Source organism: Rattus rattus, chromosome 1 (assembly GCF_011064425.1).
Source record: "Rattus rattus isolate New Zealand chromosome 1, Rrattus_CSIRO_v1, whole genome shotgun sequence".
Classification (NCBI taxonomy): domain Eukaryota; kingdom Metazoa; phylum Chordata; class Mammalia; order Rodentia; family Muridae; genus Rattus; species Rattus rattus.
Window position 1 is genome coordinate 85,656,751 of NC_046154.1, and position 144,179 is coordinate 85,800,929.

Here is a 144,179-nt window from a genome sequence, read left to right on the forward strand (position 1 = left end):
ACATGACTCTCTCATTAAGTGCTGAAAACCTTTGAGAAAAACAATCACCACTTCAGGATAAAAGACTTGGAGAAATCAAGGATATAAGGCATATACCTAAACACAATCATGGCAATATACAGTAAGCGAGTAGCTAAAATCAAATTAAACAGAAAGAAATTTAGAAGCAATTCCACTAAACACAAGGACAAGACCAAGGTGCTCACTTTCTCTATACCTGTTCAATATAGGACTTGAAGTATTTTAAGCTATAGCAGTAAGATATCTAAAGGAGAAAGGGGTTGCAAAGTAGAAAGAAAAAAGTCAACTATTGTTATTCTAAATAATATGATAGTAGGTGTGTGTGTGTGTGTGTGTGTGTGTGTGTGTGTGTGCGTGTGTAATACCAAAACTTCTACCAGAGAATTCTTATAGCCAAAAAAAAAAAAAATCTTCACATAGTAGCAGTATACAAATTTAACTTAAAAAATCAGTAGTCCTTCTTTGTCTGAATCATAAACAGTATGAGAAGAAATTAGGGAAACAACATCTTTCATGATAGCCACAATATATTGATGCACCTCTAACCAAGCAAGGGAAAGACCTATATGACAAGAATTTTATGTTTTTGAAGAAAGAAATCAACCAAGATATCAGGAGACAGATCTACCATACTACTGGATTGGTAAGATTAATGTTATAAAAATGGCATATATATATATATATATATATATATATATATATATATATATATTAAATATTTCAAGAAGTTCCAAATAAAATTTCAGTACAATTCTTTCCACATGCATGTTGAAAGAATAGTACTTGAATTTATAAGGAAAAACAAAAACAGTGTAGCTAAAAAAAAGTAAAATACTGTAAAATAAAAGTTCTCCCGAAGGTATCACCATCTCTCATTTCAAGCTGTACTACAGAGCAATAGTAATAAAAACCATGTGGCATTGACATAAAAACAGACAAGTTGACCAATGACATTGAATTGAAGACCCACAAATACACCCACATGCCTAAGGACACTTGATTTTTTTGACCAAGAAACCAAAATTATACAAGGAAAAAAGAAAACATCTCCAAAAAATGGTGATGTCCTAAATGGATGTCTGCATACAGAAGAAAGAAAATAGATCCTTATCTATCATGATGCACAAATCTCAAGTCCAAGTGAATCAAAGACTTAAACATAGAACCAGATAAATAAACTAAATCTGGTAGAAGAAAAAGTGGGAATAGCCTTGAATGCATAGGTACAGGAAACAACTTCCTGAACAGAACATCAATAGTTAAGTACCTATGATCAACAACTGGACCTAATAAAAATGAAAAGTGTCTCTAAGGCAAAGGGGACACAGAATAGGACAAAATGGCAGCCTACAAAGTGAGAGAAGATCTCCACCAACTCTATTACCAACAGAGGGTTGATATCCAAAATATATAAAGAACTCAATAAAGTAGAGACCAACAAACCAAATAACCCTATTTAAAAAGAGGGGGAGTGTTGGGGATTTAGCTCAGCGGTAAAGCACTTGCCTAGCAAGTACAAGGTCCTGTTCTGCCCCAGCTCTGAAAAAAAAAAAAAAAAAAAAAAAAAGAGGGACAGAACTAAGCAGACTGCTCAACAGAAGACAAATTTCAAATGGCCAAGAAGCACTTAAAATAAAGTCCAACAACTTTAGTAATCAGGGAAATGCAAATTAGAAGGACTTCAAGTTTTCATCTTAAACATCCTTTAGAACTGTTAAGGTAAGTAACTCAAGAGACTCCTAATTCTGGCAAGGATATGGAGCAAGGGGGACACTCCTCCATTCCTGGTGGGAGTTCAAACTTGTACAAACACTTTGGAAATCAATTTGTTGATATCTCAGAAAATTATTAACAGCTTTACCTCAAGACTTAGATATACAACTTCTGGGCAAAACCCAAAATATGGTCAACCGCACCACAAGGACACTTACTCAACTATGTTCCTAGTAGCTTTATTCATAATAGCCAGTAACTGGAAATAGCTAGATGTCCCTCAACCAAATAATGCATAAAGAAAATAAGGTACATTTGCACATTTGTATGCTGCTCAGCTATTAAATACAAGAACATCCTGAAACTTGTAGGCGAAGAGATGGAACTAAAAAGATCATCCTGAGTGAGGTAGCCCAGATCCTGAATGACAAATATGCTATGTACTCACTTATAAGGGTTTATTAGTCATAAAGTACAAGATAAACATGCTACAGTCCACAGACTTAAGGGAGCTAGTAACAAGAAGGACTAATGCTTGAATGTCACTGAAAAGTGGAAATAAAATAGAAAAATAAACATGGGAGGGTAGATGGAAGGAACTAGGTAAAGGTGGTGATAGGGAGGGGAATACAATGGATAGAGTACAGAGAATATAGTTATTAGTTGATTTTGTAAGTATCAGAGAGAGAGAACTGGGAATAGTAGTGGGAGAGAGAAAACTTTGGGACTGTGATGAACTAGAAATCTAGGGCAAGGGCAACTCACAGCTACCTATGAGAGTGACCCTAGTGAAGGCTCCTAGCATTGGGAGATATGGAACCTGAACTGGCCACCTCTGTAACCAGGTCAGAATTTCATTGGTGGGATGGAGACACCAACTCACTTACAAAACTTTAAACCTACAATTTGTACCGCCTATAAGATGTACAGCAATAAAAGTGGAGCAGAGACTGGCCTAGCTTGAGACCTATGTCATGAGAGAGAATCTTCCCTGACACTATTAGGGAGACTTTCCTGTACTTGGAGACATAACTGTTTCCTGAGTGAGTGGCTTGACCCAGCAGCTGATGGAAACAGATGCAGAGACTTACAGCCAAACAATAGTTATAGCTAACAGAATCGTTTTGGAGACAGAGAAGAAAGATGGCAGGAGCCAGAGGGGTCAGGAACACCACAAGAAAAAAAAAAAAAAAAAAAAAAAAAACCAAAACATCGAATCAACTAACCTTGGCCCATAGGAGCTCATAAAGACTAAACCACCATCCAAAGAGCATACATTAGATGAACCTAGACCCTCTATCACCAAATAGAGGGCATCTATGGGATGGACTTAAGTCCTCTGTCCATATGTAACAGTTAAGCATCTAGGTTGTCATGTGGCACTTCTAACATCAGAAGTAGGGGCTGTCTCTGATTCTCCTGCCTGCCTTTGGATCCCTTTCCCCTAACAGGAATGCCTTATCTAGACTCAATAGGAGAAAATGTATCTAATGTTACTGAAAATTGATATGAGAAGCAGGTTAATATCCATGGGCGGCTTTTCCTTCTCTGAGGAAAAAGGGAGCGGGAGTAGGGGAGGGCAGGGAAGAAGAAGGGATTTGGAGAAGAGGCAAGAGAGGTAGCTGCTATCAGTCTGCAAAACATATAAATTATTTAAATTAATTAATTTAAAATATTTAAAAAGAATTAAGGAAAACTGAGTGGGAACAAGAATTATGAAGTTTCCCAAGGAAGAGCATAGCAATTAATTGTTCAGTATAAAATGGCCATCCCTGAAAACATATGGTCAAGTAACTTTATATGAACTGATTCTATTCGAGACCATACATATATGTATACATATATTAACTATGCATATGCATACATGCCTAAGGTAATGATTAGTGAAAAAAGAGCCAACCATATAAATAATAGCAAAGATTAGTATATAGGCATATTTGAAGAAAGGAATGTTGGGAGATAAAGAGTATAATTATATTATAATGTCTAAAGTAAAATACAATGTAAAACAAAAAGAAATCATAAGTGAATTATGATTGTTGTGCCTAAGCTGGGCACTGGTGGTACACACATTTATTTTCAGCATTCGCAAGGCAGAGGCAGGCAGATTTCTCAGAGTTGGAGGCAAGCCAGATCTACAATTACAATTAGGAATTTCAAGAACTTTTGGAGATACACAGAGAAACCCTGTACTGTAAAACAGAAAAAAAAAAAGGAAAAGGAAAAAGTGAAAAACAAACAAACCCAAGTTCTGTGTCTTTTGTAAAATTGCAAAGTTTTTTAGACGAGGGACTACTAAAAAATGTATTGCCAGCTGTCATGCTTAGTAAGATTGATTCAATATAATACCTTTTCTCTGAAGCAAGAGTAAGATATAGTAGAGGGAAACTTGAACTATAGAAATCAGTGAACAGCACAGACATAGTAAATTCAAAACTTATTTTAAATACAATGAATTTTAAAGCAAAAATATGAGGTTATAACACATGGAGATATTATTTTCCCAAAAATTCTACTCAGCATTCTGGCTGTGGGTCTAGTTGGTATAAGAAAAGAGGGAGATGTTTAAAAGCTAATATAACTGACTAATAAATCATACTGGCAAGAAATGAAGTCCAAAGTTAACATATAAAACTAGAAATGCTTCTTTTGTCTAGTAAAAGCTAAAGTTAATAATCTCATATTGCAATAACTTAATGTAATTTAAACTTTATTGATAAACTCAATTTCATGCTTATAAAAATCTACAAGGAATACCGTAAATCATCACTAAATGAATGTGAGGAGTATCCGTCAATAGATAGAAGCATGGTTCTAATGGATTAGGAAAAATTGCTAGTAAAATGTTAGTAATTTACATATAATAGATACATTTAAAATGTTAATAATTTATATATAATATATGCATTTATTTATAATATTTAGTCCCCATGAAACTTCCAACATGCTCTTCAGTGGGCACTGATAAATTGACTTTGAGATTTCCAACTGAAAAAAGTATGAAAATACAACAAATTTCAAATTTGAACACACAAATTCAAATTCACAAGCTCAAAATTCAAAATTGAAAATCAAAATATGCATTACCCATATTCAGAATTACAATAAGTAAAATCAAATATAATTCACACCAGACTAGATAAATAGCAGTAAGATAGAGCTATGAAATACATAGTCAATTTTTCTGAAGTGGCTGGACTATTTAAGTAATGTAAATTTTCTATTCTCAATAATAACAGGACAAAAAGGTAGCAGCCATATCAAAATGTTCTTTGGGAAAAGAGAGAATCTAATTAATCAATACCATATCAAAGTTCATAAACTTAAAAAACTAATTTAAAGTTCTTTATACTAAAACCATAATTTCTACAAGAAATCTCTAATTTACCAGATTCAGAACTTTTTTTTAGAAACTTAAAAGGTCAAAATTCAGCAACATGTAAAGCCATTTCTCAAACATGAGAAAAATAGTGGTGGATGGGATGACAAATGATAAATATTAAAATAAATTCAGAGCAGCTGTGATTTAATAAAAGACAATTGATAAGGACAGAAGAGATGAATCAATAGGGAAGAGGCCTTGAGGCATGAGTTAGATTCCCAGCGCATGTCAGATTGCTGACAGCTGCCTATATTTTCTGCTTCAAAGAGTTTAATGTCCTCTTCTGACCTCTGCAGACAAATACCTGCAAAAACATACACACACACCCATGCGCACACACACACACACACGGAACTAAATGGAGTTACATCTTATTTTTTTGAGAAATCAGACATGAGAACCAGGCTTATAACATCCCCACTCTTCCTCCTCTAATTCTTCCCAAGTCCCTTCTCACTTCCTCTCAAATTTTTAACATCCTCTTCTTTAACTATTATTCACACACATACACACGATGTTATTGTTAAGTGCATATTGTTCAGTGCACACACAAATACAGATGCAAACTGCTGAGTCCTATCTAGTGGTGCTCATATGCACCTGTGTATTGGGCTATGTGGAATTGGATGCACCAGAGGATGCATCCCTGGAGAAAAACCTACTGGTGTCTCTTTGAACATTCAATAACTCTATGATTCATTTAGTTTTGTGACTTGTGCAATTTCTTCCATCCATGCTGATATGTTTGTTTGTATTATCATTATGAAGGGCTTTCGAAGGCAACCATATTACTCAGATTTCATGGGTAGGTTTGCCCTGTAATGTCTAGGAGACATTATCTTGTAGCAGTCATCTTGACTTTTATAATCTTTAAACACAGTTACTTACAATTTCTCTGAGCCTTGAGAATAAAGATTGTATTATAAATGTAACATATAAAATTGGAAGTTTTTTTTTGATGAATGGGGAACTACACTTATCTGTGAGCATGGGAATGCATACACGTTGAAAGAGGTTAAAATTCACTAGGATTTTGGAAAGTGACCATAGTATGCTCTAGAGTCTATTGCCTTAGCAGTTACACGTAGGTAACTAGTTTACAAAATCAAAGATTCTTTCCCACTGAACAAGCATTATTTCATTTAAATAACTGGAACCTCCCAGTAGCCACTATTTCACAATTGGGACTAACTTGCCAAGCAGTCATTCTGTTTCATAGCTTTGCTTTGCTTTGTTTGAAGCTGGATAAGACTCTTGCTTGCTGTTGTAGTTGTTCCTGTTGTTGGTGATGGTATTTTCCATGAAGCTTACACAACATCTGATGCCATTAGCACCACCATTCAGGGAGAGGCTTCCAGATCACTTCGAATGAAGTTCCTCCAAATCTTGTGTGTGAAGTGGATAGCGTATTCATACAGCTTCTGAGAGGGGAGCAAGAGCGAAGGAAAGCTGCCATAGTTACTGGAAGAAAGGCCTCTGTTAATGTCCTGTGATTTTGTAAAACCATTTGATTGTTCTTTTCACAGAAATAAAACCATGAATCATCAATAAGTATGTGAAAGTTAGGTAAGCTCATCAGTCCGTACCAAACAGTTAAAAAAAAAAAAAAAAACTTACAATGCTGAACATTCCCAAGTCTGTGAAGGAACTGAAAATATCATGTACTGCTAATGAGAATGCAAAGTGACGCCTCTTTTTGCTAAAATGAAACATGCTCCATACCAATTATATCCACATGTTTACAAGGTGTATTTCTAAATATTAGAGGTCTAGAAATAAATGCAATATTCACCAACAGGTACATTTGTGTATGCACATTTGCATGCAACATTCTGGTGAACTGTGGCTCTGCAGGACATGATGCCACATGATCATGTACCTTTATTGCTAATATAAAGAACATTGATATCACATACCAATGAACATAACCTCTTTTGACTGAAAGTAGATGAAACACTGCCAAAAGTGCAGGAATTGTGACACAAAGGCCAAATGCAGATGATGAAAATATTTCAAGTCATGATGGTTTTGTCAGGAACATGACTATCATTTGTCCAAGCTCCAAGACTTCTGTAATTAAAAAAAGAGCATTCTCTAATATGTGCATTAATCTTACCTAAAGTTAGTAAATGTCATACCTAACCTAGAGTATACCAATTCTCCCTAGTCTCATAGTCTCCCTTTCCTCTCACATCAGATCTTTTTTCTTCCTCTCAGATGCTGTTCTCTAACATACCAGAAATATGTGCCATGCAGCATTTTAATCTGCCATTGCTTCTGCCAGAGACATCATCTGGTTCCTTTTTTGTAGCCTATTCTAAAACATCTTCCATGTAAGTTCTGACTAAGAACTCATCCTTGGAAACCCATTTTAAAATATACGACTACTTCCTGAGCCAGAATCAGCCTAACATCATTTTCCAATTTAGTTTTTCCAAAGTCCTTAGCACCCCACATGCTAAAATATGTTACTTACTTGCTTATCTGTCTACACTACCAAAATGCAGATCCACATGACCAGAGACTATTTATTTTGTTCAATCTTACTGCCTGCCACTGTTCCTAGAACAAGGGCGGGCACAAAACAGGTGCTGAATGGGTAATTTCCCATAGATATATGAACACTGTAATAAGCATTTTTTCTCCTACAATACCAATTCATTTATAATGTATTCATATTCTATTTTGTTACAAGTGTTTTCAATCCATATCAAATAAAATTACAAAACTGCTCACTGTGAAATAGTCTAATGACACTTCCCAAGATAGTAGCTCTGGAAATCAAAGTGAAACTGTATGGAGGGCTGCCGAATTATGGAACAAAGCCAAAGTATGTAGAAATAATTTAACATTTTCTAGCACCATAGAAGTTCTTTATAATGAGATTCATAACAAAAAGCAGCACACACAAACCACCTTCAAATAGTAAGCTTTGTAGAGTCTTTCCTTTTCTGAAACCTCTGACCACTGAAAGTAAGACGTGCCTGGAGCAACTTATTTAGAACTAAGGTGCTCCTTCTGCTGTTGCTGCTGCTGAACGGAACCGAACTTCAGATCTTTGACTTTACCAATATTATCCAGACCTTGAAAGGTAGAAAGAGAACACAGGGAGAGTAAGCGTTATGCATATTTTAATAGCACTGAGTCCTCAAACACTACCAAGTGAAGACTCCTGGAGAATTCACAACTCAGCAATTATATTGCTGTGCCTTCTTCTTTAAAGAACAGAGAGGATATAATTAAAGAGTTGCTGAGTTAATACAGTTCCCAGTGATGATGACAAAGATAATAATTTTGTTAGTAAAGAATCTGCACCCCCAAGAAGTTCCCACAGACCCTCATTTACTCAGAGAACCATATACTGAAACATAGAGTACCCAGTAATCCTATACCCTGGAGACAAATGAAATGGCCCGAGTGTCATCAAGATGGGTGGCCATCCCTACATGATTGCATGTTGCTATGAATCCAGTTGCTGCCATTTTTATGGTTCAGTGCCACCAAGCAATTAACAGTGACAGAGTGAGCTTTTTCAACCTTTCCTCAAAACAGTGGCTGTTTATCATTGTGTCACACTTTTGGCACATTCAAGAAATCTAAATTTAACAGGTGGCTGCTTTCTCCATGGATGAATGCAGAAAATGGATCTTCAGGATACCTTGTCTCAAGATGGTGATCTGGACCAATGAGACAAGCTGCTGAAAAGAAAGGCGATAGATGAGGCCCATTCTCAAATCCATCATGCACAAGGACTCTACACAGTCCTGTGCTGCTGCACAAGAGTTTTTCAATGGATTTCAGCAGATATTAATGAGTGGATCCAATTGAAGGTATGGTGGCAGAAAACTAGATATTGATTGATTAAATGGGTCTACAACTACATTTATATATGCAAGCTTAATTTATGCATGTAAATTGATAGCTTTATCCACATTATTAATTGCTTTCCTTCAAGAATACCTTAAAATAGTTATTCTTTATAGTGGATTAATCCAAATTTAGACGATGCAAAGACATAAAAAATGAGATTTAAACCATTGTTTGTTTGAGCTAGTTTTCATATACCATGGATTGTGATGGCAGTGCAGTAAAGATTATCTAATGCTAATACTTGCTGAGTTTGTAGGTTATGCGAGGTGTTAACAGTACCATTCATTCCCACTAATAGAGAAAGCAATATTACAAAACAATGGAAGCAGAAGCTATTTATCATAAACAGAAAAATGAGATTGTGTATAATATCATGGAAGTTTTTACTTTATCTGCATAATAAGCCTATATAAGAGGTGTTATCTCATTACACAGATGAGACAAATGAGGCCAAATGGAAATATCTTACTTATCTAATTTGACACCAATCAGAATTTATGGATTTTTTTTAATATAAGCATTGGAATATGAAGGGCATTCTCTGTTAAATATAATGCAATGATATATGTATATATGTATGTATATATATATATATATATAATAAAGAATGATAAAGAACACATGATACACTCCTATACTAAAATAATACAGCTATTAATGAAAAGTAATGTTCCATTTCACAACATGAATTAATTTTGAAAAATGTTATCTGTTGAAAGTCAGATAGATACTACATATTTTTATAATATATAACTCAATTTATATGTAACACCTTGAAAGAGCAAATTCATAGACTCCCAGAGTAGACTTTGTTGTTGAGCAGAGAGAGAATTGTTGAGTAAGATGCATGATGCTTCTTACAAATGTGATATAATTATCTAGAGTTACATAGTACTGATTATTTTATAAACTTGGTTACATATTAAAATCATTGAATTGCACATTTTAAACGACAGATTTCATTGCATAGACATTATTTCAATTTATGAAATTATGTAGGAAACACTGGAAGGAAGACAATAAAATCATCATTTTCTTATGATCCAAGCTAAGCAGTATCTCATTTAATTCTCAAAGTGACTGCAGAAAATGGCCGCTATGCATATTATCCTAGTACACACAAACAACATAACACAGACAGCTGGAATGACTTCTCCAAAGTCAGCTGGTAACTAGCTGAATAGAAATGAAAGCCGTGGGTCCTGATTGTAAAGGCATCATGGGAGTCAACAATCTCTATCCTCCTACAACCTTATGTTCCAGTCCTGGCCCACAAATAAGATGCAGGAAAAAAAAATAGGTGATCTTGATAAATATGTAGTACCTTCTGTTTTCGCAGCCGGATGGCTTGAAAGTGAGTGTTTGAGACCTGGGCCACACTGCACGAGCAGGCCAGTGAGTGTATATATGCTAAAAGCAGAAGGAAAGAAGGCACTCAAAGCTGAGAGAGCTGATCCAGGCTAGAGCTGGTAACTCCAAACAAAACATTTCCCTGTTGTTACAACCAGTCATACTTTTGTGCATGTTCCCCCAAAATGTTCAGGTTTAACATTGCCTTTCATTGAAAAAATACTTCTGCAAGAGCACAAAGTGATGTTAACCACTAAAGCATCATCTCTCTGGCCTCTTGTTTGGATTCATTTGTGCTATTGTTTTTGAGCAAAAATTTCTTCTTGGCATAGCTTAGCATCCCACTGGGCCAATACAAAATATTTTACCCATTGTATCATTTGCACATTGGATTTTATTAGAGGGAAATTTAAATATTTCTCTGCTATGAGCAGTATTTGCATAGCTTTTGGGAGTTTATAAAATACACATTTTAGTTATGTTTACTTCTATTTAGTTTCTAGCAGTGGAAGTGCTAAGGCTTAGGGTATGTATATTCACATGTGTGCACATGTACATTGTTTAAGCAAGTCCTGCTAAAACATTTTTCAAAGCAATTGAAACAATGCACACCCTCAAAAGTGTCGAGTCCTATTTCCAATTGCCTTCATTGTTGCTAGTATTTAGTTTGAATGCTATTTTTACTTTGCTAGTCCACGTACCTGAATGGTGATACAATTTTATACTTTATACATGCATTTGCCTAATAACCAGTGAAATAGATTTTACACTTCATTGAGCATGCCACTTTAATTTTTTGTTGCAATATTTATGAAAGAATCTCATATGTATGTCATCATACATAGAATAATTTTATCCATCTATTTTATATTTAATAATTTTGAGTGAGTTATATAACAATTTGTTAGAATTCTTTAACAAATTATACAACATTCTATATTTAACTTATAAGTTCACATTGGGAAAGTTCTTTGCTTTCACATTTCACTCTGAAAATATCTTCCCCAATTATTTGGCAGATAGTTCAGATAAAAATTTCTTTAAAACAAACATGCAAGCAAACAAACATAAAGAATAGTTGTCATGGTCAGAAAAGTAACATGTATGGTCCTGGAAACTATATTTTTCCACTTCTGTATAGATGCCTTTCCACACATAATTAGTGTACATGGGATAAGGTATAGCTCAATGGAATACATGTTTGCTTAGTAAGCTCTTGGTTCCTTTTAATCCTGCTGATACACAGAAGCATATTTTGTTAGGAAGTCTCAAAACAGAAAATAGCTTCAGGAAGCCCCTGAAAGCTACCAGTCCCTTGAAAGTAACCAAATTCACTAGTTTCTATCCTCCCCAAGAGAAAATAAATAGTAACATTGCAAAGAGGACACTGAAACACTCCCAGGCACCTGGAAAAAGTAGAGGCCTGTAAAACAGCCTGAAAGATGCAGAGGTCAGATTGGTGCCTGGGAGAGACCCAGGCCAGCTTAACCAATGGGAAGAAGAACATTCTCCAACACACTGAGCTCTCTGCAGGCTACGCAGAATGCTCTAGGTTTTCAGCTTTTTTGAGCTGTCACACATGCTGCTGTAGGCATTGGTGATAGAGATGTTTTTGTTTTTTGTTTTTGCTTTTTCTGATTTTTGTAAGTGAGCCCTCACCCAAATTCCTCTAAACACCACAATAAAATTCATTATTTCCACCCAGGTTAGATTTGATTGTATCTTTAATATCATCCATTTGGTTTCTGGGATATATCAGTGTATGTTCATGTCACCCCAAATATAGTATTCATCACATACATGAAAGTGACAAAATGTTCAATAAAACACTAAACATTTAATTTCTTTCTTTTCTTTAATTAGATATTTTCTTTATTTACATATTGAATGTTATTCCCTTTCCTGGTTTTCCCTCTGGAAACCCCTACCCCATCCTATGTACCCCTGCTCCTATAAGCAAGCTCCCCCACCCACCCGCCCATTCCCACCTCAACATGCTGACATTCCCCTACACTGGGGCATCAAGAAAACACAGGACCCAGGGCCTCCCCTAACATTGATGCCACAAAAAGCAATTCTCTGCTACATATGCAGCTGGAACTATGAGTCACTTTAAATATACTCTTTGGTTGGTGGGTTAGTCCCTGGAAGCTCTGGGTGGTCTGAATGGTTGATATTGTTGTTTTTCCTATGTGGTTGCAAACCCCTTCTGCTCCTTTAGTCCATTCCCTAAGTCCTCCATCGTGGTCGTCATTCTCTGTCTAATGATTGGCAGTATGCCTCTGCCTCTTTATTTGTCAGGCTCTGGCAGAGGCTCTCAGGAGATAGCTATATCAGGCTCCTGTCAGGAAGCACTTCTTGGCATCTGAAATACTGTATGTATGTATTTGTATGTTTGGTGACTTTATATAGGATGGATCACCAGGTAGGGCAGTCTCTAGATAGCCTTTCCTTCAGCCTCTGCTCCATACTTTGTCTCTATATTGCCTTTTGTGAATACTATGTTCACCCTTCTAAGAACACATTGGTCTTCCTTCTTCTTGAGCTTCACGTTGTCTGTGAATTTTATCTTGGGTATTCTCAGCTTTTGGGCTAATATCCAGTCATCAGTGAGTATATATCATGTGTGTTCTTTTGTGACTGATTACCTCACCCAGGATGATATTTTCTAGTTCCCTTGATTTGCCTAAGAATTTCATGAAGTCATTTTTTTAATAGCTGAATAGTACTCCACTGTGCAAACGTACCACATTTATGAATCCATTACTCTGTTGAGGGGCATTCTTTCCAGTTTCTGGCTATTATAAACAAGGCTGCTATAAACATGGAAGAGCATGTGTCCTTGTTATAGGTTGGAACATCTTTTGGGTATATGCCAAGGAGTGTTATAGCTGGGTCCTCAATTAGTGCTATGTCCAGTTTTCTGAGGAACTGCCATCCTGATTTCCACAGTTGTTATAACAGCTTGCAATCCCACCAGCAATGGAGGAACATTCCTCTTTCTACACATCCTTGGCAGAATCTGCTATCACCTTAGTTTTTCTTTTCTTTTTTTGCTGTTGTTTCATTGTTTTTGTTTTTGTTTTTGTTTTACCTTCGCCATTCTGAATGGTTTGAGGTGGAATCTCAGTGTTATTTTGATTTGCATCCCTGATGATTAAGGGTGTTGAACATTTCTTTAGATGCTTCGTGGCCATTCTATATTCCTCAGGCAAGAATTCTTTGTTTAGCTCTGTTCCTCATTTTTAATAGGGTTATTTGGTTTTCCAGAGTTTAACTTCTTGAGTTCTTTGTATATTTTGGATACTAGCCCTCTATTGGATGTATGCTTTCCCAATCTGTTGGTTGTCTTTTTGTCCTATTGACAGTGTCCTTTGCCTTACACAAGTTTTGCAATTTTATGAGGTCCCATTTGTTTATTGTTGATCTTAAACCCTAAGCCATTGGTGTTCTGTACAGGAAATTTTACCCTGTGCCCATGTGTGAGAGGCTCTTCCCCATTTTCTCTTCTTTTAGTTTCAGTGTATCTGGTTTGACGTGGAGGTCCTTGATATTTCCCATGAAAATGTTCACTAATAAATTTTACATGGTGTCCTCTGAGCATTCAACAGCAAATCTCATGTAAATAAGACAGATGTATGGCATTTCACCTGATACCATTTCATTCATGGCCTCAAGAATTTAACTGCCTTTCACCTGTTATAAAAGTGAGAGAAAAGAATACATACAGTGCTCTGTTGGATGCTCTCTAAAGAACAATTGTATTTCAAGAGAGAAAAATGTGTAGACACATTTTTTAAAAGACTCCTAAGTTGTTGATACTTAAATTTCCCTGTTAAATATCTGAAGTTTCAGATATGACTATTTTGGACCTTGAACAAATTATTATAACAGAGTACTTTTAAATAATTTCCCTATGAGTTCAACCTGGAATCCATGTCTACCAGTCTTTTTTCTTGGTCATTTTCCAGTGTGCTCCCTTGCCTCTGATTCTATGCATGCAATCCTCCAATAAGTCAGAAAGCACCTCTGTCCTTCCCATGGGACTGAAGACTTGTCTGCCATTTTTCTGCAAGGACCAGAATGAGAATGGACAATCCAATGGATGCTATTTGTAGAAACATTTGCTTTTGTTGTTGCTTGCCAGCTAAGGACAGGTAAGGTCGTTGCCTAGAAACAATGGTGTAACACTGATTGGCCTCATAAACTGAGATGGGCACAGCACAAGAGTGAATGAGAAGAAAGGTCCCCTCTCACGACTTGATGTCACAGTCCAGAAAGAACAAAATGTAGAAAAGAACTTGACAATTGCCAGCTTCCTGATCCTAACCTGCCTCATTCTTTACTTTCTGTGCCAGGCTGAATGCCAGCTGGAAATGCCCTAATTATTGTGGTCAATCAAGTTCCAAGAACTTTCAGGGTGGACTTTCATCTTTTTCTCTTACCAAACTGCCGTGAAGCCAGATATGCTGCCTTTATAAATGTGACCTAGCACCCTTTATGTACCAGATGTGAACAGATGTACTCATAGCATGACTTCTATGTGCAAGTCCACCAGTTAGCAGAGCAGCTGATTAGAAGAGACAGGAGAGAAAAAAGAAGCAAATGTGACAATGTAACTGGCTAATTCAGCAAAACAGCTTTGCAAGCTAAGCAACGGTGGTGAAGCTCACTCAATACAGTGGGAGCAGGATTCAAGAAAGCAAGGTCAGGGCAAATCCAAACAAAGAATATAGAGGGATGAGGCTTGGAGAAGGCTCACAGCCCTTTTTCTTTTCTCAGGAATTATGTCTTACGTGGATTTTGATAAAAAACAGTTCTCAGAAACTTAACAGTGCAAACATACATGTACATATATATTTACAGAAAAGCAGGAGATATATTATCTGATCTCAGAATGCTAAGAAATCATGAGCTCAATTGCATCAAGCAATGAATGACAGTAGCACATGAAACAGCTAGGTGACACTATTGTCCATTGAACAAATACTTGCTAATAAAACCTTTGTATAAGAAGATGAAAACGTATGTTTTTAAAAATCGAGTTCTCAATACCATTAGTGAATATAATGCATTTAAATAATTTATGTGAGACAAACGTTTGGGAGATGTGATATACATTGAGCCCTAGATTTGGTCTAGTAAGCAGAGGCGGGTATCTACGGTGCTCAAAACCAGACTGTTTAGTGTCCTATGGGTAGAGATTAATGGTTGTAATAATAAAAGAAGATAAAGTTGATTTGGCTACCCAGTGATCTGGAGATAAAAGCCAGTAATGCTGGTAATTATGATATGTTGCAGAGATCGACACCCTAAAGCAAAGAATTATCCAGGCCTAAACTGTTATGTCTTAGACAGGTGAGAATGTACCTTTTAGATCAGGGCTGGAGGGCAGAACACTTCTGATAAAAAAAAAAAAGGCAAGAGCTGACCAAAGAGCTAAATTTCATTCAGAAGAGCCAACAAACACTGGAATATACACATCAAGCAGGGATGTTTTGGACTCTGAAGAAGGCAACCAGTGCATTCAAGTATTTGAGTTACCTATAGAGAAGCGAGGGCTTCAGTTTTAATATGACAAAGGATTCATTGAAATGATTACATTTTCAAATACTGTGGTTTGCGTGATGGTTTCAGATGAAATTTTGGGAGATATGTCACAGTGTGGTCTCTCCTGAATAGAGACAGGGAGTCCAGGTAAGAGCTAAGGTAAGATGCTGGACTTCGTATGCAGAATAATTAATATCAGCTGCTTTCTTTTCAAAGGTGGCTCTTGCCATAATGGACCCAGCTTGTAGATAAGAACCTGAGTAGACCCCTCAGAATGCCTACTAGCTACTACCTTCAACTCTTCTAAGCTATGTCTCACTACAAACTAATAATAAAGAAGCTTGTCTGCAAGGTGATATGAAGTAGAAACTTAAGGGTTCTTTGGAAATCAGTTGTGTCGAATGTGTTTTGTTGTGCCAAACATGTGAAGGAACATTTCCCTGAGGTGACTACAGGTGAAAGGCTAAATCAGACTTGTGAAGGAATATCTTACTGAAGCAGACACAGGTGATAGGATGTTCTGTTAAAGCAAGCACCTGAAAAGACATGTAACTAAAAAGCCTTTGCTAATGACACATATGTATTGGTCCACTTTACATTGTGTAGTTGAGCTCTGTTTGTGAGGACCCAAAAGAGAAAAAAAAGCACCACAAAACTTCCGATAGAGTGATGTGACTTCTTGTTTTTTTTTTTTTTTTTGTTGTTTTTTTTTCTTTTCTTTTTTTTTTTTTTTTTTTTTGTGGCCTGGGGCTAATTGGCAGTGATCTCAGCTGAGATACACTTATGTAAAGTTTTGTTAAGTCAGACTTATGTGTTGGGCCAAGATACATGGTGAGGCAAGACCCAGGGAGGAAATGTGATGTTTGGAGGGAGTATAAATAGGACTCAATAGACTATGAGAAGAGCGTGTCCTATTTGTTAGGAGACCTAGCTATGTAACACTTGTTGTTCTCGAGTCTTTGCTGATCTTTGTTTCCCTAAGAAAAAGGCATATCCAGGAACTTCTTCTGGTTTTCCTGTTTCCCCTGGTCCCTCTTCTTGATTTGGGTCAATTCATCTGAAGTCTCGCTGTTCTTGCTATCCAGATACTACTAAACTGGACCTACTTGTATGTTCCTGAAGAATTTGTTTGAGCTGATCAAGCATCAGCTGCTGACCTGTGAAGTTGAACTGCTGATTTCCTGACAACACGGATGGGGACTGCTCCAAAGAATAATTTCTTCAGGTCCACTTCCCCCTTATTCTTTCTTTTTCACTACCTCTGGTGGGTGGTAGGCTAGAAGGGATATTAAAGTGTTTAAGCATCTTTTCAAAAAATAGGTTTTGAAAAAAAAAAACTGAAGTTACCATGATAAGCCTGATAAGCTTAATGGTAAACAGAATGTAAAACTATAGAGTTAAACTCTGCACAGAATGTCATGGAGAATAGACAAATATAAGCACCACAGGGAAAGGAAAGGACTAGGAAATGGGTAAGAATTTACCCTCCAGATAACTTGCACAAGAAGGAACAATGGGAACGGGCCTGCTTGTGTGGTTTAAAATGTGTCCTCTGGAGGCTGCCCAGGCTGCCCCACCTTGGGCACCAATACAGTAAACGAATCCGTGATATATTCTTTACAAAAGGAGCACCACCTATACTTTGGAGGGAGGAAAAACTGAAGACTCATATTCCATGAAGACTATGGAATGCATAGGCAGTGAGGTCCAGGCTGACGTGAGTGACCTGCATTGCCACCTAAGGCCATGGCGATTTCCATGCAGCCAACAAAGGTCTTGCTTGGGTCTCCATTCCCACCATACCCAGATTTGTATTGATGACTGTGGCCTGTGTTACCACTGACCCCACACAAATGTCCATTCTGCTCTGCAGTCTGAAGCCATGCTCATCTGTATGGACTGTGCTATAGCCAGGAGCCATATTGATCTGAGTGGCTTATGCTCCCACCTGAGGCCATAATGCTGCTCAGGCCCATTTTGCTACTGAGGGCCTGTGGTCTGTGTTGATGTCCACAGTCCAGTTACTATTTAAGGACATGAGGATGTCTATGGTTTCTCCCGTACGCTGAATCCTGGTTGATGTCTGTGGGCCATGCTGCAGCCAGTGACCATATTGATGTGAGTAACCTGCACTGATATCTGAAGCCAAAGCAGTGTACACAGTCTGGGCTCTCTTCAAGGGTCTTGTCTGAGTCTGTGGAACTACTGCAGCCTGGGGCTGCATAGTCTGTGCTGTAGCCAGAAACCACATGGAAACCCTTGATTCATGCTCCCACTGACTTTAAAGAGCATAGAAGCTATTTTTTCAGTATATTGATGTTTTCAGAGGAACAGATGAGAAAGAGGACCATGAAAAGCTTCTGTGATAACGTTTCTTCCCAACTAACACTCCAAAGGTAAAGTAACAGACTAAACAGGAAACCATGGAAGAAAATGCTTCAAAAGTGCGATAAGGATTCTGAATGTACTCACCACAACTGATGGCTTTTGGTTTGGGTGCAGGAAAGGAAGGACTTGGTTCTATTTAAATGGCAGCCCACTGTGAGTTTGTTCATGCTCCAAATAATGAATAAATTCACATATTATATATGACAAATTGAACTTAGGGGGTTGTGTGTGTGTGTGTGTGTGTGTGTGTGTGTGTGTGTGTGGTTGTTGTTGTTATTCTTGTTTTTCTTTGTATTTTTTTTATTTTCTATTTTAGGAATTACCACAAGGATGGAATGGACATGGAAATGACTGTGATTTGGATGTATGATGTGAAATTCAGAAGGAATTAACAAAAATAGTATATTGAAAAGGAGAACATGTTCTCTGGTGGTATGCCTGCGCTTTGGAGCTAATTTCTGCCTTTGCAAAGTTATACAATAAAATGCTTGGATTGGTTTCAAAAAGTCTCCAGTCCTCTTCTTATAAAGCAAGAGTCTACGTCTCTCATGTGCATGGCTCTATAGTAAAGCAGTGGAGATGGTAATCAAGAGAGATGAAAACTAAATGTTCCTGAGGAGAAGATTCACATCAGATCCAAGAACACATATGGGGCAGAGGGATTAATAAGTTTTAAATGTGCTGTGCTTATATACCAAAAAATAACACTGATACTTAGATAGTGTTGGCCTTTGTTTTTTTGTTTTGAGTTTTATTTATTATGGGGTGATAGTCAGAACTACTCAAAACTTGTTTAACCAGGATTAAGAAGTTCCAGAGACATAGTTCTTTTGATTGCCAAAATAGAAAGACAGGAATAAGATTATCACTCTACCACATAAGAAGAGAAAGCAAGCTTTGCCAAATTCATACTGTTTGGAAGAAGAGTCATATTTCATCCTCACCTCCACACAATGTATATGTGAAGATCATAGGACAAGTGGCATCAGGTCAGTCTGTACAGTCTACTGTCTGAGTCTGAGTCCGGAAGACTGAACTCAGGTTGTTAGACTTGGTTATGAGCACCTTCACCTAGGGAGCCATCTCAGCATCCCCAGATTAAGATTTCTTTAATTACATCCCAGGCCCCATTTGACATGAAGTAAAGGGAGTGCCTATAGCAGTACACATAAAGGCAGTTCACTACCAGCAAAATATTTGGGTTTTCCAGAGATGAAAGCAAAGTAGTGAAATGTTCCATATTGGAAAATCAACATTCAAATATGCTAAAAAAGCATTTTCAATGTGAACTTTTGACAAGTCCTTTCATTTCTCTGATTCTTTCATCACCTCTATGGTTTTGCTTAAAGACACAGAGGAAAGTAGTGCTTATCATGACTGGACATTTTCCTGTATCTTTCGTTTGGAATCTAAACTATGGATGATGAAGGAATTATCTACCCCGAATAAATATGTATCTACCTGGTGCATGAGACTTTCCTATGCTAGAATCTCTCATTTAATATGAAAAGCAATGGCATGTTTATTTTGGGTCAGGCTGGACTATAACCCCAGACTGCAGTAGATCAACGCTGAGGCCCGAGAGGCAGTACTAAGTCAATAACTCAATGAATGAATCACATCTTCCCACTTGTCCTGAAATCAGGTTCACCTCTTTCCTAGGCTAAGGAATACATGAACCCTGACCAACAATATCAAGTCTACTTGAGCACTTAGGAGTCATTAAAACTCTCAGAGCCACCCAATTTAGTGGACTGGAATTTTTAAGCTGGGTCCTGGAAATATGTGTTTTTAGAAGAATTTAAGGTAAATCTTCAAGATTATAGATTCTGATGCTTTACAGGCCCAAGATAAAATTGAAGCTTTGCACAGGCACTAGCATTATATAGCTTCTCAACCCAACAACCAGACAATAGAGCTCAGGCAATAGAGCACAAGTATGTCTAGGATGCAAGGAAAAGAAAGCTGTGGTGAAACTGTACTCATGGCAAAGACATCAACACATCATTTAATTGCCAATTGACATGAAATATTCTTCTGAATTATTTTTGTGAAATTATAAAAATAAAATACTTTATATCTGACAGCACTCTCAGGTGGGGCAGGTCTGGGCTGTGATTTAAGAAATTCTAACTTGAGGCCATTGAGTGGGCTCAGGGTACTTGCAGCCAAAAGTGATGACTTGAATCCAATCCCACACTCACATAGTAGAAGGAGAGAGATTATTGTCTTGGTGCTATATGTATGCTAATTTCCATTTTTGTCACTTTAACACACACACACACACACACACACACAAAACACGTACAATAACTATAATACTAAATTTCTAATTTGAAAGAAACTAGGTTATGTGATGTCTTAATATTTTGTCTATTGCTGTGATAAAGCACCATGAGCAAAAGGAAAGGGTTCATCTCATCTAACATTTCTCAGGCCAGAAGCCATTGCTGAGGGAATTAAAATCAAGTAAAGAACTTGGCGTCAGAGACTGAAACAGAGTCCACTGAAGAATGTCGCTTACTGTTGCTTACTAGCTTTTTCCTTACAGTTTGCTTATCTTGCTTTCTTATACTGCTTATGACCACCTACCTGTCCAGGGGTGGTACCACACATTTCAGGGTATTCCTTGCACATCAATCATTAATCAAGAAAATATCCCCACCGACTTTCTGGCCCATGGACCAAGTTTATGAAGGCTTTCCCAAAAGTAAGATACCCTTTTCCCACATATGGCTAGGTTGTGCAAAGTTGATAAAAAGCAACTAGTACTGGCAGGTAGAGCTAAAAATTCTATTTTTTATAAAACTAAAAAACCATTTTAAACATATATAATACAATGTATGAAACAGAATTTGTCTCAAAGCAAATAGATTGGTGTGGCAGAAATCGATTATAATATAATAATTGTAGAAACTAAACAACAGATGCATATTCATGATTTATTTTCTATTTTTAAATTTACAACTCTTCTTAAAGTTAATTTCATATTTATCATTTTTCTAGTCACTTTTCTGATTTTGCAATAAAACATTCTGACTAAACATATCCTGGGATGATAGAGTTTATTTTACCTTACTTTTTGAAGTCACAGACCTACCACTGAAGGATGTCAGGGCAGGAATTCAAACACATACCATGGAGGAAGAGAACGTACTGTCTTATTCCTTACTTTATGCCCAGCCAGACTTCTTATATATCACAGGTCTACTGCCTTAATGATGGGGCTACCGATATGTGGCTGGCCCCACCTACATCTATCATCAAGAGAACTTCTTAGAGAGAAAGACATTGATCAAAATTGGTGTTCCTTTTTACAAAATAACTCTTGATTATATTTGGGAATAAAGATGAACTAGCACATATATGAGGACTGAGGAAGATGAAGATATTTTGACAGGATTCTATAATCATCATTTTTCACTCATGGGGATACATTCTGATTTACACGTCTTTAGGTGATTTAATCACTACACAAGCATCATATGTTATGTTTTCCCAAACATATATGATATAACCTATGACATATGAGTATATTTAATTCAACTTATTCTCTTAGGCTATGCCTACACAGAATGATTCTGAACCTACTTTATACAGTTATATCACAAGTGGTTATATAAACCAGGTAAAGCCCAAAAACCATAGTATGACAGATGTTTCCTACAGAGTTGATATTTCTCTTTTGACGCACAATATAATAACTATAGTGAACATATGTACAAACAAGCAAATTGTACCCATCACAAATTTTATCATTTAGGTATTGAAATATTTAACTGAAAATAGATAATATCATTTCATTAAGTTCACATTCAAGTCTCTGCTGTCATAAAAGTAAGCTAAGAACTCTTCTGTATATCAGCGCTATTAGGATTGATTCTGATCTTAGCCCATAACTTAATAAATGATTCTATCACTGTAGATGACCATAACTATTAACTACTTTTGGGTGATTACACATTGTTGATGAGCTTTCATTAAATGCTGTAGTTTGGATTTGCTGTATCTCCCTGTGTGGTAGCCAATGAGATCAGCATTGCTCTGATTCTTACTTTTGTAGATTACTCTTCTGGTGTTCAGAAAGGAATAGGAATTATTTTCTAATATCACATAGCCAGACACTAAGTAAGTCTTTGACTGAAGGATGATTTCATGACTGAAAATTCCATGTACTTAATTATTTAACATAAAGTAAAGGATATATTAGAAAAGAATATAGGATGTAGAATGCTTGATAAGATACAACTTGACCACTTTGAAACGAAATTGAGGATAGCGTGAAGTTCTTCAATCTTCAGTTTAAATGCAGATGAGGAGACTCTAGAGCTGAGAGGAATGAGATGAGTAAAATATTAAGTCTCAAAGCAGTAACCATATTGTATCAAAAATTAAATCAAAGGAAATGCCAGCATTATAATAACCAATTACTTTTTCCAGAATAAAATGAATGTGAATAAGTACAGGGGCAATCTTAGGTCTTCGAGTTCACTCATCCATTCAATAATATGCACTTATGTTCCTGGATCTCAAGGAGAGACTGAATGTAGTTTTTTGTCCTTCCCATATATTTTATTATGGCTAAAATGTAGAAATATTTGCCTTTATGAAATTATTCTACTTATAAATTATAGGTCTTGATGACCCAGTATCTGTTTCATTGGATAGGAAAGAAAAAATAGCATCCACTGAATATGATTTAGCTAAATATAAATTTTGTTTTGTAGTCAAACTACTACAGTACTTTCTGTAAGATTCCGGTAACTTAAGTAAATGTTCTTTTTCATCATGATTTAGAGAAATTATCTAAGTGACCCACTTTCTGCTTTCTCATTTTTGTAGTTGAGTGGACTAGACCAGGCAATGGTTCATAACCTTATCACAAAAGAATTTACCATCTAATGATAACTCTCAATTTCCTCCGCATGAGGGACAAATTTCACTCACTTAAGCACAGCACACAGATAAACAGTACTTTTTCATTCATGAAGTTAATATTTCTTAATGAGAGGCCCTAATTTGTAGATTAAGAACACTGTAAACCCGATCAAAGTCCTAAGTATGGGGAGGATGCAAGCCCTAGGGAAAACGCTCAATGGATAAGTTATTGTGTTCTAAATATTTGTCTTTATACAACAGAACTACTGGTGATAACCACCTGGGTCAGGGAAACTTCTTCCTGCAGTGAACAATGGATGGCTAATGCATGAACTCATAATTGTTCAAATGACTAAAAACAAGGTACTGTTGGTCGCTCAGACCTAAATAGAACACTGACATTACCCCTCGAGACCCAAGGAACATCATGAAAAGGGAGAAGAATGTTTCTAAAGAGCTGAGAAAGTTGAGCAGAAGGGACAGAAAATGTTGTCTTCTGAATATGACATGGCTATGGCTATCATGAACACGTAAGGTTGTAGTTACCTAAATGAGAACTAAATGCTTTACCCCTATAAAAAGCTGTGAGAGTAGCTGGGTGTAGCTCGGAGGGGTGGCTATATCTAGGAAGAAGAACAGAACAGTATGTCAAAAGTTGAAGTAACAGGAGTGCATACGATCTAAACATGATTTTCATGTTCACGAGATTTTTAAAAATTAAATTAAAAAGTGGGGAGAGGAAACTTAAATAGTCTCCCTCCAGTAGAAAGATGGGGCATCAAGGGGAGGGATGGGTTTGCCATTCAACAGTCAAAAACTCTGATGCAGTATTGTTCCAGTCTGACAGACATGGAGGAAAAAAAATTGCGAGGAGCCAGAGGAAAAGGAAGCCCAGTGATGGCCTAAATTGAGATGCAGCTCAGAGGAGGCGCCAAAGCCGAAAAGCTATTAGTGATGTCCTACAAACAGGGCCCATCATGACTGCCCTCATGATAGAAGCCCTCTTAAAGGCCCACCAAGAGGAGGAAGGAAAAGAGGGGTGTGGGGGGGGCAGGATCAGGTATGGGAGGAGACAGGTATGATATACAGAGGTCAGGAAATTGGATGGGGAACTGGAGGTAATCCCAGATGTGATGAAAGCAAGAGGCTCCCAGCACCCAACACAGATGATGTTAGCAGAAATACCCAACACAGGGGAGGGAGAACCTGTAGGGATAATATCTAGAGGTTAGGGAATGCCACTGCTTGGGGGGAATGGGGACACCCACTCATCTCCAAGTTTTTAACCAATAATTGCTCCTGTCTAAAGGAAATAAGGGGACAAAGTGTGGAGCAGAGGCTGAAAGTAAGGTCATCCACGGACTGCCCCACCTGGGATCCATTCCATATACAGAAACCAAACCCAGCGACTATTGTAGATGCCAAGAAAGCTTGCTGACAGGAGCCTGATAGAGCTGTCTCCTAAGAGGCTCAGCTAAAGCCTGACCAAAACACATGTGAATGCATACAGCCAACAATCAGACTTACGACAGGGACAACCAGAATTGAAGAGATAGGGGAAGGACTATAGGAGTTGAAGGTGTTTGCAACCTCATAGGAAGAAAAACAGTATCAACTAACCAGACCCCCCCAGAGCTCCCAAGGAGTAAACCACCATGGAAGGAACCCATGTCTCCAATGCATATGTAGAAGAGGATGGCCTTAATCTAGCATCAATGGGCGGGTAGGCACTTGGTCCTGTGAAAATTTGATACCTTAGTGTAGGGCAATGCCAGGGTGGGGAGGCAGGAATGGGTGGGTTGGTGGGGGACCACCCTCATAGAAACAAGGGGAGGGAGGATAGAATGGAGGGGGTTTGGAGGGGAAACAGAGAAAGTAAATAACATTTGAAATGCAAATAAGGAAAATATCCAATAAAAAGAAAAAACATCAGATGCAGAAATTTATACCCAACCAATGGACAGAAGCTTGTGACCCTGGCAGTTGAATTAGACTGAAAGAAGCTGAGAAGGAGGGTGACCCTAGTGGAAGACCAGCTGTCTCAACTAACCACGGGATCTCTCAGACACTGAGCCACTAACTAAGCAGCATACTCCAGCTGATATGAGGTCCCCAACACATATTACAGCAGAAGACTTTGGGGTCTGGACCCAGTCAGAGAAGACGCATCTAACCCTGGAGAGACTGGAGGCCCCAAGTACTAGGGAGGTCTAATGGGATGGGTATGGGGGAGTGGGGACATCTTGTTGGAGACTGAGGAGGGAGGAGGTATGGGATGTGGAACAGTCAGAAGGTCACCAGGAGGGGAATAAATTCTGAACTGTAAAAAAAGATTAAAGATTAACTAATAATTAAAAATACATAGACTCAGAGATCTAAGAAACTGTAGTATTTGATTGTATTGGTTACATATTTATTTATTAAAAACAACCTTATGTTGATAACAATTCTCATATCATATAATTACTAACTTATAAGTAAAATCTAATGGGTATATTTACAATGTATAGAATCTTCACAATTGGCTTTAGAACACCAGAGTTTTCTTCAAATAAAAGGTAAATTCCTATTCATTAATGGTCATCTCATTTTTCCCCACTTCCTACACAATCTTCACTCCGCCATACAACTCTCATCTTAACACCAGGGTCAAAAGCATTCATTTAATTCACCTTTTCACTTTACATATTTGCATAGTCTGAATAAAAACGTTTTTTATATTCTTCCTTTCTAATTGCAGTTAATTATATGGTTCTACTATGTTGATTTTGCTTAAAATAATTTTTCCTACTGAGACTTTTGTAACTAGAGGGTGGTATGATGAGATACCTTATTCCAATTCACTGATCCACCTCCCTCTGTGTAGGACAACAAAGCAAAATACTTGGCAAGCAGCTGCACTTCCAGCCATGATGGTCTGGGTAGCAGGGAGAAAAGAAAGAAATGGGATTCCAGGCATAGCAAGATGTATGTTTCCTGCCTGCCTTGCTGGATTTCACTTATTGAATTAGGACAAATTGGGACTTTCATAAACTGTGATATAAATCATTATCTCGAGTTAGCAGATGCAGTCGCACCAGGATAGAGCGCTGTTAATAACTCTGCTGGATTAGGACTGATTGGAACAATTTGAAACTTGTTTCTCTCAGCTTGATCAGCCTCATTGTAACCACAGCAATTATCCCATTTCACTTTCAATGGCTCAGCACAGACATGTTGTTGCTTTATAACCATCCTTCTTAATGAAGCCAGCTTAGACTTTTGTTCATTTGTCAAAGCACTATCCTACACAAATAATAAATAACTCCACCCCTTGGGGTTTAAGGTAGATATTTTCAAGGCTAAGGTCTTCTATAGGGTAGACAAGAACAATTCTTTATGATAGTTAGCTCAAGGATTTATCTGTCGATTGTAATTTTTTGTATGTGAGCAACAGCTTTTTCTTAAGGAATAGGAATGCATTAAGCTGTGAAATTAGAGTTGGGTTGAACTACATAGTCCTGTACCTGTTTCATTTCTTTTTTCCTGATGGGGTATACATACAATGTTTATTTGTATCTAGGAGTCTCGTGAAAAGTGATGCCACAAAATTGCAACGGACTTTTTAGGAGGGAGCTCAGTCTTTAGACCGAATTTTTGATAAAGATACCATTTCCATAGAGGCAATACACATAAACTTAAAGAACATATACAGAGGAGGTGGAGTGATATCTCAGTGAACAAATGGGAATCTGAGATAAGTTATCCAGGACACATGTAAAATGCCACACATAACAGTGAGGTCATTTAATCCCGGAATGGGGAATCAAAGACATAGAGATCTTAGCCAAAGTTTATCTGAATCAGAGAGCACGGGGTTTAGTCAGAGAATCGCCCACACACATGAGAAGAAGGAGGGGAGGAGGGAGTTATTGAATCTGAGAACTGAAAGATGAGTTGAAAAGTGACAGAAGGAATATCACGGGCATGGTTCTAGAATTATCTTCATTATTTTCATGAAAACCCCATAATGTCGTAGGTGTCCAGATAGGTATATAAACCATCTAAAATGGGTCCATTTCTGTGTCTTATTTGTTGGTAACTACTGAGGCACAGTAAAAACTTCAAATGCTTCAACATTTAGCATATATGTGATTATTAAGTTATGAGAGGTCCAAGACCAGCACTTACATTTCATATATCAAAAATAAGCAACTTTAGTAAAAAGGCATAAAAGACTCTGGGCCCCAAAGGTTCGTGTTTTAGTTGGGAAGATGAACTAGTTTTATATCTAAATGAGGCTGAAAAGAAAGGAAAGAATGAATTGAGCCTGATTATATTTTACTCCCCATCTCCTCCTTTGTCTGCTACATTTTATTTAGGAATATTTATGCAGGATCTAGGGAAAAGTATTTTTGTCACAGGACCCTTCTAAATCAAAGACCCCCACCTTGGATCTAATATCATGGTGCCATTTAAAACATATTCTTACAGCATGTAATATGTTAGAGTTGGTATATGTTAGGATTCATTCCATAAATATATTTAGAGATTTTTTTTCATCAGAAGTGAAATACAATTTTCCTGGAGTACTAAATTCTTCCTATTTGCCTATTTTATTCTCCTCTGTTTCTGACTGAAATTAACATTAGCTGTATTTGATTTGTATTATTCTGTCTATAGCTATGAATTCACTGTAAGGCACTGTCAGAGCATACTGAAATAACACATCCTAAGGTTTTTGAAAAGCAATTATAAGTATATCATTTGCACCTTCATTCTTGCTGTTTCTGATGCTGTGTGTGAGCCAAGTTGAGTTACTCTACAATATAGTGATGTGTGCTTCGTGCTGTAAGATCACAGCATCTGTAGAACGTCTTGCTTCTGCATTCACAGTGCCAAGCATGACACTCAGAGAAGGCTAGAGCTTCAGAGACTGTGCTCAATGTGTTACCATGTCTACATGAGAAGAAGATATCTATACTTTGTGGGAAATGCAATAAGAAGGAGCATGGTTCATTATCATGAGGTTCTAATCCTTCCAAATAATATATAGAATGAATAAAACCCATAAAGGTAGTAAACTGGGGGGCATTTATAAGAAACAATTGCTTGAAAATTCCCTATGTGTCATAAATGAATTAAAAATTGAACTCTAGCCACTTTATAGAATCAGGGTTAGGGATGGCATGAACAATAAATAAAATGAATAATAGAAAAAGCGTGACATTGATTTACCAGTTTACCTTCATTACCTCTGTTTTTCCACTTTGTGCATCTCCATTGCATACCGATGCCCAGAAAGAAATGCATATCCTAGTACTTGCCAGTAATTGAAGCCCAGAAATTTCAGTTATATCAGCTACTTTGACACCACTGTGACCAATTGCCTACCGGAAAAAAGAGGGGTATTCATTTTTGTTCACAGATTAGGGGTAAATTCATCTTGTTTTGGAAGGCACATTAGTTAAAGGTGGTAGATCCTTGTAGCAGAGGCTGTTCACATATCCTAGTGATATGAACACAGAAATATAGAAAAGCAATACAAGGTGGACAGTAGAAACAAGAGTAGGATATAACCTTCAAAGACTTGTCACTGTTGATCAACTTATATGAGATACCTCCTACTTCTTTATGTTATTTTTTAAGCTGAATAAACAATTTTACAAATGGAACATTATACATAATGATGTATCACAGAAGATGATTGATCAAGTCACATTTTTAAGTCATATTACAAAAATCATGTGAGTGTATTTCAACCATGCCTTAATATACTTGGGGTTGCAATATTAAATATATGTCTAAGTATGCACAGAAATTAATCTAGCATCTTTATTATCATAGGCAGATACCTCTGAAGGTTCAAACTCAAACTTTTAAAAATGACTATAAACTCTAAATTTTTTTATTTTTATAAAGTATTTTTGCCTGTGGAATTATTAAAGATATTTATAGCAAAATAAAATATAAGTTAAAACAAAATCTATCACAGCCAATTTGGACAAGCCAAACCAACAGAACTACAAAAGACAAAGAAAAAGCATAAGAATCGGAGACTCATAGAGTTACACATTCAGGAGACATAAAATACAAATGGAAAGTAATGCCGACAGAGGTTCTAGTGCAGACTCATGTAGGCCCCGTACTTCCTTCTTTGTCCCTGTGAGTTCCTATGTGCTTTGCTGGGTTGATTTAAAGGCTTTTTTCCCTGGGTGTCCACCCTCCCCTCTGGTTATCACACTTCTTCATTATCCTCAAGTTCTTTGAGCTAGGAGGAGAGAGATTTGGTAGAGACATCAGTTTTGGAGAAGTGCGACCTCTCCACCTGTGTGTGTGTGTGTGTGTGTGTGTGTGTGTGTGTGTGTGTGTGTGTGTGAGAGAGAGAGAGAGAGAGAGAGAGAGAGAGAGAGAGAGAGAGAGAGAGAGAGAGAGAGAGAGAGAGAGAGAGAGAGAGAGAGAGACTGTGTATGGGAGTTCGTCAGCTACAGAAGGAAGCCTCTCTGAGGATGACTGAAAAAGACACTAATCTTTAACTATAAGCAGAATATCTTCAGGTGTCTTTTGTCTATAGCAAGATATATACGGGTGTCCTTTGATTGTTACTTTTTTGTTGTTGCTGTTTTTTGAGGCTAGTAATGTTTGTTTGGTTTTACCCTACGTTTCTGTCAGGCAGGTGTTTCATCTTATAGAATGGGTCTTAAATCAAATAGAGCATGGTTGTTTACTCCTACAAGCTTTGTGCCACTGTTGCTATAGGAGATTTTACAGACTTCTACTCCTAAAGAGTCTACCTCTTAAAGGCTCAACAACCTTTAAAATAGCACACAGCGAGTTGGGAGAACAGGCATTCAAAGCACAGGCAAAAATTAACAGCATATGTTGGTATCATCCAATTGGAAATCTATAAATTTGAAATACGTATTACAACTAACTTTAACCCTTACTGATGCTTAATCCTTATATTAAACTAATCTGAAGTTCCCCCTTTTTACATGTTCAGGTAAAATTTTGCCATTGCCCAAAAGCTTGGTTGATAATGTTGAGGATGATCCTGTGCAGCAATTCTGATCTTCAGTGTATTTTTAAATAATGGATTGAATAGTAATACTGATGAAAACATGTTCATTGATAAAGTGTATATTTCTGACAGTAATAAAACTGTTTTCTATGTGGTATTATACCCACTTATAACAGCCTATCTGAAACTATATAACAGTATCAAAATAAATACTGAGTGTAGAAGTATTTTTGTCATTTCCATTTTATGTAAAACACCAAAACAAAACCCCATATTTTCAAAAAACTGAAGACTTTACTTTTTTTTGGTTTTACATTTTTAATTGGATATTTTTATGTACATTTCAAATGTTATACCCTTTCCAGGTTTCCCATCCATAAACCCTTATTCCAACCCCCTCCCTTTGCTTCTTTGACGGTATTCCCCTACCCACCCAACTACCACTTCCTGCCTTCCTGCCCTGACATTTCCCTACATTGGGGAATAGAGCCTTGGCAGGACCAAGTGTTTCTCCTCCCATTGGTGCCCAACAAGGACATCCTCTGCTACATATGCAGCTGACGCCATGGTTCTGTCCATGTGCACCCTTTGGGTGGTGGTTTAGTCCCTGGGACCTCTGCTTGGTTGGTATTGTTATTTTTATGAGGTTGCAAACCCTGACTTCATTTAAAGGAAAAGTTAGGATTCAAATTTTGTCTTGACTACATGACCGACCAAAGGAAAGATACTTGCCAAGACTTAACTTGCCAGTGACTGTACTCAAAGATACTACTCCAATTTATTTTTTATCATGTCAACATGTGACATATTTAATCTTTAACCTTTTAATATTTCCTCGCTTTAATCCCAGCACACATTGTTCCTTCAAAGATTTTGAGACAGTTTCCTTTTCCACATTATTTTTATGTGGAATTCATAAATGAAGTAGGTCAGACTTGAATAGAATCAGGTTAATTAGGAGCTGAAATACTCCAACAGGAGTGGTCTTTTTGGGACCTCTGATCCTAGAAATGTATTATCAACTTTGGTCACAGCATTCATACGAAGACTCTGTCTGGTTTTGCCCTAATGTAATTGCCAATGGCCCTGCCTGTTTAAGGCAGGAAGTCTACCTTTCTGAAAGCTCATCCATTAAAGTGAGTCACAGGAAATTGCTATCACAGTCACTGAGTCCTCAAGAGTATAGAGGATATGATTAGAGGCCATTAGGTCTAAAGTTCTGGGCAAAGATCACATTCATGTATGGGTCACCATGGAAACACAGTTGAAGTGACCTACCTCGTTGCCCCCACCTGAATCTTTCCCTGGGAAGCTGATTAAAGAGAAACCTTAGACGGTGCTCCAAAAAGTAAGGGGCCATTAAATAACCTTTTACTTGGGAGCTGAGGCCCCGAAGTTAAGACCGTAGTATACAATGTATAGAGGAAGGATGATTGATAATGGTGGGAAACCTCAAAGCATTATGGAAAATGGGGCTGATTACTCTGTAAATTGGATAGCTTCGACAGCATTTACAAAAATAACAGTGTCCAGCTTATTGAAATGGTGCTGATTCATCACTCCCTAAATATGTTAAAATTATACCTAGACCACACAAATTTATATGTGTTTAATAGTACTGAAGAAGAGATACCGTGTGCAGCAAGGGATAAACAAAAGATAATTCCTACTGCCATGTGCTCCTTATCACATGAAACTTGGAATACCTTTTAGAATAAAAATCCAAAAACCAAAAAAAAAAAAAACAAAAAAACAAAAAAACCCAAAACCAAAACCAAAACAAAACAAAAGTAAGAAAAAAAAACAACAAATAAACAAAAAAACAGAATGAATCTTGCAGCCAAAGGAACCTCATATGAAGTCCAGCTGCTATAATGACTCATTTTATCACCAAATCTGTTAACCTTTGGTTGATTCAATTTTTCTCTTTCCGAAACTGAGAGAAAATATAAGTGATATTTAAAATGGTTGGTATAAAATTAAAGAAACTGAAATAAGCATTCCTTTGGGAATTTAAAAGAAAACAGTAGGTACATTAGCTGTGCAATGCAGTCTAATTTGTTTCACTTGTTATCTCCACACTTTGTTCAAGACATCTAGCCTTTTCTTACATCTCACCTCGCCTGTAAGATGTGGATAATTTTCCTGAAATGGGTTATAGTGTATAGAAAACAAACTAGGTATCAGGAGAGTATCACAAGTCACTGATCAGAATACTCACCAATAAGTGAGATTATTTTTTCTTCTTTAAATTTATCAAAATATACTATGGAGAAACTGACTTTCATGGTTATAAGTTAGTTACTGAGAGAATAGTATTCTGCCAAACTAAACAAGTATAAAACATATATAATAAACTACATCTCATAGTAAAATGTAAAATTCCTTGGGATAGAAAAAAGTAAAGTTTTATGTGGAGGTCTTTGATCCACTTGGACTTGAGCTTTGTACAAGGAGAAAAGACTAGATTGATTTGCATTCTTCTCTATGCTTACCTCCAGTTGAACCAGCACCATTTGTTGAAAATGCTATCTTTTTCCCATTGGATGGTTTTAGCTTCTTTGTCAAACATCAAATGACCATAGGTATGTGGGTTCATCTGCTTCTTCAGTTCTATTCCATTGATCTACTTGCCTGCCCCTGTACCAATATCATACATTGTTTTTAAATCAATGTTGTTCTGTAATACAGCTTGAGGTCAGGGATGGTGGCTCCCTCAGTTCTTCTATTGAGATAGTTTTCCTATCCTGTTTCCTAGATTTTGTTCCCCAAATGAATTTGCAAATTGCTCTTTCTAACTCTATGAAGAATTGAGTTGGAATTTTGAAGGGGGTCGCAGTGATTTTGTAGTTTGCTTTTGACAATAGGGCCATTTTTGCTATATTAATCCTGCCAATTCATGAGCATGGGTGGTCTTTGCATCTTCTGGGAGTTTTTTGATTTTTTTCTTCAGAGATTTGTAGGTCTTGTCATACAGATCTTTCACTTGCTTGATTAGAGTCACACTGAGGTATTTCACATTGTTTGTGACTATTGTTAATGGTGTCATTTCCCCAATTTCTTTCTCAGCCTGTTTATACAATGAATAAAGGAAGGCTACAGATTTCTTTGTATTAATCTTATATCCAGCCACCATGCTGAAGTTGTTTATCCTGTTTAGGAGTTTTCTGGTGGAATTTTTGGGGTCACTTAAGATTACTATCATATAGTGATATTTTGACATTTTCCTTTCCAATTTGTATCCCTTTGACCTCCTTTTCTTGTCTAGGACTTCAAGTACTATATTGAATATGTAGGGAGAAAGTGGTAAGCTTTGTCTAGCCACTGATTTTAGTGGGATTGCTTCTTCATAAAACCAGATACCCTAAAATTAATAGAAGAGAAAGTGGGGAAGAGCCTCAAACACATGTGCATGGGGGAAATTTTCCTGAACAGAACACCAATGGCTTATTATTTAAGATCAACAATCAATAAATGGTCAAAGTTTTGTAAGGCAAAAGACCCTGTCAACAGCACAAAATGGCAACCAACAGTTTGGGAAAGATCTTTACCAATCCTATAACCTATAGAGGGCTAATATCCAATATAAACAAAGAACTTGAAAAATTTGACTCCAGTGAATCAAATAACCCTATTAATAGTGGTGTACATCATTGATAAGAGGATATTAGCCAAAGAGCTTGAATTACCCAAGATGCAATTCACAGACCATAGGAAGCTCAAGAAGAAGGATGACCAAAAATGAGGATGCACCCATTCCTTCTTAAAAGGGGAAACATATCCATAGCCGGGGAAATGGAAGCAAAGTTTAGAACAGTGACTCAAGGAAAAGCCATTCAGAACCTGATATATATATATATATATATATATATATATATGATAAGATTGGTGAAGCTAAAATACGGATGCTGAAAGGGACCAGATATAGATCTCTCCTGAGAGACACATCCAGAGCATGTCCAATACAGAGGTCAATGCTAGCAGCAAACCACTGAACTGAGAATAGGACACCCTTGGGGAGAATTAGAGGAAGTATTGAAAGAGTTGAAGGAGCTTGCAACCCCATAAAAACAACAATGCAAACCAACCAGAGCTTCCAGGTATTAAACCACTACCTAAAGACCATACATGGACTGACCCAGGGATCCAACTGCATATGTAGCAGAGAATAGCCTTGTTGAGGCACCAGTGGAAGGGGAAGCCCTTGGTCCTGTCAAGGTTGGACCCCCAGTGAAGGAGAATATGGAAGAGCAGTAAGGGGGAGGTATGGGGGGAATACCCATATGGGAGAGGGGAAGGGGAGGGGATGGGGGCTTATGGACAGGAAACAGGGAAGGGGAATAATATTTGAAATGTAAGTAAAGAAATATGTCTAATAATTCTTTTTAAAAAACGGGGTACAGAGCTAAACAAGGAATTCTCAGCTGAGGAATATCTAATGGCTGAGAAGCCCCTAAAGAAATGTTCACCATTCTTAGTCATCAGGGAAATGCAAATCAAAACAACCCCAAGATTCTTCTTCACACCAGCAGAACGGCTAATTTAAAAAACTCTGGTGACAGCAGATGCTGGTAAGGATGTGGAGAAAGAGGCAAGCTTGTACAACCATTCTGAAAATCAGTATGGAGGTTCCTCAGAAAATTGAACATAGTACTACCCGAGGACCCAGCTATATCACTCCTGGGCATATACCAAAAAAAAAGTTCCAACATATAACAAGAACTCATGCTCCACTATGTTTGCAGCATTATTCATAATAGGCAGAAGCTGTAAATAACCCAGATGTCCTTCAACAGAAGAATGGATTCAGAAAATATGGTACATTCACATAATGGAGTACTATTCTTCTATTAAAAATCAAAGACCTCATGAAATTCTTAGGATGAAATTAGAAAATATCATGCTGAGTGAGCTAACCCAGTCACAAAAGAACACAAATGGTATCTACTCACTGATAAGTGGATATTAACCCAAAGGCTTGGAGTACCCAAGATGCAATTCTCAGAACACATGAAGCTCAAAAAGAATGAAGACCAAAATGTGGATGCTTCAGTCCTTCTTAGAAAGGGGAACAAAATACCAAATTGAGCAAATATGGAAGCACAGTGTGGAATGGAGACTGATGGAAAGGCCATCCAGAGACTGCCCACCTGGAGGTCCATCCCATATACAGACACCAGACCCAGACACTATTGTAAATGCCAAGAAGTGCCTGCTGACAGAAGCCTGATATAGCTGTCTCTTGAGAGGCTCTGCTAGACTCTGACTAATATAAAGGCAGATGCTCATAGACAGTCACTGGACTGAGCACGTGGTCTGCAATGGGAGAGTTAGAGAAAGGAGTAAAAGGGCTGAAGGGGTTTACAACTCCATAGAAAGGACAACAATGTCAACCAACCAGAACCCCAGATTTCTCAGGGACTAAACCACCAACCAAAGAGCGACCCATGCCTCTAGCCTATATGTTGCAAAGGATGACCTTGTAGGACATCAATGGGAGGTGAGGCCCTTGGTCCTAATAAGGCTCAATGCCCCAGTGTAGTGAAATATTAGCATGTATAGGCAGTAGTTGATGGGTGAGGGAGCACCCTCATAGAAGCAGTGGGAGGAGGATGTGATAGAGGGTTTCCAGAGTAGAAACCGGGAAAGGGGATAGCATTTGAAATATAAGTAAATAAAATATCTAATAAAAATAAATACAGTAAAAAAAGAAAGAAAAAGAAAAAGGAAAATAACATGATCTCCTTATAGGGTATTTTAAACACTCATCAAATGAAGATGCCCTTTTAGATGGTGTGACATAAGAAGGGCTCAGTGAGCTGAAGTTTAGACAAAATTTTGAAAGACATAACAGAGAATGCCACATGATTGTTGATCTAAGACAATGTTAAACAGAAGGAAGAGTCATGGGTTTGAAATTGGGTGTATCTGTATCAGTTTTGAGAAAGTTCTCTTTAAGAGGTGAGTCAAGGTATTCCAAATGGCTCTAAAAAAACATAGAGTGTAGATTTTACCTTGAGTGCCTCTCAGGTGAAAGGTAAGCTTCCATTGCCGATGATACCACACATGTAAGACATAGAATGGAGGATTTCAACTATTTAAGTGGGATATAACCTGAAGTCCTTCTTTCTGGTCCCTAGCTCTCACAGTTCCAGAAAATATCATTCTAGCTTCAAATGAGGGAAACAATTATTGGCCTTACCTGATGTGATACCTGTGCACCATACAAATGACAGCGTGAAAAGCTCCGTAAAGATACACTAGTAGTGCTGGCATGCTGATGGTCACCAAAATCTAAGGACAGTTCAGCCCCACTCAACAGGAAAGTAATCATTCCTGGTACTAACTGGAAATCTAGCCAACTTATTGGCATAGTGAGTTCATGGAGTTTAGAAGAGAATCGAGTACAACCATTTAAGAAGAGCATCATAAATCCTTAACTGTATTCTAAATATTCATTTATGCTCACAGACATGTGTAGTTATCAGCCCTCAACAAAGTAGTTTCTTTCTATGGTGGACGTACATGAAAAGAATTTGATTATTCCTAGGTGTAATGTGGGGGGAGTTTATTGTAGCTAAGAGAGCATATTCAAAGAGAGATATCTGAAAGATTCTGAACTGAACGTGACCCTAAGTTGTGAATGTCCAACATCCTAGTGTGGAATTATGAGGAGGTAGAGGAGGTGAAGCCAGCAGAGGTTTTATCACATCCGCTTGTTAGTAAAAGAAACTGAGAGGAAAGGGAAAGTAAAAGGAAAGGATGGTGAAGAGGAAAAAGAAGAGAGGATGGGGTAAACAAGAAAAAAGAGCGAGAGGAAAGACAGTCAAAGAAGAGACAAAAGGAAATTGTAAATCGATGTACCAAAATATGTATAAATATGGGAGGAGTTTTGAAAAACATAAAGCAGAAAAAGAAAAGATGGAAAACGGAGTCATGGGATGGCTCTTACTATCTATATTCAGGACTATAGGTTTTTGCACTCATTGTAGGACCACCTGGCTACACATGAGTAAAATAAGGATGAGTAGCAAGCAATAAACTTGAGATCACTACATTTAAAAACAGGTTTAATTTTCTTTAAATGAGGGAAAAAGAGGCAGAATTTGAAACATTCAAAATTCCAGGGACAAATGACCCCCAGGTTTGAAAAATATTTTGCATTATTTTGAAACTTGAATGTGAATTCGTAATTATCTTTAAAATTTAAAACTCACACAGAAGTTGACACAGCAGGATCAATTTTATGACCAGATGTCACAATTAGGGCAATATGACATATGTGAATCTAGTTTGAGATGGTATACACATCAGTAAAGGAAACAATGAAGTGTAGGATGTAGTCCCATAGTCAATATCCCATTGAGTATGACTCCTGGAGCTGATAAGTACCCAAAGTTTTGAATTGCAACAAACAAGAATGAATAAGAGGATGTTGCATAAAAATATGATAATAATTTTGTGTTGATGATATATTGAGAGAATAATGTTTTGATTTGGGGAGCTAAATAAAGTATATTAAAATTTTAAATTAAAAGTCTGTGATAGATTTACAGAAAAAAACAAGTCCCAAGTTATGTCGTATCTTTTGAAAAAGGAAGTTATGGAAAGAGGAAGAGGTGTGAACTCAAATTCAAAATGCAACTACAGTGAAATCAAGATGAAAACTGGCTGCAGATAAGAGTGTGGAGGTGTGAATTTTACTAATAATAGCATATGAGAAAGGAAAAGAGAGCATTTGAAAGGGACTAATTTCCTCTAATCAATGGCTATGTCTTAAGTGGAAACAGAGATTTCTAAAAGAAAGGATTCTAACAACTTAAACTGCATCTTTCTTTCCTTAACTCGAGAGATATTCAAGGTGCTAATGAGGCAGTGCTGCAGACAGAGGAAATGATGGGACATAAGAAAGGAGTGGAGCCCCTAATCCCAAATCTGGGTATGGCTTCTTAACCCCAGAAAAGTAAGAATTTCATCACAATCAATAACTTGAGATTTCTCACCCTTCTTGGTTATAAACTTTTAATTTTCTATCTCATTAGAAACTAGAAACAATTATAGAGAAAGGACTTATATATGATAGCCTTGTACATAACTCTGGTAGCTCCTGGATTTACCTTGTCAGATTACAATTTCATCTAAATTACTACCAAAGCCACCCTGCAACCTCATTTGTCAAGAAGAGGAAGAAAATGTTTTACAGCAATCTTTGTAGATGTAACCATATATTCACCTAATTAGCGTAAAGAGCAAGTTCTAAGAAAAATCTAGACTCTCCCTTGTGGAGTTTATAGTTCCACTAGGATTTGGTACTTTTGTGCTACTCTCTGTTGGGTAAAGTATACTGGGAAAATTACTTAAAATGTTATACGAAATGCTAATGATATACAAAATGAGAAACAAGAGTATATGAGAAGAAACCTGGAAGGTTCAATGCATAAGCAGAGTTAGACATTGGAAGATACTTCTGCACCTAATGTTCAACTTGACAGAATCCAGAAACATTTGGAACTGTGCATGTGCTGAACTTGTAAAGATGACTTCTCTTACAACATTTCTCAAAATGGTGCCTTTCCTTAAGTCTATTTGTTGTTCTCATTGTGTTATACATTAACACAATCATGAAATTAATGTAAAAATAATTTCAATATAGGATATGAGTGTGTTATAAAACCCACACTACTGTTTATGTCACTCAACAATCTCATATTTGGGTGTACTTTCAGACTATTGGAAAAAAATTTCTCCAACATAATGAGGGGTATTTCAATAGTAATTGAAATATACAGAGGTTGTAACATATCAATGAAAGAAATTACATTTGTGTAAAATATACATATATATTCAGATAAATGTGTACATATAAATTAACATGTATAAAAGAATCCTGAGACTGCAGGGCAGGAGAGAACGCCACTTCTGCCCATCTTGGCCAACATGTCTGGCCCAAGAGGAAACTATATAGGGCCTCTGGGAACGGGAAGATAGGGGTATTCAAGCTGCAGGAGCCCTGTGGTCCAGACTGTACCTGGATCTGAACAGAACCAGTCAAACAGCTCCCTGCACCCAAATCCCATGGGTGGGAGAGCTAAACCTTCAAAGGGGCAGGCACGCCTGGGAAACCAGAGGAGACGACTCTCTGACAACATTTCTGACCCTAGAGGAAAACACTTAGCACCATCAGGGTCCCCAGCACATGTAGACCAAAAAGTAGGGGCAGGCCCCTCTGCTGGCTGCACTCACAGAGAGCTGAAACTGAGCCCCTAGGAGCAACTTCAGGCTCGAGACAGAGTTAAGACCAACTATTCTGCTCCAAGTGACCTGCATGGTGGACTCAGGACGCAAGCCCACAGGAACAGCTGCAAGCCTGTGGACAGGAACGACTACACACCTGAAAGAAGAACACTCTGTTACCATAACTGGCTGAAAGAAAGCAGGAAAACAGGTCTACAGCACTCCTGACACACAGGCCTATAGGACAATCAAGCCACTGTCAGAAATAGCAGAACAAGGTAACATCAGAGACAACCTAGTGACAAGAAGCAAGCACAGGAACCCAAGCAACTGTAAATAAGACTTCATGGCATCATCGGAGCCCAATTCTCCTACCAAAACAAACACTGAATATCCAAATACACCAGGAAAGCAAGATCTTGATTTAAAATCACATTTGATCATGATGATGGAGGACTTTAAGATAGACATAAAGAACTCACTTAGAGAAATGCAGGAAAACACAAGTAAACAAGTAGAAGCCCTTAGAGACAAATACAAAATCCCCGAAAGAATTACAGGAAAACACAATCAAACAGATGAAGGAATTGAAAATGGAAATAGAAACAATAAAGAAAGCACGAAAGGAGACAACCCTGGATATAGAAAACCAAAGGAAGAGACAAGGAGCCATAGATACAAGCATCACAAACAGAATACAGGAGATAGAAGAGAGAATCTCAGGAGCAGAAGATTCCATAGAAATCCTTGATACAACTATCAAAGATAATGTGAAAGGGAAAAAGCTACTGGTCCAAAACATAGAGGAAATCCAGTACACAATGAGAAGTTCAAACCTAAGGATAATAGGTATAGAAGAGAGTGAAGACTCCAAACTCAAAGGACCAATAAATATCTTCAACAAAATCATAGAAGAAAACTTCCCTAACCTAAAGAAAGAGATACCCATAAACATACAAGAAGCCTACAGAACTCCAAATAGATTGGACCAGAAGAGAAACTCCTCCTGTCACATAATAGTCAAAGCACCAAATGGACAAAACAAAGAAAGAATATTAAAAGCAGTAAGGCAAAAAGGTCAAGTAACATATACAGGCAGACCTATCATAATTACACCAGACTTCTCGCCAGAGACTATGAAAGCAAGAAGATCCTGGACAGATGTCATACTGACCCTAAGAGAACACAAATGCCATTCCAGGTTACTGTATCCTGCAAAACTCTCAATTAACATAGATGGAGAAACCAAGATATTTCATGACAAAATCAAATTTACACAATATCTTTCTACAAATCCAGAGCTACAAAGGATAATAAATGGTAAAGCCCTACAAAAGGAGGCAGGCTACACCCTAGAAAAAGCAAGAAACTAATCGTTTTTCGAGAAAACAAGGACACAAACGTGATCTCACCTCCAAATATGTAGATAACTGGAAACAACAATCGCTATTCCTTAATATCTCTCAATGTCAATTGACTCAATTTCCCAGTAAAAAGACACAGATTAACAAACTAGATACGTAATGGGGACCCAACATTTTGCTGCCTACAGGAACCACACCTCAGAGACAAAAACAGATACTACCTCAGAATAAAAGGCTGGAAAACAACTTTCCAAGCAAATGGTCTGAACAAGCAAGCTGGAGTAGCAATTCTAATATCGAATAAAATCGATTTTCAACCAAAAGTCATCAAAAAAGATAAGGAAAGACACTTCATGTTCATCAAGGGAAAAATCCACCAAGATGAACTCTCAATCCTAAATATCTATGCTCCAAATATAAGGGCTCCTACATACATAAACGAAACCTTACTAAAGCTCAAAGTGCACACTGCACCTCACAAAATAATAGTAGGAGATTTCAACACCCCCCTCTCACCAATGGAAAGATCATACAAACAGAAATTAAACAGAGACATAGACGGACTAACAGAAGTTATGAACCAAATGGAATTAACAGATATTTATAGAACATTCTATTCTAAAACAAAATGATATACATTCTTCTCACCACCTCATGGTACTTTCTCCAAAATTCACCATGTAATCAGGCACAAAACAGGCCTAAACAGATACAGAAAGTTAGAAATAATCCCATGCGTTCTATCAGACCACCACGGGTTAAAGCTGATCTTGGGTGAAAATAAGGAAAGAACACCCACATATATATGGAACTTGAACAATGCTCTACTCAATGATAACCTGGTCAAGGAACAAATAAAGAAAGAACTTAAAGACTTCTTAGAATTTAATGAAAATGAAGGTATGACATACCCAAACTTATGGGACACGATGAAAACAGTGCTAAGAGGAAAACTCATATCTCTGAGTGCCTGCAGAAAGAAACAGGAGAGAGCACACCTTAAAGATATAGAACAGAAAGAAGCAAATACACCCAGGAGAAGTAGAAGGCAGGAAATAATCAAACTCAGAGATGAAATCAATCAAGTAGAAACAAAAAGGACCATACAAAGAATCAACAGAACCAAAAGCTGGTTCTTTAAAAAAAATCAACATGGTAGATAAACCCTTAGCCAGACTAACCAGAGGACACCAAGAGTGTGTCCAAATTAACAAAATCAGAAACAAAAAGAGAGGCATAACAACAGAATCAGAGGAAATGCAAAAAATCACCAGATCATACTACAAAAGCCTATATTCATCAAAACTTAAAAATCTGCAGGAAATGGACAATTTCCTAGACAGATACCACGTACCGAAGTTAAATCAGGAACAGATAAACCAGTTAAACAACCCCATAACTCCTAAAGAAATAGAAGCAGTTATTAAAGGTCTCCCAACCAAAAAGAGCCCAGGTCCAGATGAGTTCAGTGCAGAATTCTATCAGACCTTCATAGAAGACCTCATACCAATACTATCCAAACTATTCCACAAAATTGAAATTGACAGAACGCTACCAAACTCCTTGTATGAAACCCCAATTACTCTTATACCTAAACCGCACCAAGACCCAACAAAGAAAGAGAGCTGCAGACAAATTTCCCTTATTCAAACTGATGCAAAAATACTCAGTAAGATTTTTGCAAACTCAATCCAAGAACACATCAAAACAATCATCCATCATGATCAAGTAGGCTTCATTCCAGGTATGCAGGGATGGTTTAATATTCATAAAAAACATCCATGTAATTCACTATATAAACAAATTCAAAGATAAAAACCACATGTTCATTTCATTAGATGCTGAGAAAGCATTTGACAAAATTCAACACCCCTTCAAGATAAAAGTCCAGGAAAGAACAGGAATTCAAAACCCATATCAAAACATAGTAAAATCCATATACAGCAAACCACTAGCTAACGTTAACCTAAATAGAGAGAAACTTGAAGCAATCCCACTAAAATCAGGGACTAGACAAGGCTACCCACTCTCTCCCTACTTATTCAATATAGTTCTCAAAATCCTAACCAGAGCAATCAGACAACAAAAGGAGATCATAGGATACAGATTGGAAAAGAAGAAGTCAAAATATCACTATTTGCAGATGGTATGGTAGTATATTTAAAAGTTCTACCAGAGAACTACTAAACCTTATAAACACCTTCAGCAAAGTGTCTGGGTATAAAATTAACTCAAATAAATCAGTAGCCTTCTTCTACACAAAAGATAAACAAGCTGCAAAAGAAATTAGCCAAATGACACCCTTCATAAAAGTCCCAAATAATATAAACTACCTTGGTTTGACTTTAACCAAACAAGTGAAAGATATGTATGTTAAGAACTTCAAGCCTCTGGAGAAAGAAATTGAAGAAGATCTCAGAAGATGGAAAGATCTCCCATTCTCATGGATTGGCAGGGTTAATATAGTAAAAATGGCCATTTTACCAAAAGCGATCTACAGATTCAATGCAATCCCCATCAAAATACCAATCCAATTCTTCACAGTGTTAGACAGAATAATTTGTAAATTCATCTGGAATAACAAAAAACCCAGGATAGCTAAAACTATCCTCAACAATAAAAGGACTCTGGGGGAATCTCTATCTTTGAACTCAAGCAGTATTACAGAGCAATAGTGATAAAAACTTCAAGGTATTGGTACAGAGAGAGGCAGATCAACCAGTGGAACAGAATTGAAGACACTGAAATGAACCCACACACCTGTGGTCACTTGATTTTTGACAAAGGAGCCAAAACCATTCAATGGAAAAAAGATAGCTTTTTCAGCAAATGGTGCTGTTTCAACTGGAGGTCAGCATGTAAAAGAATGCAGATAGATCCATGCTTATCACACCGTTCAAAGTTCAAGTGGGTCAAGAATTTCCACATCAAACCAGATATACTCAAACTGATAGAAGAAAAAGTGGGGAAGAATCTTGAACACATGGGCACTGGAGAAAATTTGTGAACAAAACACCAATGGCTTATGCTCTAAGATCAAGAATAGGCAAATGGGATCTCATAAAACTACAAAGCTTCTGTAAGGTGAAGGAAACTGTTGTTAGGACAAAACGGCAACCAACAGATTGGGAAAAATCTTTACCAATCCTACCTCTGATAGAGGGCTTATATGCAAAATATATAAAGAACTCACAAAGTTAGAATGCAGGTAGACAAATAACCCTATTAAAAATTGGTTTCAGAGCTAAACAAAGAATTCACAGCTGAGGAATGTGGAATGACTGAGAAACACCTAAAGAAGTGTTCAACATCTTTAGTCATAAGGGAAATGCAAATCAAACAACCCTGAGATTCTACCTCACACCAGTCAGAATGACTAAGATCAAAAACTCAGGTGACATCAGATGCTGGCGAGGATGTGGAGAAAGAGGAACACTCCTCCATTAGTGGTGGGATTGCAGACTGGTACAACCATTCTGGAAATTAGTCTGGAGATTCCTCAGAAAATTGGACATTGCACTACCTGAGAACCCAGCTATACCTCTCTTGGGCATATACCCAAAAGATTCTGCAACATATAACAGAGACACATGCTCCACTATGTTCATAGCAGTCTTATTTATAATAGCCAGAAGCTGGAAAGAACCCAGATGCCCTTCAACAGAGGAATGCATACAGAAAATGTGGTACATCTACACAATTAAGAACTACTCAGCTATCAAAAACAATGAATTTACGAAATTCATAGGCAAATGGATGGAACTGGAAAATATCCTCCTGAGTCAGGTAACCCAATCACAGAAAACATACATGGTATGCACTCATTGATAAGTGGATATTAGCCCAAAAGCTGGAATTATCCTTGATGCACAGAACACATGAATCTCAAGAAGGATGACCAAAATACAGATGATTCACTCCTTCTTTAAAAGGGGAACAAGAATACCCTTGGGAGGGAATAGGGAGGTAATGTCTAGAACAGAGGCTAGCCATTCATAGCCTGCTCCACATGTGGCCCATACATAAACAGACACCAAACTAGATAAGATAGTTGAAGCAAAGAAGTGCAGGCCGACAGGAACTGGATGTAGATCTCTCCTGAGAGACACAGCCAGAATACAGCAAATACATAGGTGAATGCCAGCAGCAAACTACTGAACTGAGAAGGGGACCCCCGTTGAAGGAATCAGAGAAAGGACTGAAAAAACTGTAGGGTCTTGAGACCCCATATGTACAACAATGCCAACCAACCAGAACTTCCAGGGACTAAGCCACTACCCAAAGACTATACATGGACTGACCCTGGGCTCCAACCTCATAGGTAGCAATGAATAGCCTAGTAAGAGTACCAGTGGAAGGGGAAGCCCTTGGTCCTGCCAAGACTGAACCCCCAGTGAACGTGATTGTTGGGGAGAGGGTGGTAATGGGGGGAGGATGGGGAGGGGAAGCCCATATAGAAGGGGAGGGGGAGGGGTTAGGGGGATGTTGGCCTGGAAACCGGGAAGGGGAAAAATAATCGAAATGGAAATAAGAATATTCAAGTTAATAAAGATAAAAAAGAAATACCCAATTTAATAAAGATGGAAAAAAGGAACACACACACACACACACACACACACACACAAAATGAAGGACAACTGATCATATATTCAACTATTTCAAAAGGTGTTTACTCAAAAGAGTGGGCAAATGTTTATATTAAAGTAGCTGGAGGTAAACTTTCACAGCAAAGACACAATTACACAGACAGGGACACAGGATTATACTGCCCAATCAACTCCTATTATGAAGACATAGTATTTATGTGTCAGGGTCATAGCAAAAACCTAAGAATTTGAATAATATGGAAGAGTTTCATCAAAATTCTAAGGGAAAATTATTTCCTGCCATAGAAAAGTTAAATATGGGTAATGTTATCATTTTACATCATGGTAGAACACAGAATTTTAAACACATTTGTCCCCAAATGTGTATCACTGGAAATATGCAAGAGAGCCTAGAGGTTAACAAATGTGTGAGGGATTCAGAATATTGTTAAGAAAGATTAACGAAAAAAAGGATAATAAGGAAAGCAAAATGTATACCAATGAATATACATTTATAGAGTATTTTGAGTAAGCCCTTTGAATACCTGCATAATATATAACAATTTTAAATGTACAATAAATTGTTTTAAGGCCAATGTCCTCATGTTATTCCATGAGATGCTATTATCATACTGGGAGATTTTATTTTATTTTTTTTACACTGCATTTTTCAATGTTTCAGTAGTGTAGTAGTTTGTCTCAGAAAGAGGTTGTGAGCTGCTGCTAGATATAGCTAAGAGAAGTATTTAGTAGAGCAAATGTCCCAGAATAGGTGCTTCTCAGCATAAGTGGACAGACAGTAATGTTCAGTAGTGTAGACATTCTGGGGTTGATTTTGTTAGGAATAAAATAGTACCTAAATGATCTTCTCTTCAGACCCTGCTTTACTCTTTCTCCCTACATTTCCTCCCAAGAATATTTTGTTCTACCTTCTAAGAAGAAATGAAGCATCCCTGTTTTAGTCTTCCTTCTTCTTCAGTTTCATATGATCTGTGATTTTTTTCCTTAGGTATTCCAAGCTTTTGGGCTAATATCCACTTATCAGCCAGTGCATACTATGTGTATTCTTTTGTGACTGGGTTACCTCACTCAAGATGATATTTTCTAATTACATGCAGAGAAAGCCTCACTTGGGGATTCATTTCATATGCAACCATGAAACAGAGACACTATTTCTAATGCCAAGAAGTGCTTACTGACAGGAGCCAGACACGGGTGTCTCCTGAGAGGCTCTGTCAGAGCCCTATAGATACAAATGAGGATGCTTGCAACTATTGGACTGAACAAGGGGACCCCAAAGGAGGAATTAGAGAAAAGACTGAGGGAGCTTAAGGGGTTTGCAACCCCATAGGAAGAGCAACAATATCAACCAACCAGGGACTTAACTACCAACCAATGAATATACATGGAGGGGTCCATGACTCCATCTGTATATGAAACAGAGGACTGCATTGTCTAGCATCAAAAGGAGGAAAAGCCTTTGGTCCCATGGAGTCTTTTCCCCCCAATGTAGGGTAATGACAGGGTGTAGAGGTAGAAGTGGGTGGGTGGGAGTGGGAGGATCCTCACAGAAGCAGGGTGATGGGTATGAGAGAGGGGGTGAAGAGGATAACATTTGAAATGTAAATAGATAAAATATCCAAGAAAAATAAAACTAAAAAAAAAGAAACAAACAAAAATAACAAACAGAAAACAAAAACAGTGCCTAAAAGTGAATCAAATTAACCAGGGCAATTGTTCATTCCCCCAAATGGGGAAATAGAAAGGTAATATAATTGAATAGTTGTGATTTGCTGTGTGTTCTCCTCCAAACTTCACTGTGGAATGTAATGCTCATAACCAGCAATATTAAGCTTGACTTGGCTTTAAGTGGAAAGCAGAAGCCTGGCTCCCAACAGAGAGTGGGCTACTTTAAAAAAATAATTAATTAACTAATTTATTTTTTACACTTCAGATTTTATTACCCTCCCGGTCCACCCTCTGACTGTTCCATTTCCCATACCTTCTCTCTGCTTCCTCCTGTCTTCATGAGGATGTTCCCACCCCAACCAACCAACCAGATTGCTAAACTCCCTGGGGCATCCTGTCTCTTAAGGGATAGGTACATCTTCTCAGTCATAACCCAGATCTTGTAGTCCTCTGCTGTATATGTCTTGGAGGCCTCATCTCAGCTGGTGTATGCTGCCTGGTTGGTGATCCAATGTCTGAGAGATTTTGGGGGTCCAGCTTAATAGAGATTACTGAACCTCATACAGGGCTGCCCTCCTCCTCAGCTTCCTCCAGCTTTTCCCTAATTCGACTACAGGGCTCAGCAGCTTCTGTTTATTGGTTGGATGCACATATCTGCATCTGACTCTCTCAGGTGTTTGTTGGGTCTTTTGGAAGGCAGTCTTGATATGACCCTTTTTGTGAATGCCCCAAAGCCTCAATAATGTCAGGTCTTGGGTCCTCCCCTTGAGCAGGTCCTACTTTGGTCCTGTTGCTGGACCCTTTTTTCCACAGTGTCTTCCATATCCATTCCTACAGTTCTTTAAGACAGGTACAATGATGCATCAGAGTTTTGACTGTGGAATAGCAACCCCATCCCTCGCTTGATGCCCTGCCTGTCTGCTGGACATGAGCTCTCCCCACTGTAAGGCATTTCATCCAGTCACCCACCCCTTTGAGTCCAGAAAGTTTCTCACCTCCTATGTCTCTGATGCATTCTGGATGATCCTCTCAACTTTCTTCCTCTGAGGTTGCCTGTTTCCATTCTTTCTGTTGGCCCACAGGGCTTCAGCCCTTTTCTCTCACCCAATACCAGGTCATGTTGCAATCCCCTCCACCCCCACCATCTCCCTCCTAGGTCCATCCCTCCTCCCTTGTGGTTGTGGTTGCTTTCTTCTCCCTCCCAAGCAGAACTAAGGCATCTTCACTTGGGCCCTTCAGCTTGTTGACCTTTTTGTGTTCTGTGGACTATATGTTGGGTATGCTGCTCTTCTTTGGCTAATATCCACTTATTAGTGAATACATACCATACATTTCCTTTTGGGTCTGAGTTACCTCACTCAGGATGACATTTTCTAGTTCCATCCATTTGCTTGCAAAACTCAGGATGTCCTTGTTCTTAATAGCTAAATAGTATTCCATTGTGTAAATGAACTACATTTTCTGTATCCATTCTCTTCTGTTGTAGTACATCTGGGTTGTTTCTAGCTTCTGGTTATCCCAAATAAGGACACTGGTCTTCTTATTCCTCAATTTTAGATTGGTGATTGTCAACAGATGTGATGGCAATGAGGGTGTAGTAAGTTGTCCTTTCAATTACTATATTAACGTATCACAGAAATCTAAGCACATGGTTGCCTAGCTGTGACTATATTCATCTCTGTACAAAGAGATATAGATGATAGTCATGATAATAAATGGAAGCATGTGTATATTTGTTGGAATCAGTAGGGGAGAGAATGTTGGAAACAAAATTTGAGAATTCAATCCTCAACTTCCTTGGCCAAAAATGAATAGTTTTCATTTGAAAATGAAAGTTCATGACCTATTGCATGAGCATATCATTTTAATGCAATCAAGAAATAATGCTGAATCTATTGTGTGTATGTGTGTGTTAGCATGTTAGTATATATATGAGTATATTTGCAAATGTTTGTTTATCTGTGGATGTGTGCTTTTCTGTGTATGTGAGTCTGATTGTGTATGCAAGTCTGGACACTGTGCTTTTGTATGATTACGTCCGTATTTGTTGAATATGAGTGTGTGCTTGTGTCTATGAGTATATCAATATGCAACTCAGCTTCTGTTTAGTGCAACAATTCAGAACAAGTATTGGCAAGACATGCAAAGGGATATTGATATTAGAAGGGATATAGAGTAACTGCCATGTATTGCATGTCCTGCTTCAAGGAAAGGTGTGAACAAATAAATGAAGACAAGTATCAACAAGGCAGAGTGGTCAGCACTTGGCAGCGGATATGAGGGAAGTTGGAAAATAATCACTGGCTCTCCATCTCCCCATCTGTTCCTTAGAATTTCTGCCTTTGCTTTCTGAGGGCCTCATGTCTCTGATACACACCCCAGGAGACTGAATGCCTCCACATTGTCCACAGCCATGGCTGACTGTCACAATAGAGCATTCTGGATTCCTGAGGCTCCGTAATACATGTTATTCTGAACTGTAACTTACTCCCAGCCACTCTCTTGGCTGCATTATGTGACTATCATTTTTTTCTCCAGGTAGACTTTGTTATTATCAACTGTATTTCCAGACTTTTTGATGTATTTAAATTTTATAACTCTTGGTACTACCTGAAAGTATTCCTATGGTCAGAATAATAGTCTTCATTTCAATGTTCATGAAGACAAAAGGAAACATCTAAATTTATATAAAATGTTGGGAAATTATAAACATAAAATAAATGAAAATTCTACACTCAGGTCGATCTGGCAGGAAATATATTTGTGCCTCCATGTACTCACCCACCCACCCATACACACACATACACACACACACACACACACACACACACACACACACACACACACACACACACACACAGAGAGAGAGAGAGAGAGAGAGAGAGATTGATTTATTCTTGATTTATTATCATATTAAAAGTAAAATGCATAGCCCTCCATAGAGACTTCAATAGTTATGTGACATACAATGTCTGCGGAAGAAGGACATGATACTACTGTGCAAGCATAATCTTTGCCCTCCTTGGAAAGTTAGCAGAAGTCACAGGACTGCACCCTGGTGGACAGAGGTATAGAAAAGAAGGGCGCCTCTTAACAGGAAGGCTGGGCAGACTTTTTCATCATCACTTTTTGGGGATTACCTTTATGGTTAGCTAGCCAGAACTTCAGCAACATTCACAAAGCCCCATGACTGTATGACAGCCAAATTATGTCTTTAGTGTCCTCCAGAGGGTTTATTCCCCATTCTCAGTGTAATAATTGCCATTCTGGTCATCAGATCACTGACTATCCATGTGACAGATTTCAATGGACTCATGAAGATGTCTATTATCTCTTAAGTCTCAGCTATCCATACATCCCTATCCTCCAAAATGACCAAAAGTATATCGCCCAGGTTTTTATGGCATTAATGTATGAAATAAGGAAATAAAAACCATTCACCCAGGAGATAATAACCCCATTTTCAGAAAAATTAAACATTTTATGAAATCATAATGGGAGGTTATGTCAAGCATAGTGGTCTTTTCTTAGTCTGAAATGACTATTTGTTGAAGGTAATAATGACCTAACTGTTCTGTGTGCTGCCTTGCGTTGCTAAGGGAGAAGGAAGCAATAATCTGTTTATGATGTTATCACGTCTGAGTCTTTCATCTTCCTTGCACTATTCCCTGAACTAAATAGATCAGGCGGTGAATGTCTGAAGTACTGATTATTCAGCCAAAACAGAGAGAGGTTAGGTAGATTATTGAGGTCAGTATTGCCGTAGGTGAACATAGGTATGCACAATGAGTAGGAAGACTGGGCCTGTCAGGAAACAGTACTTGGAATGGGATGGCTTTGATATTATTATTAAGATAATGCTTTATAAAACACATATTCAGGAACATATAATGTTTGAAACACTTATCACTAATTACAGTGAGGGGCACGAGGTTGTGCAATAATCTGGCAAACATAATTTGGAGGTGTATATTTTTTCCTCTCTGTATAAATTTTAGTAGTTTTGTCACTTAAAAAGTGTTCTTTTTAGAGAAAACAACACCATTTGCTCAAATTAGTACTATATGATTAAATTAGAAAAAGAATGTGAATTAGCTTATATAGTTACGTTTTACAGTACTCAAAATCTATTTAGGTTTTTTGATGGATTTATTAATTTAGTAATTATTATTTTTATTTTATGTTCTTGGGTATTTTGCCTGCCTCTGTGTGTGTGTGTGTGTGTGTGTGTGTGTGTGTGTGTGAGTGTGTGTGCACAGCACAGGTAGAGAGGCCATTAGAGGCCAACCAAAGGTACTGTGTTTCCTTAGAGTGGAGTGACAGACTGATGTAGGATACTAGGTTGTTTCTGGAAAGAGAAACTAGGTCCTCTGTAAGAATAGAAATTACTGGGTTGGGGATTTAGCTCAGTGGTAAAGCGCTTGCCTAGCAAGCGCAAGGCCCTGGGTTCGGTCCCCAGCTCCAGGAAAAAAAGAAATTACTACTAATTGCTGAGCCATCTCCACTGTTTTTATGCGAAGGTGTATTTGTTGGTAGTCTAAGCTTTATTAAAACAGCTAATCTAAAACATAAGAAACAATAGTGATGAAGTCAGAGATTGATAATATTCTAAAATTCCTCTCAAGCAGAATCTGTATTGTGGGGAACAAGATGGTCTACACTCAGAGAACAGATCAGATTCACAGGTGGAATTAAGGAGAATGGCCAAGTAAACATTCTGAAATTATGTATTTTGTGTGTGTGTGTGTGTGTGTGTGTGTGTGTGTGTGTAATATGAGGTTCCACACTAATATTTGTTACATTGCTCACATATTCTGTGTATAATATTCTGTATTAATACATTTTATTGGATTTTTATTTACTGGATATTTTTAATTTATATTTCAAATATGATTCCCTTTCCCAGTTTCTGGTCCATAAGCCTCCTATCCGATCCCCTATCCCCCTTCTTCTATGAGGGTATTCTCCCTCCCCAACTATCCACCATTGCTGCCTCCCTGCCCTGACATTTCCCTACATTGCGGCATCGAGCCTTGCAGGACCAAGGGTTTCTCCTCCCATTGGTGCCCAACAAGACCATCCTCTGCTACATACACAGCTGGAGCCATGGGTCTGTCCATGTGTATTCTTTAGGTAGTGGTTTAGTCCCTGGAAGCCCTAGTTGATATTATTGTTCTTATGGTGTTGCAAGCTACCTCAGCTCCTTCAATACTATCTCTAACTTCTCCAATGGGGACCCTGTTCTCAGTTCAATGGTTTGCGGCTAGCATTCACATCTGTACTCTATTTGTCAGGCTCTGACTGAGCCTCTCAGGAGACAGCTATATCAGGCTCCTGTCAGCATGTACTTCTTGGCTTCAGCAATATTGTCTAGGTTTGGTAGCTATGTGTGTGTGTGTGTGTGTGTGTGTGTGTGTGTGGTGTGTGTGTATTTATACAAATATATATATATATATATGTATACATATATACATATGTATTTATATATACATATATATATACATATATATATATATATACACACACACACACATACACACACACACGCACACACACACAAACACGCACTGTATCCCCTGGTGGACCAGGTTCTGAACAGTCATTCCTTCAGACTCTGCTCTAAACTCTGTCTCCATATATATTTCTATGAACATTTCTTTTAGATATATTTTATTTATATGAGTATACTGTAGCTGTGTTTGGACACACCAGAATAGGGCATCAGATCATGTTATAGATGGTTTTGAGCCACCATGTGGTTGCTGGAATGAACTCAGAACTTCTGGAAGAGCAATCAGTGCTCTTAACTGCTGAGCCATCTCTACAGGCCCCCTATGAATATTTGTATTCCCTTTTAAGAAAGACTGAAGCATCTGCACTTCAGTCATCTTTCTTTTTGAGCTTCATGTGGTCTGTGGATTGTATCTTGGGTAATTTGAGCTTTTAGGCTAATATCCATTCATTAGTAAGTGCATACCATGTGTGTTTGTTTTTGGCTGGGTTACCTCACTCAGGATGATATTTTCCAGTTCCTCCCGTTTCCCTATGAATTTCCTGAAGTAATTGTTTTTAATAGCTGAGTAGTACTCCATTATGCAGATATACCACATTTTGTTTATCCATTACTCTGTTGAGGGATATCTGGGTTCTTTCCAGCTTCTGGCTATTATAAATAAGGCTGCTCTGAACATAGTGGAGCATGTGTCCTTGTTATATATTGGTGCATCATTTGAGTATATACCCAGGAGAGGTATAACTAGGTCCTCAGGTAGTACAATGTCCAATTTTCTGAGGAATCTCCAGACTGATTTCCAGAGTGGTTGTACTAGCTTGCAATCCCACCAACAATGGAGGAGTGTTCCTTTCTCCCCATGTTTGCCAGCATCTTTTGTAACCTGAGTTTTTTATCTTAGCCACTCTGACTTGTGTTTTAATTATCACACATTATGTATCAAAGTGATATATTCCTATGTTCTTTTAATAATCCTGTAATGTTTGTATTTTTATATTATCTGAATATTAGTCCTCTAAGGGATGTGCAGTTTGTAAAGATCTTGTCACTTTCTCTAGACTTCCACTTTGTTCAAATAACAGTGATCTTTGACTTGCAGAAGCCTTTCCCTTTCATGTGGTTTCATTTATTAACTGTTGATATTGTTGTCTGTACTATCAGTGTCCAGTTCAAGAAATTTTTCCTCTTCCAAGAATTCAAGGCTATTCTGCACTGTGTCTTCTATGAGGTTCAGTATATCAGGTTGTTTTGTTAACTTTTCAATCCATTTGGACCTGAGTTTTCTGTAGTGTGATAACATGGACCTACTATATTTATTATATTTCAGGATATTCCTTTTATCCCAAGTATGTCCAGGATTTTGTCATGAAGGGGCATTAAATGTTGTCAAATACCTTTCCTTTTGCTTCTTATTAGATGATGATCTTTTACTTGAGTTTGTTTATTTGATGGATGACTCTTGCTGATTTTTATATATCAAACTACCCCTGCATCTCTAGGATGAAGCTTACTTGATCATGGCCAATGATCTTTTTTATGTGTTCTAAGATTCAGTTTGCAAGAATCTTTTGAGTACTTTTACAAAGGAAATTGGCCTTTAATTCTCCTTTTTGTGTCCCTTTATATGGTTTGGGTATAGGGTTACTGTGGCAACAAAAAATAGTCATTTTCCTGTTTCCGATTTGTGGATTCATTTTATGAGTTTGGTGCTAGCTCTTTTTTTAAATATCTGGTAGAATTTTGTGCTAAACCATCACTCCTAGTGCCGTTTTGGTTGAGAGAACTTTCATGACTGCTACTATTTCACTAGGAGCTTTAAATCTCTTTAAATTAGCTATGTGGTCTACATTTAACTTTGGTAAGTGATATCTTTTGGGAAATTAATCCTTTTGTTTTTCAATTTTACAATTTTGTGGACTGTAGGTTTCCAAACCATGTCCGTGTGATTCTCTGGATTCCCTTAGTATATAATATTATGTCCCTCTTTTCATTTCTGATTTTGTTAATTTGAATATTCTTTTTCTGCTTTTTAGTTAATGTGGATGAGGTTATTGCTTTTCTCAAAGAGCCAAATTTTGCTTCATTGATTCTTTGTATTTATATCTTTTGTTTCCATTTTACTGATTTCACCTACAATTTTTATTATTTCTTGCTGTACTCACTTTGGACATAATCTTTTTTCATTTTGTTCTATACCTTTCAGGTGTTCTATTAATTTAGTAGTATGAAATCTCTCCAGTATTTAATGTAGGCACTTAGAGCCATGAACTTGACTCCTAGAACCAATTTTATTTTGCTCAGTATGTTTCTATATGTTATAAATTCATTTTATTCATATCTAGAAAGTTGTCAATTTTTTCTTATTTCTGTTTTTACAGATCTTTCACTCAGTGGATACTTGTTCAGTTTTCATGTGCTTGTTAGCTTTCTGTTGTTTCTGTTATTGTGGGGATCCATCTTTAATTCATGGTAGTCTGATATGACACAGGGAATTATTTCAATATTTTTGCATCTGTTGTGACTTGTATTGTGTCAGTATGTGGTCAATTTTGGAGTTCCATGAGAGGCAACGAGAAGGTATACTCTTTTGTGTTTTGTGTTTGGGTAAAATGTTCTGTAAATGAAATGTTAAATCAACTATTGTTTCTTGTAACTATGAATTTGCATGTTTGAAATACATTAGAAAACAATAAATAGTATCTTCTCTTAATGTGCTCTCAGACCTTCTCTTTTGTGCCTTATAGATCCATCTGAATTCATTTGGTTTGATATATGTTCTGAGATCTGTTTTCGAACCTTCTCTTCTTTGGTCAGCTATCCTGAAAAAGTTTTGAATGTTTTTTGATATTTCTTCCCCACCATAAACTAAGTATTTGAAATACAGTTCCAAAAACGTTATTTGATTTTCTAGTAGAAATGCTAACATTTCAAAAACATACATTCAGATATTAAGTACTTTGTATTTTAAATATATGTTGTAATTTAGCATTAAATGCACATTCAATTGCATATTAATTTTGTACATATTGTAAATGAAAATCTTACCTCTTCAAATATGCTTCTTTCCTAATATAAAAAAAGCACACTCACCATATAAAATTAGGTTATCAGCTTCCACTCTACTCAGTTTTCACTTGATTCCATTACTGTAGTTTGTTAACCAATTATCTTGATTTTTCATATGTGTCAGAGAATTTTAGAAATAACACATTATTTATAAGTACGTAGTAATTATTTAAACTATGTGATTTTATGTCAAGATCATAGGTAATATAGATATTGTGAATAATTCCTCATAAAAATCTATATTCTTTTATTTTATGCTAACTTTATTTTACAAACCTGATGCTTTTTATGAAATAACTTTTGTACAAATATTGAGAGAACTGTGCTATATTTCGTTTTCTGTATGTTGGTATATCAAATTAAAAGGGAATTTAATACACTCATAAATTTCTAAGTAACAATACAGCATAGAATTCCTGTAAAATATATATTCTATATGTAAATATATACAATATTATATTCTCCTTTTGAACTTTGTGATAGATTACAACTTGCAGATCTTACTGCCTTCATAAAAAACAATTTAGCAATTGCCCTGTTCCAGGGAGAGGAATGTTTTAGAGTGTTGAAACTCATTTTTATTATTTTTTTATTTTTTGTTTTATTATTTTATTTACATTTTTTCCTTTATCCTCTTTTACAGTCTAGTCTTCATACCCCTCCCAGTCTGCCCCATGACCTTTCTCCATCCTATACATCTTCCTCCCTCACCCATCTCTAAGAGGATATCCCTCTCCACTCCCACCCAATTAGACCTCCCTAACCCTTCGGTCTCAAGTCTCCCTAGTGTTAGGTACATCTTCTCTCACTGAGGTTAGAACAGACAGTTGTCTGCCGTATATGTATCTGGGGCCTCGTATCAGCTGGAATATGCTTCCTGGTTAGTAGCTTAGTGTCTGAAAGATCTCAGAGTCAGTTGAGACTGCTGGTCTTCCCATAGGACTGACCTCCTCAGCTTCTTCCAACTTTTCCCCAATTCAAGCATAGGGGTCCCTGGCTTCCTTCCATTGGTTAGGCGCTAGTATCTGCATCTGACTCTTTTAGCTTCTTGTTGTGCCTCTTGGAGGGAATCCATGGTAGGCTCCTGTCTGCAAACAAAACACAGCATCAGTAACGGTGAGCTGGATCCCAATTTGGGACTATGACTGGATCTCCTTTTTTTTTTTTTTTTTTTTTTTTTTTTTTCATGCTCTTCTCCATTTTTCCCCTGCAGTTCCTTCGGGCAGGAACAATTCTGGGTCAGAGCTTTTTGACTGTGGGATGGCAACCGCATCTCTCCACTTGATGCCCTGTCCCATCACTGGAGATGGACTCTACATCCCCCTCCCCACTGTAGAGCACTTCAGCTAAGGCCCCTCCTTTCGAGTCCTGAGAGTCTCTTACCTCCCATGTCTCTAGTACATCTAAAGAGTCCCCCCACCTTCCAGCTCCCAAGGTTGCCTGTTTCCATTCTTTCTGCAGGCCTCAGTCAAAGCTTTAGTCTTGTTTGCTCCACCCAACACCTGATGTTATCCCCTTCTCTTCCCTGTACCCTCTCCCATCCAGATCCCTCCCTCCCCCTGCTCCCTGTAATTGCTCTTTTACTCCCTCCCAAGTGGGATTGAGGCATCCTTACTTGGACCCTTCTGCTTGTTAACCTTCTTGAATTCTGTGCATTGTACTCTACACTATTTTTGTCTAATATCCTCATATTAGTGAATACATACCATGCATGTCCTTTTTGATCTGAGATACCTCACTCAGGATGGTTTTTTTTCCCAGTTCCATTCATTTGCCAGCAAAACTCACAATGTCCTTGTTCTTAATGGCTAAATAGTATTCTATTGTGTAAATGAAACACATTTTCTGTATCCATTCTTCCATTGCAGGACATTTGGGTTTTTTACAGGCCTATCACAAAGAAGGCCACTAGGAACATAGTAGAATATGTGCCACTGTGGCATTGTGGGGCATATTTTGCATATATTCCCAAGAGTGGTTTGGCTTGGTACTTCAGGTAGATCTCTTTCCAATGTTCTGAGGAACATCCAGATTGATTGCCAGAGTGCTTGTACCAGTTTGCAATGCCACCAACAATGGAGGAGTGCTCCTCTTTCTCCACATCCTTGCCAATATGTGTTGTCACCTGAGGTTTTATCTTAGTCATTCTGATTGGTACAAAGTAGAATCTCAAGTTTGTTTTGATTTCATTTCCCTGATCACTAAGGACTTTGGACATTTAAGTGTTTCTCAGTCATTTCAGAATCTTCTATTGTAAATTCTCTTTCGTTCTATTCTCCATTTTTTTATTGGATTGTTTGGTTTTTGGTGGTTAGCGTCTTGAAATTTTTATACATTTGAATACTAGTCCTCTATCTGATGTGTGGATAATGAAGTTATTTTTTTTCTTTCTTTTTTTTTCCCCAATCTGTAGCTTGCTGATTTGTCCTATTGACTATGTCCTTTGCCCTACAGAAACTTTTCAATTTCACGAGATCCCATTTATCCATTCTTGATCTTAGACCCTGAGCCCTTGGAGTTATATTTAGTTAATTTCCTCCCATGCTAATGATTTCGAGTTTCTTTACTACTTTCTCTTCTATTAGATTCAGTGTATCTGGTTTTATATTGAGGTCCTCGATCCACGTGGACTTAAGATTTGTGCAAGGTGACAAATAAGGCTCTATTTTCATTTTCCTATATACAGACTGCCAGTTAGACCAACACCATTTATTTAAGATGTTTTCTCTTTCCATTGTATGTTTTTGGCTTCTTTGTCAAAGATCAAGTGTCTCTGTGTGGTTTTATTCCTAGGTCATCAATTTTATTCCATTGATCAACCTTTCTGTCTGTACAAATACCAGGCAGTTTTATCACTATTTCTCTGTAGTGTAGCTTGAGGTATATAGACTGAGCTGTGAACTTGTAGCTTTCTGGTTACTATTTTAATAACACTTATTACATTGTACATTTATTTTGGCTTTTTGAAACAGGATTTCTTCTTTGTAGCCTTGGATATCCTGGAATTTGCCCTGTAGTCCAAGCTGGCCTCAAACTCAGAGACCTGACTGCCTCTACCTCACAAGTACTGAAAATAAAGTTTTGCACCACCACTGCTAGGCTACACTTAAGTTTTATGTTATGATCTATCTGGACTTAATTTATTAATATATACTATTGTGTGGGCCTTTGTGCCAGAGGTTTTCCACAGAGATTTCTGCTCTGGCTAGGTTCGAGGGTCCAGGAAAAGGGAAGAGAGGAAGTGTTGTTCCGCCTCAATTTCAGGCCAGGTTTAGCCCCCAGAAGACAGATTAGCTGGTGAGGAGTCCAGGAAGGCTTCTGGGAACAATTTGGGGAGAGCAGATCTTTCCTCAAGTGGTGGTGTTACAGCTCTTATGACAGAAGCTCTCAGACTACAGAGTGATTCTTCCACACCTTTAAATCTGAACACGACCCTTAAATACATTTTTTGTGTGGGTCGCCTCATTTACATATTCAGGGATGTGATTCTGACTCTATGACTGATCTGTTTTGAGCCTGTGTGATCTGTGGTTGTGTCCTCACCTGTGGAGGAGGGCCTTTTGGCATTGCTCTGTGTGACTTGCTCTGTTTCAAACCTCTCTACAGGGGTTCTTGGAGCGGGGCTGCAGCTAATGAGACCCTGATCTAGGAGCCTGGGAATGTGCCTGCCATCCCTATTAGGGTCTCAGGGGATTCGACATGTCTCGACCAGGAATCAGGGTACCTTTTACAACTTGCTGCCCCACGCTATTGCATATAAATTAGGAAGATTTACAAAATAATTTTGTCTTTGGAATTCAAACTTTTAGTATAAAATTTAAGTACCAGTTCCTTGATCACATTTTATTTGTTCCTATATGTTTGTTTTTGAAATATTTTGAGCTTTCAGGAACTGTACTTTGATCTTTTTCCTACCTAGCTCCTCCTATATCCTTCCACTTATTCCCTATTGACCCATACTTGTGTCCTCAGGATTTCCTCGAATTTTAACACATCAAATCCATTCATTCTACTATAAAACCTTGAATGCATAGCTATCCACTGGAATATTAGAGCAACCTTAATGAAAATTGACCTTCTTTTTTCCCAATCAATATTAATTGTTCCATGTTCCCTTTGTATGCTGGAGTTTTGTCTGACTGGAGCTTTTATGGGTCTTAGGAAAGCTGCCACAACCATTGTAAAGTCATATGTTCAACTGATGTTTTGTGTCCAGAAAAGTGTTTGATCCATTGCCTCCAGTTCTTATAGACTTTTCCTACCCTGTTCCATTTCTGAGTTTTAGAAGGAAGGCAAGCTATCACATTAAGGGCTAGTTCTCTGTGTTCTCTTATTCTGTACACTTTTATTGCTTGTACAACTCCATGATAATAATCACTACAGAAATAAGCTTCTCCAATGAGACTTGACCAGTGGGGTACTCTATGGCCATAATGCCAAGTCATTAAAAGTTGGTTTAATACAAAGTTTATATAACACAGTATTATAATAGGAATAGATACTCCCTTTGGGCCTATGTCCTGTGTAGGGACAATTTCTGGCCCCAGAATGATATCAGATTAGGCTGTATCTAAAGGAACAGCAGTCAAATTCAATCAGCCTATAATATTCATATGATTATTGAACCAAGGAGTGCATCTTTGTCAGAATGGTCTGATTATAATTCTCAGGGATCATGACAAAGAGTTTTCTTCAAATCAAAAACACATGACAAAATATTTTAAATTTTTCTAGTATAATACTAATAAGTATATTACTTAATAATATATGAAGTACTCTCTTTGGTTTTTCTCAGTAAACATGCTGTTTACTGTTTAATAAATTACACACTATAAAACTTATGTTTGAATTTTCTGCATTAAAATATATCTAAGTTCCTCATAATTATGTTTTTAAAACTTCTTACATTTGTAAATTCTTTTTCCTCCTTAGTTGCTATATTTGTTTTTGCATAAAGAATTCTCCACTACTGTTTTAACTTAAACTTCTATCAGACCTCATATTAATATCGTTGTAAATGTTTGTTGTATTTTTATGTTCTGGTTGCATTTCTTTAATACTTCATACACTGTGGCCATAACAATCTGAGCTACTTTGTTATTTGAAATGCTTTTTTAAATAATAAATGGCATACAACTGTGTTTTGTTCATTGACACCATCTAATAACCTTTGACATTTAGTTAAGGAATTCAAATTGATTTGTAGACTGTATAACATGCTTAACTCTGTTAATGCTCTATGTACATTTATTCTACATTTTATATAATTATTTCCTTATCTTTCTTTTAGGCTACAGTTTGCACAACCAGCTATTAATACTTTAATTATGTTTTCTTGAACTGCAAGATAGATCTACCAACTGATCTAGTCTTTATGAACAAGTCAGTGGTAGCTAATTCAATATATTTGTTCATATTTTAATGGAATAATTTTCTTGCTGTAATTTAGAAGAGCTTCATAATGATTTATAAATTTCTTCCTTAATGTGTAGGGACATTTGTGTATATGAGTCTTCATGTATGTATGTATAGGAGTACATGACTATGTATTTTTGAATGGGGGACATAGGACAGCATCAGGTATGCTCATCAGAGCTGCCACCCAGATCCTTCAGGGATAAGATTGCTAACTCCCTTGGAGATTGCCAATTGACCTATGCTAGCTTACCAGGAAGCCAAACAAGCCTTCCTGTTTTTGTCTTTCCAGTGCTGGGATTAAAGCGTTCACTCTCACACCCTGATTTTGTACACAGTTTCTGGAGATCACACCCATGCTTTCAAAGCAAGCATTTTGTTTTTACTTTTTATTGGATATTTTATGTATTTGCATTTCAAATGTTATTCCCTTCCCCTTCCCTCTTCAATTTCCCTTCTGCCCCTGCTTTCATGCTTTCACTCCTACCCACCTACTCCAACCTCAATGCCCTGGCATTTCCGTACATTGGAGAAACAAGCCTTCACAGGACCAAGGGCTTCTCCTCCTATTGATGCCAGACAATGCCATCTTTGCTACATATTCAGCTGGAATCATAGGTCACTCCATGTGTATTCATTGGTTGGTGGTTTAGTCCCCGGGAGCTCTGGGGTGTCTGGTTGGTTGATATTGTTCTTCCTATGGGATTGCAAGCCCCTTCAAGTTCTTCAGTCCTTTCACTCCTCCATTGCAAGCATCTTAATAGTTAAATTTCCTCCACGATTTGATTTCCAAATACCAAAGAAATCATTTTTCCTCAATCATTTTCTTCACTGAAGGCTTATTTTTTTCTATTTATGAGCTCAGATGCAATTTCAGGTTTCTGCATAATTGTTTTTAATATAAACTAAGCCTCCAAATGTTAGATATTTTTTTCAAAATTTCTTTTCTTTCTCAATAAAATACTATCTCATTTCTTCTTCCGTCTCCTTCTCCTCTCTGTGGCCAGGAGGTCACAGAGTTCTTTTTAGTACCTTTGACTGTTTCCTGGTTGTCAAAGAGAATGTTTGAATTAGCAATTATTCAACATTGTCATGGCCATTGTAGTTAAAATAATAATTTAATATTCATATTATTCAGTTCAAAGAAATGCACAAAATTTCCATACAAGTGCACATACACACACTACACACACACACACACACACACACACACACACACACACACACACACACCATTTATCTTTGCCTACCTTGCAGAATTTGTTTATTTCTATTCCGATGTGAGAGTTCTTCATAAGTCATTGCAGGTAAGTAGGAAAACAATATACTTGCAATCAATTTAGTTATAATAAAAGTGTAGAATAATTGTTCCTAATATTAGTTTTATTCATTTATTTTTGCAATGAACTTTTTAAGAGTATTATTTGTTAAGTCTGATATTATTTCTATTTAGTCTGCAAAGTGATCTACTTTAGATCTTTGTACATGAATTCCTTTTCCCACCTATGGATTTTTCATGACTTTTGTCCATATTACTATTTTAGTTCGTTGATCTCTGATTTGCCATTTGGGTCTACTTAGATGATAGCAGTTTCAAGCATCATAGAAGGCAAAGTTTTGCCCATGTCTGGCATTTAAACTCTCAGCAGAAAATGACTGTATTATTGAAAGCACCACCAGTGTTTCTCTACTCTGTGCTTGTAGCAGAGATGTGGAACTGTTAATTTCTGTCTGTCTCTCATTTCCTGTCTCATAGCCAGGGAAAGCAAGCTCATCCACATGGTACTGGTCCCCATCCCCTTCCTTAATGCTCAAGGCCTCCGAAGGTCGGCCCTTAGGAAATGTTCAGTTTCAGATGAATAAGATACAATTTAGTTGTCACAATTTTATAATACCTCTTGCTTAAGAATTTCATTAGAAAGTTTCAATAATATTTCAAAATATAACGTGAAGTTTCACAGTCTTCCAGGAACTAATCTCCTTTGCCTAATGTCTGTCTCTTTTCTGGCTTCCCTCTTCCTTTTTCTCCGTCTCTTTCCTATTTGCAGACTCTGACAATCCTCTCGTTTACCTATTCATTGTCTTGTCTTCTATAAAATACTCTATTCCGTCCAATAATTTGCTGTGGTCACACAGCAACCTCTTCATTTTGTCATTATGCTTTTTATGTCAGCTTGGACTTCACACATGTCACCTGACAAACATTGTTTTTCTTTCTTTGCTATTCTATAGCTGAATTTATTTCTCTCGCCATTTACGTTATCATCAATTATTTCAGACTTGAAAATGAATTTTATTTAGTTTTAATCCCATTGAATTTTAATATCTTTGTAAAATACATGAATAAGTGTATGTACATCTGTTGTGTATCTTTTCCTGCCTTCACTGGATTGTGAATCCCTCCAGAGTTTGAATAGTGATTTATATGGTATCTAGCTAGTCACATATAGGTTACTCACATATTCTTCTGATTTGAATATAAAAGGACACAGTGTTTATACTTTGGAAGTTGTTATCCACAGGACTAATGCTACCAGTGATAATGTGACGGTGATATATTTAGGTAACCATGACTTCAAACACTAATTGCGCTACATTAATATTATTGTGCCTTCCTTGATTTCCATGCTTAACTTGCCACCCTAAGTCCCCATAGTTTCCATTCACTACTGTCAAAATGTCCAGGAATGCAGGGGCAGATTCAGAAATGTTGTGAAATGCAGCCACACCATGTTTAACAAACAACATAACAAAGGCATCTGTCACAACGCATCACCTTCTGTTCCTGGGAGCCTTCTGCCAGCACGGTGGCTTGCTCACTGCCTTTTCTCTTCCTCTCTGCTCATTCTCTCTAATTAAACGTGGCATTCTCTTTCCATCACACCATGAAAAGGGCCCTCATTTTGGCAGGAAAATGGGGAAGATTGGCTAGGGAATAAATCACGCCACAAGCAATGTTTCCTTCTCAGATAGAGAATTTGGGCCAGGTCACCTCTATGAATTGATTTACAGGGATTGAAAACCCACATAAGCCCCTCTGAGTGACAGGGAAGCAATAAAAAAATAGGAAAAGAAAACATCTCTATTTTTACACTCTGGTCATTAAAGCCTTGAATCCTTAGGGCTAAGTGCTCTATCCTCATCCATGTGATTTTTAACTCTTTTTATATCTACACTTTGTTCTTCACCTTTTCAGAAACAGAGTTGATTCCTACACTGCATCTTATGGCTTCTTTATACCCCATGCTTCTGTGGCTTCACCCCCTGGAATATAAACTCAAGTGTAATCACATTGACAATAGCAGTATCTCGGATTCTTTACTCACCGTGTATTGGGAACTGTGCCAAATGGTTTTATGCATGCATCTCATGTAATGTTCACAGAGATCTTTGAAGGATGTGGTACTATTTTTGCCATCTGTTATAAGGAAAATAAACTGTTTTTGAACGATGAAAAAATAAAGAAAATTAAAACAGATTGCATATCTAGCGTCTGGTGACAGGTATAAGATTTACAGATCTTATTATAAACAGGCAAACACACCAACCTGTAATTGTTAGCCCGTCTTCCTTTATAAAATGTGGTTCACCTACATGTTTTATTCACTGCTTGGTAAATCGCTGAAGCTGGAAACCTCTTACTTTAGAAAATCAGCTTAGATTTCTACCTGCAGGATCTTTTGGATTGTTGCCCCCAGTTTTCCTTTTCGGGAAAACTCAGGTAAGCTCACTCCACCTTGCTGTCTGACAGAGAAATGATTTTCCAGCCGGCCACCTGTTGTCCTTAAGATTTGCACAGTATTAAGGTAAAGATAATAGCACCAAAAGCAACTTGCAAGTTCAAAATATTTTATGATTTAAAAATGTTTATTACTTTATTTGCAGGAAAGTTTTGTTTGAATGTTTATATACATACCACATGGAGGTTTGGTGTTTCTGGAGGTCAGAAGAAGGTGCAAAATGCTCTGGACTAGAATTACAGATGGACGTAGGGCACAAGATAGGTGCTGGAAATCAAATTCCAGTCCTTGCTGAAAGCAACAGTTTCTCCTCAATAGGAGGCCTATTCTCCAAACTCTCAAATTACAAGGGGCATTTAAAATAAACTGATACAAATACTTCATTTTTCCTTAATCAGTGACTGCATAGTATCCTCCCTTTACACATATTCAGAGTCACTGACTTACAAGAAATATAAAAAGCTTAATCCTTCTGAAAATGACCTTTCTTAAAACTTTGCTTTGTTATTACATCAAGTTTTTTTTTCATTCACCAAATGTTTATTGAGCATCTATTTAGCTCAATTTAGATTTATAATCTCATTTACTTCAAAGTTGACAAGAAAAATGCAGTGGGTTGAAGAAAAAAGAGAAAACAAATAAACAAACAAAATACAAACCCAAAAACAACAATAGTAGGCATTCCTAAAAGGAATGGTACATATTCCTTTTATTTATTATATTTTGAAATTGTGTTTACAAAGATGCATCTTTATGAAGTTAATCCCTCTACTATCTTCATTTTACACATTACTTCTTGAAACAGATGAGGAAAATTATGGGGAAAACAGCTTCTCAGGAGGTAGGAGCTTGGAAATTTCCCAAACCACCAAACAACAGAGCTAGGACTGGAACCTGTTTCAGTCTGAGAAGGTCACATGTTACTGCCTCTCAGTCACTGCTAAAGCACTATTAGTTATTTCTCAGCAAGGTCCAGCTTAGTATGACTAGAGAATTTTGTGCTGAATGATGTCCAGGAATAAACCCTGCTTTAAACTTTGAAAGAAAGCAGCACAGTAGAGAGCAACATAACTTCTATCCGAATATTAAAGAGAGAATTAGAATTTAGATGTTTCTTAGATTTTTAAGCACAGTATTCATAGAGTAGACTCTATAACATCAAAAGTTCTGCAAACTTTCTCCATCTGGCGGCAGAGGATCAATGCTACTGAGCATTCCAGACTATATCAGTTATCTTCAATTATAAATGGACGTATAAATAAGAAATACTCAAGTTAATAAAGATAAAAGAGATTATATACCAAGTTAAAAAATGGACATGTTTGCCATGCATCATAACTTCGTGTATTTTATTTCATGATCAAGTGGCCCTGTTGCTTTGAGTCCATGGCGAGTCAGGGGTTAATGGTGGGAGCATATGGTGACACACCAATGGCCAGAATAACTGGATTTCCAGAATCTCTGCTTTAGATTTTATATAATACTTTAATAAAAGAGCATGGTTTTTACTTAAATAATTTAAAATTTTTAAGTGAATAATTTTGAAAGCTGACTGGATATTTACTTTATATAGATGTTTAAAGTGGCTATGAATCCTAGCCTACAAATTCATATTCGACCAATTCACGTTCAATATCAATACAAATTTCAGTGCCATTTTGTGAAATTCATCTTACAAATTTTTCTGATCCCTGGTGCCAATCATACTGGTAAACTAAATAGAAAACTACATCTGTCTATTTTTAATTTTATATTTTATAATTTTTTATTCCTTTTTCAGATCTTCCAGAGCTTAGTACAATGTGTAGTGATCTTATTGAGAAAAGATCACTCTTCCCAGATCAATCTCCTCCTTCCACACCCATACTCTGTTGTTATTCTGTTTGCTTATTTGTTTACCCAGTGGTCTTCCACAGTAGCTGTGCAGTTGACTTTCCAGAGCTTGCATTTTTAAAAAAAGTTACCAAAAAATCTATCCTATCAACTAATATGTGCCAGTAGATCTACAGCTAGTGAGAAAATGTTATGTACACATCCCATCTTCATGATAGGACTTAGTCTATCTTGGGCATGCCCAGTTGTAAATGCTGCCACAATTGCTTTTTGTTTTTACATAGGTGTCAATATAAGTGTCTTGAAAATATTACGAGTCTAGGACATCAGTTGCAAAAACTGTAGATAAAATTGTAGATTACTTGTGAAAATTCAGAGTAGAGAGACTGATTGAAAGCTCTTTTTATGGCCCTAACAGCTCTATATGTTAGAATTAATATCATCCATCATGAGAAGAAAAACTAGTCACCAGTTAAGAAAACAGTTGAAAACTCCTTGCTTATTCTTGGTTTTACTCATAAATTTTATTCTTTAACCTGAAATTTTCCACAGTCCTCTGATGTACCCATTGCTGTTTGTTTTTCCATAAGCTACTTATCATTTTGAAAAGAGATGATATCATTTTCCAGAAGAGAAGATAGAGCCAGTAAAGAAGTCCCAATTGCTACAAAGCAATAAAAGAGAGCCAGAGTCTATGTCTACCAGTCTCTGTTAGGGAGAGTCCAACTACTCATATTATATTATATTAAAGATAAGATAGAAGGAAAATGAAGTCAAAACTGACCCAACTCAAAGGAAGACATGTTGTCTACTGCTTCAAAAGCATGCACCGTTGCTGAGATGGCATCCGTGGGCTTTGTGGTTCTGAAGTCACCAAGTTTATCCTTTGTTATCTTCTTATCCCAGCTCTGTCAACCATTTCCATTAGGAGGATATAATGAAGTCTATCTACTGGGCTATAAACACAAACAAATTAGGAAAGAAACATTTATATGTCCTGTTGTTGGTAGAAATGAAACACCTGTGACTATATATATTTAAAAATACACTGTGGGCCTCTTGAGACTATTTTGTTCATATCCAAGTCTGTAGTTTCTTTACTCATGACCATTTTCTTCCCTGAATGCAAAGGAATGCAGACGAGGAAGAAACTGAGCCAATATATTTCAATAATACAGCATCCACATTTATTCCCTATGGTGGTTGCAAGCAGCAGAATGACTTCTAAACCAAAAGGGGAAAGTTTAGCAGGCAGAGTCTAGCAAGCAGTGCTGTGTACTTGGTCAAGCACTGCTCTTTTGTAGAATCCTCCTTGATTGACTGATTCCTCCTGAGTGACATTTTTTAAAAGATTTATTTATGAGCTGGTAGCATAGAACCCCCAGTGTTGATCTGCTGCTAGTGCTATGTCCTAACTTTTTCCATATATTGTTATCACTGTTTCAAATGGTAAGCATGTAAGATATATGTATATATGTATATATGCATACACTGGATGGTTGTCTGCTGTTCACCAAGATAATGATTATTGAAGCTACTATAGAAAAGATCAATGACATGATTTGAGTTTATTAAGGTTAATGCTAAATTTAAAGAATTGTAAAACTAGTGTTGAAAAAAAAAACTAGTGTTGAACGAAATAGAATACTTATAGCCAACCATTGGACTGAGAACAGGGTCTGCAGTGGAAGAGTTTGAGAAAAGATTAAAGTAGCTGAAGGGGTTTGCAACCCCGTATGAAGAAGAACAATACCAACCAAATAACCCCAGAAATCCCAGTGACTAAACCAGAGACAGACAGACAGACAGACAGACGGGCAGGCAGACAGAAAGGGAACAGTTGCCAATGGGTTGAGTTTAAACAGAAGATACGCAGACCAAGATTAGTAAGTATTGATACCATTTCAAAGTCCCAAAGACAACAATGATGAGGGCATGTGGAAGATGTTGAGGTTATCATTGGGATGATATACTGTCAACTTTACCAATCAAAATGGTATCTCTCTGAATAAAAAGGAGTCCCATGAAGTACATGAAAGCATCCTTTCTTTGGAAAAAAGACCCATTCCCCTTAAACTCATTAATAACCACTAATGATTTTCATTAAAAATAAATCAGCTAAACATCTCCTAAATAGATAGTTATGAGGTATATACAAAATGACTTCCCTTTCTTCCTGAGTTTTTTTTTTATTTTTCCACACAAATTCTGTGCTTGCAGAGAAATTGTCATAATTTGACATTTTACATCATATTATCAATGTTGTCTCGGTGCAGAATGTTTATCAAAAGCATGCCTTTATAAACTAAATAGTTAATATATGCTATACATAGAATTGCTTTAGAAAATAAATTTATCCTTCCTTTGTAATAAACTCCTTTATAACTAGGTAAATACCAGGCTGTAACTAGTGTTGTATTTTATGTTTATAGTAGAAGTACATAAAATAACTGAATACTTGCTACTTGAGTAGCAGAGGTACAATACAATGGTAGTTACTCTGCAATGCATGAAACAAATAAAATATTATAAACTATATATATATATACATACATATATGTAGTATTTTTTGGAATAAAACTTCTGGACTTCCTCATAAAGAATATTAGACATTTCTGTACCTTCACACTTGCTTGTGTCTATTTTGTGTTATTGTAACTAGATGCTGGATGCTGAGCATTTTCTTTTGGTTATTGTTTCAATTTATCGTGATTTTAATACTCTGATCATAGAACATAATTATTCCAGATATTTTGATGCAAAAACACCAAATTTTAAATTGATTCCATTACCACAAAAGTGTCTAAGGGTTTCTATTCATGCTCAATCATCAACACCAAGAAGCAAGTTGGGGAGGAAAAGTTTTATTCAGCTTACACATCACATTGCTGTTCATCACCAAAGGAAATCAGGACTGGAACTCACACAGGGCAGGAAGCAGGAGCTAATGCAGAGGTCTTAGAGAGCTGTTACTTGCTGGCTTGCTTCCTCTGGCTTGCTCAGCTTTCTGTCTTACAGAACCCAAAAGTAACAGTCCAGGAACAACACTACCCACAATGGGATGGGTCCTTTCCTATTTTATCACTAGTTGAGAAAATGCCTTACAGATGGGTCTCATGGAGGCATTTCCTTCTCTGTGATAACTTTAGCTTGTGTTGGGTTGATACATAAAACCAACCATTATAATTGACCCCTTGTCCACTTGCCGTACAAACACATCACTCTTAAGCCTCAACCCTTACTTTCTTATTCATCTCCTAGATCTAAACAACTTGAAGAGTCCCACAGTCTTTACAAATTCTTTTTTTTAACATTTTTTGAGTTTATTGGATTTTTTTAAAATTTATTTACATTTCAAATGTTATCCCCTTTCCTGATTTCCCCTCTGGAATCCCTATCCTTTCCCCCATCACCCTGCCTCTATGAGAGTGTTCACCCACACATCCTCCCACCCACACCCTCCCTTCTCCCCACCATGGCATTCATCTACACGGGAGCATTGAGCCTTCACAGAAACAAGGGCTTCTCCTCTCATTGATGCCTAATAAGGCCATCCTCTGCTACAACTGTGGCTAGAGCTATGGGTCTGTCCATGTGTACTCTTTGGATGGTGGTTTAGTCTGGGAGCTCTGGGGTGGGGGAGGGAGCATGTTGGTTGGTACAGTAGTTCTTCCTATGGGGTTGAAAACCTGTTCATCTCCTTCAGTCCTTTGTCTAAATACTCCATTGTGGGTCTGGTTTCAGTCCAATGGTTGGTTGAGAGTATCTGACTCTGCATTTCTCAGGCTCTGGCACAGCCACTCAGAAGGCAGCTCTATCAGGCTCCTGTCGGCATGCACTTTTTGGCATCGGCAATATTGTCTGGGTTTGGTGATAGTATATGGGATGAATCCCTGGGTGGGGCCATCTCCAGATGACCTTTCATTCAGACAGTCTTTGTCTCTGTATTTCCTCGTATGAATATTTTATTTTCCTTTCTAAGAAGGACCGAAGCATCTGCACTTTGGTTATCCTTTTTCAGCTTCATATGGTCTGTGGATTGTATCTTGGGTAATCTGAGATTTGGGGCTAATATTCACTTATCAGTGAGTGCATACCATGTGAGTTCTTTTGTGATTGGGTTAGCTCATTCAGGATGATATTTTCTAGTTCAACTCATTTCCCTAAGAATTGCATGAAGTCATTGTTTTTAATAGCTGAATAGTACTCTGTTGTGTAAATGCATCACATTTTCTGTATCCATTCTTCTGTCAAAGGACATCTGGGCTCTTTCCAGGTTCTGCTATTACAAACAGGCTTCTATGAACACAGTGGATCATGTGTTCTTATTATGTCATGGAGTACCTTTTGGGTATATGCCCAAGAGAGGTATAGCTGGGTCCTCAGTTAGTACTATGTCAAATTTTCTGAGGAACCTCCAGACTGATTTTCAGAGGGGTTGTACCAGATTGAATCCCACCAACAATGGAGGAGTATTTCTCTTTCTCCACATCCTCATCAGCATCTGCTGTCACCTGAGCTTTTTATCTTCTGAGATTCATCCAATCATTTGGAACTGTAATTCCCAAAGCAAGACAGGAAACCATCCATCTGGGCAAATTCCATACTCTACATTTCCAAGGCTGATCTCCAACACTTTTTCATCTCTGTTGATTGTAACAAATTTATTTCTCCTAGGCTGGTTCCACTCCCTGTTAGCAGCTTTCCTCAGCAGGTATTGCCCAGCTCTGGCATCTTTAATCTTGGGGTCACCAAGTCATTTTGCAGCTTCTTGTTCCAATGTTTTGGATCCATATATGATCTTCTGGGCTTTGCCAAAGGGCTGGCATCACTTTTCCAGCTCTGCCCTCTGTAGCACACTGAGCTCAGGTGATCTACTCTACTGTCACTGTTGTTTTACATTGTACTGGCATCTCCAATACACTGGGGTCTTCCACTGCAATTAGGCTTCACCAATAGCCTCTCATAGGCTCATTTCATTGTGCCAAGCCTCAACTCTTTGCATTGCACTGAGACTGTACTTTATCAATGGCCTTCCATGACCTCTCACAGTGCCCAGCCTCAGCTGTTCTTCATGACCTCTTCCTGACTTCAAAACTAAAACTAACTTGTTGCCTCTTACACATCACCAAGTACAGTTGCTACAGAGGTACAACCTTTACTATCTCTGAAACACAGTTTCTTTGTGCTCTTAGAAAACACTTCCGAGAAGATTTCACCTCCATAATGCTGGTCTCTTCTTAAGCACCATTAATTTCATAGCTCCAACAAACTAGCATCAATTGTCCACATCTCATAATTCTAGTGGCTGAAATATCTAGATAGCAATGTGCTTATAGGATACAAGCTCTTTCTACCTGTATTATAATAAGACAAAAAGCAGAATGAGAATAATCCTTGGGTAGAAGAGACCAGCAAATAAGTAGGTGACCTTGCTTTATAATATTATATAATTCTAAGAATCTACCTAGACATGGTAGGCATCTCTACTATGTCCATGAGAACTTTTAATTCATAGAAAAAGGTGGTGCTCCTCTAATTTAGTGACTTTTCATCCCATCCTAATTTTCAAATTTTCTCCTTCCTCCTTTTAAAAATGCAGAGGACAAACCATATCCAACTAATAAAAACTCTATCAAACTTATTTGAGCCTGTGAGAGTTTCCCAATAAACCTAATTTTTTGTAAATAGTCACAAATTGCTCTCCAGTACCTTAAAATCACAAGATGCCAGTTAACACATTTCTAAATCAATTTCTTACAACAAGAAGTAAAATGCCAATCAGTCATTTAAATGGTCTCTGAAGACGAAGTGAGTGTGTGCAAGTATCAAATGGACTTTTATTTTGGAAAAAAAGAAGGGAGTATGGCCTCACTATGATATTGTAGGTCTAGTTGGAGACTTTGATAAGTTAATGAGAGTTAGATTTATTGTCTTATTAGATGCTATTGTAGAGGAGGAAATATGTGCATATGTGCATATTCACTCTCTTTTGAGCTAGTAACTCCCTTCATAATAATTCCATCCAGTGTCAGTGTGAGATTCTCTCTCTTTCTCTCTCTCTCCTCTCTCTCTCTCTCTCTCTCTCTCTCTCTCTCTCTCTCTCTCTGTCAACCTCTCTCTCTCTCATGTGTGTGTTTGTGTGTGGATATGTGTGTATGTGTGTGCATGTATGTGTAACCTTTTGTCCATAGATAATGGACAATAATACTCTGCCTGTCCCCATAGTCAATTTTCCAGTCACTTTTATTATCCATGGTTAGATTTCCTACCACTGGTATTTACACAAAGAAAAGACTATATCAGAGGTCAGTAATAAATAGGAAATGGACAGATAAATAAATATCACACACACACAGATGTTAGATTAAGTGTCCTACAGTGTCAAAAAATGGAACAGACAGTATAAGTAATTAAGCTGACCTGTCTACTATCCTATCTCTCAAGGAGTAAAGTGGTCCCAAGCTTGTTAGTAAACTCTCCTCTCACAAAGCTGCAAGGGCATTCATCATGAACCGAAGCAGAGCAGCATTTTCTGCCAGGTTTTTGTGAACTATGATCTGTCTTTCTCCTAAATGATCTCATAATTTCTTTGTCCTTATTCTTTGATTATTTAGTTTGTACACAAGCCATGTTGTTCGCTAGCCATGTTAATAACATAGAAAATCAAATGGGATAAATCACTTAACACATAGTTAGTAGCCACGAAATAATTATGTCTGTTTCTAGAGAACACAGCTCTAGAGTATGATATGGCAATCACTTTCTAATTTTATTTCATTTCATATCACACCAAAATAGATTGTGGTGCAAAGCTTTTCATTTTCCTTCAACTATTCAATTTGTCTAAAGTAAATGTATATAGAAGCAGCAGGTAATACCACATCTCTATCTAGTTTTTGGCTCTGAGCTGAAGCAGAGAAAATTATGTAACCAAGACACATAGTTCAGATTGCAATTATGATTATTATTAGCTATAATAATAGATCATAATAGCATCTGCAAGCAGCACCAACAGAACTCTGCCTGGGCCTCATTAGTCTGGACCCCACAAATTTGTAATGCGTGGTTATTTGACTATAACTAGACTAGACCACTCTGCTTTGTGATCTCCAGATTTTATTTTTAATGTAGTTCAAAAAATATTTGGTAAAAGTCCGTATATCAAAATGTGATGATAATAGGCTCTGTTGTGATAATTAAAAAGACTAGAATTTGAAAAGTCATGTTTACCTTGACTGAAATCCTGTGAATGCCATGTTCATTTGTGGATGAACTTGGCTAACATTCAGTACTTTCAATTTTTAAGTGAAAAATAACTGAGTTGCTATAAAATGAATTTTGAAGCTCTGAAATTGAAATTGTGACAAAGTGTACTACTAATTAACTGATACTCTGCTCAATGCTCTGTTCAATAATAGTGATGGACAAATCAGAGAACATGAACATATATATTTTGCACAAAAGTAAGATCATTATTTTAGTTCTAATACCTTAGATTAGAATGCAGTGCTGGAAATATTTGAATAGTTTGGTGGGAACATGAATGAATTTTCAATTATTTCTGTTTAAGAGTCTCAGGACAGCTGTTATTAGAAGATCTTAGAAATGTGATAATGAATATCCTAGTAAGAGCACCAGTGGAAGGGGAAGCAGTTGGTCCTGCTAAGACTGAACCCCCAGTGAACGTGATTGTGGGGGGAGGGCGGTAATGGGGGGAGGGTGGGGAGGGGAATACCCATAAAGAAGGGGAGGGGGAGGGATTAGGGGGATGTTTGCCCGGAAACCGGGAAAGGGAATAACATTCGAAATGTAAATAAGAAATACTCAAGTTAATAAAAAAAAAAATAAAAAAAAAGAAATGTTGTGATAATTGCCTTGTCTACAAGAAGATAATGGGATACCAGCTATAGAATAAAGTCATAGTGAAAACTCTTATGTTATAGAAAAATATAACAATTTAGAATGCTTAAGATAAAGAAAAATACAAACACCTTTCCAAAAATAAGCCACAGGCAGAACTTACCTGACACATTAAAAGGGAAATTGTTTTAAATTTGGTGTTGTACCATTTATAATGATTAAATAAAACCTTATTAGAATAGCTTTAAATCATGAGTTGGGTTAATGAAGTATCTTGTTTTTTAGTTCCTTCATTTTTCTATAGCATTTCTAGCAATGATCTGATCATGTAATTGCCTTCCAGTGAAACACAATCAGTGTGTTTATTTGAAAACACTTATCACTTTAGATGCCTTATCTCTTTAGATTCCCTTTAAGTACAATTTTCTAAATAATAAAGGTTAGGAAGGTATGACAAAATACAGATTTTAAATTACTGAAAAAATTATGTGTCATCTTAAAGATCAGGTAATTAATCAGTGAATGGGTGTGAAAAATATATCTAATCTTTCTACCACCAATGAATAGCCCCTGTTATGCATTTGTTGTTTCTGAAAACATATTCTTTAATATTCACTCTTGGAACACACTTTGATAACAGTAAATTTCTTATAAAAAGTTCTATACCATCTGCACACCTAGATACATAACTGGGGATCCATAAATGGTATTTGAAATGCAAGAAAGAAGCTGAGTTCTGGAAAAGTTTCCCAGCTCTGTATGAACGTAAGTGAAAATCTTCACCAATATGGTCTTCATACAATAAGGTTAGGACAGACTATACATCATAAGAATGAAAGATATCTTTGGAAAGACTTGTTATCTTCCATGAGTATAAACCTTTTATGGTACCTCTCTAACCTTTCTTCCACATTTTCTCAAAAAATTGAGCCAATCTCTAAATGACAGATGGCTGTAGTTCCAGGCAAGATTGAAGAACTATGTCTTAACTGCTGCTAATATATATATATATTATATATATATATATATATTATATAATATATAATATATATATATATATATGGTCAAAATCAACTATTACATGATCTCTGACTCCATGGACTGATGACAGCTGTCACAAGCAAGACAACATAGCATCATAGCCAAATCTCGTCCACTGTGGCAATAAAATAAAATAACAAAGATCACAACAAAATGGTTCTATACTCACAGATTGGGTGAGAAAATGTTGGATGGGAGATATTACATGGCAAACCAATTCCTATGATTCCTGTTTTATTTTAAGAAGAAAATGTTTCCTCAATAAATCTAAAAGTATTTGTATACCTACCACAAAGACAACAAATGTAAGGTACACTGAAATTAACTCTGTTCAACTCTGACAAATGATAACCAGAATATATACAATTATTAAATTACCATCTTTTCCCCTCAAAATTACTTGTTTTTTTCTTGATATTATTAAAGAATTTTTTCATATTTAAAATAAATAAGAAAAACAATTATTGGATAAAAGAATATTGAAGGGTGATTTAAAATCTGAAGACCTTCACTAAAGATAATTGGAATGAGAATTTCAAGAAGATGACTGTAGTTTTCTTACCTATTTTTAAATTACTTATAGACTTAAAACTGAATAATTAAACATTTATTTTCATGAGAAAAGGGTTTATTGAGTCACAATTAAATAATTCAACAGTTAAGATTAAATGGCTAAGATAAACTATCTACTAACTATTGAATAATAAGTTAATAAATAATAAAAATCTATACTTGATTACAATGCTGGCTTTACATTCTTTGATGCTGCCTCCAGAATGAATCTATTTTTGAAGACACAAACTTATCAAGCAGATATCATTACGAAGAAGTTCTATCTTGGTTATAGTTTTACTGCTGTGAACAGACACCAAAACCAATGCAAGTATTGTAAACAACAATATTTAATTAGGGCTGGCTTACAGGTTCAGAGGTTCAGTTCATTATCATCAACGTCAGAGAATGGCAGCATCCAGACAAGCATTGTGCAGAAGAAGCTTAGTTCTACATCTTCATCTGAAGGCTGCTAGTAGATACTGACTTCCAGGTAGCTAGGATGAGGGCCTTAAACCCATAACCACAGTGACACACCTATTCCAACAAGGCCACACCCACTCACAGTGTCACTCCTTTGGCTAAGCATATACAAACTATCACATTCCACTCTTTGACCCCCATAGGCTTGTTCAAACATGTTAGTCTATAGGGGCCATACCTAAACCTACCATAATGCAAAACACATTTAGTTTAACTTCCAAAGTCCCCATAGTCAATAGCTGTGTCAACAATGTTAACCATCCAAAGTTCAAGGTCTCTTCTGAGATTCAGCCAATCACTTAACTGTAAGACAGGAAACCAACAGGATAAAGTCAAAACTTTGCATCTCCATGTCTGATGTCAAAGTGGTCTTCACATCTCCAACTCCTTCTTCATCATTGTTGACTGCAACAAACTTTTTTCGTAGTGTGGTTACACTCCCTATTAGCAGCTTTCCTCAGCAAATAGCCATAGCTCTGGCATCTTGAACATCTTGGAGTCTCCAAGGCAACTTCAATGTTACAGCTTCTTGTTTTAAGGTCTGGGATCCACTCATGTTCTCTGAAACTCCAAAGGGCTGGCTTCATTTCTCCAGCTCTGGCATCTGTAGCATTCTAAGCTTAAGTTGATCCACTCCACTGCTGTTGCTCTTTTGGTGGTCATCCTAAGGCACTAGCACTTTCTATATTCTGGGGACTTCTACTGCAACTATGCTCTACTAATAGCCTCTCATAAGCTCTCTTCATGGTGCCAAGCCTCAAATCCTTTGCATGACACCTTTAGTCTTGGGCAGTCAATTACAACTGAGGCTGCACCTTCACCAATGGCCTTTCATGGATTTTTACAGTAGCAAGTCTCAGCTGTTCTTCATGATTTCTTCATGCCTTCAAACCCAGTACTACCTGGGTGACTCTTACACATTACCAACTACAGCTGTTCCACGAGGTACACACAACCTTGGCTTTCTCTAGGACACAGCTTCTTTGTGCTCTCAGAAAACACTTCCCAGAAGATTTCACCTCAGTGATACTTCTTAATTATCACTAATTTCTTAGCTCCAGCTGACCAGCATCAATTGTCCCAGTAGTTCCTTCTATTCTGTTCTCTAAACCCAGAGCCACATGGCCAAAGAAGGTGAGTTCTGTGGCTTGGAGGAGCTGGAACATGGTCCCCAGTTTCTATTACATTGTCATTAGCTTTCTGTTTTTCAGCTCCTTTTCTGTTTAATCTTGGCTGTCCTGGATCTTGCTCTTTAGATTGATCTGAACTCAAGAGATCTGGATGCCTGTCTCATGGGATTAAAGGTGTGTACTACCATATCTGGATCTAAATTTAGCTGGGTAGTATTTTGCCTCAAAGTCACTACTCCATTAATTTAATTTAATATCCTTGCACATAGGATTCCGTTCCATTTCACTTCCTGGTGTCCCATTAATACTCGAACCATATATTTTGTGTTTTTCTTTTTCAACTTTCTCATTTTCATTTAAATACTCTTTATAAGAGAGAATTTTAGTAACCGTACAACAGAATTAACATCAGTCTGTTTTGAGACTTTTTTTTTTTTCAAAACAATTAATCTAAATCTATTCACTTTAGCTTCAACAGCAATACCTTTCACAGCAATACCCCAGTTCCTGGTACCAACTTCTTTCTCAGTTATGGTTTTACTGTTGTGAATAGACAGCAAGACCAATGCAAGTCTTATAAATGACAACATTTAATTAAAGCTGGATTACAGGTTCAGAAGTTCAGTCCATCATCATCCAGTGTCGAGGTAGACATAGTACAGGCAGAGCTGAGAGTTCTATATCTCCATCTGAAGGCTGCTAGTAGAATATTCATTTTCAGGTACCTAGGGTGAGGGTCTTAAACCACCTATTCCAACAAGGCCACACCTCCTAATAGTGTCACTCCTTGGGCTAAGCATATAAAAAAGCCATCACAGGTTGTGTTCATTCATTCTATGTCTGTTTATTGATCAATTCATACTGGTTAAGCCCTCAAATATATTATAAAAATACTAATTCCAGCAGTGATCATATCTGAAAAAACTCATGGAACTCAAATGTGGAAGAAATTCAAAATGTACATTTGAAATCGGCGTAATAAATGAAACTACACACAATAATTAGGTGGATAATAGAGTGAGCTAGACGCAAGTCTACTTGATAAGTATATGAAAAATTGATTCCTTGTTGATGAGGCTTAGCAACAATGACATTGTATCTTAAACTGCTTCAGAAAGATAAGAAATAGACAGTATCCAGCACACACACACACACACACACACACACACACACATAATATTATCCAATATTCTGTGACTGTAATCAGTCATGTAACTAATGTAATATGTTAAAGGTTTTCACAAGTAAATTGGAAAATAGATATGTGGATATGAGATAAATACATAAGAGACTATATATAATCATGCCAGATACTGACTTATTTATTTATTTATTTATTTATTTATTCTTTATTTATTCTTTTCTCATACATTCATTCTAACTATAGTTTGCCCTCCCTCCCATTCCCCCACCACATGTCCCCTCTTCCACAGATCCACCCTTCCTTCACTTGCCTTCAGAAAAGAGCAGGCCTCCCAAGGATATCAACCAGACACAGCATTAAATATTACAATAAAACAGGCATAATCTAATATTTTAAGGCTGGGTAAGGCTATGCATTAGGAGGAACAGTGCCACGAGGAGGCAATAAGTTATTCTTAGAAGTCCTACAAGAACACCAAGCTACACACCCATAACATATGCAAAACACCTAGCTACAACCTGTGCAGGCTCTGTAATGGTTGCTTCTGTCTTTATGAGTCCCTCTGAGCTGTCTTTATTTGATCTGTGGCTTGCTTTCTCCACTCCTCTAGCTTCTACCATTTTTCCTCTTTTTCTTCCACAGGATTCTTGAGAATATCTTTAATAGGGAACAGGAGGCTTGGTAAACCCCTTAGAGTAGAGAGGAAAGAGACACAGAGGTCTAGGTGAAAGGTGGGTTGTAAAGGGAGATGAACAATGAAGTGAGTACCTGAGATGATAATAAATTTAGAATGAGACTTTCCCACCTGCTACTAAGATTTGGTTCTACCCCTTAAGCACTAAGGAGACCATAAAGATGATAAAACAATGGAATGGAGTGGGCCATTCAAGGTTTAAGAAAAATTTTGTACTACATGTTTTATTGAAAACTAATCCAAATGATTTGGCACAAGGATTTTAAATAATATTTGAGATCAAAATGAAACACTTGTGTCAAGCAGAATCTTATTAGACAAAGCAAATGAGGAAAAGTCATAACACAGTTGGATATTAATACAGATTTTATAAAATTAGTTTGTGCAGAAATACATTGGAAAGAATAAATGGTTCAGCTTTGCATCATGAGATAGTGTATGAATGTTCTCACAGGTTTTGCAGATGAGAATATGCATAAACTTTATGGAGTGAGAGATCAACTTCAGGATCTTACCACAGTAATCAGTTCTTCATTGGTTCCATAAGTTTCCTCTGTCCAGAAAATTTCCTAAATTTCTTTTGCATTTACCTCATTTTGATGGACTGGAATGAAGGCTGACTGTAAATCCTATATTACCTAATACAATTGCCTAGGATCCTTTAAGAAACTTACAAATTCACCACGCCTTTTTGAAGTAAGCTGTGGTTGAAATCTGTCAAGTAGGGTTTTCTTTCTTCTTCCTCCAATGTGTCAGAAACATGTTGTGAAATAATAATATCTTAGATAATATTTTCATTTGACTTCTTTGTCCGTTTGTGTGGAATATGTGGTGTCTCCTGGCCTCCTTTCTCAACTCAAAGTAATTAAAGAAGGTTGATTTAAACAATTTTAATCATTCCACATCCAATAATGTCAGACCTATTTAGTGTGTCCCACTACCTCCATGAATTAAAATAATAAAAGGCTTCAACTAATGTTATGAAAATGGCAGTAGCCCCACTTCCTCCAAAGGGGGGGGGGTGCGGGTGACAGAGAGGCTTAGTGAGAACTGTGAGAACATTTAATGGTGACATACCATTTTTAGACCCAATTATGTAAATTCATCCAGCAATATTGTGAGTGAGGGTTGGGTGAACATTTCCCCCACTAACACCCACTCACACACATACACCCTGAGATTTACAGCAATTATGCCAATTGTCCTATTTATGGTACTTGACACATTTAATGTAAGAGAGGGACAATGCATCCTATTACCTCTTATTACAATGCAGCCTGGTGATGAATGCTACAACAGTGATGGTAATTAAAATGTGTTGTGCATACTTAAATGTGAGATTCAGGGTTTGAAGAAGCGCTTATTATCCCAGCTCTATTTTTTTTTTCTTAAAGAAAGACTTGATACCTTCCTCTGCCTGCCTGCAATTACTTAGGTGGTTTAGAAAAACACCCATATTACCTGCAGTTCTATCTTTCTTTATTTCATTTTGCTGTTCGATGTGGGACCTCTGTGTGCCCTAAAAAATTCTATCTTTAGCACTTGTGGCTGGCAGTTCTTCATGCAGAGGCCCCTGAACTCTAACATCTACCAAAGTCATTAGACTTAAATTGCCATAGAAACACTAGAGAATAATGTTAAGCTTCTGAATGTCAATTTGCTTTCTTCTCATTTCAATATATTTTTTTTCCTTGATAAATCAGCTGCCCTGCAATTCTGTTGGACAAAAAGTGATCTTGGAAACTTTTAAATTATTCACTTAAACTTTGCTTCTCTTAAAAAAACAGAAGAATGTTGAATTGTGATAATACAGTACACAATAATGTGATAGACACAGCAAAACCAGAGTAAAGAGTTAACATAATATATAAAATAGATATGTAGATATCAGAGAAATACATAAGAGACAACCATGAACATGATATTGTAAAGTAAACAATGAATGTGAACCTAATGTAATTTTTGCAATTTAAAGCTGTGCTAGAAATAAAACTTAGTATATTTTTTAAATGAGGAAATGAAAGCTTAATTTTACCAAGGCTACAGTCATAACGCTATTAAATGAATAATTAATTAAAACCAATATGCAAATGTTTGGACCAAGACTGTTGCTACAAATATGTACTTAAATGTTTTAGCTGTTTTTTCCTGTCTTTTGTAAATTACACCGGCCTCCATTCACCCCCTTCACAGTCACTTACCTTTATGCTTGTATTGTATGGGCTATTTTACTGCACAAATAATCACTGAAAATAGAAGTGACTTTCTATCAGCCACAACTTCTCTATTGTCATATCTGTGTACTCAGAGTGTTTGACCTCTCCCATTTCAGCAGGTATTGAAAAAGAAACCTTAGATTCTTGTCAGTGTTTCCTTCCCAGTCTGTTTTAAATTTCTAGTTTTCCAGAGGTTCATCTAGTCAAGACACTTAAAAAATAGTTTCTGGTATGTTATGTTTTTAATTTTGGTCCTCTTTCCTCAGCTGTTACAAGTTTTTACAGTATTTACCAAAGAACAAATCCAAGTTGTGTAATCTCTTTTCTGTAATCCATCACCACTGTCCTCTCCTGAACAACTCAATGCCTTGTAAACACTAAACCTACCTGCAGAATGACAAAGTATGACATCCAAGTACCAACTCTTCTCGGGTAATTTTGTTCAATGCTAGAATCCAAGCTACAAATGTAAATTATCGTATGTGAACTGCAAACACTGATGAATGAATGCATGTATGTAAGACAGAGCTGGAGAGATTCCAGTAGTAGTTCAGAGCAGGTGACGCTCTTTCAGAAGTCCCAAATTTGGTTCCTAGAACCTATGCTGGATCACCCACAAATCTCTATAACTCCAGATCTCAGTGATAAGGCACTTTATTTTAACCTTCTCTGGCACTTAAACACATGTGGCATATATTCACATTGATAAACACAAATACATATACAAAAACATAAAGTAAATCGTTTAAAGAAATCTATGTAAGGCAGAGTCAGATGTGATCCCATGTATTTCCATTATGAAAAATTTAATTTATTCTGAGCATTTTATTAGCTTTGAAATAGGGATGGTAACAACGAGCCACCATCCCTGTGGAAAAGATAAAATTAACTAAGGCATGTATGTGATTGGCAGCCAGAAGAGGCTTTGCTGTTACGCCTCTTAAATGCTGTATTACATGGTATTTGTAACAAGGCTGATTAGTAAACTGGGAGATCTCTGAGTGTGTTTCATATGCTTAAAAAGTTTGCATTGAGGATTAAACAACAAATTACAGAAAAGTGTTGCTGGTTTGTTTGAGGTTGGAATTTCTTGATGAGCCTGGGACCTCCCAAATATAACTGTTGAACATATTGAGCAGGCGGGAATCTCAAAGGTATGACAATGGAAACTTTGCTGCATCATTATCCTGTGTGATTGCTAAACCTAGAAAAATAAAGCACATTGCCCATTATGACATCCTAAGGGTGCAGTGTGGAAAGGAAGCAAGTAATTCATTGCAAACTGGTGATGACTGCTAACCCAGGACTTGCTCATTTAGCAGCCTAGAAAGGGTATTCTGTCAGCAAACTATGTCATCAATGGCTTCGGAGAAATCCCCTCGTCTTTAATTAGTGGACCTCATGTGGCACCTTTCAGAGGTCAAATGGTGTTAGCTGAGCCTTTGATTGGTGATTTCGTTGTCTCTGTAAAGGCAACCTAAAATATCAGTGCTCAGTTTGTTAAATACTAACTTATTTACATCCCCCTTGCCAGCATTTCTTTGTTAGGGGCTTTCTAATGATACTGATGGGCCTGATCCATTTATTTAAACGATTGTTGCTGTCTTCCTGTAGCAATACCACAGCCCAGGAATAAACTCGTGCATGAATGCATATAACACTGAACTCAGACATGGATACTTATGTTGAGAGCATGAGTCTCCACTTAATGAGAATGCTGAATCATTTTTATTTTAAAAACAATTTTATTAATTGTATGTGCATATACATAAGGGGCTGCATGTACCATACTATGCAAGTGGAAGTCAAAGGACAACTCTGGGAACCAGTCTTTCCTTTCACTCTTGTTCTAAAGAACACACTTCAACTTACTTTGCTTTTCCTTGCTGTATACAGATATCATCTTGATTCACTTTTTAGTTTCCTCATCTTATTACATTTATCTATATATTTAGTGTGGGCGACCCACATGAAGAGGTCAGAGGAGACTTAAGGGTGTGGCTTCTTTCCTTTGGACTTATGGGTTCCTACTATTTAGATCAGGTCCTTGGAGTGGCAACAAGCATCTTTACCCTGAGACAGCACACTGGCATCCTAAACAGTGTCAATCAGTTCTTCATCAAATGTATATTCACCATGTCCATATACATGTGCATGCAAGTTCAAGCCATGAAGTTGACTGCGTTGGATGCATATTCTCTTTTAGCATAGTTTAAACATGCATTTATGTCTATCAACACACACACACACACACACACACACACACACACACACACACACACAGGCACATGCACAGTGGCACACACCTGAAACCATCAGAACATTTGAAGCAAATATTTTATACCTACTGGCATAAAGAACCTGAGATGTACGACATCCATACTTACAAACTGTCATAAATAACTTCAATGACTCAAGCATAAACGCATTTTAATTAACAGGTGCTACATAATTTATTTAAAATGTATACATATGCACATAGATACATGCATGCATAGTGAAAGGAAATACTAACTTCATAACTAGAGATGTCTTTCCAGTGGTGTGAATCTTTTCAAATGGAAGATCCTTCTATTTCTCTTGATTGGCACATTGATAAATCTGTAAAATCCAATTTAAAAGTGTACTGTATTTTTAAATTATATTTTATCATTGTATTTCAAGCATATCATCTTACAAAGAATAAACAATATGCGTCTGAGAGCGCCAGAGATATAGATGGGCAAACACATGAAGAAATACAAAGAGAATGTAAAGGCAAAATTCTGAATTTTCATAACTACTATGGGAAAAGAAAGGTGAGGAGAGATGCGGTGTGCTAGAAGGAAAATATAATGTGATGAGCTCCAGAGCCTTAAAGGACAAGATGCTGACTATTTTCCTACAAAGGTAGTCAATAAATAAACCTATTTCAGTAGTGGAACCCATAGCAGCTAGGCATTCCATACTTATGATATCATCTTTTAAAAATGTAATCATCCCCATTCTTCTTAATAATATTTCTTTAAAGAGAGTAAATACTTAGACAATCCCAGTAACGGAAAGAACTGCCTATTGCTATGTAACATGCTGCCCCTCATCCCAGTGCTTTTAAACAGCTTTGCTTTGTTAATTCTCTGAGTTGAGATGTTTGCCTGAGATGGCTTGCCCTGACATTACATATTTAGCTGTACTTGGTTCGACTGGAAGGTCCCAGGTGTCTATACTTACTTATCTGACAGTGTGAACTCTCAGCCGCATCTCTGTATCTTTTCTCTGATTTCTAGAAGGCCACTGTAGATTCTACACATGATCCTTCACTACAATTGCTTGCTTGTGTCTTTATATTTTTCAAAAAAAATGTCATAATGCCTGACCATATCCAAAGGGCAAAAAAGGAAAATGACTGCACATCTAAATATGCATGGGACATCATGCTTATATTTGGACCCTGAAATCTTGGACCTTATGAACATCTATGTGGGAGTTTCCATTCACATTTAATGTGTTTGTGCTTTCTAAGGCTTCCTGATAAAGAATAAAGATTGCCTTTACCTCCAAAATTTGGATGGAAGTTTGACTGATTCACTGTGCCTTTCTAGAAATATAATATCCAAGGGATGTCTGTGTGTGTGTGTGTGTGTGTGTGTGTGTGTGTGTGTGTGTGTGTGTGTGTGTGTATTTGTCACTGGGACAGGTGTCCATTAGAAGTTGGACCAAAGCCAAGGAAACAATTATTATAACTCTCAAGGGAACCTTTAACAATAATTAACTCTGTACTCTATAGAGGCCACAGTTAGTGTGAACAAAAAGTTCATGACATTAAAAAATGTCTACTATGTGAGATAGTTTACAATTATGTACATGGAAACTCTTATATGTTTTACTACACATTAAAATACCTATGAAAACATAAATGACCTCAATTACATAAGATACACTCTCGTGTATTTATGTTTTACCAATGTGCCATTAAAGCATCCATTTGCTATTTTATATCCCTATTTTATCATTTATTATAATAAATTTCCCTTCATATATATATATATATATATATCTTTCAAATTCATCATGTGAAATATGTACACTTTATAAAGATGTCTACACTCTACTGATTTAAATTGATGTTGCTACTGATATGGATATCTCTAAATCATTACCAGTTCAGGGACCCTCACCAAAATAAAACTGTCATTGTCCCTGCTCTTTTGATCATTGAAGGAATTAACTGAGCAACCAACATTAGCCACACACTTTATAATCGTTATCTCAAGGGATAACACCACTCTAGAAGATAGTTGTATCTAATATGTTCTTAATGAAAATAAAATATAAATCACAAAGGAGGTTTCTTAAAGTTCCATCACTATTAATTAAGGAAGGAAAAATTCAGTATCACTGTCTATACTGTGGTTATAGGTACCAATTCATCCTGAGGATCCATTGACAGTTAATCCATACAAAGGAGACAAAATAATATCTTTGATGGTACAACCACTAAGTTAATTGCCAGAACTTCACTAAATAATTTCTCACACATGCTCATCTAAGCAACCATAAGTAGGTTCATTATTTCATATACACACAGGAGAAAAGATAGAGGTGTAGGAGACAGACAAAGTGACCTATAGACAGACAGGGACAGAAAGCAAGATTAAAAAGAAGAGGGAACAACAGAGGGAATGAGACAATAGGAAGAAAGTAGGAAAAATTACATTTATTGGGAAGAAAAAAGGCTCACTTAGAGGGACCAGGGGAGAAGATGTAATAACGTGCATAGGATCAAAGTATATCATGTAAATAGTTGGATATATCAAAAATAACATGTAACTAGACATATAAAGATAGGATTCACATCAAAATTATTTTTGAATTTCATACCTGTTATTATAGATGGTATATATTCCATTATGTTTATTTTATCAATGAATTTAAGTAGCATCATTTTACATATCTTATATACCATGTTCAGATCTGCAATAATCACTTCAGATTTTACTCATGATGTCTTATAATAACATATTGGCCCATGATAACTAAGAGGTTGTATATGACAATTATTAATTTGTACTGCACTTGATTTTCTCCTACTTCTGGAACGGTGTGTTCTTTCTTGTACTGTTAGACAAAGAATACAATGCTGTAGATTCCAGGACTAGAAAACAGGATAAATAAAAGTCCAAGACACGTGTTGCATCAAGATATTTCTGGTAAACTCATTTATCCATATTAGAACATAATAATTATTGAATGTAGATTTTATAACAATCTTAACTTGGCTTCTTAGGTTGCTTACATGTTGAGCAAGAAAACATGCCTAAAACAATATTACTAAGCACTTAGTATATGTTAAGTGTACTATGGTTCAACTGCAGTGGGAGTAGGTGGGAAATACAATGATCACATGAGGCTACACTACACGTTTATGGTACCAGTAGTGTAAGTCTGGATGACAAAGATCTGTGGTGCATTCAGACTAACTCCAATCTTACTCATACAGACAACTATAGAGCAGATTTTATAGCAGTATTACATTTGCCTTTATAATTATCAACTTCAGTCTCTTTCCTTTCTCTGTACCATTTAATAACAAAAAGCATGACAGCATTTAATAATTGTTGTGGCACTTAACAGTGTAGAACATAACAGAGAGTAGACTAAGGAACATTCATTCAGTAATGGACTTAAAAGATATGGGGATAAAAAAAAGAGATACCCATAGGCATACAAGAAGCCTACAGAACTCCAAATAGATTGGACCAGAAAAGAAACACCCCCCGTCACATAATAGTCAAAACACCAAACGCACAAAATAAGGAAAGAATATTAAAAGCAGTAAGGGAAAAAGGTCAAGTAACATATAAAGGCAGACCTATCAGAATCACACCAGACTTTTTCAGAAACTATGAAGGCCAGAAGATCCTGGACTGATGTCATACAGACCCTAAGAGAACACAAATGCCAGCCCAGGCTACTGTATCCTGCAAAACTCTCAATTAACATAGATGGAGAAACCAAGATATTCCATGACAAAACCAAATTTACACAATATCTTTCTACAAATCCAGCACTACAAAGGATAATAAATGGTAAAGCCCAACATAAGGAGGCAAGCTATACCCAAGAAGAGGCAAGAAACTAATCGTTTTGGCAACAAAACAAAGAGAAGAAAAGCACACAAACATAACACATCCACGTATGAATATAACAGGAAGCAATAATCACTATTCCTTAATATCTCTCAACATCAATGGCCTCAACTCCCCAATAAAAAGACATAGATTAACAAACTGGATACGCAACGAGGACCCTGCATTCTGCTGCCTACAGGAAACACACCTCAGAGACAAAGACAGACACTACCTCAGAGTGAAAGGCTGGAAAACAACTTTCCAGGCAAATGGTCGGAAGAAGCAAGCTGGAGTAGCCATTCTAATATCAAATAAAGTCAATTTTCAACTAAAAGTCATCAAAAAAGATAAGGAAGGACACTTTATATTTATCAAAGGAAAAATCCACCAAGATGAACTCTCAATTCTAAATATCTATGCCCCAAATACAAGGGCACCTACATACGTAAAAGAAACCTTACTAAAGCTCAAAACACACATTGCACCTCACACAATAATAGTAGGAGACTTCAACACCCCCACTCTCATCAATGGACAGATCATGGAAACAGAAATTAAACAGAGACGTGACAGACTAAGAGAAGTCATGAGCCAAAATGGACTTAACGGATATTTATAGAACGTTTCTACCCTAATGCAAAAGGATATACCTTCTTCTCAGCTCCTCATGGCATTGCTTTCTCCAAAATTGACCATATAATTGGTCAAAAACGGGCCCCAACAGGTACAGAAAGATAGAAATAATCCCATGCGTTCTATCGGACCACCACGGCCTAAAGCTGGTCTTCAATAACAATAAGGGAAGAATGCCCACATATACGTGGAAATTGAACAATGCTCTACTCAATGATAACCTGGTCAAGGAAGAAATAAAGAAAGAAATTAAAAACTTTTTAGAATTTAATGAAAATGAAGGTACAACATACCCAAACTTATGGGACACGATGAAAGCTGTGCTAAGAGGAAAACTCATAGCGCTGAGTGCCTGCAGAAAGAAACAGGAAAGAGCATATGTCAGCAGCTTGACAGCACACCTAAAAGCTCTAGAACAAAAAGAAGCAAATACACCCAGGAGGAGTAGAAGGCAGGAAATAATCAAACTCAGAGCGAAATCAACCAAGTAGAAACAAAAAGGACCATAGAAAAAATCAACAGAACCAAAAGTTAGTTCTTTGAGAAAATCAACAAGATAGATAAACCCTTAGCCAGACTAATGAGAGGACACAGAGAGTGTGTCCAAATTAACAAAATCAGAAATGAAAAGGGAGACATAACTACAGATTCAGAGGAAATTCAAAATATCATCAGATCTTACTATAAAAGCCTATACTCAACAAAACTTGAAAATCTGCAGGAAATGGACAATTTCCTAGACAGATACCAGGTACCGAAGTTAAATCAGGAACAGATAAACCAGTTAAACAACCCCATAACTTCTAAGGAAATAGAAGCAGTCAGTAAAGGTCTCCCAACCAAAAAGAGCCCAGGTCCAGACGGGTTTAGTGCAGAATTCTATCAGACCTTCATAGAAGACCTCGTACCAATATTATTCAAACTATTCCACAAAATTGAAACAGATGGAGCACTACCAACTCCTTCTATGAAGCCACAATTACTCTTATACCTAAACCACACAAAGACCCAACAAAGAAAGAGAAACTTCAGACCAATTTCCCTTATGAACATCGACGTTAAAATACTCAAAAAATTCTGGCAAAATCGAATCCAAGAGCACATCAAAACAATCATCCACCATGATCAAGTAGGCTTCATCCCAGGCATGCAGGGATGGTTTAATATACTGGAAAACCATCAACGTGATCCATTATATAAACAAACTGAAAGAACAAAACCACATGATCATTTCATTAGATGCTGAGAAAGCATTTGACAAAATTCAACACCCCTTCATGATAAAAGTCCTGGAAAGAATAGGAATCCAAGGCCCATACCTAAACATAGTAAAAGCCATATACAGCAAACCAGTGGCTAACATTAAACTAAATGGAGAGAAACTTGAAGCAATCCCACTAAAATCAGGGACTAGACAAGGCTGCCCACTCTCTCCCTACTTATTCAATATAGTTCTTGAAGTTCTAGCCAGAGCAATCAGACAACAAAAGGAGGTCAAGGGGATACAGATCGGAAAAGAAGAAATCAAAATATCACTATTTGCAGATGATATGATAGTATATTTAAGTGATCCCAAAAGTTCCACCAGAGAACTACTAAAGATGATAAACAACTTCAGCAAAGTGGCTGGGTATAAAATTAACTCAAATAAATCAGTTGCCTTCCTCTACACAAAAGAGAAACAAGCCGAGAAAGAAATTAGGGAAACGACACCCTTCATAATAGACCCAAATAATATAAAGTACCTCGGTGTGACTTTAACCAAGCAAGGAAAAGATCTGTACAATAAGAACTTCAAGACACTGAAGAAAGAAATTGAAGAAGACCTCAGAAGATGGAAAGATCTCCCATGCTCATGGATTGACAGGATTAATATAGTAAAAATGGCCATTCTGCCAAAAGCGATCTACAGATTCAATGCAATCCCCATCAAAATACCAATCCAATTCTTCAAAGAGTTAGACAGAACAATTTGCAAATTCATCTGGAATAACAAAAAACCCAGGATAGCTAAAACTATGCTCAACAATAAAAGGACTTCTGGGGGAATCGCTATCCCTGAACTCAAGAAGTATTACAGAGCAATTGTGATAAAAACTGCATGGTATTGGTACAGAGACAGACAGATAGACCAATGGAATAGAATTGAAGACCCAGAAATGAACCCACACACCTATGGTCACTTGATTTTTGACAAAGGAGCCAAATCCATCCAATGGAAAAAAGATAGCATTTTCAGCAAATGGTGCTGGTTCAACTGGAGGTCAACATGTAGAAGAATGCAGATCGATCCATGCTTATCACCCTGTACAAAGCTTAAGTCCAAGTGGATCAAGGACCTCCACATCAAACCAGACACACTCAAACTAATAGAAGAAAACTAGGGAAGCATCTGGAACACATGGGCACTGGAAAAAATTTCCTGAACAAAACACCAATGGCTTATGCTCTAAGATCAAGAATCGGCAAAATGGGATCTCATAAAACTACAAAGCTTCTGTAAGGCAAAGGACACTGTGGTCAGGACAAACGGGTAACCAACAGATTGGGAAAAGATCTTTACCAATCCTACAACAGATAGAGGCCTTATATCCAAAATATACAAAGAACTCAAAAAGTTAGACCGGGGAGACAAATAACCCTATTAAAAAATGGGGTTCAGAGCTAAACAAAGAATTCACAGCTGAGGAATACCGAATGGTTGAGAAACACCTAAAGAAATGTTCAACATCTTTAGTCATCAGGGAAATGCAATCAAAACAACCCTGAGATTTCACCTCACACCAGTGAGAATGGCTAAGATCAAAAACTCAGGTGACAGCAAATGCTGGCGAGGATGGAGAAAGAGGAACACCTCCATTGTTGGTGGGGTTGCAGACTGGTACAACCATTCTGGAAATCAGTCTGAGGTTTCTCAGAAAATTGGACATTGAACTGCCTGAGGATCCAGCTATACCTCTCTTGGGCATATACCCAAAAGATGCCCCAACATATAAAAAAAAGACACGTGGCTCCACTATGTTCATCGCAGCCTTATTTATAATAGCCAGAAGCTGGAAAGAACCCAGATGCCCTTCAACAGAGGAATGGATACAGAAATGTGGTACATCTACACAATGGAATATTACTCAGCTTATCAAAAACAACGACTTATGAAATTCGTAGGCAAATGGTTGGAACTGGAAAATATCATTCTGAGTGAGCTAACCCAATCACAGAAAGACATACATGGTATGCACTCACTGATAAGTGGGTATTAGCCCAAATGCTTGAATTACCCTAGTGGCCTAGAACAAATGAAACTCAAGACGGATGATCAAAATGTGAAGGCTTCACTCCTTCTTTAAAAGGGGAACAAGAATACCCTTGGCAGGGAAGAGAGAGGCAAAGATTAAAACAGAGACTGAAGGAACACCCATTCAGAGCCTGCCCCACATGTGGCCCATACATATAGAGCCACCCAATTAGACAAGATGGATGAAGCAAAGAAGTGCAGACCGACAGGAACCGGATGTAGATCGAACCTGAGAGACACAGCCAGAATACAGCAAATACAGAGGCGAATGCCAGCAGCAAACCACTGAACTGAGAACGGGACCCCCGTTGAAGGAATCAGAGAATGAACTGGAAGAGCTTGAAGGGGCTTGAGACTCCATATGTACAACAATGCCAAGCAACCAGAGCTTCCAGGGACTAAGCCACTACCTAAAGACTATACATGGACTGACCCTGGACTCTGACCTCATAGGTAGCAATGAATATCCTAGTAAGAGCACCAGTGGAAGGAGAAGCCCTGGGTCCTGTTAGACTGAACCCCCAGTGAACTAGACTGTCGGGGGAGGGCGCAATGGGGGAGGGTGGGGAGGGGAACACCCATAAGGAAGGGGGGAGGGAAGGGATGTTTGCCAAATGTACATAAGAAATACTCAAGTTAATAAAAAAAAAAAAAAAAAAAAAAAAAAAAATTACTTTTACTATAGAGAAAGGTTTCTCAATTTCCTCTAAATTATATTTATTTTTACAAAACACACAGTCCCACGTCTAAGAATGTTTACAAATTTCAATATAACACAAAAAGTAGGTCAAGTCAAAGGGCAATAGACCAGAATAAAAGGATCTGGACTCTAGCAATACAGAATTATACAACTCTATTGAGAAGCTCATTGATATTTGTTTTATTTAATTAGAGAACACGGGCAGAAATTAGACTCCTACAGTACTGAGGATTCCTTTAGCACAATAGTGATAAATGCCTTATAAGAAAATATTTAGCCACGTGTCATATAATGTTTTGAGAAGCCTATCATGAGAGATGGTACAGAGCTGTATGTTGCTTTTATTAAGTTTAGGTGTGTGCATTTGAATTCTTGATCTCTCTAGTACTTTTAACATGAATAAGTATTATATTTTGTCAAATGCTTTTCTGGCATCTAATGAGATGATCGTGTGATTTTTTTCAGTTTGTATATAAGTAGATTATTTTAATGAATTTTTGTCCCTGGGATGAAGCCTTCTTGATTGTGGAGAACAATGGTTTTGATGTGGTTTTTTATTCCGTTTGTGAGAATTTTATTGAGCATTTCTCTTTGATATTCATAAGCAAAATTGGCCTGAAGTTCTTTTTCTTTGTTGGGTCTTTGTGTGGTTTAGGTAGAGTAATTGTGGCTTCATAGAATGAATTAGATAGTGTTCCTTCTGTTTCTATTGTATGGAATAGTTTAAGGAGTGTTGGTATTAGCTCTTCTTTGAAGGTCGGGTAGAAAAAAAAAGATGGTTCAAAGCAAAGCATGCCTTGAATCTTAGCATGAAATAGGCAAATACGGGGTTTGGTCCTTGTCCATGGGATGGGTCTCAAGTTGGGCTGGTTATTGATTTCCCATTCCCTCAGTCTCTGTTAAATACCAGTTCCTGCCTTTCTTGTGGATGGGATAAATTCTTGTGTTCTTATTGCACTGCAGGGCTTCTTGCCTGGCTGCAGAAGATGTCCTCTGAAGAGAAGCAGAGGGAAATGGGGGTAAAGATTGTGACAGGGGTTGCCTGGGAGGGAGCATTGAGAGGGACACAAAGTGAATAAGCAAAAAAATAAATAAATGAGTGAATAAACAAACAAACAAATACCAAAGAGCCAAAGATAGGAGGGTCTCCAAATTTTCAAGCAGTCGGTGTTATACACTATGCCCTGTCTGACAATAAATAAAATAAAATAAAATAAATAAAATAAAAAGATTCTCTAGTTTTAGTAAGAAATGGATCATCAACAGCAGCATAAACAGGTGAATTTGAATTATGAATGAAGGAGATCGATTCACTTGTGAAGAAGTACATTTAAAAGAAATGGCAAGAGAGAGGATTTGTAATTAATGGTATGGTAACAAGTGTGTCTGACTTAAAATTTCCATCTGAAGATTTTCTAAATTGGGCTTGAGCATACGAATTGAGAGAACTATTTCTGGCTGACGTTGGTGAACATGTTTACCTAGCTTCATGTCTGAGTGTTTCTATGTGTGACCTGAGAATATGTAAAACATGTGAATCAGATGTTAGATTTTTAAGAGCATAGATGTTTATGGATATATGGTATACATGAATTCTGTAAAGCCATGCTGAATATATGAATGTGCTGCCATGTATGGCCAGGATTTGACTATTTTCATCTCAGTTTTAATTCAAACAAAAAATTAGGAAATTAAAATAGGAAACAAATAGACTTCTATATTTCCCACTTCTACCAAAACATTTCTTCTATTTTACCTTATTCTTGTTTTAATTTCTTTTCATAGCAACCAAAATTAAACATATTTTTGTAGTTGATGAGATATTTCCTGCTGTTTATAAGCCCTCAAAACATTTGCAAAATAGGAGAACTCTCCTGCTTTTTAGATTGTCTGAAAATAATGCTTACTAGCCTTCAGGGACATTTGTCCACTAAAAATCTTCTGATCTATATCCTCCTATATTACTGATTAGGATAAAACTTTAATTAAAGATAAATAAACGTGTTTCCATTGTGACTTGGGAAATAAAGCATTAATAGCACAGTGACTGGGACTCAGAATGTTAAATAGCAGAAAATGAGAGACTCAGCCCATTTTGCATCAATTGGTCCTGCTCAGCAGAATGCAAATCAGTAAGGTACTTAATCTCAGGCATTGCTTTTAATTTTACTTTCGATGTGTATGCCTTTATAGTTCCAGATGCATTTGCAAAATTAAAAGTATAATTTATCTCCAAAAGCAGTAATCTGTCAGTGTGGTGACTTTGTTTTCATGAATTGCTGGCACTAAACAATATTCATTCATTGCTGGGTCTGCTCTCAGGAAGAGTAGTGGAACAATCCTGTTTAAAGGATGGGTGACAACGATGTAAGTCAGTTCTTACTCCTCCTTCAAACATATACAGGTCATTGAAAAAGTCATGTCTGTTCTTTCACCCTTCACTGCCCACCACCAGCTGTTTGAATATGTATAAACTGCTAGGATTGTTTGAGAGCACTGTCATTGGAAGACCCTGAGTCAGGCTGTTTTCTCCAACTATATAAAAGATGTCTTCTCCTAAGCTCTAAGAACAAAATGTAAAGGCAAAGATGTGGTTGGTTTTGGGGTGGAGTACTTAGAGTGAAATACACATGAGGCCTCTAGGGCACAGGAGCAACATAATGCTCACATTTTAAAGAGAAGATATACGGACAAGACAAATGCTGAGGACACAGAATGTACACCAGTTGGAAGCTTCCTCCAGATAAGGTAATAGTTCCCTTTCACTGGACCTCTTCATAATCTCCCTTTGTATCATCTAGATCTTTCCAAAATAAGATGATGTAATAATGATTACTTTCCACTCATAGACATGGTATAAGTTGTACTCATAGTTGTGTACATATGTGCTAACTTGTATTATTATTACTTTAGACATAAAGATTCCTACAAGGGAAAAGAGCATAGAATTTATCAATCTAAGGTGTTAAAGCAACTTGAGAAACAACTAACCTTGGAAAATAGACCAACTGGTTAATATCTATTAGTTGTTTCTCATATAATTTTGTGTTAAATCAAGAACAATCTCACAGGGAGTGTGCTTATGAAATAAACCTACATTGGAAGCTTTTACTTTAAGAAATGACAGCTAGGGTTTTGTTCATGTTTTAACTCTCAAGTTTTCTTTTTTCTTTTATTTTATTGAATATTTTCTTTATTTACATTTAAAATGTTATCACCTTTCCAGTTTTCCTCTGTGGCAACCCCCCATCTCATTCCCCCTTTCCTGTTTCTATGAGGGTGCTCCCCACCACCCACGCACTCCCTCCTGCCTCCTGCCCTGCCATTCCCCTACACTGGGGCATCGAACTTTCACAGGACCAGAGACCTCTCTTCCCATTGATGCTAGAAAGGCCATCCTCTGCTACATATGAGACTGAAGCCCTGGGTTGCTCTTTGGTTGGGTGGTTTAGTCCCTGGGAGCTCTGGGGTGTCTGGTTGGTTGATACTGTTCTTCCTATGGGCTTGACAATCCCTTCTATTGAGAATTAATTCAGCTTAATCTGGTCATATATAACATAGTAGGACACATTTTCATGTAATATACAATTAACTTTTATTGTTGATGTCAGTATATTACTTTTAAAATAAAAATTTATAGAAACAATGTTATTAGAAGAATCTAAGAATTCAGAAACCAACTGCAGGACAGTCTACTGAGATTATTTTATGAGTTTAAGGCATTTGACTTTTTTATTCCCTACTTCAATTATCTTTGCTTCCATTTAATATGAATCTGTTTCATTCTTTGGGGTTGGAACATCTGCATAATTTCTAATTTTGTAGAACTTAATGCGAGGTTAGAACTCACAGATCCTTATTATCAACTTCTGATACAAAGGTACCCACATTGAACTTCTTAAAAGAAATTCTATAATTTCTTTTTGTTTGAAAAGAATATCTTCCATAAATCGATTAAGTGAGTTTGTGGAAATCTAATATAGATTATGAAAATTGCTCATTATCTTTAAGATTATAATTTAAGAATTTCCTCCTTTCTAAACTATGTGTACATGTTCTCTGGCTTCATTTCTTACTCAAGAACAGTAAGATGAACATTGATTTTCAAACTAACACTAGATTCGCGAATCCTGATTTCTCCTTTAGTTTTTGCAGATAAATTCATTGAACTGATTTAAAGACAAAGGATTATATCGTCACATTCTTCAGGCCTTTTGAAAGTCATCTAATCATAACACGCCAGACAAGAAAGATGAATGAAAGTGAGGGAACTAGCAAATTCTGGACGTCAGCAGTTACAGGTAAGTCATCCAAATAAGAGGGGGGGGAGAGAGAGAGAGAGAGAGAGAGAGAGAGAGAGAGAGAGAGAGAGAGAGAGAGAGAGAGAGAATCAATTTAAGTAACAGAGATATATGCTTAAGCAGACTGGTGGGAAACTCACTCAAAGATAAGATTAAACTTTACATTATAGATCAAGATCAGCCTTGACCTTAAAGGTGATATTTATATTTTTAAGACACATCAGAGAAAGTAGAATAGTCTCCATTGTGATCTTCCTTTCATTTCAAAAACCTCACTCATGCTGAATTCTCATCTGCATTGTAATCAATCATTTAGAAAAATACCTGAAACCCTCATAAAATGGAAACAACAAGAAGAGTTCAAACATTGGCCTTTCAGATGTATGGGATCCAGAACTTTGTTGAAATAGTCATGTATCATTTTGAATTCTTAGAAAGAAAAATGGACACTTACTCTATGACAGGTGAAGTATATTTAATTATACATGCCAAATAACAAATCCCTATTCATGGGACTATGGGAGAATTAAGTGAAATAATTGATAAGAGATTATTGCATAGTAATACTTCAATTTACTTATTAAATATAAATCATTTGCCAAGACTTGTACATGATTTATATAAACATAAGAGATGATAATACTGTTCTTGTTTGTAATTGAATGTTTTTTTGTTCCTTGGATGAAAAAGAAAAACATGAAAATGGGATTTTGTAGTTGTCTAACTCCTAAATACAGTGACTATTTATAAAACCAGCAATTGGATACAGAGGCGAAACTTCTTAGGATGTTGAACAAAATGTAATATAGGAAAATCAGTTCAAATTAAACAATCCATTAGCTGAAAATGCTTTAGGGACTCTACAGTGTCAGATATTCCTTCTTCCAGGTCCTTCAGCTTCTCTCTTTGCACTTTACTTCAAAAATATTACACATCTGTGAAGATGTAACCAGATTGATGAGATGAGAGAAGTATACAAGTATTTCACAAGTTTATCCACTTGTGGTTACGATGTCTTCATCCATTTTTATTCTTCATATTTAGTTCTTAGACTAATAAACTGCAGAATAACTGGGGAATATCCTTCCTAGTGTATACTTACATTCTACATGAGTTCAAATTATGTCTTTGATCTTTTCACACCTGGAAAATCATTGGTTCATTTGATGTATGCAAGTCATTAGATGTATTTCATCAGCATCCATCTGGCAGATTTAGGTTAAATTATAGAGATATAAATACCTCTGATTTCAGTAATCTCTGCAATGGATGTCTATTTTTAGCATATGTGAACTCAGTTGTTTATGCTTGACTGTACATTTCCCCCAGGCATACCAGAGAACACAATACAGTGTTTTAATAAGAAATCAAGGATATTTTTAAAAAGCAGGATTTTTTTGCATTAGTAAAGTATGTGATCAGTTGCTGGAATCCATAAGACCAGAACTTAACTCAGAGTATATGCCTTTTGCTCCTTTCATCTTAAAGAGTTTTAAACTCAGTGTGCGTAAAAACAATCACTGCATACCCCTAAATATATCAATCTAAGTAGAAATACTAAGACTACAATGCTATAATAGATATTATTTATAAATATATCTAGGCATATATGTATATATATAGCCCAACAATAATTTGGATAAATTAATTTAAAAATTATAATTATTCTGTCTATAAATTAAGAAATATCTTAACCATTAATATTTAATAACTCTAGAGTTAACCTTTTAATTACCAATAGCATTTATTTTTTTTACCTATAGGATGATTAGTTGTTAATCTCTCACTCTTGTTTTGTGCTTAGTTGAGTCCCCTCATCCTTAAATTTTCTCAGCAAGGCAATGAGATCAGCAGTTACTAATATGTGTATAAAAGGGAAAAAAGAACCAAGACAATTCCAGTGATTGGACAAGGATCAGGCAGTAAGAAATAACAGAGCAGGTGTTTCAGCTACAAATTCCCTCTTCACCTCTTTTTAGCCATTTATGGGAAGTCTTCTACCACTTCAGGTTCAAAAGATGACGTACCTAAAGGATGGTTACAAGATTCACTACAAAGCCATAAGTATTTGAATATTCTCAGATATTTCAGATTTTAAAACATCTATATATTATTACTTTTATTAAAGGCTGAAACTTTTAGTGCTTGATATCATTAGTAATTCAATCTGCACTACGCTATACCCTTAAATTTCCATTGTCCATGTTTTATGTGGACAGAAATTGTGTTTGGTTAAAGTATAAAATATGAGATGAATACTTTAATGGAAGATCACCACAATCAGGCTAGTTAACTGCCTACAGCTGCCATTTTCTTCTGAATGTGTGTCTGTGTGTGAGAACACTGTAGTATGTGCTTTTAAAATGCCGAAGTACACAATGTAGAAAATCTGCTTCAGTTATCAAATAACACAGAGTCCTCCAAAATGTATTCATCCTGTAAATGAAATTTTGGACTTTTTTTTCCAACATTCTTCCTTTTATCATTCTCACAATCCCCAGGACCTGGCAAGTTCATTCTGCTTTATGCTTTGTGATTTATGTAAGACCGACCATATAGTATTTCTCTTACATCCTCTTTTCCTTCATTCCTTTGTTCCATCACTCCTTTCTTCTTTCCTCTTTCTCCTCTCCTCCCCTTCATTCCCATCTCTTGTTTTCCTTCTTCTCATTTTCCTCTTCCTCTCTCTTTCTCCTTCTTTCTTCCTTCCCCCTTTCCCTCCTTACTGCAACAATAAACAAATATACCCAGGAATTCTGACATATATCACAAGTCTGTTTCTTATAATTTTGGGGTAATATGGACAAAATAACATAACTTGGCATCAAAATAGTTATTGTCCTGTCACAGGATGCTGAGTAGCTGGAATAACAAGTATATGTCATCACACAGGGATTTGGTATTAATTTTCTTATGGCGTGCTTATTTCACTTAGCATAATGTCTTCTTGGTTTATTTAACTTGACAAGTGTCATGGAACTGAAATTTACATCTCATACGACATTATGTTAAATTTAATTATAACACACCATAACACTCTCAATGTATAGAAACGTGAATTTTTCACTATGTGAAGAAGGTATTTGTTCTGAAAAGTACATTATTTAAAACACACAAATATAAAAATTGTATTTTCTTTAATTCTTTGTGAATTTCATACAATGACTTTTGACCACACTTAGTCTTTATTTCTCACTTTAATTCCACCAAAATTCACTCTCACTTCTCTTTCCAACTTTGCGTCCCTTTTTAAAAATTAATAACCAATTTGGGTCAATTATTGTTCCTATATATATGTCTGGGTGTGCAGTCATCTACTGTAACATGTTCAACCAACACAGAACCACAATTTTAGAGGAAACTAAATCTACCTACCCTGGGAACTCTCACCTCTCCACAGTTTCTTAGTTATGGATAGGATATAATGAACTCTTACCCTCCTCATGCTAATTGTTGATTGGCTTAGTCTGCGACAGGTATTGTGTTAGAAACCACAGCTACTGTGAGATCGTGAATGACATTTTCCTATTATGTCCAAAATATAATACTTCATTCCAGATTTCTCAGTCTCCCTAGGTCTGCATATTATAGTTCCAGGACCTTGTGGTGTAGGAGGATGATCAGATGTCCCGTTTGTGTCTGGCCACTGACAGAGATCCCTGATTTAATATTGTACTCTGAGTAGTTGTGAGGTTCTAGGTTTGCCACTGTGTACTGTACAAAGGAATATCTCTGATGAGGTCTGAAAGCCACACTAATCTAAACCTATATTCAAAAGTGTACTTCCTACTCTAGACATTTCAGATTTATAGGTCTAACATCCAGATGTTTGATTTGCTTGGATTTAAGGTGACAGTACAGGATCAAGTTTCATTCTTCTGCATGCAGATATCCGTTTTCCACATCATTGGTCAAAAACATATTTTTCCCCTCAATGGTCATTTTTTTGGAATTTTTATAAAAAATTAGATGGCTAGAGGTTCTTATACTTATATTTGGATTCTCAAGTGTATCGATAATGTAAAACACCTAAAAGTTTTTGAAGAAGGAATTGACTTTTACTGATACTGGATTAATACCAAGCCTCAAGATTCTCAGATATTTTATATGATATTTAATAATATGATTATTTATCAGAGATTGAACTCTCAGTAAACGATGGTTATTATGGCAGCTTACTGAAAGAATACACTGATCAAATTATATAACTTTCCTTTGCTAAGGTGTCTTCATTCATTAAAGTTATAGAATTTATGGGAAGATTAAGTAGGTTAATATCCTTCAATGAAGCCTGACACAGTGAACATTTAATGAGTTATAATGCATTCTAATTAAAAAATAAGCAAGGCACACATTTATGTAAGCACCATTAATGTTTTGAAATAGGGAATACTTCAGTAGGATGAAGTAACTTAGAAAAAATTGTGAAGGAAATTTGAACCTAATTGTGTGGAAATTTGAAAGGGGTAAGGTTTTATTTAGTGAATGGATAATAAAAGAAATTAGAAAAACCTGCCTGTGCAGGGATGTGAACTATTCTATAGTGTGATGGAGTCAGCCACAATACAAGAGCAGTTTTTCCTGGGTTGGTTCAATTTATATCCCTTTCCCTGCTGTTCTCCCATCGTTGGGCCTACTAGGAGTCCATCCTTCATGGAGGCCCAGTCATCTGTCAACACTGAAATGTGATTTTTCCATTTCAGTTTTGAGTTATTGATGGACATAAAACTTTCCTCAAATTTTTCAGGTTAAAAATGGGCTCTTTAGTCCTCCTCTCATATTCAGCAATCATTCTGTAGAAAGTGTAAGGATCTCTTGATGTATATATGTATGGGATATGGCTCTTCACATTTTTCACAAAATAACCAACATAAATTGCTTTTAGCTTTTGTTACCATTTGAAAATAAGGTAGGAATAAATTTGTACTTCTACATTTTGCATGTTTCATGTTTGCATGTACATATTTATAAATACTTATAGTTTACTGTATGGTTACATAGCTACATTATTGTCATGTTTATATTTAATAATTTTGTGTGTGTGCAAATGTGAGTATGTATGTGTTTATATCCGTGTGTACATGAGGGTGTTTGGAGAGTGTCTGAGGAGGTTTGTGAGTATGACTGATGAGGACGTGGAAGCCAGAAATGTCCCAGAGGTGGAGTTACAAACATCTGTCTGCACTTGACGTTGAAGCTGGTAACTCAATTCTATTTTCCCATGTACTAAAAATAGATTCTTTTCTCATAAAATATGTCCCGATTTCTCTCTATCTACTCTTTCCAGTTCTCCTTCCTCTCCCCTCACATTTGGATCTACAACCAATCTGTATCCCATGAAAGAAGAAGAACAGATTGCTAAGAAATGATTAGTTGCTCAAAACTAAATGGAATAAAGTAAAAGATAAAGTGGAAACCCTCACATAGAACAAGGCAGACCAACAGAAGGAAAAGAGCCCAAGAAAAGATATAATAATCAGAGACCCACTCATTCACCCACTCAGGAGTCCTGCAAAAACACTAAACATTAAGTCCTTTGCACAGAGGTCCGGGTGCAGATCCATGCAGGCCCTTGTCTTTCTGCTGCAGTCTCTGTGAGTTCATAGGAGCTTTGCTCAGTTGATTTGGAGGACCTTGTTCTCCCGATGTCCTTCATCTATTTGTCTTTTATACTCATTCTGTCTCCTCTCTTCCAAATTTCCCTGAGCTTTGAGAGAAAGTTGATGGAAACATCCCATTTAGATCAGACTGTTCCTTGGTGTCTCTGTTTCTTTTACTGCCTGTCTGTCTCGCAAATTCTCTTCTTGCTGTCTTTGTTTCCTACTGATGCACAGTGTCTGACTGAAGGTCTTTATATTTGGGCAAAGGAACTGTTTTTTTTAAACAATGAATAATACAAGGATAACCTTTACATACTGCACAAAAGCATTATATCCATAGAGACCAATGGAACATTTCACAATGATATAATCTCAGTCTAACTGGTTTACTCTAATGGGGTTGCCCTGTTCAGCCTCAGTATGAGAGGCTTTTCCTTGTATTATTGAATCTAGTTTTGCTGTGCTTTATTGTTGTCTCTTGGAGATTTACTCACTTCAGAAGGGAAACAGGGGGAATGGATCTGGGGAAGAGGGAAAGTAGTTGGGAACTGGGAGAAGCTGAAGGAGGGGAAACTGTGGCCAAGATGAGAGAAGAATCTATATTCAACCAGAAAAGAAAGAAAGAAAATTCTTCTATATAAGTGGAGATGAATATAATAGTCAAATATCTGAGCTGCAGGTAAAGCCATGTTTATTGGAGGAATTTGTTACTGTAAACATTTAAGTTACACAGAAGAAAAACAAGGTGAAAGAAGTAATTAATTTTTCATTTTTTCAGAAAAATAAGAGCAAACTCAAATCAAGTCAGGTAGTAGAAAGGAATAATAAACATTAAAAACAGAAATTAATGAGACAACAGAAGACCAAGAGAAAAACATAATGAGGCCACAAGTCAGCTCCTTGAAAAAAATGAATAAAATTGACAAGAATTTTATTATTCTATCAAGAATACTTTGATAGTACTGGCATTGAATTCAGTCACAGTAAAGAAAAATATTACCATTGTGAATTTAGCAGGGAAATAGTCAATAAAAAATACTGTGGACAATTGTGTCTTAATAAACTGGAAAACCTGTAAAGTAGATAAATTTCCTGAAAGCACCTAGAGTATAGAAACAGATTCAAGAAGAGAGACAAAACCTGCACAGCTTTGTAACAAGTAGAGAGATCAAATTAGTAATTTTAGTAATTTTTAACTTAAATCCTGTTTAAGAAGAGCACATGCCAAGCCTTCCATCCAGGACCACAAAGTTTTCCTTTCAAAAACTCTAAGTGATTGTCAATATATTTACATATGGAACAAATCTAATGGCATATTTACTAAACATCAAATGATTAATGAATCTACTAAGGCACATATTGCTTGAGATACTGAAGACAGAATAATTTATAAGGAAATCTTTTTGAGTAATATGCTTACTCAAAATTTGTCTAGCTCTTTAAATGCTACAGGCAGAGGTGATGAATATATGTTTGAATCCTAATACTATTTTTATGCTTGGACAAGCCTGCAGGACATGCTTGAAGCAGTAGTTTGAAGCAATGAAAATTTTACACAAATAATACAGAAATTGTAGAGAATGGAATAATAGAAGTAGTCAAGGATTCAGATGAAAAGGGATGCATACTAGATTGGAATTGTAAAGCATAAATTTCACTCACTGTTATACATAATCATAGCTGACTATGTGACTCTATCAAAAATTAACTAAAAGACACAATTTGTGTAAATTCATGTATTTTCTAAAAGAAATAACAGGGGAGAACACCCTTTCCAAAAAATTAGTAGAATCTTTTAAGGTCATCCCAGATATAAGGAATAAAATAAGGGAAAAATAACATTGCTTTTTTTTGTATGTATGCCTTTGTCTTTGCAGATAAGTGTATCCTCTCAGCTGCTGCTACCATAGTCTGATGATAACCCAAACCCAGCTTCTGAAGCATGTCAGTATGGGCTGTAGTTTTGTGCTGTGGATCTGTGGGATGTCTTCAACCCTCAGTACCAGATTAGGACTGCTGAGGAATTCATCATTGTGAACTGAGCAAATACCTGATTTTCAACCTCTTCAGTGTACAGCCAACCATTGCTGTCTGCCTTGTAACCATCACATAAGCTGATCTAATAACATCCTTGGCGATATATTCTCATTCTATAGATTGTATTTTTCTAGAGAACCCTGACTTAATCTTATTTATAGTCTTACATATGGTATTGCACAACAATTTAGATATTGGGTTTTAAGTGTAAAACTAATTTTTTAACTAGAGCTTGATGTTTTCCTACCTCCCTTTTCAATAGCATGAGTGAAAATGGGACAATTCTCAGTCATTTCAATTATGTGCAGTTCCACAGGAGCACCAACTCATTTTTTTTTGATAATTCTGCAGGAGTACTGGGCTCAAACTGGAAGTTCTTCTGCTTCTGATTCCAAAGTCACATGTGGTCCTTGGTGGACTGACACTCAATGATGTCCTTCCCATGGATGGGCTCTGATGTTCACTTTTGTCCAGAAGCTCAACAGCGTCTGCAAAGAAAGCACTGCCTCACAGCTTCCTCATGTGCCTTGGCTTCTTAGAGGATTACAGCTACACGCTAGCAGGAAACATTCCAGACTTGATTGCTCAATAGGGATAAAATTCTCAATGCTTTTGAGTAGCAGTGTTACTGGTTTAATGTCACTTCAATTAACATTATAGGTGGAGACTTAGGAAATGTGGAAGCAATATTTCACCTCTCACCATAGCAAATGACAAAGGTGTCTGTAGTGAGGATTCTTTCTTCCTTCCTTTATTTCCTGTTTTTGCTAATTACACAAACACACAACACACACACACACATACATGCACACACATGCATACATCAAGCACGTGCACACACATAAACCACTTATTTAAAAAATATATGCAACTTTTAAAAAATGATCTCATTATGTTTTAATTGAAAGAATTTTTCATATACTACATTCTTATGGTTTTCCTTCCCCAAACTCTTCCAAGATCCTCCCTAGATCCTTACCTATCCAATGTTACATCTTTTCTTGATATCATTAGAAAACAAACAGAAATCTAAAAAAGCAATAGCATAAAATAAAAACAAAGCTTAATATGGCAAACCAAGCAAAAAAAAAAAAAAAAAGGAAAGAGAAAACAAACAGAACGTACAAACACCCAAAAGAACCAAAAACCAAAGAAAAAGCACAAAGAATATATAGACTCAGACACACAAGTTGACAAGTACAAAACTTCCACAAAAACCCAAAATTGGAAAATATAATATTTAAGTAAAATACGTGTAGCGTTGTAAAATGTGGCTGGACAAAGCATTGTGAGACAAAAGAAACTTGTAAAAGTACAATTCAGTTTACTTTATGTTAGCAATTTACTGCTGGCTGGGGGCTGGACTAAAGAGTAGTTTATAAACTAAGCAAGAATCTGTTGAAGAAAACTATTTTTTTTGTTATCACTTGCAAATATCTTCTGTATGAGGCATAGAAATTTTTGTCCATTTTATCTCACAGCACTGTGGCATCAAAAGGCCCAGACTTTGTGGACACTGAGTGTAGTGCCATAGTCTCTGTGAGTTTATATGTAAATCGATCCAGCAATGTTTAGAAAGCAATGTTGCCCCTCTGCTCCATCCTCTCTGGTTCCTAAGATATCTCTGCCTCCTGAGCTTTGACGAGAGAGAATTGATGAAGACATCCCAATTAGGAGTGAGTGTTCTAAAGCCTCTCACTCTCTGCACAAGGTTCAGCAGCTTATCTCTGTATCTGTTCCTATCTATTGTAGAAGGAAGATTCACTGATGATGGCTAAGCAAGACACTGATCTATGATTAAAGCAGAGTTGTGTGAGGAGTCATTTTGTTGCTACAGATTTTTAGCATAACTGTCACGTTTGTTTTTATCTTAGTTCCCTACTCTATCTAGTTTTGGGTTCTTGGTCAACCAAGCAGTATTAGAAATGTGTTCCATCTTATGGAGTGGACTTTAAATACAATTGGCATCGAGTCATTATTCTCACGAGATTTGTGTAACTAATGCATGCAGGTCCTTACTGTAGTTCAAAGGATTTTGAACTGGGTTGTTGTTTACCTTTCTCCATTGGTATCATGCAAGGTACCTGCTTGAATCATAAATCAAGGTCAGTACAGATAAAGGCTTTAAGGAGGCACCAGTTCTACTTCTACACAGACAATGAGTCATGTAGGCATTGTCTTCTCCAATGGGGACTCACCACCATTTTGTGGAGTACAAACAAATGGCAATAGCCTGGCTTGTATGGCAGCTTGCATGGGCCTCTTTGGCCAAGAAATTCATTAGCTGAAAACATTTCTCAGAACTGATATATTCATTTGGTGATAAGAGATGTCTAGATAGAGCCCTATTTCTCCCATTTCATGATTCCATTAAGATCACCATCATATATGTTTTAGGAAGCTTATACTGTATTATATTTCCATAGAAACTTTGAAATTGTCCTTAGATTTACCTATCCCATCTCATATAACTTCTCTTAGCTGCCTTTCCCTCTCCTTTCCATTTGATCATTTCCCTCCAGACACCACAATCCATTACCTACTCTATTTCCCCATTCCTAGGAATTCCTTATTCTATTCATAGCCTCAGAGGTTATTTGTTTGAGCTGCCTGTTAAATTCTTAATAGCTAGCTTCTAAATATAAGCAACTACATACCAAAATATGTACTTCTTTAGCTCCTATAGCTAAAAAACCAAATATTTGTTTCTTGACCAATCCCAACAGGATTTTTTTTCCAATATGAAGACCACATAAATACCAGGTATCCTGAAAGTCTGAGAAACTAAGGAGCAAAAGGATCAAGTCTGTCCCTACAAACTCAACACATTAAGGAGGGGAGAGGATGGAGAAATGGAGAGAGGGAGAGGAGAGGGAGAGGGAGGGAGGGAGAGGGAGAGGGAGAGGGAGAGGAGAGGGAGAGGGAGAGGGAGAGGGAGAGAATTTATTACTGTCCTAGGTTCTGATAGAAAATTCATAGCCATGATTCACTAGAAATAGGAGGAATATTGATTTTTGGCATTCTATTCAATAAATAACTCCAGCATGGACATTTTAAATGTATTAATGAGCTGTCAACGGCTTGCAGATTTACTAGAAATTTAACAACGAGCTCTGACAGAACACACTTTCACCCAACAAGGAAAGTTGAAATTACTAACCACCAAGTTGCATGCACTAAGTCTGAAATCAAGATGGGGATAGATTGGTTTGTTTGTTTGTTTCTTTTGTTAACAATTTCTTAGAGATATGGACCTTGGGCATGGATTTTTATGCCTTTTAACTACACTCCAATTTACCAGTTCTTCCTTCTAAACCATTCTTATTTTCACACACACACACACACACACACACACACACACACGATGTTTATATATAATGAGTATTTTCCTAATATAAGAATTTTGAAGTGAAAATTGTCTTTTCACTTTTCTTTTGGATATTGTATTTCTATTAAATTAACTTAAAATATAAAGATTTTTAAAACTGTGAAAGTTTTTAATGTATCAATTTACAACTCAATAAGGATAAAAAAAACTATATTCCCTCACTAACCAAAATCATATGGCTACATTTTTAAAATTGGTTCCTGATTACCTTCCATGGGTTCAAAGTGATATAGAAGTTGCTTAAAAACGTTAACAGGATTGTTCTAAGATAGGTGCCTTTTTTGATAATAGCACTTACACACTCATAAAGAGGCACTACATTAAGTGTAAGAACTTAAGAGAGCTTTTAAGAGGTGTGCATTTCAAACTTCATATTAGATATCATCTTGTCAGTGCCTTAGAATTTATCACTGTCTATCACATGTGTCCAACTTTGAACTCTGAGACAATATGTATCCCAGGATAGCTATCAAGGCAGCACAACACAATCACAGTTATTACCCAACAGTATCAAAAGATTAAACATAGCTGTGGTGTGATAAACGATCTTCAGTGGAAACATCTAGGAAGAAATAGCTTGAATTTTGAATTAAGCACATGATGAATAAAAATATTTTCTCTTCATTTTGCTTAAAAACAGACAGCACAGCACTGTAACTCACAGACTCTCTGCATTTAGAACTGCTCACATGCTGGTGCTGTCAGTGAGTGACCCCTTTAACACTCAGATAGATCCTTTGCCCTTAATTTTCAAATAGAGTTTTTTTTCCAATTTCTATGTTAACATATATGAGAGATTATGCACCCTCCCTACCATTTGACATGGATATTTTCTTTAAAAATGGACAGATTCTTTATCCTTCCACTCCTTATTAATGTGTTACTTTAAGTACAGCTATATTCTGTTCATCTCACAGTGACAATAATCATACCCAATAGTTACATATTTGTTTAGAGAAAATCATAATATACAAAATTGCACCCTGAGTTATTTTGTTCAAGAATAATTAAGAACTTTAATTTGGTAAAGTGAAAACAAGAACTTTATCCCATATGACTTTTGACTATTTGAGATATACGAGCTCATTGGAGTATTTCTTTCATCTCTATAATACTGACTACTATTCACATACCTCTAAGAATTTGCTTTATCTAAAACTATTTATGCATCTCATAGTAAATCTTGGCAAGTAGTAATGAACTCAACAGTTGGGTCTACAAATAGCTCAACTTAGTGCCTTGAAATTCTCAACTTAGTGGGTTTTGTAGTGGCAAATAGTCACAGGAGGAAAACATGAGAAGAAAGTTGTGGCAATTTTGATCTTTCAGACTAAAAGCACTAAACAAAACCATCCAAACTAAGACAAAAGAACTTATTTAATGTATTGAGACAGAACATGTTAAAGCGCTTAAAATAATAGTATTGTCACTGGGCATGATCATGCATTTCTGTATCGCTACCTAATTAGCTTTGATGGGCAGTGCTCATGAACTCAAAGTCCTACTAGTCTACAAAGTAACTTCAAAGTCAGCCTGGGAAATGTAGAAGTTATTGACTCAGAATGAAAAGTACAATGCAGAGTACAAATGTGCCTCCCAGATATAGTGACTGTCCAGCATGTGGGAAGCCCTCAGTTTGATAACCAGTATTTAAAAACAAAAATTATAATATTGTTCTCACTATTTTTATAAGTTTCCATAGGTTATATGAGGCGTTGTCTCTTTTTTCTTTATATCTTGAACCAATGTTGCTACAGATGTGAGGATATTCTGGTTTTGAAGTGTACTTATACCTAATATATCCTTATTTTAAATGAGCAATATTTAAATGAGCATTAATAACTTTCTAATATACCTCTCTAGGGTTTTAGTGCTAGGGTGCTGGGTATAAACATCAGATTTCCTATACTCAGTGCCATAACCTCTGTGGCTACTGCCAATAATTTCTGTAAAGGAAAGTATATTGCAGACCTTGAATATCTATATACTGAAAACTGATCAGCAGTTTTATAATTGGCCTTTCATGAATCAGTGTTTTTCTTTAGTGTTCTCATTTATGATGTGTTGATAATATTTATAAAAAGACATCATATAATAAAAGAGCTTATTGGAAAGGACTTTGTATAGTGTGGTATGTTTGTATGAAAGATAATGGTGCTCTTACTAGGAACCCTTTCGGAGAATCCTCTGGGGAGGCAGCTGGTTATTACATAAAGTCCTGTACCAACAAGCTGAAAGCAGCCTGCTGACACTGACTGAATTATCAAGAAAAGAAGCCTCTCTATTCAGCCACTACATGCACTGTTGCCTTCAGAAAGAAGGGCATACACCACTGGGGCCCCATCTGTCTCAGGCAGCCAGCCAGGGAGTTCCAACCTATCAACCAATCACCTTCTAGCTCAGTTGATTTCCACACTACTTCTCAGATGCTAGTAATTTCAATCCATGTGTATACTTGATATATAAAATGTCAAATCATCAGTTTAACAAATTTGGGTACTAGTTCCTCCAGGTGTTCTAAAGCTATATAGGTGTATGGTTCACAGAGAGAATGTAGTGTATACTCCAGGGCTTTGAGGCTATGGGAAAGGCGTCCGAAAACACATGCTATACTGTACCCAAATTTTTTTAAAGATGAATATTTTTATGGGATTTTTTTATTTACTTACATTTCAAATGTTATCCCCTTTCCCGGTTTCCTATCCATAAACTCCCTAGCCCATCCCCCCTCACCCTTCTTCTATGAGGGTGTGGCTACACCAATCCACCCACCCCTTGCCACCTCTCCACTCTGACATTACCCTACACTGGGGTGTTGAGTCTTGGCAGGACCAAGGACTTCTCCAATTGGTACCCAACAAGGTCATTCTCTGCTACATATGCAGCTGGGGCCATGGGTCTGTCTATGTGTACTCTTTGGATGGTGGTTTGGTCACTGGAAACTCTGGTTGGTTGGTATTGTTGTTCTTATTGAGTTGCAAACACCTTCAGCTCCTTCAATCCTTTCTCTAACTTCTCCAATGGGCCCCGGTTCTGAGCTCAATGGTTCCTGCAAGCACTTGCCTCTGCATTTGTCATGCTCTGGCAGAGCCAGACAGCTATAACAGGCTCCTGTCAGCATGCATCTCTTGACATGAGCAATATTATCTGGGTTTGGTGGCTGTCTGTATGTGGGCTGGATCCCCAGGGGGATTGGGGAACTCCTTTAATCTCTGCTCCAATTGTTGTCTCCTTTTCCTCCTGTGGATATTTTTATTCACCCTTTCTAAGAAGGACTGAAGAATCCGCAGTTTAGTTGTTTTCCTTCTTGAGCTTCAGGTGATCTGTGGATTGTATCTTGGGAATACAAGATTTTGGGCCAATATCCACTTATCAGTGAATGCATACCATGTGTGTTTTATTGTGCTTCGGTTACCTCACTAGGGATGATATTTTTCTATCTCCATGCATTTGCCTATGAATTTTATGAAGTAAGCCATTGTTTTTAATAGCTGAGTAGTACTCCATTGGGTATTTTCTGAATCCATTCCTCTATTGAGGGATATCTGGGTTCTTTCCAGATTCTGGCTATTATAAATAAGGTTGTCATAAACATACTAGAGTATGTCTCCTTGTTATACGCTGGAGCATCTTTTGGGTATGTGCCCAGGAGAGGTATAGCTGGGTCCTCAGGTAGTGCAATGTCCAATTTTCTGAAGAACTTCCTGACTGATTTCCAAAGTGGTTGAACCAGCTTGCAATTCCACCAACAATGGTGGAGTGTTCCTCTTTCTCCACATCCTAGCCAGCATCTGCTGTCACCAGAGTTTTTTTCTTAGCCATTCTGACTGATGTGAGGTGGAATCTCAGGGTTGTTTTGATTTACATTTCCCTGATGACTAAGGATGTTGAACATTTCCTTAGGTGCTTTTCGGCCATTTGATATTCCTCAGCTGAGAATATTTTATTTAGCTTAGTACTCTATTTTTTAATAGGGTTATTTGGCTCTCTGGAATCTAACTTCTTGAGTTCTTTGTATACATTGGATATTAGCCCTTTATAATATCACAAAAATATAGTGATATTTTGACGTCTTCCTTTCCAATTTCTCTGTCTTTGACCTCTTTTTGTTGTTTGATTGCTTCGTTAGGACTTCAAGTACTATATTGAATAGGTGGGAAAAGAGTGGGCAATCTTGTCTAGTCACTGATTTTAGTGGGATTGCTTCAAGTTTCCCTCCATTTAGTTTGATGTTGGCTATGGGTTTTCTATATATTGCTTCTACTATGTTCAGGTATGGGACTTGAATTCTTGACCTACTCAAGACTTGTATCATAAAGGGTTATTCACTTTTGTCAAATTCTTTCTCAGCATCTAATGAGATGATCATGTGGATTTTCCTTTGAGTTTTTTATATAGTGTATTGCTTTCATTGATTTCCATAAATTGAACCATTTCTGCAATCCTGAGATGAAATCTACTTGATAATTATGGATGAACATTTTGATGTGTTCTTGCATTCAGTTTGTGAGAATTTTATTGAGTATTTTTGCACTGATGTTCTTAAGGGGTCTGAGGTTCTCTTTCTTTGTTGGGTCTTTATGGGGTTTAAGTATAATCATAATTGTGGCCTCATTGAAGGAATTGGATAGTGGTCCTTCTGTTTCTATTTTGGGGAATAATTTGGATAGTACTAATAATATGTCCTCTATCTTCATAGAATTCTGCTAGAATTCTGCACTGGTCTAAACCCATGTGGTCATGGTCCATTTTTGGTTGGGAGACTTTGAATGACTCTTCTATTTCTTTAGGAGTTATTGGACTGTTTAGATGGTTTATCTGATCCTGATTTAACTTTGGTTCCTGGTATCTATCTAGAAAATTGTCCATCTCCTCCAGATTTTCCAGTTTTGTTTAATATAGGTTTTTGTAGTAGGATCTGATGATTTTTTTAATTACCTCATATTTTTTGTTATGTCTCCCTTTTCATTTCTGATTTTGTTAATTTGGATACTCTTTCTCTGTGCCCTCTGGTCTGTCTGGCTAAAGATTTATCTGTCTTGTTGATTATCTCAAAGAACCAGCAATTGTTCTTTTTGATTCTTTGTGTAGTTCTTTTTGTTTCTACTTGGTTGATTTCGTAGCTGTGTTTGATTATTTCCTGCTCTGTGATCCTCTTGGGTGTATTTGCTTCTTTTTGTTCTAGAATTTTGAGGTGTGCTGTCAAGCTGCTAGTGTATGCTCTCTCCAGTTTCTCTTTGGAGTAACTCAGAGCTATGAATTTTCCTTTTAGCACCGTTTTCATTGTGTCCCATAATTTTGGGTATGTTGTACCTTCATTTTCATTAAATTCTAAAAAGACTTTAATTTCTTTACTTATTTCTTCCTTGATCAATTTATCATTGAGTAGAGCATTGTTCAACTTCCATGAGTATGTAGATTTCTGTTGTTATTGTTGTTATTGATGTCCAGCCTTAGTTTGTGGTGATCTGATAGGATGCATGGGATTATTTCAGTCTTCTTGTAACTATTGAGGCCTGCTTTGTGACAGAGTATATTTTCAGTTTTGGAGAAGGTACCATGAAGTGCTGAGAAGAAGGCATATTCTTTTGTTCTAGGATGAAATATTTTCTAGATATCAGTTAAATCCATTTGGTTCATAACTTCTTTTAGATTCTCTGTATCTCTGTTCAGTTTCTGTTTTCATGATCTGTCCATTGATGAGAATGTGGTGTTTAATTTTCCCAGTATTATTGTGTAAGGTGCAATGTTTGCTTTGAGCTTTAGTAAGGTTTCTTTTATGAATGTCGGTGCCCTTGCATTTAGAGCATATATATTCAGGACTGAGAGTAATTCTTGGTGAATTTTTTTTCTTTGATAATATGAAGTGTTCTTTCTTATTTTTGATATCCTTTGGTTGAAAGTTGATTTTATTTTTTTTATTAGAATAGCTACTACAGATTTTTTCTTGGGACCATTTGTTTGGAAAAATTTTTCCCAGCCTTTTACTCTGAGGTAGTGTGTATTTTTGTCATTAAGGTATGTTTTCTGTATGCAGCAAAATGCTGAGTCCTGTTTTGTATCCAGTCTGTTAGTCTATGTCTTTTTATTGGGGAATTGAATCCATTGATGTTGAGAGATATCAGGGATCAATGATTGTTTTTTCCTGTTTCTTTGTTAAAGATGGAATTATGTTTGTGTAGCTATCTTCTTTTAGGTTTGCTGCAGGACTTCTAATATAGATAGAATAAATGAAGAATAAACTCTATAAGGGATGTTAGATTTTGCTTCTCTTATTTTTATGTTAATTAACATCTGTCTATCAAATTTTATTCTGTCAATATGACTGTGGGAAAAAGTATAATAACCATACTACTTTTGGATCGACTTCTCTATCCTCTGTACTTTGGCTGTCTTTTACATTGGTATTGACAAACATGTGTGAAAGAAATAACAGTGTGTCAAAGAGGATTCTAAGATTTAATAATTTTCGGGGTTGGGGATTTGGCTCAGTGGTAGAGCACTTGCCTAGCAAGCGCAAGGCCCTTGGTTCGATCCCCAGCTCCGAAAAAAAAAAGGAAAAAAAAGATTTAATAACTTTCTACTTCTCCAATTATTGTTATAATAACCACTTGCCAATGTATGTATGAACTAGACCTGGCTTCATGGAACAGGTACTATTGACATGTGAATTAACATACCATTATATCTTAGATGCACACATTTGCATGTCTTCCCATTGATACATGAAGATGCTCATGTGAACACTGATCAATATAGTAGAGCAACCAAGAATGTTCAATCTAAGTTCTCCAATCAAAGGGAAATGAATAGGTTCCCCTTTAAGGCATTAGACTATACACTGGTTTATTATACGTACTGATACCTACCATGATAATTTAAACAATAAAACCTATACATTTTAAGTCCTCTGTGAATCACTGTAAAGTATATCCCAGAGCAACTTTAACTTATTTCTGACATAGTAGACCATGGGATGTCCACGAAGTCATGGTTATAATCTTGCTAAGTATAGATTCCTAAGTAAGGGCTAAACTCCTTACTTTCTCAGATATTAGGCTTCCTCTTCTCCTAACAGGGAAGGGACTCTGAACTCACACTTAGAAATTAATGATTGACAGGGAGTTTACTGATTAGTTAAGTAATAAATGTTTACATCTGAAATCACACAACCCTTAAGCCAAATTAATGATGATAATGTGGAGGCAACTCCTATAGGTGAAGAGGTAATAATGACACTTTGAGAAGAGCAGTAATGAGAAGAATAGCATCATGATAGGGAACACAAGAGCACGATATTATATAGGCCATAGGCATTAGAGAAGAATTTTCAATGTTTTAAAGTTATAGATGACAGAATTTAAGTGTAGAATAATCAAATCTAAAAGGAGAAAATAATGAACTTTGACTTCTAGACTTTAAGATCTTAGGAATACATGACAAATTGCTACTAAAAACACAGAAAAAAGCAGAACATTAAATAAGGAGATTACTCAACATTCTTAGATTTATTGTATTCCATATCTAGAAGAAATATTTAGAAGCGTGCTTTTTAAGAATGGTAATGGTTTATAACCATTGTAATGGTTAGCAACAACCAGATGATCTTCAAAGCCATGAACTGTATTGTTAGAGAGTTCCCTGTAAGAAGTTCAGAAAGGATATAGTCGAAATGATCCTATACTCTAAAACAGAAGTCAGACTAAGAAAGAAAAAACTAGTACGTTTAGAAAGAAAAACTAGCAAGGGGGTGGAGGAATGAAAATCAGCTGTGTATTGAATAAGAAATATTTCCTAAAAACAGGACATGAATAATAGTTGAGCATTTCTAAAAGTTGAAATAAGGGGAGATGAGGCAAAGCTTCAGAGGACAATGTATTATAAAACCATTTCAAAAGGCTGATAATGATAGAGGTCTTACAAGGAGTGAATTTGAAGGCAATGGAGAAGATAATGTGATTTATAGTCAGCTGTCTGGCATATAAGAACATATTTTCAGGCAAGGGTGATGAGTCAGTGGTTAAAGAGAACTAAAGATTAGATATCCCGGATATAAATGCTAGGTGAATATGATTGCTCACATGAAATTACAGGTTAAGGAAGCAGAGATAAGGCATATCTGTGATTACCAAGCCTGACTATATCAAGGAGCTCTGGGTTGGACTGAGAAGTCATGCTTCATAAAGAAGAATATGGTAGAAAGTAATGAAAGGAGACTTCTGGCCAATATCAGATTTTTTATATACATATACACACTTACTTATACACTCACATTCACAAGTACTCTGACAAATGAAATCATGCATACATATATGCACATACATACCACAAGGACACACACACACAAATAAAAAAACGAAGACAGAGGACAAAGATAGACAATGGATATGAAAAATGAGGATGAAAATGATAAACGTTGGTGGAGAAAAATGATAGTTTGGAGAAACTGGTCTTTTTAATAGTCATCCAATTATAGTTGGCTAGGTTCAAAATGCCATATAAAGAATCAAAGAAATAAACATAAGTGTGTGTGTGTGTGTGTGTGTGTGTGTGTGTGTGTGTGTATGCGTGTGTGTTTCCATGATACTTCGTACTCTATGAAACATACAATTCACAGGCCACATGAAGCTCAAGAAGAAGGAAGAACAAAATGTGGACACTTCAGTCCTTCTTAGAAGAGGGAACAAAATAAAGGAAGAAATATGGAGACAAAGTGTGAAGCAGAGACCGAACAAAAGGCCATCTAGAGACTGCCTCTTCCCCTTGGGATCCATTCCATATACAGTCACCAAACCCAGACACAGTTGTGGAAGCCAAGAAGTGCTTGCTGACAGGAGCCTGATTTAGTTAACTTCTGAGTGGCCCCTTCAGAGCATGACAAATACAGAGGTGGATGCACGCAGTCAACCCTTGGACGGACAATGGGGTCCCCAATAAAGGACTTAATGAAATAAATTGAAGGAGCTGAAGGAGTTTGTAACCCAGTAGAAAGAACAGCAATATCAAACAAGCAAACCACCCAGAGCTCCCAGGGAATAAACCTCCAACCAAAGAGTATACATGACGGGACTCATGGCTCCAGCTGTATATGTAGGAGAGAATGACCTTATCAGTATCAATGGGAGGAGAGGCCCTTGGTCCTGTGAAGGCTTGATGCCCCAATGTAGAAGAATCCAGGGTGGGAAGTCAGGAAGGAGTGAGTGGATAGGTTGGCGAACACATTCATCGAAGTGGGGGGTGGGGTGGAATGGAATAGGGGAAACAGGGAAAGGAGATAACATTTGAAATGTAAATAAGAAAACTATCCAAGACAAGAAAAAAATAAGAAAGAAAGAAAACATGAGTCATTCTCAGGTCAAGATACCCCTTTTAGATGTGTGTTCTCTCCTTGTGGTTTGAACAGATGCTATGCACCAATCAGTTTTAAAGCGAACATTCCTTTATCCATAAAAGCAATCATGTAACATGAAGGCTTGAAAGCCCCTGCTTCGGGTACTTCTCTATATAAAACCTAAGCCCCTAGACCTGGGTGCCACTTTCCTAACTTGTTGCATAAGAAAGGTTTGTGCCCTGAGTCTGAACCTGAATAAAGACTCTCATGCGCTTGCATCTGAAAAAATTTTTTCGAAGCAAAGAAGTTTAAATGAAGTGATTAAAAAAAACAGAATATGAATCAATGGTAAATTCAACCTTTTTTACTTTTGTTTCATTATTTTTTTCATTCAATATATTTTGATTTTACTGTCAGAACTCCTCCTAGACTCTCTCAACCTCTTTCCCCAATAAAGTTTGTGGTTTTTACATCTTCCCCCTCAAAATAATGAATATCCAAACTAATAAGATAGCAATATGACAACAACAACAAAGATAAAACAAAAGGAAAGAAGAAAAGCAAAATAAAATTTTAGTTCATTTGGCATTGAACAATTACTAGACCAACACATTGTCCTATACAATGTTTGATATACCTATTGACATCAATAGGAGATAAAGAATTTCCCTTTTCCTGAAAGAGCTTGAAGGGGCTTAAGACCCCATATGAACAACAATGCCAACCAACCAGAGCTTTCAGGGACTAAGCCACTACCCGAAGACTATACATGGACTGACCCTGGGCTCCAACCTCATAGGTTGCAATGAATAGCCTAGTAAGAGCACCAGTGCAAGGGGAAGCCCTTGGACCTGCCAAGACTGAACCCCCAGTGAACAGGATTGTTGGGGGGAGGGCAGTTATGGGGGGAGGATGGGGAGGGTTACACACATACAGAAAGGGAGGGGGAGGAGTTTGGGGGATGTTGGCCCAGAAACTGGGAAAGTGAATAACAATTGAAATGTAAAAAAGAAATACCCAAGTTAATAAAGATGGAGAAAAAAAAAGGAAATTCCCTTTTCTATGAGTCTTAATTGCAGATAATTTCTTGGTGAGGGTTATGATTTTATGTTCATACACCTTTCACAGTGCTGATTTTTAAAACCCAACATACTTAATACATGGTAAACGGAAGCATCAATCATTGGACAAGAGGAAACAAAGAGGTTGAATATCTGACAGTTTATTTGGCACATAAATGGTATGGGCTAAGACAGAATATTCGGATTATTAGATAGAAAATCTGGTTCCTATGTAGTATACAAAAGTATAAACAGAAATCAGCCATAATATTAGAACCTGGCATTGCATGATTATGAGATTCTGGGGATAAAGAGATCTAGACAAGATGAAAGGTATTGAGGTTCAGAGTATGGCCTAAGGATCCAGCAGTATTGTAGCAGAGGGTGGCATTTTTGGCATCAATAGGAAGAGAAGCCTGTGGCCCTGTGAAGGTTTGTTTTCCAGTGTATAGGAATACCAGGGTGTTGAGGTAGGAGTGGGCGGGTGGGAGTAGGAGCATCTTCATAGAAGCAGGGGAAATGGGAATGAGAGAAGGGGGAAACGGGATAACATTTGAAATGTAAATACATAAAATATTCAATGAAAAAGTATGGCCTTAAATATAGAAATGGAAAATGGAAAAGATTTCAATGATATTGCGGGAAAAAAGAAAGAAAGAAACCAGTTTGGTAATCATTTCATTGCTGTGGGCACAGACCAATCTAGGCTGGCTGTGGACAAGTCCATGGTGAATGACACTGTCATCACTTTGCAGCTTATGAATTAGTGGTCTGGGTATTACTGCTGGCTGCAATATGTGGACAGTTTGGGGGGTGAGACTGGAGCCTGTAATGAGAGACAGATGTAGGGAAAGAACTCTGAGAGCTGACTGCAGCAATGCAAATGACAGCAAGTGTTGGTTTACTGATGAGGACACTCTACTCTCACAGCTCACTGCAACCATCAAAGAAGAGGTCCCTTAATGCTGCCCATCTGCTTCATTCCCAGATACTCTCTGCTCCTCCTCCAACATGCCAATGATGGCCTTCCAAAGACAATGCATAGGAAAGGGAAAAGCAGGAAACAAAATCATCTCTCCTCCTCAAAAATGTTTAGGTTGGACTTCATTGAGGGAGAGGATCATGCAAATATGGAATCACAGGTAGAAAACTTACTTCTAGCATACACGATTGATAAGTCAGTGCTACTTGGAGAAAAGAAAAAAAGTATTATGAAAAAGGCCCCAAGATCTATCTTTCTAGCTTGCTGCTTTGTCATTTCTAATGTGCTCTTTTGGGACTATGGAAAATACAGCTAGAAAGAAACGAGCCCTAAGCTGGCCCTGTGTACAATACAAGTGCTGAGAGGTAAAAAGCTACACAACGCTCTAGAAACAGAATGTCTGAAATCACGTCCTATGTCTGTTCTCTTCTTATAATACATTGACTATATCAAGAATTAATAGTTTACACTTTCCTGTTTATATAATTTTTTTCTTTTCCTTTCTCGGATATTTTCTTTATTTACATTTCAAATGCTATCCCCTTTCCCGGTTCCCCCCAGAAATCCGCTATCCCTTCCCCCTCCTCTCCCTGCTTCTATGAGGGTGCTCCCACACCCACCCACACACTCCCTCCTGCATTCCCTTACACTGGAGATCAAGTCTTCACAGGACCAAGGACAACTCTTTCCATTGATGCCTGACAAGGCCATCCTTTGCTACATATGTGGCTGGAGCATGGGTTGTTCCATGTATACTGATTGGTTGGTGGTTTAGTCCCTGGGAGCTCTGGGAAGTCTGATTGGTTTGTACTGTTGTTCTTCCTAAAGTTTTCAAATCCCTTTGCTTTGGAGACCCTGTTCTCAGTTCAATGGTTGTCTGCAAGCATCTGCCTCCGTACTTGTCAGGCTCTGGCAGAGCCTCTCAGGAGACATCTCTATATGTAATCTTTAAATGATATCTTTTTATTCTGCAGTTTTAGATTATAGGTACTTAATGATTTTGTAACAGCATCTCTTCAAGTTCAAAACCCCTTTACCACAAAATCTAGACAATTTAGTTTATAACATTCTTAGCTGGGACATCTTCAGAAAGTGTCTTTGAAGAAAATGATTGACATACCCAAGGACACACTGTTGGCCTAGAATTTCCTTATCCATTTGAAGAAACATTGAGTCTTATGAAAGCATAAAGTAATGCTTACTTTTAGACATCTCCAGAAGTTTAGTGTAGACTTTTGATACACACTTCATAATCTTAAAGTTCCTTTAAAGGAACTGAAGCTTGCACAAGGAGATGAAAAATTATAATACACTCCAGTTATGCATTCAGCAAATAGTAGAATCAGTATTGGATCCCACACTGTGACTAACTCACATTTTACATCACTAGGCTATACTGGCTGTTTAGTAGCCCCCCCCCAAAAATTACTCTCAGAAAAGTTACCAATGGAAAATTTAGCACATAAACCCATGTTTCCTCTAAAATCTCTATTCAGTTTGGGCACAGTATTATTTGCACAAGAAGAAATAGAAAAATATTTCACCTTCTTTTTTTCCCCATCTTTATTAACTTGAGTATTTCTTATTTACATTTCGATTGTTATTCCCCTTCCCAGTTTCCGGGCCAACAAACTCCTAACCCCTCCCCCTCCTCTTCTCTATGGGTGTTCCCCTCCCTGTCCTCTCCCCGTTACCACCTTCCCCCCAACAATCATGTTCACTGGGGGTTCAGTCTTGGCAGGACCAAGGGCTTCCCCTTCCACTGGTGCTCTTACTAGGCTGTTCATTGCTACCTATGAGGTTGGAGCCCAGGGTCAGTCTATGTATAGTCTTGGGTAGTGGCTTAGTCCTGGAAGCTCTGGTTGGTTGGCATTGTTGTTCATATGGGGTCTCAAGCCCCTTCAAGCTCTTTCAGTCCTTTCTAAGATTCCTTCAACGGGGGTCCCGTTCTCAGTTCAGTGGTTTGCTGCTGGCTGTGTCTCTCAGGAGAGATCTACATCCGTTCCTGTCGGCCTGCACTTCTTTGCTTCATCCATCTTATCTAATTGGGTGGCTGTATATGTATGGGCCACATGTGGGGCAGGCTCTGAATGGGTGTTCCTTCTGCCTCTGTTCTAAACTTTGCCTCCCTATTCCCTGCCAAGGGTATTCTTGTTCCCCTTTTAAAGAAGGAGTGAAGCATTCACATTTTGATCATCCTTCTTGAGTTTCTGTGCATCTAGGGTAATTCCAGCATTTGGGCTAATATCCACTTATCAATGAGTGCATAACATGTGTGTTTTTCTGTGATTGGGTTACCTGACTCAGGAGGATATTTTCCACTTCCCTCCATTTGCCTATGAATTTCATCAAGACATTGTTTTTGATAGCTGAGTAATATTCCACTGTGTAGATGTACCACATTTTCTCTATCCATTCCTTTGTTGAAGGGCATCTGGGTTCTTTCCAGCTTCTGGCTATTTTAAATAAGGCTGCGATGAACATAGTGGAGCACGTGTCTTTGTTATATGTTAGGGCATCTTTTGGGTATATGCTCAAGAGAGGTATAGTTGGGTCCTCAGGTAGTTCAATGTCCAATTTTCTGAGGAACCTCCAGACTGATTTCCGGAATGGTTGTACCAGTCTGCAACCCCACCAACAATGGAGGAGTGTTCCTCTTTCTTCACATCCTCACCAGCATTTGCTGTCACCTGAGTTTTTGATCTTAGCCATTCTCACTGGTGTGAGGTGAAATCTCAGGGTTGTTTTGATTTGCATTTTCCTTATGACTAAAGATGTTATATTTCACTTTCTTATTGGAGTCAAGATACATAATAAACGTGTAACTTTTAAAAATAATAGATCTTCTAGGTTCATTCATTATTGAGTCTGGAACTGTATCTCCAGGGCTAAGGATTGATATCTGTACTCATAAAGATTTTAAACCTTGACATTAATTATTCCCAAACATTTATTAGCATTCTAGTTTAGTGATGACCAAATTCATGAAGCCAATTAAGTGGTTAATTAATTTTGGCTAAATAGGTGAGTTATTCACTCTCACTCTAAATTTTCAGAATAGAAATTTACATTGTAAAATGTCATGAAGTTTTATAAAAGTTTTTCCAAAGGTCTTTGAAGAATAATCAAGAATGAGGTGTCTCTTGAAGTTTGCTTGATTTATTCTGAGGGAATGAAGTACATGCATCATGAAATAGAGCATTTAATCTACACTTAATTCTTCATTCTGATAAATATATAACATAAATATTTAAATTAATTTTAAAGCTGCTAATTCAAATAGTGGCACTGGGTACATCCATAGTGATGTACAACCCTCAAGGCTATCTAATCCACTCTTCTCTACCCTAAAAGGAAATACGTGATTGTGTACTCTCCCATCTTTGTGAAAGTAACTACTCTTGAGTTAGCCGACATTATTTATCTTCAGGGAATATTTTCATTATTTCTTTTTTTACTGAGACTAATCAACTCAGATCCAACATTTTCAGATGCTATTATTTGGAGACCACACACATTATTTTTCTTCTATTAATGTGTGCATATTTTACTAAGCACTCTTCAAATTATACTACTTGTAGTCTAGTGTATTTATAACAGAAAGTATAAAGCAAACTTTTCTCATATGTGGAATATAACAATATACTTCTTTAATTTAGCATTCAATTGTGTTAGTTTTGAGAGGATCTGTATTACACTGCTGACACATATCAAACTTGACAAGCAATTTTTCCATATTCTACTTATGTCTTATTTCTTTACACATAAAGATGTTTTCAAAATCTAAATTCAGGATTTCAGATTCATCATTTTAAGGTTTGTTTAAATCATTTTTCTACTTCACTGACATTTTTTGGGATCTGATTTTAAATTAATTATTTAAGTGTTTCAAGTGAATTTCAAATGTCATATTATACTGTATGATTCAAGTCTTCTGACAAGATTTATCTAATGCATACACTTATATATATAGATATATGGAGAGATATATTCATATATATATATAATATGCTGAATTTTATGAGTATGTAAGGATCTTAGAAAGGCACAGACAATTCTTTAGAAATATCTGTGACCTTTTTCAAAGTTTATAATTTCTATTTCAATCCCCAAAAGTACTAGGCCCAACTATAGTATATTGTTAACATTATTATGCAAATGAAGATTTGAGTTCATAATTGTATTAGTCACTGGAATATGTTAAATTTCAGTAGGAGCAACTCAAAAATCTTTGTACTACCATATTCCCTGCGAACTCTGATTAAAGTATATCCTTCTTGTTTTGTAAATTGTATTATACATTTGCTTCACTTTTATGTATAGTTAAATAAAGTAGCAAGATGATGGTGTGCTCCCAGGGTATTTTCAACTAAACAATGAAGAGCAGAGAGCTTCAGTCTATTGTTAGAAGTAATTCCGTTTGATCAAAGAATTAAAATGTTATGGTGGGATGGGTAGTTTTTGCATTGAATGTGAGAAAGAAGACCATATTTGAAGGCACAAAACTATTACATATGGTCATACTAAGCTTTGGGCTAGTAAAGGAGATCTCAGGCCAGTGATATTGAGAAAATGAATTATTTCAGCAACATAAAATGAGTCAGTCAGAAGTAGATTCTTCCCGAAAGACCCAGATAGGATCCAAGTCCAGCAAACACATTGATTCATCTTGTCAGAACTGTGACAGAGCACTGAGTTAAACCCTCCTGTATTTCTCAGCATCAGAGACTGAGTTATAACAAATGGTATTGTTGTAACTCTCTAAGTCAGTGGTAATTTGTAACACAGCAATAGAGACACAATATAGCAAGGGGCTAGTCAGGAAAACAGCAACAATTCTCCATCCTACAAATTGAGGGAATTTAACTGATCAAGCAGATGAGGAGATATAAATCTAAAGAGCTGGAAAGAAGAATCAGAGCTAATTTAAGGATTCAAAGATAAAGAGCCCACTGTCATCTCTAAACCAGGATATATAACAAGAGGTAAAGTTGCCACATGATGCCGAAAATGCAACAGTATTGGGCCCAAGCAAGTAGGGGCAGAAGCCTGTGATGAGATAGAGACAATGTGTGAACCACCCATGTTAGAGAATAAAATGTGGGAGACACACTCTAATTTTCTATTTTTCATTACTCCTCTTCTCATTGACTAACATTTTGAGAGACAAAAAAAGTGAGGCCTTCTAGCAAATACCATATTGTCTTTCCTGGTGATTTAAGCAAAGGAACAAGTGTGTAGACAAGAATTTAAATGATCATCAGCATAGCGGTTATTACAATATGGGGATAATTGACCAGTAAATCAGATAATAAATTATTCAGTTGCCATCCATGGATCTATTCTTCAGGTAGGCAATTTCACATGTATATTTCATGGGCTCCTTTTGAGGGCATGGCCAAACTCAATATTGTAAATTGATATTCTCACCAAGAGTATTGACATTTGAGAAAAGAGAATCCAGTTCAAATATATCTTCAATGGGAGGAGAGGCCCTTGGTCCTGTGAAGGCTTGATGCCCCAGTGTAGGGGAATGCCAGGGTGGTGAGGTGGGAGGGATGAGTGGGTGGGGCAGCACCCTCATAGAAGCAGGGTGAGGAGGATGGGGTAGAGAGTGTGTGGAGGGGTAATCAGGAAAGAGGATAACATATGAAATATAAATAAATAAAATAACCAATACAAAATTATCAGGAAAAAAACTACCATATTTTTAGGTTAATTTACAATTTGTTTGGACTGCACTAAAATCTGTCCCTGTAGACAGGTGGCAATGAGTTAGAGAAACATACAATCACATTGATTATAGTGTCTCAACTCCTCTCCTCAACTCCAGAATTCCTATTTTTTCCAGAGCATTCTACTGGGCTAAATTGCCTGCTTTAACCCAGACCTCAGGCCTCAGATTTTTTATGACTGTGGCTAAGAGAGTTGTAATAATATATCCATCTCAAACTTGTGTCTAAGGGTCCTTCCTAGTTTCACAGGATCCAATTTGTCTTTGCAGTCTATTAGTAAAAATGAACTGTGTTTAATGTGTTATTGCAAAAAAAAATGTATGAGGCAAGAAACCAAAAGCCATGGAGCGTTAAAGCAAGCAAGCTCCCTGATCTCAGAAGAGCCCTAGTCTAAACCCACCTATAGCCAATCTTTGATTATGATTATAATAAGTGATTTTGTTTTAAGCTGCTGGGCTTTGACTTGTTCCTCTATGCAAAATTACTATAACAGAATAACTCTGTATATCCTGAATTTAATTCTGTGGCCCATAAACAAAGGCAGTTAAGCCATTTTTCTAAGATTATTAGAGTTAGAAAGAAGTGCAGTTTAAACTCAGTTCTACCTTATCTCGGACCCCATGTTTCTAACCACTAATCAGAATTCCTTAATTTTTACTATCAGTCTGAAGATTAGGATTGTGGTTTGGTAATCATTTTAAAGTCTCCTCTCTCTCTCTCTCTCTCTCTTTCTCTCTCTCTCTCTCTCTGTTTGTGTGTGTGTGTGTGTGTGTGTGTGTGCGCGCACACACACACACACACGCATGCATAGGCATCTGTGTCTGTGTGATGTTTATTTGTGCTTAGGTGTACATCTATATGTGTCCAGTCAGAAGCCAGAGTGGGACACTGAGCTTCCCACTCTATAGCTCTTTGACTTATCCTTTTTAGATAGGATTGCTTTTCCTTTTTTGTTTGTTTAGTTTTGTTTTTTATATTGCTTTGTTTTGTTTCCCCACCCTCTATGAATCTGGCTGTCCATCAAATATCAGAGACCCCTCTATGTCTAGACTCATTCTGTCATAGCACTGAGTTTAGAGGCATGAATTCCCATGATCCACTATTACTTGGGTAAGCTGGCAACATAAACCCAGATCCTCATGCTTGTTCAACAATTTTATTTTTTGCCCACTAAGTCATCTCTCTAGGTCAACATTCCCCTATTTCAGATGCTACGGCCCTCAGAGTGGGTTTTATATTCTTTAACAATGAGAGATCAATAGGAATACCGAATGAAGAGAAACAAACTTGGAACCCAGCATCTGTGTGACTCCATGTTATTCCTCCTCCCCAAGCCTCTCAGAGACAAAGATTCAGTGCTCCAAGCTGCCTCTGAAACAGGCGAACAGCTGGACTGAAGCAGGAAGCTAGTGATTTAGGGTAGTGTTGCTGTAGTGTTGCCATTCCTCCATTCTGCCATTCTGCCCTCAGAGGAATTCACATAAGTGGGAAGTAGATGAGCTCTCACGGGAGGTAGTGAGGCCAGTAGTGCTGAAGCACAGTGAAATTTATGAGCCTATTTCCAATGGCTGCTAGCAAACAAGTGAAATCAGAGATGCCTAGGAAGACTCTGCCTTGCTTAATTACACTGTTGCGGCTGCCAACCAGTTTTGATTGTCACTCAAACTCCAGTCCGTTTATTCTTCTCTCTATGGAAGTTCAATGGTCCTTAGCTTTCTGTTTTTATATTATCCACCCTGGTCAAAGAATCATAATGGGGAAAGTATAAATATAGGAAGCAGGTGTTTGCATCTTAAGGAATAAGTGCTATCATTAAACCATTGAGTACCCCAATCAAAGATAATTCAAGCTTGAAACTGCAAAATCTAAAGCTCTTCCCACGGACCTGAGCTCCAGGAGGAAAGTTCTACACCTCACCCGATACAGAAGAATACTGCAAAAATGCATGTTTTCCCAAAATATAAAATTACTTTCAGTGTCCGTATATAATTTGAAACACAAATGAACCTCTTGTTGAATTTGGGCTGGATGCATAAGATATCTAATTATGTACATGAAAATATTCCAAAATTCAAGAGCATGTAAACTAGGATCTTTCTTGATGCCAAACATTTGAGTAAGAGATACTCAACCTCTTATGTCATTGCAGAGCTAACAGACTTCTTTCATTCACTGTTCTTGTCAGCAGGAGAATGAGAGTTTATTTTTGTTCTTGACTTCATGCTTTCTCCTGTGGCAAAGCAGCATATCAAAGATAGAGCACATGGTGAAACAAACCAGCCAATCTCATTGCAGCTGCAGAGGGAAAAGAAGGGGGAATGACCAAGAATTCAAGTAGCACCTTCAAAGATTAGTCCTCAGTGGCCTGACTTCTTTATTCCAGATCACACCTCCTAGAAGTATAACTACTTCCCAAAGTTCTACAAATATGGACCAAGCCTTCAATGCATAAATCTTTTGGAGCAATTCGGGATCCAACTAACCATGCAAACATTTATTTCATGATTCTTGTTTCTGAAGTACAGGTCTATAAGTTGGGACCAGGATACTACTCTCTCAAAAAACTGATGTCACAGAATGTGCATCCTGCCCAATGTCCTAAAGCTAATGAGTAACAGAACTAGTAATGAGTAACAGAATTCACCTTGACTCTCATAGTCTTACGTTAGGAAACCACCAGCTGAAGTATCCACATTCCTTCCTCATGATAAACTTTGGGCTAATAACAACATTCTTTTAGACTGGTTTTCTGTACAGTAAACAAAATGGTATTTGTATTGGTCAGGCTTCATTTGCTTTCAAGTAGAAAACTCATTATATGTTTTTCTTTATAAAAGAGAGACTCTCAGCCTTACTGCATCTTCCTTGAATCTTCTGTGTCCTGAGATCAAAGGTGGAGGAAGATGTGAATTCTGAAGCTGAAGCTCAGGAAAAGAAAGATGATATAGAGGCCCAAGTAAAATAGCTTGCAAACTCATAAAAGCTGAAGGGGGAGAAGTAAGGGATATTGGATGCCAGGGAACTGATATAATAGGTTGCACTGTGTGCTTAATGCTTAATAAGTCTCAGGGAATCTTGAACTTCACCATATCCTTGTCAATACTGTGAGAGAGTGCACTCCTCAATTGGTCCTCTGCCATGGTCCTTTGAATTTTGGACTAGTTCTGTTCTCACAAGTGACCAAGCATAGCGCATGTGCAGTAAATCATCTTTCTTACTGTATCAACTTGAGAAAGCAAACACACAAACAAAACAAATCAAGTAAAAACAAAATAAAATAAAACAAACAAATTGTCTTAAGTTCACTATATGTACAATATTCATAGATGATACCCATGGCAAGTACAAATTCATACTCTAGAATCCTAAAAAAACATATGTTGGTAATAGTTTCGTTGCATTATAAGGAGTAGGTTCTTACACTAAGAACACATATACTAATTGATGAAATATAGTGGAATTTGACAAAAAATGAATATATTCACTGTCATTCAACAATTTAGGAAACTGCAATATTGTAAATTTTCTCTAATATACCATAATGTAATAAACATTACTCTGCCACTATTCCAACCAATGGATCTGTGTAAAACTAGGGCAAGTATTCTTATTTAATTCAATCCATATTTGAAGAAACCATGACTTTGAGAGAAGCTAATGAAATTTGACAAGATGCCACTGCCAACAGTTTTCAAATTTCAAGACTCACACCCAACACCATTAATTCCAGATTGTGCGTACCAATTTTCAGACCTGTAAATCTTCCTCGAATTTAAAGCAGAACAATTTACTTTTAAGAAGTTACTGTCCCTGGGAAAATATTTTCTTTGTACAGAAACCATTATTTGTGTGTGTGTATGTGTTTGTGTGTATACATATATATAGAGATAGATAGATAGATAGATAGAGAGAGAGAGAGAGAGAGAGAGAATTATATCTGCCAGCCCTTAGCCCATATGAAGTAGGTGCTGTCCCTACTTGTCAGAAGTGCATTATCCTAGAATACTGTAGTTCACACTGGATTTCACATTATCCCTCTGCCTTGAACTTCTTTCCCAAGTGAAACACAGAGATATTGGAAATATTAAAGCCTTTGCACTGCATCCTGCCATATCAGCTCAATAGTATGATGGCAGAATGAGTGTCCAGCCCGAGAAAGATTTTACTGATCAGTACATATTCTTGATCTAAAGCTTGGTATCTCTAATGGTTGTTAGAGACAAAGTGAAATGAAATTTTGGAAGACAATACTGGAGATAGGCATTGAGATACAATAGTTCTTCAAAAAGAGCTTCAAGCAAAACCGAGCCTGCGTAATCTCCCATATAGAGAAGCAGACTAAGGCAAACATCCATGAATACAAACTCTGTAGAAATGCTATTAATATTTAATTCAGTATTGAAAATTATCTTTACTTGCAACAGTGAAAAAGGGTATAATAATGCCCCAAATATGGAAAAACAAGCTCCGTACGACTCAATTCAAACATCTTTCCTTAATCACCATTGTATAACTTTTCCTCAGTAAAACTGTGGACTGTTTATCCCAGATACGATACTGACAAGAGACCAATGAATCAACTTCACCCAAGTCTGACTATTACTGCTTGATATAAATCTTTGATAATGACCTTATTGTTTTTCAGTGATGCACTGTGATCTGGAAATAGATGCTGAAATAAACCTTTTCCTCTACAAGTTGTTTTGGTCATGTTGTTTTTCATATCAATAAAAAAGCCTGAAATCAAACATATATCCTGTTAAGTTTCAACAGTCCTTTTAAATAATCCTATCATAGGATTTCTTTCCTTTTTTATATTATTTATGATAATATTCTGTTTTTCAATAATAAAGGAAATATGAAAACATCTATTAGTTACTTATATCACTATAGCAAATTTATTAAAATATTATCAATTTCTATTAATAAATATTAAAATAAATTTATTTTATAATGCACATGGCATTTTTCTAAGCCCAATGTCTTCAAGATGTAGCAAAACAGAACTTCCTTCCAAAGAGTTTAACATCTTAAATGAGCTGTGACCTTTTGAATAAAGTATGAGCAAGGGTGAGTTTCTTTGTATTAGCAGAATTAATGATGTATAGTATGCAGAGAACAGTAAAAGGCTCTTAAAATCCATAGTGTTTGTTATCTCATTTGATTTGGAAAGTAACTCATTGAAGATTAAGACGTGCTGCTATCAACAGCTAGGAAAAGCAAGGCACCATGAGCTGAGTGACTTGGATGGGTTTGAGAACTCAGTATTGGGTGGCTCTCATTACTGGAAGCTGGCTGTGGGCTTGGGTTTCATTTCACCTGAGAGCAAAGCCTCTGGCAGAGCATGGTGCATTTTTTAACGTATTTCACATTTATCTTATTTATTTTTACTAAAGCAATTATATTAACTAGTTTATAAAGAACATTAACTCAGTGGTGAGGGAAGTAGTGGGTTCTTGGATACAAAAGTGAAAAATTCTAAAGGAAAATTGCATTTAGAGAATTAAATATTGAAAGCATAAATAGAGACACAACTTCAGAGAGAAGAATATTAGATAGACTTCCACCCTTCATTTAGTTATTTTCTAACTCTACATTTCTATTAATATTAAATTAAGTACATTCTATTTCCTTATAAACAGCAAAAATTTTCCCCAACACATTACACATTTTTGTCTAAATATATTAATATGCTCCCATGCTAAAACATAGAAATATAATCATAGCCTATTAGAACTGCAAGAAACATTTAAAGAAAGCAGAGTAGAAACAATTTTTTTCAATGAATGAAAAAGTAAATGAATGAATGAAATAAAACACTCTTCTCTTAAAGGATCCATGAAAGGATTGTCCTGTGTCTTCTCATGAAGAACAAAACCTGTTGTTCAAAGTGAACTAATTTCTATTCTTTCATCTTTTATAATAAAACTTTAAAGTTACAATAAATAAATATAATTAAATTTGATAAGATTCATGTGTCCATCTCATGTGTGTAGGTGTGTGTGTGTGTGTGTGTGTGTGTGCAATATATGTGGTATGCAAAAAAATCAGTAACATGTATTATTGCAAATGATTATTATTTCTTACCTCATCAAAACCAACATACTATTCGTGTGTAAACAACCTCATGTATCTATGTAGAAATCATCATTTCTTGTTACATGATTTTATATATTTCTATCATAAACTGTCCATAGATAGATGTTTTATCAATACAAATGACTTAATAATATGCTCTAGTACTATAAATAGTATTGGTTCCTAAAGCAAATGAAATAAATTCAGCTTGTTCTAAATTAATTCATAGTTATAGGAATAAGTTCTACATTCAACATATGTAGGTTTAATATGTGTCTACAATTTACTGCCTGTGCTATCATGAACAGTTCAGCTAAGAACTCCAGTTCATCAATAAATAGGTAATGTATTTTTAATAATTGAATAGTGACACACATAATGTGTGAAGGATTTGGCATGGTTCTTTGCATATAAGAGCTACATAGTTGTTTTCCTGATAATGGTTGATTGTAATTATCTTCTTTTATCAAAATTACCAAGAAAAAAAGCTTCTGGGTGCACTTTGACAGATTATATTGGTTGGCCTCTAGCCATACATTTAAGGAACCATTCTGATAAGATTTTAGAGGCATAAAGACCCACTCTACAATTGCATCGCAAAATATCTTGGGCGTGAACACTAACAGGACACAACCAATCATTGATCTCTGCTCTTTGGAAGGGGATGCAACCTGACCAACTGACTTAAACTCTGCCAGTAGGACTCCCTGTTTATGATGAACCCTTGAACAATGATCCAAAAATAAACCCTTTCTCTCTTAAGCTGTTATTATCATAACAACAGGAAACATAGATAATAGGCTCCAAATAATAACATTAATATCTATAAAATAAATCACTATATCATAAAGATATTGAATGGAATATTTTGCCTAACAAATTCAATTCAACTGTCTGAATAAGACTTTATACCAAAATAAAATATTAGCAGATGTAATTAGTTTACAAGAAAGAGCATAAGTGTGTGATGTTGTCCAATTGCCAGTGTTCTTATAACAGGTCAAAAAGGAAAAAGGTATTGAGGCACTCCTAGAGCAGAAAAACGAGAGAGAGATAGAGAAGATAGAGAGAGAGAGAGAGAGAGAGAGAGAGAGAGAGAGAGAGAGAGAGAGAGAGAGAGCACATAGGAAAATGTGGCTATGACTCAGGGAGTATCAGCAACTATAAGAAGCTGAAAGAATCAGAGAAATGTCTGCTAGAATATAGAAAGATGATAGCCCATAAACAACTTGATTAATATTAGCATCTAGATTTCTGATGTTTTCAGCTACCTGGTAATGATTATACTAGACATATTATGGCTATATTGAATGATTTAAGGTATGCTTTTAGTTTTATTGTGATTACTTGTTTTAAATAACATTCTAGGCATGTTTATGATACCAAAACATTTTTTGTTAAGTCAAGGATGTACATATTTATGTTGTGGTCATCTTCAGACAGATTGCACTACAGGACACTAACTACAATTATACTTTCTCACTTACATATCTTAGCCCAATAATGGACAATAAGTTTAAAATAATTTTTGTGGTCATTAGACATTTTGTTTTTTATCTAATTAATTAATTTTTATACTCTAGATTTTATTTCTCTACCTGTCCACTCCCAACGATTCCATACCCCATATCTCTTCCCTGCCCCCTCACCCCTTTTACAACAAGAATATCTCCACCCCACCCACCCCACCAGACTTCTAAACTTCCTGGGGTATCCTGTCTCTTGACGGTTAGGTACATCTTGTCTGACTGAACACAGACCCATAGTCCTCTGCTGTTTATGTGTTGGAGGCATCATTCCAGCTGGTGTATGCTGCCTGGTTGGTAATTCAGTGTCTGAGAGATCTGGACATCCAGGTTAATTGAGATTGCTCGTCCTCATACAGGATTTCCCTACTGCTCAGTTTACTCCAGCTTTTCCCTAATTCAACCAGAGCGGTAAGCAGCTTCTGTTCATTGGTTGGGTGTACATATCTGCATCTTTGAGCTGCTTGTTGGGTCTTTTGGAGGGTAGTTGTGATAGGTCTATTTTTGTGAATGCCCCATATCCTCAGTAGTGTCAGGTCTTGCGGCCTCCCCTTGAGCTTGGATGCAACTTGGGCCTGTCACTGGATTTTCTTTCCTCAGGCTCTTCTCTATTTCCATCCCTTCATTTCTTTCAGACAGGAAGAGTTATGGGTCAGAGCTTTGACTGTGGGAAAGCAACCACATCTCTTACTAGATGCCCTGTTTTTCTGCTGGAGATGGGTTCAGTAAGTTCCCTCTCCCAACTGTAGAGCAGTTCATCTATGGTTGCCCTGTTTGAGTCCTGAGGGTCTCTTACCTCACAGGTCTCTGTTACATTCTAGAGCATCCTCCCAACCTCCTTCCTCCTGAGATCCCCTGTTACAGTCTTTCTGATGGCCCCAGGGCTTCAGTTATTTCCTCTACCCAATACCAGATCATATTCTACTCTCCCCGTATTCCTATTCCTTCTGCTTCCCATAACCTCCGTGGCTGCTTTCTTCTCCCTCCCAAATAGGAATGAGATGACCTCACTTGGGCCCTTCAGATGGTTGACCTTTTTGAATTTTGTGGACTCTATCTTGGATATTCTTTTATTTTGGCTAATATCTACTTAGCGAGTACATACCATGCATGTCCTTTTGGGTCTGAGCTACTTCACTCAGGATGATATTTTCTAGTTCCATTCATTTGCCTGCAAAACTCAGAATGTCTTCGTTCTTAATTGCTGAGTAGTATTCCTTGGTGTAAATGAACCACATTTTCTATAACCATTCTTCTGTAGTGGGACATCTGGGTTGCTTCCAGCTTCTGGCTATCACAAAAAAAGGCTGTTATGAATATAGTAGAACATGTGCTCCTGTGGCATGGTGGGGCATCTTCTGAATTTATTCTCAATAGTGATATTTCTGGGTCTTTAGGTAGGGCTATTTCCAGTTTTCTGAGGACCCTCCAAATTGATTTCCAGAGTTGTACCAGTTTGCAATCCCACCAGCAATTGAGTAGTGTCTCTTTTTCTCTACATCCTTGCCAACACGTGTTGTCACCTGAAGTTTTGATCTCAGCTATTCTGATTGGCATAAAGTGGAATCTTAGGGTTGTTTTGATTTGCATTAATCTGATCACTAAGGACTTTGAACATTGCTTTAGGTGTTTCTCAACCATTAGATATTTCTCTGTTTTGAATCCTAGATTTAGTTCTATACCCCAGTTTGTGAATGTGCTGTTTGGTTTTTTGGTGGTTATCTTCTTGAGTTCTTTATACATAGAGGGATTAACCCTCTTAATCTGTAGGATGCTGATTTGTCTTATTGACTATGACCTTTGCCTTACAGAAGCTTCCTAGTTTCATGAGGTCCCATATATCAATTCTTGATCTTAGAGCATGAGCCATGGGCATCCTGTTTAGGAAATTTGCCCCTGTGCCAATTAATTCCAGGCTCTTTCCCACTTTCTCTTCCACTAGATTCAGTGTATCTGTTTTTATGTTGAGGTCTTTGATACACTTGGACTTGAACTTTGTGTGTGGTGACAAAGATGGGTCTATTTTCTACATATAGACATCCAGTTATACCAGCACCACTTATTGAAGATGCTTTCTTTTTTCCATTGTATATTTTTAGCTTCTTTGTCAAAGATAAAGTGTGTGTAACTGTGTGGTTTTATTTCTGCATCTTCTGTTCTATTCCATTGATCAACCTCTCTGCCTCTGTACCAATACCGTGCAGTTTTTATCACTATTGCTCTGTAGGATAGCTTGAGATCAGGGATAGTGATCTCCCCACTCAGTCATTCTTTTATTGTTAAGAATTGTTTTTGCTATTCTGGTTTTTTCTTTGCCTTTCCAGATGAATTTGAGAATAAATTTTCCATGTCTTTAAAGAATTTTGTTGGGATTTTGATAGAGATTGCATTCAATCTGTAGATTACCTTTGGTAGGATAGCCATTTTACTATGTTAATACTGCTAAACCATGAGCATGGAAGATCTCCCTTTTTTCTAATATCTTCTTTGATTTCTTTTTTGAGATACTTGAAATTTTATCATAAAGATCTTTCATTTGTATGGCTAGAGTTACCCCAAGATATTTTATATTATCTGTGGTTACTTGAAGAGAGTTGTTTCTCTAATTTCTTTCTCAGCCAGTTTATCATTTGTATAAAGGAAGGTTACTGATTCCTTTAAGTTAATTTTATATCTGGTCACTTTGCTGAAGTTGTTTATCAGCTGGAGAAGTTCTCTGGTAGAATTTTTCAGGTAACATATATTATATCATATCTTCTGCAAATACTGATACCTTTAATTCTCCTTTGCCAAATTGTGTCCCCTTGATGTCATTTTGTTGTCTTATTGTTTTGGTAGCACTTTGAGTACTATCTTAAATCGATATGGGAGAGTGAGTACCTTGTCTTGTACCTGATTTTAGTGGGATTGCTTCAAATAGCTCTCCATTTCATTTGATGTTTGTTTGCAGTAAATTGTTTTATTTTGTTTAGGTATGGGCCTTTATTTCCTGATGACCCTAATAATTTTAATATGAACTGGTGTTGTATTTTGCCAAATGTTTTTTCTGCATCTAAGGAGATGTTTATATGATTTTTTTCTCTGAATTTGTTTATATGGTGGATTTTGTTAATAGATTTTCGCATATTGAACCAACCTTGCATCCCTGGGATGAAGCCTATTTGATCGTGCTGAATGATGGTTTGGATGTGTTCTTTGATTTGGTTTGAGATAGGATCTCATTATGCAACTATTGACAGTTTTGGAAGTGTCGCTTGTAAACTAGCCTTCCATATACTATTGGAGGCTAAGATTACCATCCAACTCAGCTCAGATTTTATTATTATGGCTACTCAATAATATCCCATTTATAAACAAACAGGAATTATTTTTATGATCATCAACTATTCTCATCATAATAAATATCAGCCTGTTCCGTTCCTGTAGGTAGTGGTTTATGGGTCATATACATAAAACTCCACTAAGGGAAACACAAACCAAATATTCTGTCTAGGCAAATTGCTCTGTGTTTAGACAAGCAATTAAACTGCTTGGTCTTTCCTTATTTATTCCTTCCATTCTTTCCTTTCCTGTTTGGCTCTCTCCCAGACATTTTGGATTTTTTGGTACATCTTCACTTTTCTCTTCTCCTTTCTTTTTGTTTCTTTTCTACCATTCCTTTCCATTACTTTCTTCTTCTCTGTTTACTTACCTCCTTCCATTCTTTCTTTCATTGAAATCTACAACTGATATCAAGATGTGCACATAGGAACAAATAAACTGAACCACACACACACATGAGGTGTATAATGAAAAAAAAAAAAAAAAGGATTCCCGTCTACTATGCAAAGAACAAATAATCAGGGTCAGGGTCTGGGGGAGCTTATTTTAGATAGCAGCTTTAGCTGTTTTCTAATTCACTCCACAAATATTTCTTGAGAATTTCCTAGCTTCCTCTTTGCACATAGTTGTAAATGAAATAGTTAAGAAGCCATTTCCTCATGGAAATTGCTGTGAAAGGCATGCTAGCTTCTGAAAGTCACTTATTTTTCTCATTGTGATATATCTTTAGTAGAAATTTAAAAAGTATGCATCAGAGAAACTTACCTTAGGCTCTAAGCTCACAGAACAGTCTTTCCAGAAAGTTACATTGAATTCTGTGTGAAATATAAGTGGAAGTAACTCACACCCACCCTTAGGTAAAAAGCTAGGGAAAGGAGAATAGATATTCTTCAAGACTAATGACAAGGCCCCTTGCAGGTTATCAAGTTCCAAGTTTTCAACTCTGTGATGGTTTGAGGAGCAAATGCCCACACAGGGTTATATATGTTAGTGTTTGGACATAAGGTAATGGTTGAACCATTGAACTGTATTTTTTTTCTCCCAGACCCATGTTCCCTGGATTAAGACTCAGACTCCAATATATTTACCAATACCTTGGCAATATCACTAGGCTCTTTTCTGACTAGATACAACTTAAAATATCCCATTTATTCTCACATACATTTTGCCATATGGCTGGATACCTATGCTTAGGTACCCTGAATCCATTTAGTCACATCACTTCAGGCAATCTCCCTGCTTCCTTCTCTCCCAGAATACTTTTTCCTCCCAATTTCCCACTTTCTATTTCCTGTGTTAACCATAGACCATATATTTTTAAAATGACAAGTGAGACATCCATAGATTACACAAGATGTTCACAGTATAGCGAATGGTGCTACTTGACAGGGATTTAAGAAGTGTGATCTTCTTGGAGACGTGTCCCACTGCAGGTCAGCTTTGGGGTTTTAGAAGTCAAAGCTACGTGCACTGTCTCTTTCATTTCTTCTGCTTGCTAAGCTGGATGTAGAAATATAAGTTACCTCTCCAGCACCATTTCTGTTGCATGCCATGTGGTCACCACCAAGAGGATAATGGACTAAACCTCTGAACAGATTGCAGCTTCAATTAAATATTTTCTTTTATAAGAGTTGCTGTGATTGTATCTGTTCACAGCAATACAGGATTGAGTAAGACAAAATATAAACAGATATATGTATGATCAATGTTACTGTGTGCATGTGCATATGTGCGTGCGTGTGTGTGTGTGTGCATGTGCATATGTGCGTGCGTGTGTGTGTGTGTGTGTGTGTGTGTGTGTGTGTGTGTGTGTGTAAAACGTAGTAACTAAAGAAGAGGTCACAAACTTTATTAACAGGAGTGGGGGAGACACTAAGATTTTGAATAGGTGGTCAAATGATTTCAATATATTATGTGTAAGAATTTCTCAATAATTATATTAAATTTTTTAATAAAAGAGTACTTAAAGCCAGAAAATAAAGAGTAGTTAAGGTAGTTCGTAAAGGGAACAGATTGTTTGAGATATTTGAGAATAGGAAGAGTTACAGTCAAAATTCAGGATCTGAGAGAAGGATCTCATGGAAGATTGGGATGGATAGAAAATGAAGATAGGAAGATAGGGATAGTTAAAGCAGTTGGTAGGATAGAATCCTTACATAACTCTGCTTATAAACAATAAGGAAATAGAGTCTCACCACCACCATCATGTAGCAGGTAGTGAATGGCTCACGATTCAGTTTTAATAGGTCAATAGTAAGTTGGCTATGATGTTCCAGTTTACCAGTGTAATAAGAATAGGGAAAGAAAGAGCAAAAAGTGGTAAAAAGATGAAAATATTTTTTAACCCAGCCTTATTCATTAATGAAGTAATACAATTTTTCAAATCTTGTTTGAGATGCAATATTTGTTTTGATGACAAACCAAATGGTGAGTCATGTCAGAGCTTTCTGAAATAATTGACTTTTTAAATTTTAAAATGAAAGTACAAAGAACAACAAATGTGCAAGAGAGTCTAGGTCCCACATGACCATCGCTGTCAATGTGTGCTTGGTACGGACTGCCCCAGTGTTGGAAGCTGCAACAGAGGGACTGTTTCTGACAAATAATGATGACTGTGATTGGCACAGGAAGGATGAGAAAAAGCACAGGTTCCCCAAAGTCATCCTTCCTTTCCAAAAACTTGTCATTATGGCTAATTGAATGAGATCCAAGAGATCAGGAACAGTTTAACATTTGGATTATTTTGTAGCTCCTGCTAAAATCAAGTCTGTTTGATTTTCCAGTCTTGTATGTTTCCTGTATTTCATTTGTACTACTAAGGCCTTCTAACTCCCACAAACACATTGCCCACATTCAACTTTGCCTAGTTCCCTTTTATTAAATCTAAGTTACATAAGTCAGATGATCCAATGTCAGTTGGAAAATTTCAAGTAAATGTAGATTTTTCTGGAACAACTGTAACAAGTTTATCACACAAGTCTTTAAAATTTACATCCAAAATATTTACCTGGTCTAGACATTATTTCTCACATAAATAAGAATTAATTACTATTAAGCATTATTTCGTATTGAATTCAATAAGGTTGTGGTGATTATCCTGTGCTATTTAAATTTGTGGTCCCTCTTAATATTAAGGCACTATTAAGATTTTATTTTTGTAAGGTGGAAAAGACAGAGAAGATGGAGAGATCACTTGATGATAAAAATTATTAAGTGTTAATAATTTGAATCAATTTAGTCATGTTCCTTGCTCTGATCCATAGGATTTCCTAAATGTGAAAAAGTCCCCATATACAGAATCTCATTTTTACCTCTTTTTTTCTGCCATTCCTTTTCTTTTTCTTATAAAAATTTTTGTTCTTAACAAACAGGAAGATAGAATATGGGTGGCAAAGTTGTGTGAACTTTAAAGCCTTTTTAAGATTTTTAATGCACACATAAGAATTACCAAGGATCTCAGCTTTGCTTCACCCCAGTCATCAGAAGTATTTAGATAACCACAATCTCTTGAGTAAAACATGATTACAATATTACATTTTACAGTGATTTATCACGTAGTTATACATGATTTTAAATATACTAGTTATTGGTCTTACTTGACTATTTAATCTTCAATATAAGTAAATTAAAATTAATGAAAATTTAAAATTTGGTGTCTATACCATATGACATATATCAATAGTGCTTAATAATCACATATAACTTCTGGCTACTGAATTAAGAAGCATAGTTATAAATCTCAGGGGCTCATTGGTACTCAAATACTTGGTCATCTTGACATATTTAATTCTGTATTGCTTGCATTCTTAAATTGTTCTCAACAGTTTAAAACTCTTTTCATTAATATATATTTTTAAATATATATATATGTATATTGTATTTAGATCATTTCTCAACTCTCTCTAATCCCTCGATATCTATTCATGTCTACCCTTCTTCTCACTCATAAATTGCTCTCCATTTTTCTCTGTGTAGAATTTCCATATATAATGCACAATGCACACACACACACAAACATACGCATACACATGCACACAACCTGCTGGATCATTTATTGTTGCTTACATGCATATGAGGGTACTAACTACTCAATATTAGATAATCAATTCTGGTGTCAATTTTATCGAAAACACAATCTCCTTTTTCAGCAGTTTCCCTATACCTCTTTATCTAAGGCTGGGCCTCTTTGAGAATCTTCACATCCAAACTGACCTGTCAACCATTGTCATTATTCAAATATTGTGTAGGCAGTCATATGCTGAGATTTCATGGATACAATTTCACTGTCATATATCAAAGACGCAGACTACAAGTTTATGTCCTGGCCCTTTGACTCTTCCATTTATGTTACTTCTTCTGCAATTTTTTTCTGAGCCCTCGACAGGCAGGAAGGGCATCCTGTAGTCAGGTGTTATCTGCATTCTGATCAGCTGTGATTGTCTGTTATGATCTCTATTCGCTTTAAAAAGTACTTTTATGATGAGGGGAAAGGGATACACTTATCTCTGCATGTAAAGACAAATATTTGGAATATAGTTAGGCATTATTACATTTTATGAGAATGGTGGTAGTATGTTCTTCTCTGTGATCCATAATCTCACTAGCTACAGCTATTTGGTGGTGATTACATCAGTCAACATGAATTTCTAATTATTAAGTAACTCTTAAGTTCAATTAAAGAACAATTGGCTAGTTCCAAAATATGAATTCCTGAATTGCACCTTTAAGGTTTTCTTGCTGTGCTCATTACTGGTGCATTTCATAGGTCACACAGATAAGTAGGGCTACTGATTGTTTTTCTTCCTTGGAAGCTTCAATAGAATCTTTTGGTACTATGACAGTTAGTCAACATGCAGGAGAATTCCATGCCAAACCCATCTTTTTCTCTCCTGAGATCTGTGTTCAAGTTGCATGATGTTTTCAGCAACAGGCACTTTTCAAACTCTAGGTTACAAACAACAGCATCAGCAAAAGCCTAAATTGTTTGGGAAATACATTTCACTGACAGTTTTAAAGGAGGATTCTTATCTATTACTTAGATATTGCTGGAGAGTCTAAGGCTTTAAATAGATTGTCAATACGTTAAAAGATGAGCATTCATTGTGAACAAGTTAGAAGTGATAGACAGAATATATGTGAAAATGTATCATAACACTGGTAAATTCACAAGCATGGACTAAACCACAACTTATGTTTTAGACAATAATCAATAGACTTGCATAAAAAACTGTTCACTACCTAAAAACATTTTTTTCCAGATATGGATATGCATCTTTATAAAATGAAGGGCTTAAATGAGGTAATTGTATCACAATCTCAAAAAATAAAACAAATGATGGGGAAAAAGAACTTGCTGTGAGATAAGATAGATTTCTTTCTGCCATATTATATCATGGGCACATTGTTCCATTTGATGGGGACAGTTGACTTATATCACTCTCACTTCTTTGTCTATTGGTATCAAATCTATCTTGAGTTTCTCCATTCTCCTCTCCATTCATTCAATAAGTAACTTTATGCTACAATACCTTCAAATGGAGGCCACATAAGAATGGCACAGAAAATGGGTTAACCTGCACACAAAATGTACTACAGTTGGTATGAATGACTAGCAGAAAATAATGAGTAAATTGTGGCTAAAGTAGAGGGTGATCAGGAAAAATATGGTGATTAAGTAATTAAATAAAAAAATAGTTGTCTATGCTGGCACTGGAGTCAGGTGTGATTTGGAGCAAGAGATTCCCTTCTAAAACGTGCAGAGCAACACTGGAGGAAATAAGGAAAGGAGCTGCAAGAACGAAAACTTATGCAGTGACATAAGAAACCTAGAGAGGTATTAGATATAAAAATGGGCATGTATTAAACACATATTTTGGTGACAGAATAGGGGTTCTTTGTAGAATTAAACCTGACTTAGCTTATTCTAAAAGTGTATTTTCAGGCATTCATATATTTTGTTTTCCATCTAGGGCACAATTCTTATAATAATGTTTAACTCACTGTGTTGTTCTAAGACATAGTGAAAAGTTTAGGGAAATAACTGGTCATAGTAGAGACCATAAAATGGTTTTCTGTCAAATAACTTCAGTAGACTTATAGGCTTTATTTCCGGGAAAACAGCTCTCAGCCTCAAACTCACCCTTCTCCTTTGCTCCCATGGACATTTTATGCTGTGCAGCTCCCCAGCCCTGCAAAGCCCTGGGTGTGTGTGTGTGTGTGTGTGTGTGTGTGTGTGTGTGTGTGTGTGTGTGCGCACGCACACGCGCGCGCAGCACATCTGAACACTTGCAATAGAGAACAAGTGGGAAGTGAAAACTGTACATGAAATTTATTACAAATTTATTGACTGACTGCCATCATCATTAAGCAGATCTGTTCACTTCACTGTTGCAATTCTGACTTGACTGTTGTTTTGTCCTTGTTAATTTCCCCATTTCTCTCTTAAAGATTTCTATGATTGGTTACATGCAAATTACACAACCATTGTAGTTTTGAGCATCTCGGTAAACTAATTTTCTCTCTCTCCTCTCTGTCTATTTCTGTCTCAGTCTCTCTCTCCCCCTTCTCTCTCTTATCTCTATCTCTCTGTCTCCCTCCCACCCTTCCTCTCCTTTCCCTTCTTTCTCTTTCCTGCCACTTCCGCATCCAACTGTTTCTGTTCCACAGTCACGACTACCAATATCACTGTGTTCTGACTCTATCACTGACTTCAAAGCCTTTTCCCATATACTTTATCTATGCTTTTTTTAATTGTCCCTTTAATACCATTTCTAGACTTTTCTCTATTAAATATCTTAATCCAGATGAGGTGGTAAATGCTTTTAATCCCAGCACTTGGAAGGCAGATATAGGTAGCTTTCTGTGAGCTCAATCTACAAATCAAGTCCATGAGTATAGAGAAAGGCCATCCCCTTTGTCATAAGTAATTGGCAGAGGAGTGGAGGAAGGGGCAGTATGAGGTGTGACTGGGAGGAAAATGGGGCTGTGATCAATATGTAAAACTTTATAAATGAGTTGTGATGTTTTGTTAATCTCTTCATTCTCTAGGCCCTTTCTCTGCCTATCTTCATCTCTGCCTGTCCCCCACATGCTTCTCCTACTTTCTGATTGCTGTCCAGCTTTGGGTCTAATATTTATACCTCCATCACATATTGTAGAGTCTTGTTAGATTAGAGAGACTCTAGAGATAATCCTGTGAGAAGATCCACCCCATATTTCCTCTATGGGTCTCTTGGGTGACTAGGCATTGTTAGGAAAGCAGATGCATGCATAGAAGGGTGAGTAATAACAGGAAATAATATATTTGCCACAACTTACTAGCTATAGAGGAGAGTTAAAATAGGATTTGAAACGAAGAAGTGGTCCAGGCCAAGAATAGATGTCTTTGAAACACTGACAATTTTAAATTTTCATTTAATTTGCCAGTAGATGGGGGTAAGGTTACTCAGCTGTCACCACAAACTCTGCCTTCTTCTAGAATTTAATCACAGAGCAGCATCACTACAAAAATAGAAATGGCTCATGCATTCCATTTGTCATCCCATAGGATACAGCTAATCAGAGCATCCCTGAGTGATAGCTACAGAGCAAGGACATTAAAGCAAATTTGTTGGTGCCGAACAGTAATTGAGTTCAGGGTTATGAGGGAGGGCAGGATGGTTTCTATAACTTGCGGTGAGGCCTTTGACTCAAAAGGCTTGCATCTTTCTGAAATGTGAGGACAGCTGACTTCAAATTCTACATCATAATGTACAAGTCAGGAAGCAAGCTAGACTGGCTTATCTGTAGGACATAAGGAATTGACTTTTGACTCAGGCTACTTAAACTTTCCTAGAAAAGACTAGGCACCATCCACAGTGTCCTTAGGTCATAACAAAAAGAATAGATCTGAACCACTTCTTTTTTTTTCTCAGTTTTCGTTTATTAGAAATAGAATTTTCTAGTATGATATTTTTTAATTGTGGACAACCCCCCCAATTCCTCCCATATCCTTCTTACTTTTTAAACCCTGATCCTGAACAGATTTAATGATACAACCTTGTCTATGGAAAATGAAGTGCCGTAGACAAATTTTGACTGAAGCTTGATATGAGAAGACCTCAAGGTCTTAAATCAGTGTTCTTCAAATTTAAAATGGGAAGAAAACTCCCAAAATATGCTATTAAAAGTGCAGATTTTACTAGTGGTCTAAAAGGGTCTACTAATTTCCTCAAAATTCTAAGAATCTATCAATTGTGTTCCATGCGTGAACCTTATTTCTATCAATAAGACATTAAAATGTTTCAGTACACTTGAGGAAATAAATCAAGAAGATAATTAACATGTTCATGGTCACTTTTTATTGACAGACTGGACTGCCTGTTTACC